Below are 121,896 nucleotides of genomic sequence, written 5' to 3' on the forward strand. Positions count from 1 at the left end.
GCCATTGTCCAGTGGAGTTTCTCAAGGCATCTTGTCACAAAGTTGGATCTCCATGGTGCTCCAAGAACACCTTTGGGCTGTGTCACCACGAAGGGTCATTATCAGTCCAACTTCTCATGTGATTGGCCTTTCCCTTCAGGTAGTTAACAAAGAGCCTAAATGAGTCCCTTTCCATGAAGAGTTCAGCCCATACATGTATATTAAATGTATTATTACTGTGTGTCAGAAACTGAGTGAAGTGATTAATGTAGGTTGTCTCATTTTCTCCTTGAAGCCCCACAGCACGGCTATCAGGTGGGTGTTGTTATTACTTCCACTTAACAGAGGAGACTGAGGCCTGTGGAGGTTGGGTAACTAGAGGTCACTAGATAGTAATTGGCAGAGTGGAGATGGCCGAACTCCCATACTTAAATATGGGGCTTCCCTCAGAGGAAAACTGCCCAGTAATTAAACAGAGTCCACCATAGGAAACGTTAAGACTGATTACCCTTCCCCAGAGTCATTTATTTAGAACATGTGTCCAGGAACTGTCTATGTGGATTATTCTTTGACTTTCTCAAGGGCAGAGACTTTTGCATTATCAGTTGCTGGCACAAAGCAAGGGCTCACAGATATTTCTTTCTTTCTTTTTTTAATTGATGTGTAGTTGGTATACCACAGCTATTTCTTGGGTGAGTGAATGAAATAATGAAGAGATGACTTTACAACAGATTTTGATCTGTTATTTCCTAATTGAAAATTGCCCAAATTCTTTCATCTAATCAATAAATATTTGTTGAGCACCTATGCTAGGCCAAGGACTCATTAGTCACCAGAAAATTTGAGTTACTTTTTCCCTTGCTGAATCTGATATGTCATACAAGAGCTATGTGAGGAGTATGCCCTTCTCAAACTATACGTGGACAAGTGAGATAGACACCCCTTTCTTTCTTTTCTTTTTTTAATTGGAGGATAATTGCTTTACAGCATTCTGTTGGCCTGCTGCCATATATCAACATGAATCAGCCATAGGTATACATATGCACCCTCCCTCCTGAAACCCCCTCTCATCTCCCACTCCATCCTACCCTCTAGGTTGTCACAGAGCACTGGGTTGAGCTCCCTGAGACATCCCTTTCTTGTATGAATTCCTCAATATGATAAGTCACATTGGTTGCTTGAGGAGATGGATTCTGTGCTAGTGGTGAAGAGTTGGAAAGATAATGCCTCAAAAGAAAGAATTGCATGGACCATTAACATTCACAGGCTGGGAAACACAGAAGGTATTTAATAAATGCTTATTAGAGAAATGCATGCAGACATTCATGATTGAGTCCTGTTCTGGGCCTCAAAGCCAGAGAGGGAATGATCACCTTTAAGTAGCTTGTCAAGGTCACTGCCTGCTAGATAACCTTCGCTGGGGCCCATGGTGTGGCCATTTTGTGCTCTTTAGAGGGCACTGATCGAAATGTGAAAAGTTAACATGAGAATCTACCCATGCCAAGAAATCCTACTTGGGCCTTTCCCATGAGGGATGAATGAATTGTTGTCATTCAGTTGCTAAGTCATGTCCGATTCTATGACCCCATGGACTGCAGCATGCCAGGCTTCCCTGTCCTTTACTAAATCCCAGAGTTTGTTCAAACTCCATCCAGTGAGTTAATTATGCCATCCAACATCTCATGCCTGGTCGCCCCCTTCTCCTCCTGCATTCAGTTTTTCTCAGCATCAGGGTCTTTTCCAATGAGTTGGCTCTTCACATCAGGTGGCCAAAGTATTGGAGCTTCAGCTTCAGCATTATTTCTTCCAATGAATATTCAGGGTTGATTTCCTTTAAGATTGGCAGGTTTGATCTTCTTACTGTCCAAGGGACTCTCGAGTCTTCTGCAGCACCACAGTTTGAAAGCATCAATTCTTCAGCACTCAGCCTTTTTTAATGGTCCAACTCTCACATCCAACATGACTACTGGAAAAACCATAGTTTTGACTAGATAGACTTTTGTCGGCAAAATGATGTCTCTGCTTTTTAATGTTGTCTAGATTTGTCATAGTTTTTCTTTCAAGGAGCAAGCATCTTTTAATTGCTGCAGTCACTTTAATCATAGCTGCAGTCACTGTTCTGCAGTAATTTTGGAGCCCAAGAAAATAAAATCTGTCACTGCTTCCACTTTTTCCCATTCTATTTGCCATGAAGTGATGGGACTGGATGCCATGATCTTAGTTTTTTGAATGTTGGGTTTTAAGCCAGCTTCCTCACTCTCCTCCTTAACCTTCATCAAGAATTCCTCTTCCTTTTCTGCCATTAGGGTGGTATCATCTGCACATCTGAGGTTGTTGATACTTCTTGATTCCAGCTTGTGATTCATCCAGGCTGACATTTCACATGATGTAATGTGAAATGTATTAACTGCATATAAGTTAAATAAGTAGGGTGACAATATACAGCCTTGAGATACTCCTTTCCCAATTTTGAACCAGTCTGTTGTTCCATGTCTGGTTCTAACTTTTGCTTCTTAACCTGCATACAGATTTCTCAGGATATAGGGTTCAAGTTCCATGTTTGCTGTTTATTAGCCATATGACCTTGGATTAGTTATCTGACCTTTCTTAGTCTCAATTTGTTCAACCATAAAGTGGGAACAGTATTTTTTTTTAAGATTATTCTTATTTAAGTTCTGCCAGATTGCAAAGAGAAACCCATAGGGGACCTCAGATGAGGTGGAGAAGTGTGTTGTTAGAAAGGACAGGGTGTCTCCAAGGCTGAGCTGGCAGCTACTTCATGGAGGCTAGGGAAGGCCCCATTTTCATTCAGGAGGTGGCTGTAGCTTCAGTGACTTGTCAGCCAAAGGCCCCCACTGCTCCTTCTGGTACTTCTTGTTATCTCCCTATCATACTTGCAGTCCTTACCTGAAGGATCTGACAGAGCTAGTTTGTCATTGTCCAGAATGGAGTACCCCCATAGGGCAGTGTTTTTGCACCAGGCTGCCTCATGTCCAGAGCTCTCTTTGGCTCAGGAAGGGTTTCCTGGTCTTGCCACCTGAAGTCGTCATCCCTGAGGAACAGCAGAGTCATCTGGAGAGAACAGCTGAAGGCCAGTGGGCTTCCAGTGTGTATTAGTTTCCTAGTGCTACTCTAAGAAAGTAACATAAGCTGGGAGCCCTAAACAACAGGAATGTACTGTCTCACGGTTCTGGAAGCTACAAGTCTGAAGTCACAGTATCAGAGGGCCACCCCTCCTTCTGAACCCTGGAGGGGAGAATCCTTCCTTGCTTCTTCCAGCCTCTGGTGTTTGCTGGCAACCTTCTGTACTCTTCACCTTGTAGAAGCATCTATGCAGTCTCTGCCTCCACTGTTACCTGTCTTCTCTGTGTCTCCATCTTCACATGGCCTTGTGCCCTCTCTGTGTGTCCAGTCATGTCAGGTTAAAGGCTCACCCTGCTCTGATAGGGCCCCGTCTTAACTAATACATCTGCAACAGCTTCATTTTCAAGTGAGGTCACATTCTGAGATACGAGGAGTCAGGACTTCACTGTATCTTTTCAGGGGACACATTCACTCATAACAGAATTTCACAGACTGCCCGGAATCTACGCAGCAAGTTTGTGGTGAATGTTACATGAGATGATAACATATAGTTTTCTACCATTATGTCACATAAAATAAAAGTGTTTCCCCAAATTCAGTGATTCTCAAACTCTGTGTCAGCAACAGCCCCTGGGGACAGGTTAGAAAAGTATATTCTCAATGCCCCCTCCAGACATGCTGAATCAGAAACTTGGGTTCACACCCCAGAAATGTGTGTTCTAACAGGTCCTGCAGGTGATTCTAACACAAGCCAAAGTTTGAGAAAAGTTTTTTTTTTTTAACGTTCATTTCTCTGGCATGGGCAGAAGTATAGGCTGATAGAGAGAAGGTTGAGCCCACTCACAGCTTCCCAGGAAAGCTTTCTGAACAGCCCCAGGCCCAGTCCTGCCAGTCCTTAGAGGCCTGTTGCTATCCCTCCCTGGCCATGGGCGAGCTCATCCCACCATGGTCTCACATGTTGACACCCTCACATGTTGGGCCACATCTGATCTGTTACAATTATGCCTTTGTGGGAATGTTCTCCACCTCATAGTCTGGGGGTAGTAGCTCTAAGGTTAGGGGCACCCCCACCCTCCCACCTGGCATAAGCATGCTCCTCTCTCTCACTGCCCTCTGCAGAGAGTTGGCTGGTCTGAATGATCTGAAGGTAATGAGTGGTCTCTTTTGAGACACAGAGAGATGAGATGACCCACTAGGTCACACAAAGGTGTGTGACAGAACCAGACCCAACACTAGCACTGCCAGTACCAACTCAAAAGTTGTTTCCATTAACGTGGCAAATTCCATCCCTGACATTGGGTTTGCTGGTCCTTGACATCACTCCGGCAAATGCTTAAACCATCATACAGGTTCTGAACTAAGCAATCCTGTCACCTTTGGCAGAAGATGACCAAACAGAGGGAGACTGTGTTTTGGCACCAGAGTCCCTGGCAGGAAGGACCCAAGCTGTCTTTGTCACTGTAGACATGTTCAGCTCTGAAGGGAGGCAGGTGAGTCTCTGAAAGATCAACCCAACAGGCCTTTCCCATTGTTTCCCATACCACGCACCTCTGCCACATAGGTGCCACCGTGCCCTCCTGCTCCATTTCAGTTCTCCTGAGCAGAGACTTTGAGGTTCAAATCTCCAGCCTTGGGATTTCTCTGTTTTGGCTGCTGCTGCTGCTAAGTCATTTCATGTCCGACTCTGTGCGACCCCATAGACGGCAGCCCACCAGACTCCTCTGTCCCTGGGATTCTCAAGGCAAGAATACTGGAGTGGGTTACCATTTCCTTCTCCATTGCATGAAAGTGAAAAGTGAAAGTGAAGTCGCTCAGTCATGTCCAACCATCAGCAACCCCATGGACTGCAGCCTTCCAGGCTCCTCCATCCATGGGATTTTCCAGGCAGGAGTACTGGAGTGGGGTGCCACTGCCTTGTCTGCTGTTTTGGCTAATGAGGCACAAAAACAGACGGGACAGCCATGAATCATAAACTTCTCCTCCCTCCCCTTCTCTAGGCTGCATCAAGCTAGAGGTGCAGGCAAGACCAAATGGTGGCAAGTTCAGGCAGAGAGCTGGGTCTGCAGTTGCTGCTGGTCCATTGCTCTGAGGCTGAGTCATCCTGCCGTGTCTGAAACCTTCACCATCCCCAGCTCTCACCGGGACTCTGGTGGTCCCTGGTTCATAGCCTCAGTAATGTTGCTGCTTCCTGTGGTCAGAGGTCTCCTTCACATGGCTTCTGATGCTCTTTTCTCTCCTCTGGTCTTGAGTGAGACTGCCACCTGGAAAGCCAAAGGTCCAGCTTCTGGCTGGACAGGATGTCATCTTGTGGGCAGGTTTGGGCCTTCCTCTTTCCTCTCTCCCTACCCAGGAGAGGGCAGGCTCCCAGCCCAGGCAGAAGCAAAAATCCTCATCCATCCCTGGGCCAAGTCACTATACACCAGCTTCCCTGCTTCCTGGGAGCTCCCTCCTTCCCTTTCCCTCAGAGTTCTGAGTCATCCTTCCTTCCAGGCAAGATATACTGTTAAAAGCACACATTATGCGTGTGTGTGAATGTGCATGAGCATGTTTTATTTCAGGAATGTGAAATAATTTTACCTTTATTCCTTTTCTAACATTCTTCTTTTCCTAGACCTGAATTTGTTTTTTTTTTTTTAATAAATTAAAAAAATTATTTGTTTACTTTTGGTCGCTGCCTGCAGGCTTTGTCTAGTTGTAGGGAGTGGGGACTACTCTTTGTTGTGATGCACAGGCTCCAGGCGTGCAGGCTTCAGTGGTTGCAGCACACGGACTCAGTTACTCTGAGGTATGTGGAATCTTCCTGGATCGGAATCAAATCCACGTCCCTTCATTGGCAGGCGGATTCTTATCTACCACCAGAGAAATCCTAGATGAATTTCTTCCCTGGACGATTCCTTCTCTCTAAAGAACTTCTGTTAACCTTTCTTTAAGGCAGCTCTCCTAGCAACAGATTCAATTTTTGTTTGCCTTAGACAAAGTTTTTACTTCTCCTTCACCTTTGAAGAATAATTTCACAAGATACAGAACTCTAAGTTGGTGTTTTTTCCTCTTAACACTCTGAATATTTCACACCACTCTTGCTTGCATGATTTCTGAGGATATAATTCTTGACTGCTCTATAGGTAAGGTGTTTTTTTCCCTCTGACTTTTTTGGGAGATTTTTTCCTTTATCTTTTCTTTTCTGTAGTTTGAATATGATATGCTTAGGTGTAGTTTTTGTTGACATTTATCTTGCTTGGTATTCTCTGTACTTCCTGTATCTGTGGTTTGGTGTCTTGACATTAATTTGAGGAAATTCTCTGTCATTAGTTCTTCAAATATTTATTTCCTCCTCTTTCTTCTCCTTCCGGTGATACTCTTAAAAATCAAAGATCTTTTCCTTTTAAACTTTTGCACTGATGAGGTTCCTACATGTCCAACCTGGAAAAGATTGTGGGGCTTATAAGTACGGTTTCAGCCTCATCTGCCCATACACATAGTGTAACCACTGGACCTTCGCCTGTATGAATACATTTTGGACAGCAGATGGAATATGGTTAAGCTGCTCTTCTAATCCAACTCCTGATCTCACAGGAAACCAGCCCCCTCCCCACATTTCATCGCCCTCCCTGGCTTTACGTCTTTACACTTCTTCCTCTTAGATTTGTGTCCACTCTGCTGGCCTGTTTCTTCCCCATGTCAGTTCAGAAGCAAACTCAAGCTCTCTTTCTGTGGTTTGCACCAAAAAATCCACTGAAACCACCCTAGCTAATGGTGGAGATGCATAACTGAGATGTTTAGCAGTATACTGAGGCCTGAAGCATGTTAAAAAATAAGATGGACTGATGTGGATAGAAGAATGCACAGATGAGTAGATGTGATAAGATGTTAGTTGGAAAATCTAGGTATATGGCTGGTTGCTTTCAATTTTTTTTTTTTTAGCTTTTCTATATATTTGAAATTTTCCACAATAAAATTTGGGGGGAAAGATTCATTACACCCATGATTTTGTGATTTTTTTGTAACTTGAATGAAGAAGGAAGGGGTTGAAAGAAATGACCTGTGTGTGCGTGCTGAGTTGCTTTGGTGGTATCCAAATTTTTACAACCCTAGGACCATAGCCCACCAGACTCCTCAGTCCATGGGATTCTCCAGGCAAGAATACTGGAGTGGGTTGCCATTCCCTTCTCCAGGGAATCTTCTGGACCCAAGGATCGAACTCAAGTCTCCTACCTCTCCTGCCTTGCAGGTGGATTCTTTACTGATGAGCCACCAACAGGCATTCAGCCTTCTGCAACTTGCTCATTTTGTCCCCTCACTCTCTTCAAAACTAACAGAATTCTGCCCTTCTTCCAAGCAGAGAAGTCCCATCCACCCCTTAAAGCCCTCTGGAACCTCACTCTCAAGCTATGTAGAGTCACTGAAGAAGCAATGCTTTGCCTGAAAGGCATCTACAAACATCTCTGTCTCCTGTGAAGAATTCTCAAGCCCACAAGAGGCCACCTCAGCCCAAAGTTAGAGGCCTCAGGGCCTCTCAGATCAGATCATTTGCTCAGTTGTTTCTGACTCTTTGCGACCCCATGAATCACAGCACGCCAGGCCTCCCTGTCCATCACCAACTCCCGGAGTTCACTCAGACTCACGTCCATCGAGTCAGTGATGCCATCCAGCCATCTCATCCTCTGTCGTGCCCTTCTCCTCCTGTCCCCAATCCCTCCCAGCATCAGAGTATTTTCCAATGAGTCAACTCTTTGCATGAGGTGACGAAAGTACTGGAGTTTCAGCTTTAGCATTCCTTCCAAAGAAATCCCAGGGCTGATCTCCTTCAGAATGGACTGGTTGGCTCTCCTTGCAGTCCAAGGGACTCTCAAGAGTCTTCTCCAACACCACAGTTCAAAAGCATCAATTCTTTGGCACTCAGCCTTCTTCACAGTCCAACTCTCATATCCATACATGACCACAGGAAAAACCATAGCCTTGACTAGATGAACCTTTGTTGGCAAAGTAATGTCTCTGCTTTTGAATATGCTATCTAGGTTGGTCATAACTTTCCTTCCAAGGAGTAAGCATCTTTTGATTCCATGGCTGCAGTCACCATCTGTAGTGATTTTGGAGCCCAGAAAAATAAAGTCTGCCACTTTTTCCACTGTTTCCCCATCTATTTCCCATGAAGTGATGGGACTGGATGCCATGGTCTTCGTTTTCTGAATGTTGAGCTTTAAGCCAACTTTTTCACTTTCCACTTTCACTTTCATCAAGAGGCTTTTGAGTTCCTCTTCACTTTCTGCCATAAGGGTGGTGTCATCTGCATATCTGAGGTTATTGATATTTCTCCCGGCAATCTTGATTCCAGCTTGTGTTTCTTCCAGTCCAGCGTTTCTCGTGATGTACTCTGCATATAAGTTAAATAAGCAGGGTGACATATAGCCTTGATGAATTCCTTTTCCTATTTGGAACCAGTCTGTTGTTCCATGTCCAGTTCTAACTGTTGCTTCCTGACCTGCATACAAATTTCTCAAGAGGCAGATCAGGTGGTCTGGTATTCCCTATTCCCATCTCTTTCAGAATTTTCCACAGTTTATTGTGATCCACACAGTCAGAGGCTTTGGCATAGTCAATAAAGCAGAAATAGATGCTTTTCTGGAACTCTCTTGCTTTTTCCATGATCCAGCGGATGTTGGCAATTTGATCTCTGGTTCCTCTGCCTTTTCTAAAACCAGCTTGAACATCAGGAAGTTCATGGTTCACATATTGCTGAAGCCTGGCTTGGAGAATTTTGAGCGTTACTTTACTAGCGTGTGAGACGAGTGCAATTGTGCGGTAGTTTGAGCATTCTTTGGCATTGCCTTTCTTTGGGATTGGAATGAAAACTGACCTTTTCCAGTCCTGTGGCCACTGCTGAGTTTTCCAAATTTGCTGGCATATTGAGTGCAGCACTTTCACAGCATCATCTTTCAGGATTTAGAATAGCTCAACTGGAATTCCATCACCTCCACTAGCTTTGTTCGTAGTGATGCTTTCTAAGGCCCACCTGACTTCACATTCCAAGATGTCTGGCTCTAGGTCAGTGATCACACCATCATGATTATCTGGGTCGTGAAGATTTTTTTTGTACAGTTCTTCTGTGTATTCTTTCCATCTCTTCTTAATATCTTCTGCTTCTGTTAGGTCCATACTATTTCTGTCCTTTATCGAGCCCATCTTTGCATGAAATGTTCCTTTGGTATCTCTGATTTTCTTGAAGAGATCCCTAGTCTTTCCCATTCTGTTGTTTTCCTCTATATCTTTGCATTGATCGCTGAAGAAGGCTTTTTTATCTCTTCTTGCTATTCTTTGGAACTCTGCATTCAGATGTTTATATCTTTCCTTTTCTCCTTTGCTTGTTGCTTCTCTTCTTTTCACAGCTATTTGTAAGGCCTCCCCAGACAGCCATTTTGATTTTTTGCATTTCTTTTCCATGAGGATGGTCTTGATCCCTGTCTCCTGTACAATGTGATGAACCTCATTCCATAGTTCATCAGGCACTCTATCTATCAGATCTAGGCCCTTAAATCTGTTTCTCACTTCCACTGTATAATCATAAGGGATTTGATTTAGGTTATACCTGAATGGTCTAGTGGTTTTCCCTACTTTCCTCAATTTCAGTCTGAATTTGGCAATAAGGAGTTCATGGTCTGAGCCACAGTCAGCTCCTGGTCTTGTTTTTGCTGACAGGGCCTCTGACTTCTCCTAAATCTTACTCTTCTTCTCTGGATCATAGCAGCCTGGAATTTACAGTTTTGTCACTTTCATGTAACTGTCAGGCTTTGGAGGAAGTCTAAGACACCATAGAGCTGTAACTCCAACAATCTCTTTATTTCAGTGGAATCTATATTACCTTCCTGTGGCTGTTGTAACAAATTACCACAGACTCAGTGGCTTAAAACAACAGAAACTTATTCTCTCACAGGTCTGGAGGCCTAAAGTTCAGGGTCCATTTCACCGAGTCAAAGTCAAGGTGTTGGCCAGGTCACTCTCCCTCTTGGAAGCCCCAGAGGAGAACGTTTGCCTTATTGCTTCCAGCCTCAGGTGATTGCTGGCTTTCCGTGACTTGTGGCTTCATCACTCTCATGTCAGCTTCTTTGGTCACACTGCCTTCTGTCTTCCATCTGTAGTCAAATCTCCCTTTGCTCTCCTCTTGTAAGGATATTTGTGATTGTATTAATGTTTAGGGCTTTCCTCATTAATCCAGGATAATCTGCTCATCTCAAATTCCTTAATCTAATAATATCTACAAATACCCTTTTTTCCATAGAAGGTAGCATTCACAGGTTCCAGGGATTAGAAACAGGATTTCTTTGGCAGAGGTGGGGCGGTCACAAGACTATATACTTTTTTTTTTTTTTTTCATTCTATTTAATTGACTGCTACGGGTCTTAGTTGCAGCATGTAGGATCCAATTCCCTGACCAGGCCCCCTGCTTTGGGAGGGAGGAATCTTAGCCACTGGACCACCAGGAAAGTCCCGTGACTATATACATTTAAACCCACTATCTTCTGACCTATAAGGCCAGTATTATTATCCCAACTTTAAAGATGAGAAAACTGAGATTCAGGAGGTCGTTATCAAAGATCACAGTTAGCAAAGAAGTAGAGCATTGCATTGAACTCAGTTTTGTGACCTTGAATTTAGCAGCCTTACCTGCTACAGGATGAATCTGAGCCAAAAGCCACTAACAAAGAACAATCATTAACAAATACCATAGTCGGAGCTGTGTTTATTTATTTTTTTAATTTTAATTTTATTTTAAACTTTACATAATTGTATTAGTTTTGCCAAATATCAAAATGAATCCATCACAGGTATACATGTGCTCCCCATCCTGAACCCTCCTCCCTCCTCCCTCCCCCCTCCCCATACCATCCCTCTGGGCCGTCCCAGTGCACTAGCCCCAAGCATCCAGTATAGTGCATTGAACCTGGACTGGCATCTCGTTTCATACATGATATTTTACATGTTTCAATGCCATTCTTCCAAATCTTCCCACCCTCTCCCTCTCCCACAGAGTCCATAAGACTGTTCCATACATCAGCGTCTCTTTTGCTGTCTCGTACACAGGGTTATTGTTATCATCTTTCTAAATTCCATATATATGCATTAGTATACTGTATTGGTGTTTTTCCTTCTGGCTTACTTCACTCTGTATAATAGGCTCCAGTTTCATCCACCTCATTAGAACTGATTCAAATGAATTCTTTTTAATGGCTGAGTAATACTCCATTGTGTATATGTCTGTGGAGCTGTGTTTACACTTGTAACCACTGGTTAACCACTGGTCTGTAGTGAAATCTCCTTCAAGCTTAACTTCTCCTCACTAAGAGGTGGAGTCCTGAAACTGCAAAATACTTGCACACAGGTCTTTCCTGGCTGTATTGTGCTTGACTTACTGATCATTCTCTATGTGTATTAAAATATTTGGACATAAGAAAGACAAAACTTAAATTCTTACTTAAATGCATGTTTACCTGTCACTCAAACCCTGGTTTGGGGATGAGGAGGTGGAGTCCTGATCAATTATTCTGCATGTATAACCACAGACAAGCCACTTTTAGCCCCTCCCTCCATCTGTAAGTATGGGTAGATTAGGTGGAGAAGCTTGGAATAGATGGTCTCCAAAGGTCCTTCCAACTCTATCATGCTTTGATCCAATTGTGAAACTACAAACAGGGCCAGGTATGTCAGATAATATCAGTGTTTGTGTATTGGTGTGTGCTCTTCATGTCCTATGACCCGTTGCCCATCACATCATGTTTGTTTAGAGAAGCCCTGGCAGGCAAGCGTTCATCCATGTTTGTCCAGTCTTGAAAAAATGGACCCCAATGCTTGAAAAAAACAGAAAGGCTACACCCAAACTCTAATGCCTGTGATCAAGACAAAACCTTCAGCATGAGAAAAAAGCACAGCAAAACAAAAGTTTCCCAAAGAAATACTTCTGATTTTTAAAAAAAAAATTTTAATTTTATTATTTAGTTTTGGCTGTGTTGGGTCTTCATTACTGCATGGGCTTTGCTCTAGTTGTGGTGAGTGGGGCTGCTCTCTAGTTGGTGGCTTCTCTTGTTGCGGTGCACGGGCTTCATTAATTGTGGCTCCTTGGTACCAGAGACCAGGCTCAGTAGTTGTGTGCACAGGCTTATTTGCTCTGTGGCATATGGGTTCTTCCTGGATCAGGGATCAAACCCACATTGGTTGCACTGGCGGACAGATTCTTTATTACTGAGACACCAGGGAAGCCCTCTGAATTCTATATCATTTGAAAATAGTCCCCAAGCAATTTCTTATCTAAAAAAAAAAAAAAAAACTATAGCAAAATTATGTAAAAACTTTGCATAGAAGGAACCAGTACAATGTTTTATCCAGTGGCATTATATGATGGTGATCATTATACTTGATTGATTGGGTCTCTGGAAAACTCTATCCTATGCAGAACATTGGGTGCTCATTGTAGTTGATTGAGGTGGTGCTGTGTCCAGGATTGGCAAGAACCCCCTGTGGTTGGACTCTTGGGCTGCTTCCAGGCAGGGTGTGAACTGGTGTGATTTCCAGGACAGTAATTTCATAGTATGTCTCAAAATCCCTAAAAATGTGCTTCCCTTTTTGTTGTTCATAAAGAAATGGACAGATATTTGGCCAGGACTGCTCGCCCCCACATCCTCAGTCTTCTGCTGCTACAGGTGCAGAAGGAAGGTGTGCTCTGGGAACACTCCACACAAGCCTTGGCCTTTGTACTGGTTTTTGGTCCCGGATCACTGCACAGACTCTCCAGGCCTACTAAGCTGGGCTGGAGCTTATGGGAGCCACAGTGCTCATTTTGTACGTTTGCTCTAACACTTATCCCTATACTGACCACCTCCACCTTTGTCCCCAAGGCCCAGCTCCTAATTTTGGTCCTAAAGGATTCACCACCTAAGAGCAGGAAGAAACAAGGAAAGACAAGCCCAAAAGAAAGGATATTCCTTCCTAAATTCTTGAGAAAAACTAAAGACAGACCACTCCTAGACCTTTCCAGGGCCTGTGACGGTGACAGGTCCCAGTAATAGGCAGTCCCACATCCATTATGTTATCTCAACTTGAAAAAAGACCCCAAAGGCCTCTCCCTTCACTTTCTTCATGGAGTAGCATCCTTATTTCTGAGAAGCCCATATGTGGGAGTTTTCATGTTCTTACAGAGCCTGTCCTCCTGGCTTGGCTGGTTGGTCAGGGAGTAAGGTACCTGATGGAGAAGTGCTGATATACTTGACTCCCTGGGCCCTGTTTCCTCTAAGGCTCAGCAGTGTCTCTGCCCTTCCCATGGTTGGGTTACATGCCCTTCTTTTGATTACCTGAGATATACTCCAGTGTTCTTCTAATTGACTCCCTTTTTGCTTAAAGTAATCTTAAATGCATTTCTAATACAGCAGCCTGGGACCTAAAGAACAGAGGCCCCTAAAGTAGAGCCTAGACGGAGCAGCCCTACATGGGCACCAGAGGGTTACACCTGTCATCACCCAGAGCCTTACCTCTTAGCACCATGTCCTGATAGGATTTTTCTGGATCTGTGTCAGCCATCCCCCTCCTGCTCTTCCTTTCCAAGGGGCCTTGCAAGGGAAGCTTTGTATTCTCCCTGATAGTAGGAGAGTGTAGAACCTTAGCAAGTCCATGTTCTAGGATTTTAACCTCAGGATATAATTGAAAATACACACACATATTTAACTATGAAAGCTTAGGGTTGCATTGTTCATAACTGTAAAAAAAAAAATTGGAAATAGTCTAAATGTCTAATAATGGTTAAAAGAATTATGGTCCATCCTTGTACTAGGATACTTTACAGGTATTAAAAATGTTATCTTGAAGAACATACTTAATGACATGGAGAAGTGCTAATAATATGTGAAAATCAAGATATAAAATTTAATATACTTTATAATCTCAATCATATCAAATACTACTATGGATTCATAGTCAAAGGCCAAGAAGAACCACACAAATGCCATTAACTACTTTTTTCTAGTAATGTATAAATTCTTTGCTGTCTTTTCATGTGTAGGCTTAAATATTTTTATTTTGTTCATGATATATCTTAGGTGTATCTATGTTGATAATGCATTTCTTTCTTTAAAAAATTATTTATTTTTGGCTGTGCTGGGTCTTCGTTGCCACTCTCAGGCTTTCTCTGGTTGCAATGGTGGCTTCTTGTTGTGGGGCATATGGGCTCTGGGCACACGGGCTTCGGTAGCTGTGCCATATGGACCCCATGCTCCACAGCATGTGGGCGCTTCCTGGAGAAGGGATTAAACCCACGTCCCCTGCATTGGTGGGCAGACTCTTAGCCACTAGACCACCAGGGAAGTCCTGGTAACGCATTTCTGTAGTGTGAGTCAGGGTGTTATGTTTAAACGCTTTTTATAACATTTAGCATAGCTTTGAGTTAATAAAAAAATAACTTTCAGAATGGTTAGGATGATGACAGCTTCAAAGCTGTACTACAAATATAATTTTCTTTAAAAAATATAAAGAACCAAAAAAAGAAACACACAAAAATAACTTTATATCTTCATTATGTTTTCTCTATTTTCTGAATTGTCTATGGTGAACATGTTTTACTTTTTAAATATAGTGTTAGGTTGGTGAAAAAGTAATTGTGGTTTCAAGCTGTGAATTTTAAATCATTATAACTAAGCTCAAACACATCTTTAATCAAAATAGGGCCCACTACAATCAACACATTTTTGCCAACAAGAAATAATCTCGTTTATTCCTATAGCATAAAAATCCATGCTTCAGAATTTAGTGAACTTCTGGAAAGAATTTTCTGCCTCCTGCTAATTTTGGAAACATTTTCCTGCAAAAAGTTGTCAAGATGCTTGAAGAACTGGCAGTCAGTTGGTGAGAAGTCAAGAGACTATGGCAGATGAGGCAAAACTTTGTAGCCCAGTTCATTCAACTTTTCAAGTGTTGGTTGTGTAATGAGTGGTTAGGTGTCATGGTGAAGAATTGGGCCTATTCTATTGGCCAATGCCAGCTGCAGGCGTTGCAGTTTTCAGGATATCTCGTCAATTTGCTAAGCATACTTCTCAGATGTGATGGCTTCGCTGGGATTCAGAAAACTGTAGTGGATCAGACGGGCTGCAGACCACCAAACAGTGACCATGACCTTTTTCTGATGCAAGTTTGGCTTTGGGAAGTGCTTTGGAACTTCTTCTTTGTCCAACCACTGAGCCAGTCATCACTAGTTATCCTATATAATCCACTTTTTGTCACATGTCATAGTCTGATTGAGATATGGTTTGTTGTTGTTGCATTGAATAAGAGAAGATGACACTTCAAAATGACAATTTTTAAAAATTTGAAATCAGCTCATGAGGCACTCACTTACTGAGCTTCCTCACCTTTCTAACTTGCTTCAAATGCCAAACAGTAGAATGATTGATGTTGAGTTCTTTGGCAACTTCTTGAGTGGTTTTAAGAGGATCAGCTTCAATGATCCTCTCAGTTGGTTGTTGTTACCTTCTGATGGCCAGCCACTGTTCATCTTCAAGGCTCTTGTCTCCTTTGCAAAAGTTCTTGAACCACCACTGCACTGTATGTTCATTAGCAGTTCCTGGGCCAAATGCGTTGTTGATCTTGCAAGTTGTCTATGCTGTTTTATGACCCATTTTGAACTCAAATAAGAAAATCACTCTAATTTGCTTTTTGTCTAACATCATTTCTGTAGTCTAAAATAAATATAATAAAATACATAGCAAGTAATAAGGCAAAGCAAAAGACATAAAGTGAAAAACACACATTAAAATGATGTATAAAATAACCATATTTAAGAATGTATTCCAATATCAAACAGCAAAGTTCAACAATGTAAAACCACAATTACTTTTGCACTAACCTAATATTATACTTTAGTATATTATATTTCATTAAATTAGAATATCTTTTCCTATAGAAAAATTTTATTTTTCTCTCTGGTGTTTGCTGTAAGCCTTTAGCAGACAGATATGTAGCCACCAGGAACTAGCCATAGAATTCTCCCCAAAGCACCTGTTCTCAGGTCACTTGTGTCCCTGAAATGCTGCACCTGGCTGGCTCAGGGGGCTGCCACTCCACCCCCAAAGCAGGATTATTTCTTTAGTAGCTGGTGGTTTTTAATACCAAACTAGTAACCAGTCTTTCCCATGATCTTTCTGCAATCCCAAAACTATCGCAGGTAATTTGGTAATTCAACAGATCCTGTTAGCTGCCTTTTTCCAGCTCTTGTTCAGTCAAGGTAGGGAGCCTACAGACTCTTGGGTTCCACAGTTGCTAAGTCACTTCAGTCGTGTCCGACTCTGTGTGACCCCGTAGACGGCAGCCCACCAGGCTCCCCGGTCCCTGGGATTCTCCAAGCAAGAACACTGGAGTGGGTTGCCATTTCCTTCTCCAATGCATGAAAGTGAGAAGTGAAAGTGAAGTCGCTCAGTTGTGTCCGACTCTTAGCGACCCCATGGACTGCAGCCTACCAGGCTCCTCCATCCATGGGATTTTCCAGGCAAGAGTACTGGAGTGGGTGCCATTGCCTTCTCCATGGGTTCCACAGAGGGGGCAGCAATTAAGGAGCCCAAGTCCGAGATTCAGGACAGACTTTTGCTTGTAGTTACAAACGTGCGGTTATAACAAGAAACACAAAGGTCAAGGATCAAAGTTTCCTGGCCTCCCTGTGCTGACTCTGTGGGCTTGGACAAGCCTCTATTCGAAGCTCTTGGCCACCTGTCCACAGGCACAGACGATGATGCAGGGGAAACACAATCTCAGACACCTTTCCTGACCTAGACTGTCTGTTCTATTCATTCCATACAGTGTGACTAATAAGAGTGAACCCTTGTCATGTACCAGACACAGTTCTAAATGTTTTATATATGTTAACTCAGTTCATCTTTAAGGCAACCCTGTATGGTGGATTCTGTCGTCATCATTACAGCACCATCATCATCTATTTTTAGTAGATGGGAAGGCTGAGGCACAGGAAGGCCAAATGCATGAACCTGGGGCTTCTAGGGACAGGGATTCCAACCCCACTGAACTGGTCAGAGAATCTGGGCCATTAACTCTCTTCTCTTTTGCCTCTCTTTGACCTGAGTTCTGTCATCCTCTCTTCTGCCTTCCTTCTAAACCTGGCCAGAGGTGGTCAGTCAAACACCGTGACTCACCAGCAAAACAGCAAAGAGAATGAATCACCCCTTCCCACCCTTTAGCTGCCTCAGGGACCCCTGCCCCACCATTCTCCTTCTTCTTCAATTATGCAAAGAGGGCAGCCGCCAGGACAAGTCAATGGGCCCCCTCTTCTGAAGTGAAAAAGCACTATAATTCTTTACTGGTTTGGGGAAAAAGAAGAAATACAACATCCATCACTTAATGAACACACTCTGCACATACACACATGTTTAAGTTAACTCATTGGTTTTCAACACCCCCTACCTTTTTTTTTTATCATGCTAAGTGGTTTTATTAGAGAAAGCCGAGATTATAGCAGACTCAAGAGTTGGCACTGGGGCCCTTCTTGCCAAAGGTGGGTGCAACATTGGCAAAGCCCTGATTGTACTATGTAACGCCTCTTGGCCCGGCCAGCGTTCTTTTTCTCTTTTGGCCACCTTGGAAGTCTGACCTCTTACTTTACCAGCACAGGCCAGGGAACCATGGACTTTACCTCCAAGCATGTGGCCAGCTACTTCTAGAGTACTCAGAGCTTCTAGACAGGAATCCCTGTCCCTGTCCCTCATTGGCCTAGGGTAGCCTCATCCTCTAGGGATGTGCCTGTCAGGAGCAGGACTTTATCTTCTGGAGCAACACTCTCCAACAAGGCTAAATGAGCCTTGATCTGGGCGAGCGACTCTTGGCCAGTCACCTGGAGAGTGTGTAGCTCCTGGGTGTGGACAAAGAGCTGCATGTTGCTGACTAGATCACAGACACTGCTGCCACTGTCTTGAAGATGGAGTCGAGAAAACATAACCTGTGTTACTAAACTGGGGTAAAATTACTTTACAATCCATATACATATATCCCCTACCTCTTTAGCCACCCTACTCCCCACCATCCCACCCCTCTAGGTCATCACAGACCACCAAGCTGAGCTCCCTGTGTTATATAGCTGCTTCCTGCTAGCTAACTGTTTTACACATGGTGAGTGAAGTGAAGTGAAGGTCACTTAGTCGTATACGACTCTTTGCGACCCCATGGACTATACAGTCCATGGAATTCTCCAGGCCAGAATACTGGAGTGGGTAGCCTTTCCCTTCTCCAGGGGATCTTCCCAACCCAGGGATCAAACCCAGGTCTCCCACATTGCAGGTGGATTCTTTACCAGCTGAGCCACCAGGGAAGCCCAAGAAGGCTGGAGTGGGTAGCCTATCCCTTCTCCAGCGTATCTTCCTGACCCAGGAATTGAACCGGGGTCTCCTGCATTCCAGGCAGATTCTTTACCAACTGAGCTATCAGGGAAGCCCCCAAAATGATGTAGATTTATGTTAATACACAAAAAAAGTGCCTATACTATATTGTTAAGTGAAATAAGTATGTTATAGAATAATCCCATTTTTGTTAAAAAGCAGCATATATATATGTATTTATATATCTAGAAAGATATAACATGCTAAATTTTGATGATGAATAAGTGTGGCTTCTGTGATAAGAATTTTATATTTTAAATTAGTTTTTGAAGCCTCCAAGAATCTCTGCTTGGCTTCCAAAGGCATGCATGCCCTTGACCTTCCCTTGGTCCTTACAGAACCTGTTAAACAGTAAGATTTATCAGAATGCAGTTACACCCAGCCAGGGAGGGAAACCATGCCAGCCTTCCCTCTCCCAACTCAGCCCAACCTCATTTTTATCACCACTGATAGAGCAGGCTTTGCCCATGGTTCTTAAAACTACATTAGGCTTGGTGCAAGGAGTGGTAATGAGAAATTGGCTTTTCAATGGCTTGGTCCTAAAACAGGTAGCGATGATGGAAAGATATTCCTTGGAATTTTCCAGGTCCCAGGTTGTGGCCCAGTGTACTTTTAAGTCATTGGATGACAGCTTTTATAGAAACTCCTGCTATGAAATACTGCCTTTAAACTCTCCCCTCAGCTGCCCAGTCTCAGAAATGGTACATTTCTAACATTGTGTATTTAATGGGACATTTAAACTGACACTAGTCTAAGAAAACAGCATGGTCTTGGTCCTCTCCCCACAGAGAATGGATGTTTCACTCCCATAATTATGGGATACTACTGGTATTTCCATTGCCCCAGGAACTGGGTTTTCAAACTCATAGCAGAAACTGTCTCAAAAGAGTTTTTCTCCGAAGGTGTGCCACCAGAAACAGACATTTCCGTCTCCTCCTCTTGTTTCAGTCTTTCCCTCTGATACTTTTCCTCCCTTAATTCTACCACCTTTAAGAGAGACACTCAGATTCTGGCTTTTCTGTTACATTTCACTGGATTGCCATACACTGTCTTGGTTGGAGTCCCTTGGACAAATCCCTTCCCAGGGCCCAAGACCCGCCCCATGACCCCAACAAGTATGTACCCCTTTATAATGAGAACTTGCTTTGATGGTCAGCTGGTGCCCTGAAAGACCGAAAGCTGTAGGCCTTCAGGGTCAAGCTGGGTAATAACCGTTGGTATAAGACAGGAGTTTTGGTTTAGCCATCAGTGAATGCTGTGTGTGTGTGTGTGTGTGAACGCGCGTGTGTATATATCTACTTCCCAGGTGGCCCTAGTGGTAAAGAACCCACCTGCCAATGAAGGAGACATAAGAGATGTGGGTTCAGTCCTGGGTCAGGAAGATCCTCTGGAGGAGGGCATGGCAACCCACTCCAGAATTCTTGCCTGGAGAATCCCATGGACAGAGGAGCCTGGTGGGCTACAGTCCATAAGGCTGCAAAGAGTTGGACATGACTGAAATAAACTAGCACAGCATATTTATGTATATAAATGGTTCATCATAGGATATTGAATATACTTCTCTGTGCTATACAGTAGGACCTTGTTTATCCATTCTATATACAAAAGCTTACATCTGCTAACCCTGGCTTCCCACTCTATCCCTCCACCCCCTCCCTCTTGACAGTCTCTTCTCTGTGTTTGTGACTGTGTCTGTTTTGCATCATATTTTAGCTTCCACATATAAGTGATACCCTGTGACATTTGTCTTTCTGACTTCACTTAGTATGACAATCTCTAGTTGCATCCATATTGATGCGTATCTCATTATTTCATTCTTTTTTTAAAAAATTTTATTTTATTTAACTTTACAATATTGTATTGGTTTTGCCATATATCAAAATGAATCTGCCACAGGTATACCTGTGTTCCCCATCCTGAACCCTCCTCCCTCCTCCCTCCCCATACCATCCCTCTGGGTCGTCCCAGTGCACCAGCCCCAAGCATCCAGTATCGTGCATTGAACCTGAACTGGCGACTCGTTTCATATATGATATTATACATATTTCAATGCCATTCTCCCAAATCATCCCACCCTCTCCCTCTCCCACAGAGTCCAAAAGACTGTTCTATACATCAGTGTCTCTTTTGCTGTCTCATATACAGGGTTATTGTTACTATCTTTCTAAATTCCATATATATGCATTAGTATAGTGTATTGGTGTTTTTCTTTCTGGCTTACTTCACTCTGTATAATAGGCTCCGGTTTCATCCACCTGATTAGAACTGATTCAAATGTATTCTTTTTAATGACTGAGTAATACTCCATTGTGTATATGTACCAGTCCACTGTGGGAAAAGGAAATGGCAACCCACTCCAGTGTTCTTGCCTGGAGAATCCCAGGGAAAGAGGAGCCTGGTGGACTGCCATCTGCGGGGTCGCACAGAGTCGGACACGACTGAAGTGACCTAGCAGCAGCAGCAGCAGCAGTCCCTTGTATACACACCACATCTTCTTTATCCTTTCCTCTGTTGATGGACATTTAGGTTGCTTCCATGTCTTGGCTATGTGACTAGTGCTGCTGTTAACATAGGGGGTGACTGTCTCCTTTTGAGTTATAGTTTTGTCTGGATATATGCCTAAGAATAGGATTGCTGGATAATGTGATAATTCTATTAACTAATTTTGTTAGTTTTCTGAGGAACCTCCATACTGTTTTCAACAGTGGCTGCGCCACCTTAGAGCCCCACCAACAGTGTAGGAGGGTTCCCTTTTCTCTACATCCTCTCCAGCATTTGTTATTTGTAGTCTTTTTAATGATGGCTATTCTGACTGGTGTGAGCGATACCTCACTGTAGTTTTGATTTGCATTTCTCTGATTAGTGATGTGGAGCATCTTTTCATGTGCCTCTTGGCTATCTGTTTTTGTTTTTTTTTTTAAGGACTTTTTTTTAAAGATGGTTGACTTGTGTTTAGATAGGCAGTCCCTGAACCTCTGGCCACTTTTAATAACAGGAAAAACTACACTCAATTGGCCTCATGAAAAGAGAGGGGCCAGGAGCCATCTCCCCAAGTGGCCTAGGGAAAGGGAATGACTGGTGTCCCACCCCGACACTGCTGTTGCCCCTACTGAGATGCTTGAACTCTCATCTTTTCTTCAGTGTCAACTCTTGTGAGCCCTGTCTGCACTGGGGAGAGAACGTCCCCTTGGCTCTCTCCACTTGCTCAGTACCTCCCTCCACCTTTTATTGCCAGATCTCCAGAGGTCCTACCTTGTGGGTCTGAGTTTCCAGTTAAGTGTCCACTCCTTACAGGCAAATGCACCTGCTTTTAGTGCCATCTCTGAAACAAGACAAATGGGTCCTTTTTTATTGCCATCTCTGGAACTAGACAAATGGTCCTTAATCAAGAATGACACACAAGGCTCCTGCGTCCTCCTTCCTAAGTGCTTCAAAAAGAAGTAAAACCAAGTTATCAAAACTCAGTCATGTACCCTGAGTATAATGTGTTTCCTTAAATCTTCCCTTTTCACTCAAATCCAACACAGCCTCAGGCCAATAATAAAGTCTTGGGCTAATACATTGAGTAAGTAACTGTGTTTTTTTTTCCTCCCTCCCTGGTAGTTCATATTTTTACACACACACACACACACACACACACACACACACACACACTCCCACCTACGCCCCAGGCCATTGTGTCTTCATTGTCTTAGAAAATGCACACATGTCCAGATAGCACAACTTCTTACCAATCCCTTCACTTTCCCATAAATTAGAAAAGATCCCCTGACCTAAAGTGGGGTCAAAATGATGGAAGGGAAGTGATGAAGTTGGTGGGTTTCGGATGGCTCGGGGCTCTGCTTCCCTGGCAAAACCTCTGAGTGAGAAACCACTGCAGAGGTGTCTCTGGCAGGCAAGGACCTTTGATGACTTCCCAAGGGCATGAGAAAGCAGAATGACTCCTTTGCCTTCAACTGGCTGACTGGGAGCAGAAATATCACCCAACTGAAGGTGCCAGAAAGTCAGGAACTCAAATATCTCAGCAAGGGTTGGCAAAGACAAGCCGCGGGGCCCTGACACAGCTCCTGTTTAATGAGCTTTCTTTCCAGTATTCCTGGGAACTGGGCACTTGACACAGAAATTGAGTTGAGATGCAGAAAAATAAGCAATGTCATGTCTTGCTTCCTGGGTCTGGGCTGCTACAGCGTGCACCACACTATGTAGTGTTCTTCCAGGAAAGCAGGTTGTCCCCGTGTCACAGGCAGGGAGCTGAAGAAAGCATGAGGATGGAGAACAAGATGTGGGTTGTCCAAGTTTCTCAAGAGCATGATTTTGGGGTGTCCTCTTCCTGTTGTTCTGGCCAAGCAGGACACGTGCTTTGGAGTCAGCGTCTCAGGGAGCATATTTCTCTCTTGCCCTCAACCTAACACCTTGGCTAGACTTAGAGCCCCACTTTCTCTCCCTCCCTCAGGCAGAGACTGTTTTTCTGTACATAATAATAGTGGGGGTCTGAACACTGGAAGACACCTTGCCTCTGGGGCCTTGCTTGTGGCTGTTTGCTCCTTGGTATTTGTAACCATATTTGCATGCATCCACAATCACATGGGCACACAGATGGCAGTCACCAGTGACATCGTCTTAAATGTCTGAAGCGTCCGTACAAGAGCATTTTGAAAGAAAAGCTGTAGGAGTTGTCCCTGCAACCTTTCATGGCCACTAGAGGGGGGACACGCGACATATCACCAGTTAAAATCAGCAAATGGTCCTCAGCTTCACTCACTCACTCATTTCCTGTTAGTACCCAGGACTGGTCAGACACTGGGGACATGGAAATGAGTAGAATGCTCTTGTGCTCACTGGCAGTAAACTTCATGCCTAAAATACTGATAATCGTATTTATCACATATAAAACTGCTGTCTTAATAAACTTAATGTAAGCTTGTTTTGTGCTAAGAAAGTTATATCAGGTTTCCTTTAATCCTGGTACTGACATCTGTGTACAAAGGAGTTTTGTTTTTCCAAGGTATGTCTAAGGCCAACTGTGACAAATAATATATTTGTTTTTTTCCCCCTGGTTCCTGGCACATAGCTCTTTAAAAATGCTTGGAATCTCCACAGCAATAAGAGTCTTCTGTATACTAATGAGATGACTGGCCCCTAAATAACTTCAGGATGGGGATTGGTCTCCCAATGATTATTAGAACTTTCACCCCACCCCCAACCACCAGCAAGGGGAGAGGGGTTGGAGATTGAGTTAACCACCAGTGGGCAACAATTTTTTTTTTTAATTGGGATGTAATTGCCTTACAATGTTGTTGGTTTCTACTGTACAATGAAGTGAATCAGCTATAAATATACCTATATCCACTCCCACTTAAACCTCCCTCCTCCCTCCATCCCACCCCTGTGGGTCATCATGGAGCACCGAGCTAAGCTCCTTACACTAAACAGCAGGTTCCCACTAGCTATCTGTTTTACACATGGCAGTACACATGTATCAATCCCAATTTTCCAGTTCATCCCACCTTTCCTTTCCCCCACTTGGTGTTCATATGTTTGTTAAAGAAGCTATGTATGTCAAGGAATTTAGCACTTTTCTACCTATGGGAAGATGCAAGAGTCTGGGCTTACTGACATCATTCCTTTGATATGCAATCAGCTATCTGAGACCAGTATCTTGTGTTATATCCTGAGTTTCCTCAGGACTCCCTACAGAGTGTGGCTGCAGTCTGATGGTTACTACATGGCAGGGATTCTTTGCTTCCTGAGTTCCCTCAAGGCTCACCAGCTCACCGTCCATGGTGGCTGCAATCGCTGATGACTGTCACATCCTTTGTTTACTGTTATAACAGGAAATATTCCATTTCTCACTTCACTCTGTATGACAGATTCTAGGTCCATCCACGTCTCTACAGATGACCCAATATTGTTCCTTTTTTACGGCTGAGTGATATTTCACTGTATATATGTACCACATCTTCTTTATCCATTCCTCTGTTGATGGACATTTAGGTTGCTTCCATGTCCTAGCATTTACAGGACACTATGTCCTGTAAATAGTGTTGCAGTGAACATTGAAGTGCATATGTCTTTTTGAATTATGGTTTTCTCAGGGTATATGTCCAGTAGTCGGACTGCAGGGTCATTGTTGTTGTTCAGTCACTCAGCCCTGTCCGATTCTTTGTGACCCCATGGACTGTAGGACGTGGACTTCCCTGTCCTTCACTACCTCCCAGAGTTTGCTCAAACTCAAGCCCACTGAATTGGCGATGCCATCCAACCATCTTGTCCTGTCATCCTCTTCTTTTCCTGCCTTCAGTCTTTCCCAGCCTCAGTGTCTTTTCCAATGAGTTGGCTCTTTGCATCAGGTACCAATATGTTGGAGCTTCAGCATCAGTTCTTCCACTGGATATTCAGGGTTGATTTCTTTTAGGATTGACTGGTTTAATCTCCTTGCTGTTCAAGGGACTCTCAAGAGTCTTCTTTAGCACCACAGTTTGAAGACATCAATTCTTAAGTGCTCAGCCCTCTTTATGGTCCAACTCTCACATCTATATATGACTACTGGAAAAACCATAGCTTTGGCTATAAGGATCTTTGTCAGCAAAGTGATTTCTCTGCTTTTTAATACACTGTCTAGGTTTGTCATAGCTTTTCTTCTAAGGAGCAAGCGTCTTTTAATTCCATGGCTGCAGTCACCATCTGCAGTGATTTGGGAGCCCAAGAAAATCAAGTCTGTCACTGTTTCCATTGTTTCCCCATCTATTTGCCATGAAGTGATAGGACCAAATGCCATGATCTTCGTTTTTTGAATGCTGAGTTTTAAGCCAGCTTTTTCACTCTCCTCTTTCAATTTCATCAAGAGGCTCTTTAGTTCCTCTTTGCTTTCTGCCATTAAATGGTGTCATGTTCACATCTGAGGCTATTGATATTTCTCCTGGCAATCTTGATTCCAACTTGAACTTCATCCAGCCCAGCAAATCACATGATGTACTCTGCATGTTAAATAAGTAGGGTGACAATATACAGTCTTGATGTACTCCTTTCCCAATTTTGAACCAGTTTATTGTTCCATGTCTGGTTCTAAGTATTGCTTCTTTACCTACATACAGGTTTCTCAGGAGGCAGGTAATATGGTCAGGTATTCCCATCTCTTTAAGAATTTTTTCACAGTTTGTTGTGATCACACAGTCAAAGGCATTATCATAGTCAATGAAGCAGAAGTAGATGTTTTTCCAGAACTCTCTTGCTTTTTCTATGATCCAGCAGATGTTGGCAATTTGATCTCTGGTTCCTCTGCCTTTTCTAAATCCAGCTTGTGTATCTGGAAATTCTCGGTTCATGTACTGTTGAAGCCTAGCTTCAAAGATTCTGAGCATTACCTTGGTAGCATGTGAGATGAATGCAATTGTGCAATAGTTTGAACATTCTTTGGCATTGTCCTTCTTTGGGATTGGAATGAAAAATTACCTTTTCCAGTCCTGTGGCCACTGCTGAGTTTTCCAAATTTGTTGGCATATTGAGTGCAGCACTTCAGCAGTGTCATCTTTCAGGATTTGAAATAGCTCTGCTGGAATTCCATCACCTCCACTGGCTTTATTTGTAGTAATGCTTCTTAAGACCCACTTGATTTCACACTCCAGGATGTCTGGTACTAGGTAAATGATCACACCATCATGGTTATCTGGGTCATTAAGACCTTTCTGTACAGTTCTGTGTATTCTTGCTATCTTTTCTTTTTATCTTCTGCTTCTGTTAGGCCCATACCATTTCTGTCCTTTATTGTGCCCATCTTTGCATGAAATGTTCCCTTGGTATCTCTAATTTTCTTGAAGAGATTTCTAGTCTTTCTCATTCTATTGTTTTCCTCTATTTCTTTGCACTATTCACTTAAGAAGGCTTTCTTATTTCCCCTTGCTATTCTTTGGAACTCTGCAGTCAGATGGGTATATCTTTCCTTTTCTCCTTTGCCTTTGGCTTCTCTTCTCTCAGCCTTTTATAAGGCTTCCTCAGACAACCATTTTGCCTTGTTGCACTTCTTTTTCTTGGGAATGGTTTTGGTCACTGCCTCCTGTACAATAAGTAACCTCCATTCTGTTTTCCATACTGGCTGTATTAATTTACATCTCCACCTCATGGGCAATAATTTAATCCAACTTGACTATATAATGAAACCTCCATAAAACTGCTTAATGATGGGGTTTGGGGAGATTCTGGGTTGGTAAACACACTGAAGTGCTGGGAGGGGATGCTCCTAGAGAGAGCAGGAAGCTTCAACCCTTTCCCTATAGCTTGCCTTACGCATCTCTTCCATTTGGCAGCTCTTGAGTTGTATCCTTTATTTTAAAAAATCAGTGAATTTAAATAAAGTGTTTTCCTGACTTGTGTAAGCCACTCTAGTGAGTTGCCAAACCTGAAGTGGGGGTCATGAGAATCTCAATTTAGAGCCAGTCAGTCAGAAGTTCAAGTTGCAATCTGGGATCTGTGACCAGTATCTAAAGTGGGGATGGTGTTGTGGGACTGAGCCCTTAACCTGTGGGGTCTCTCCTAACTCTGGGCAGTTAGTGTCAGAGTTGAATGGAATTGTTGGACACCCAGCTGGTGTCCAGAGAATTGCAGAACCTACCACTGTTGGGAAAAACACCACACATTTGGTTAGAAGTCAAGCTGGTTTTAGAAAAGGCAGAGGAACCAGAGATCAAATTGCCAACATCTGCTGGATTATCGAAAAAGCGAGAGAGTTCCAGAAAAACATCTATTTCTGCTTTATTGACTATGCCGAAGCCTTTGACTTGTGGATCACAATAAATTGTGGAAACTTCTGAAAGAGATGGGAATACCAGACCACCTGACCTGCCTCTTGAGAAATCTGTATGCAGGTCAGGAAGCAACAGTTAGAACTGGACATGGAACAACAGACTGGTTCCAAATAGGAAAAGGAGTACGTCAAGGCTGTATATTGTCACCCTGTTTATTTAACTTATATGCAGAGTACATCATGAGAAACGCTGGACTGGAAGAAACACAAGCTGGAATCAAGATTGCCGGGAGGAAATATCAATAACCTCAGATATGCAGATGACACCACCCTTATGGCAGAAAGTGAAGAGGAACTCAAAAGCCTCTTGATGAAGGTAAAAGTGGAGAGTGAAAAAGTTGGCTTAAAGCTCAACATTCAGAAAACGAAGATCATGGCATCCGGTCCCATCACTTCATGGCAAATAGATGGGGAAACAGTGGAAACTGTCAGACTTTATTTTTGGGGCTCCAAAATCACTGCAGATGGTGACTGCAGCCATGAAATTAAAAGACGCTTACTCCTTGGAAGGAAAGTTATGACCAACCTAGATAGCATATTGAAAAGCAGAGACATTACTTTGCCAACAAAGGTCCGCCTAGTCAAGGCTATGGTTTTTCCAGTGGTCATGTATGGATGTGAGAGTTGGACTGTGAAGAAGGCTGGGTGCTGAAGAATTGATGCTTTTGAAGTGTGGTGTTGGAGAAGACTCTTGAGAGTCCCTTGGACTGCAAGGAGATCCAACCAGTCCATTCTGAAGGAGATCAGCCCTGGGATTTCTTTGGAAGGAATGATGCTAAAGCTGAAACTCCAGTACTTTGGCCACCTCATGTGAAGAGTTGACTCATTGGAAAAGACTCTGATGCTGGGAGGGATTGGGGGCAGGAGGAGAAGGGGACGACAGAGGATGAGATGGCTGGATGGCATCACTGACTCGATGGACGTGAGTCTGAGTGAACTTCGGGAGTTGGTGGTGGACAGGGAGGCCTGGCGTGCTGCGATTCATGGGGTCGCAAAGAGTTGAACACAACTGAGCGACTGAAATGACCTGAACTGATGGGAAGTAAAAACAGCTCATGAAATATTGATATTTCAATGTAGCTGAATCAGAATGTTTGTTTATGATCAACTTGATGGCTATAAATGTAGCTAAGCAGCCTGTGCCTGATAACCAGTAGTCTACTCAATAAATTGTAGTACCTCTCTGTACTGAGCATTAACTTTGTGCTAGGCTAAGGGAATTAACAAAATTCTTCATTAAAGTAAGAAATAAGATAAGGCTTAGAAATAGTTATGTTAGGTTGGGTTAGCAAAAACGAAGCCCATGTGCCTCCATTTACCTTATTCCCTTTCCGACAGCAGACATTACTAATCAATTAACATATCTTCCCCTTGGAGCCTGAACATAGCCTCAGAAGCCTTCTGTCAGAGATTTAGCCCATTTGCCATTCTAATTCCTCAGTTCAGTTCAGTTTGGTTCACTCAGTCATGTCCGACTCTTTGTGACCCCATGAACCGCAGCACACCAGGCCTCCCTGTCCATCACCAACTCCCCGAGTCCACCCAAATCCATGTCCATCGAGTCGGTGATGCCATCCAACTATCTCATCCTCTGTCATCCCCTTCTCTTCCTGCCCTCAGTCTTTCCTAACATCGGGTCTTTTCAAATGAGTCAGCTCTTTGCATCAGGTGGCCAAAGTATTGGAGTTTCGGCTTCAACATCAGTCCTTCCAATGAACACCCAGGACTGATCTCCTTTAGAATGGACTGGTTGGATCTCCTTGCAGTCCAAGGGACTCTCAAGAGTCTTCTCCAACACCACAGTTCAAAAGCATCAATTCTTTGGCACTCAGCCTTCTTCACAGTCCAACTCTCACATCCATACACGACCACTGGAAAAACGATAGCCTTGACTAGACGGACCTTTGTTGGCAAAGTAATGTCTCTACTTTTTAATAAGCTGTCTAGGTTGGTCATAACTTTCCTTCCAAGGAGTAAGCATCTTTTAATTTCATGGCTGCAGTCACCATCTGCAGTGATTTTGGAGCCCAGAAAAATAATGTCAGCCACTGTTTCCCCATCTATTTGCCATGAAGTGATGGGACCAGATGCCATGATCTTCGTTTTCTGAATGTTGAGCTTTAAGCCAACTTTTTCACTCTCCTCTTTCACTTTCATCAAGAGGCTCTTTAGTTCTTCTTCACTTTCTGCCACGAGGGTTGTGCCATCTTCATATCTGAGGTTACTGATATTTCTCCCAGCAATCTTGATTTCAGCCTGTGCTTCCTCCAGCCCAGCGTTTCTCATGATGTACTCTGCATAGAAGTTAAATGAGCAGGGTGACAATCCTTGACGTACTCCTTTTCCTATTTGGAACCAGTCTGTTGTTCCATGTCCAGTTCTAACTGTTGCTTCCTGACCTTCATATAGGTTTCTCAAGAGGCAGGTCAGGTGGTCTGATATTCCCATCTCTTTCAGAAGTTTCCACAGTTTATTGTGATCCACATAGTCAAAGGCTTTGGCATAGTCAATAAAGCAGAAAAAGATTCTCCTTCCCAGGCTAGAAGAAAGAGACTAAGAGTCCAGAGAGTCTTCCTTTTTTTATCTCAGTGTAGGGATGCATGACTTTGAGGTAAATCATTAAATTCCTCTGAGCATCTATTAATATTTACTCATCTGTAAAATGGAGACCATAACTTCCCTTATAGACCACTGAAGGTTTAAATGGTGTGAGGGGTGGGAAAGTGCTTGAAAGGTTAAAAGAGCAAGGTACTCCCAAGAGGGTAGCAAGAGCACCCAGAATTCACTGAAACAAAAATAGCATCTTTGCCAGGTGATAAAGCTCCATTAAGGCCTATTTAGAACAGAAAAAGATACTGTTTCAAAAGGATTTCCTTCTTATTAATATAGAAGGAAAGGAGAAGAGGAAGCAAAATAGAGATGGAATAAGGAAAGAGGACATGAATTGGAGACAGAGGCTTAGCTTCCGGTCTCAGTTCTGCCTCTGACAGAGCACAGAGTTGGAAAATGTTACTCAGCTTCCTTGGGCCCCTCATTCCTCACTCAGTGAATGGAGGAATCAGTGTCTCCCTCTCACGGATACTGGAAACCTGAAATGAGTCCATTCCTGTGTGAGGGCCTGGCCCTGAGCCAGGCACACAGGACCGGCTTGGTGAACCCCACTACCTGATGAGTAGAAAGAACCACAGCTTGGAGCCAGCTCAGTGCCACAAGCATAGAGAATGTTAGGTTTTACTTGTTACCATTCATCCATCAATTCATCTTCTCTCCCTCCCTTCCTTCCTCCCTACTTCTACAAGTGCACCCACTTGAAGCTGAGCAAGGAGAATCCGTGCAACGTTATTGAACAATTCATGGGGGTAAAGAAGACCCTTTTGCATGATGTGATTTGAACATTTCCCCAGCATCCCAATTGCCCTGCAGTTTTACCCCTGTTAAGTTTTTGAGGCTCTCTTTAAGGAACTTTGCTTACAACTCTGACGTTTGAACTCCAGAGGGGGCAGTGGCCCGCCCTGGGCAATTCCAGGCAGCTGCAGGCTCGGAGAATGAGTGTCATCAGTGCTGCCCTGTGGATGCTGTATGTGGCGGGCACAGGGGACAGGTCCCTGCCTTTAGGAAATTATTACAGTGAGCCAGGAGCTCTAGAATAACTTGTCTGGTGCTTCAGCCTCCTGAGTCCGCCTCATGCTTTCAGGGCCAGTGCAGTGTGACCTTGCCTTCCTGTGAGCTCTGACAGCATTTTAACTCTTGCTCTCATCGGTGCTTCTCAGCATTTGGACGCACAACGTAATCACATTTGTGTACAGACATGGCTTCACTTCTCGCCTTTCTTACTTCCTCTGCTCTAGGTTCCTGGCAGTGACTCAGAGTCCGTCAAACCACTCATTCTTGCCTTTAAAAAGCTCTCCCTGACTATTCCACAGTCATTCTTTCTGCCCTAATTAGATCTGGGGCCCCTCATTGTTCCCTTGACAGTAGAGGCTTCTCTGCTCCACTTAGGATTCCAGAGCAGGGTGCTTCACTCACTGTATTTCCCCTTTCCTGCTCTGTAAGTTCTATCAGGGCAGGGATGTTTCTTGGGTCCTGCTATATCCTGCGCACCTAAAACAGGGTCTGGAATGTAGGAGATGTTTAAATAGCTCAATGGGAACTCTTATCTTTTATTTAGTTATTTATAGTATTGTGTTAGTTCCATATGGGAAACTATCTTCTAACCTTTTCAATCTTCTCCTACACAGATTAGAGTGCATAGCCTAGTGCTCTGTGCTCAAAAACTCCATGATGAATGAATGAGTGAGAGAATGAATGAATGAATGGCTTATAAAATAGCCATATCCCTTAGGGTTTCAGCCAAGGCTATAAATAATAAGGGATGATGCACTAATATTCTCTAGGTCCTTCCCAGAACTGCTCACCACTTTTTCCTCATCCTTCTCAGTATCCTTGAAAATTGACCTTTATAAGACTGTATCAAGGGTCCTTGTGCCCTCTGGTTGGGTTCGGTCAATGGGAGGCACCAATGGATTAGAGGGAGGAGAAGAGTGAAGTGTACGTAAAGTTGATTCTCCTTATTTGTAGATTCTACAGCTGCAGATTTGCCTACTTGCTAAAGTTTATTTATAATCCCCAAATCAATGCTTGTGGTGCCTTTGTGGTCATTTGTAGACACGCTCAGAATGGTTTAAAAAAAAAAAAAAAAGGTTTGTTGCCCAATGTGCTCATTCCCAGATGAGGTCAGACAAGGCAACTGCTCTGCCTTTTTGTTTCAGCTCTCATACTGTGAATAAGCATCCATTTCACAGTCTGTTAACACCATGTTTTCGCACGTCTGTGCTTTTTTGCTGGTGATTTCACTGTTTTAAATGGCCCCCAAGCATACTGCTGAAGTGCTGTGTAGTGTTTCTTATGGAAAAAAATATGTATGTGTGTTACATAAGCTGCGTTCAGGTGCTCATGGCTGTGAGTTCAAGGTTAATGAATCAACAATTTATATGCCAGGTAACTCAGTGATAAAGAATTTGCCTGTCAATGTGGGAGACCTGGGTTTGATCCCTGGGTCGGGGAAGATCCCCTGGAGAAGGAAATGGCAACCCACTCCAGTATTCTTGCCTGGAGAATTCCATGGACAGAGGAGCCTGACGGGCTACAGTCATGGGGTTGCAAAAAGTCAGACAGGACCTAGCAACTAAACAACAACAATTCGAAACAAACATTAAACAAGGATATGTATTGATTGGGTGATGAAAATGTTGTGGCAGGACCCTAGCTCTGGATCTCGCCTGGGAACGAAGTTTCAGTGCTCACTAATTCAGTATTAGCAGCTACTTCGTAGAGCATAACTGCCTGGAATAATGAGAATCAACTACTTATTCTCCGGTCAGTTTCCTGCCTGCTGTGTTGACATGAGGTTGATTCCACCCATTGTCAAAAGCCACGGCTCCCATCTGGGCACCTTCTTTGGAGCTACACTGATTGTTTTAGACTTGTGGTAGCAGCTGCCTCTCCTTGCCCCTTGAGGTGCCTGGGGTGGAGACATGTCCCCACTGCAGCTAGCCCTAGAGTGCTTCACTGTCCCTTGCTGAATTCCCTGCATCCTGCCCACACCTTTGTAAACAGTCCCTTATTAAACTCCCTTCATATCCCATCTAAGTGTACCATCCTGACCAATACTCAGTTGATGGAAAATCCCAGCTATTTTCTTTTTAGCACCTAGACATCCACAGGGGCGTGGCCCCCTCTCCTACCCCCAGTCTGGAGTGGATCTTCACCCACAACAGCCCCTGTTTCCCCACGTCACCCTGACTGGAAGGTCCTACCTCTCGGGCAGTGCTACCGAGTGGAGTCCCCTGACCAGCATCCCTTGGGAGCTTGCTAGAAATGCAAATTGCTGGCCCTCCTAGATCTACTGGGGAGAGCCCTGGAATCTGATTTTAATAAGACCTCCAGATGATTCTTATGCACACTCAAGTTTGAGACCCACTTCCTGGAGAACTGGGAGTGAGGAGTGCTGCTTCTAGGACCCCTGCCAGAGCTTCTGACTCCCACCTACCTGGCTTTCCGAGGCTTCCCAACCCTTGTTTCTCAAGGTTGAAGCACAGTTAGGAAGACACACAAGCTGGGATGCAGAATCCTTTGAACCCCATGTGGTGGCTGTTTCTTAGCTGGCAGAGCATGATTCCTTACAGGACAAATACAACAATCCTGGGGGCTCAGCCCTGAAACCTCAGGTATCTCTGAGCCACAGCCACAGAGCAAGAGGGAAGACAAGTGGTGTGGCTCCAGATAAGCTATGCCAAGAATGCCATTTTGGCATATTAATTATTTTGAGCTGAAGCAACTGAGAAACAGCGAATGCAAGAGCTCTCTGCCCTACCCTCTTTACAAAGCAGAGCGTAATTTCCCTCTTGAAGGTTGCAATAATTTTTACCACTTCTTGTATAGGATGGGGAGAATGATACTTATCATTGTAGGTGGAAGGCTGGCACCAAGATGTGTCTGCATAAATAGACCTTACTAAAGTAGCCCTACCTTCTACCTCCTGGTAGTCTCCTCCACGCGTTTCCTAGTCACTTTCCCATAGTTTACTGCCCCTGGAATAGGGGCAAACCCTCTTTCCTTTTTCTAGTTACTTGTCCACTATTATCGTTTTGTTAATATATAAGTCTAGCTACTTTTTTGAGTTTTCACTTGTTTTCTGTGAAGCATTTTCTGTGCATATAAAATTTGTATGCCTTTTCTTCTGGCAGGTTTTTTGTTGTTGTTGTTATTGTTTTGGGGGGTGCTTTTGTTTGGCTTTTATATTTTGGCTGGCATGTGGAATAGTTCCCTGATGAGGGATCAAACCCAGGCCTCTGCAGTTAAAGCACCAAATCCGAACCACTAGGCCACCAGGGAACTCCCTCTCCTGTCAGTTTAATTTGCAGGTCCCAGTGACTAAACATGAGAACAGAGGAAAAAGTTTCCCCTCCTGCCTGCTTCAGTGGCAAGAACTGGCAGGTGGCATGGCCCTTTGGTATTGAAAGAGGAAAAGATTTTCATCCCACTTATAAATCACTTCTCTGTGGTGAATGGAATCTCTTCTGTCACTGTTATTTTCTATAATCTCCCTTATTTCAAAATGCAGATTTGAGGCAGCTTAGTAATATATATATTAATAAGGCTAAAAAATAGACATAATTGGGGTTTGCAAATTGTTCACTTAAAATGTCCTTAAAATGGTTGGCTGCTTTGCTGGAATGCTAGTAACCAAAGGTTCCAGTGTTCGAGCGTATGAAAGCCTCTGCTAGTCACCTGTGCTGAAAATGGCATCTAAAGTGAAGACTTTAGAAAAACGTAGTGACTTTGAGATTATCCTTCAGGTTCTGCACGCTCTCTGTTGTTCTTGGCTATTAAAAAAGAAAGCATATTTGTTACTGAAATGTAGTTAACATCTTACCACTGAATTATGTATGTCACTTAGATAAATATAATTGCTGTAAATGTCTATATGGTCTCGGATTCAGTTTTTATTTAGAAATGGGAGCTTTTTTGTTTATAGGATCAACAACTAAAAAATGTTTCTAAGGCAATGAGTTTCTTTAAACAATAACAAAAATGCCTTGTTGACTCACCATGTAATCAAAATCTCCCTAATTTGTTGTCTGACTACTTCAGGCCACTTGTAAAGAAAAATTCCTTTGCAAATCATTTTAGATGTAGTGTTATAACTTTTTCTCAATTTTTTGTTTTATTTTTTAAATTTATTTTTTAATTGGAGGACAGTTGCTTTACAATGTTGTGTTAGTTTCTGCTGTACAACAACACAAATCAGCCATAATAATACATCTATCATCTCCCTCTTGAGCCGCCCTCCCCTGCCCCCACCTCACTCTTCTGCTGCTAAGTCACTTCACTCGTGTCCGACTCTGTGCGACGCCATACACGGCAGCCCACCAGGCTCTGCCGTCCCTGGGATTCTCCAGGCAAGAACACTGGAGTGGGTTGCCATTTCCTTCTCCAATGCATGAAAGTGAAAAGTGAAAGTGAAGTCGCTCAGTCGTGTCCAACTCCTAGCGATCCCATGGACTGCAGATCACCAGGCTCCTCCATCCATAGGATTTTCCAGGCAAGAGTACTGGAGTGGGTTGCCATTGCCTTCTCCGCCTCACTCTTCCAGATCATAACAAAGCGCATGGCTGGGCTCCCTGTGTTATGTGGCAACTTCTCACCAGCTATCTATTTTACACATGGTAGTGCCTTTATGTGGAGAAGGCAATGGCACCCCACTCCAGTACTCCTGCCTGGAAAATCCCATGGACGGAGGAGCCTGTTAGGCTGCAGTCCATGGGGTTGCTAAGAGTCGGACACGACTGAAGCGACTTAGCAGCAGCAGTGTCTTTACATCTATGTTATTTTTCCTTTTGTCCCACTCTCTCCTTCCCCCACTGTGTCCACAAATCCACTCTCTATATATGTGTCTCCATTCTTTCCCTGCAAATAGGTTCAAAAATACCATTTTTTTAAGATTCTATATATATGCATTAATATACAATATTTTTCTGATTTACTTCACTCTGTATAGCAGGCTCTATATTGATCCACCTCATAGAACTGACTCGAATTTGCTCTTTTTTCTATGGCTGAATAGTATCCCACTGTGTGTATGTACCACATCTTCTTTATCATTTGTCAGTGGATGTCTAGGTTGCTTCCCTGTCATAGCTATCAATTTTTCATTTTAAAATAAATTTTCTATGTGTGTATGAATATGTGGAAAGGAAAGACAGTCATTCTTTTCCTTTTTTATATATACTTTTTATTTTTTAATAATTTTTAAAAGTATTTATTTGGGCATTGGGTCTTAGTTGCAGCAAGCAGGATCTTTGTTGCATCATGCAGGACCTTTCCTTGTGGTGCACGGACTCTAGTTGTGGTACGTGGGCTCCAGAACACTCGGGCTCAGTAGCTGTGGTGCATAGGCTTAGCTGCTCTGCATGTGGGACCTCAGTTCCCAGACCGGGGAGTGAACCCCATGTCCTCTGCATTGCAAGGCAGATTCTTAACCACTGGACCAGCAAGGAAATCCACTTCATGTTCTTTTTAAAATGACTCATAGTCACAATGCCTAGTTTCCCAACTGCCAGGCCTTGATATTGTAATTCCTGCCGCCAATGATGCAACAAGTGCACTGATTTTAAATAGAAGGAAAGTGTGAAAGGGTTTGACCACAAAAGTTTTAAAAATCCTTGTTAAGTGGCTCTGAGCAGATTAACTCTCACTGTTGGAGAGCATCACACTGTGCAAGGGTCTCACAGGAGCCTCTCTCCCCACCCACTTCTTTTCTCAGTATTATTTGCATGCTCTTTTATTTTTATATGACCTAAGACATAGAAAAACTATATTGATAATAGCTCTTTAAATAGTGATTTATTCACTTACAGCCTGTCAGAATAAATTAAGAGAACACTTGTCCAAGGGAAAAAACGGTAAATGCAGAAACAAGGGATGAAAAAAACTAAAGGGAAACAAGAAGTGGCTCAGGGCTAAGAAAATACACAGTGCATGCCATAGGTGCTGTATTATTGCTAAAGGTGAGCCTCAGATTTGGCTCTGAGTTTCAGAGGAGAATAAAGGAAAAACAAACCAATTATAAGATTCACTATGTCCACAAAATGGAAACAAACACTCCAGGAGCTTTGCTTGATACCGGCAAAGAAGGAACACTGGGGGAATCTTTGGGAAACATCATTAGGGAAAGGCCTAAGGGTTTGAGCAGTTCCTTCTCACTGATTTGGGAATGAGGTGGGCCTCCCTGGTGGCTCAAATGGTAAAGAATCCGCCTGCATGTGGGAGATCTGGGTTCCATCCCTGGGTCAGGAAGATCCCCTAGAGAAGGGAATGGCAACCTACTGTAGTATTCTTGCCTGGAGAATCCCATGGACAGAGGAGCGTGGCAGGCTACAGTATAGTGGGAATTCCTAATAATGTCCTTTCACAGCCTTGAGAAATTCCACAGAAATAGCAACTGGCAAAACAGCATATATTAAGAAAATGTACTAATAATTATCTTTCATGTTTTTCTTAAGAATAATCTCCTTGCTACAACCCCCGAGGCCAGACCCAGAAGGGAGTATGACTGGGATCATGAAAGCATGGTCCTTGGAACACCAGGGTCGGCGTCAGGCATGAACGCTGCCTATGCACTTGCTGCTTGTTCCCGCTGCTGCTGCTGCTAAGTCGCTTCAATCGTGTCCGACTCTGTGCGACCCCATAGACGGCAGCTCACCAGGCTCCCCGTCCCTGGGATTCTCCAGGCAAGAACACTGGAGTGGGTTGCCATTTCCTTCTCCAATGCATGAAAGTGAAAAGTGAAAGTGAAATCGCTCAGTCGAGTCCGACTCTTAGCGCCCCCATGGACTGCAGCCCACCAGGTTCCTCCATCCATGGGATTTCCCAAGCAAGAGTACTGGAGTGGGGTGCCATTGCCTTCTCCTGAGACTAGCCCAAAAGGAAATGGCCTGGGATAAAAACAAGATCTGGACTATGTCAGTGTAGTGTCTTGGGAAAGCTAAGATCAAAAAGAGTCTTGTAGTCTGCAATTAGGAATAAAAGCTGGACTCAGAGCAGACTCTGCACCTCAGTCCAATAGAGGCTGCAGGTCCCCTGACCCATTGCAACAAGTTTCGTGTTTTGTCTTCATTCTCATTGTTCACTCCCAGACCATTAGGGCAACACTACAGTCCGTGGGGTTGCAAAGAGTCAGACACAACTAGCAACTAGCACTTCTACACTTATTTCTGATCCAAAGCCCTGGTCTTCTCAGGGGACCCAACCTTGTTCCTCATTCCTTCTCTATTCTCTCTAAACCCCATACTTCCTCTCAGGAGCCTGCAAGCTAGAACACAGCCAGAAGGATAGGGTTGACTTACTTGGGGAGTTACCTTGACTTCGGGGTGTAGTCTTTGTTTTCACTGCTCCCAGAGTTGTGGATTTTGAACTCTGCACATTAGAATCCTTCTGGCAACTTTCCAAAGTTGTGTAATTGCCTGGGCACCACTCAGATGAACTGGATATAGGCCTCTAGGATTGAGCCCAGAATTCATATATATTTTAAATGTTCCAGCTAATTCTTATGTATAGCCAGTTGAGTAAAAACACAGACAACTGGATATACTTGGAAGTCTACAAACCTGAGTGTGTATCAGTCCCCTGAGGAGCTTGTTAAACATTAAAATTGCTCAGTCACAGTATGCCTCCTAATCCTCCCAGCCTCTGACTCTGAAGGCTGAGGAATTCTACATTTTTAACAAGAACCCTAGGTAATTATGAGGCAGTCTGTTCACAGATTCACACCAGTTTAAAGGAGGAACACCCTGGGGTCTAGTCTGCTCTGACAACAGCAGGCTGTGTGACCTTGGGCCTATTAATAAGTACTCTAGTTTTGGTCCTCATTGGTAAAATGGTTATAGAAATAATCTACTATACCTACATCTATTAATACCTAGCTCCATCAATCAGGGACTGGGGCATTTTAATTTTTGTATCCACCCCCCCAAGCCCCCCCTGCCCCCCGCCAAACCTACATCAATTCCTGGCACACAGTAGGCACTCAACTAAATTGAAGATGTGCTCCTATGTAGGAAAGCAGATTTTAGAAGGACTAAGTATGTCTGTGGCCACCAGGTATGCATTTTTATTGGGTGGGTAGGTATGTGCACTGGGAGGCTGATATATATACAGAAGACTAGATTGAAATTATGGAAATCTAGGTCTCTAGGTTCATTCATTTAAGCCTGTGTGTGTGAACTTAGGGATGGGTGGAAAGGTGCCCTTTGGCCTGGTTTCACCTATCTTATGTCAAAATTTAGGTGGATTTAAATGTAATCCTACAGCCGATGCTGACATAGGCACTCCTGCAAGAACTGAACTTGCAAAAGACATGTTACAGTTCAATGATTTTGTAACATCTGTGGCTCTGAAATAAACCTGTTAAAAAGCTGCTGCTGCTACTGCTAAGTCGCTTCAGTCGTGTCCGACTCTGTGCGAGCCCATAGATGGCAGCCCACCAGGCTCCCCCGTCCCTAGGATTCTGCAGGCAAGAACACTGGAGTGGGTTGCCATTTCCTTCTCCGATGCATGAAAGTGAAAAGTGAAAGTGAAGTCCCTCAGTCGTGTCCGACTCTTCGAGACCCCATGGACTGCAGATCACCAGGCCCCTCCGTCCATGGAGTTTTCCAGCAGCATGGGTTTTATTGGACAAGTATAATAGGACAGTTTACTGAAGTATGAAAATTTCTTATTGATTTAAGACAGTGTCTACAAATACCATCCTCTGAACAGTGACCAAACTGTGAATGTTTTTATGTGAAATGCCCAATTAGTGTACAAAAATTACACTATGTGCCAAGTCAGGGGAGTGGGCAGAGCAAGAGACTGGAGCCAGGAGCCAGATCTAGGCTCTAGTCCTGCCTGAGGACTCACTGTGTACCTTGGGCAAGTTGGCTGTCCTCCCTGGGATTAAGTTCCTCTTCTGTAAAATGAAGTTTTGGATGATTATCTTGAGGGTCCCTTCTGTCCCCCACAGGATATGGCTATCTGCTTGCAAGACTGAAGCACTGAAAGTCTTCTCCATTCATTCTTTCTGCTCAGAATCACCCCGTGTGATCAGAGTAAACCAAGTGGGTCCCTCCTTTCCTTTTGGCCATTGACCTGCATTCAAACGGACACCTTTATAAACCAGTCCACACTATTCACTCTTAGAAAGGTGATACTCAAGAAGTCTACCAATAATTTCCAATGTAAATAAACTTGATAGTCTTTATTTCTTTAATACTCCATATTAAACCAGAATTCTAGCTACACACAACCACTTTCAAACAACAGAAGTCTTGTTTGGGGGTGGAGGTGAGGAGAGGCTCTTTCATTCTGTGGTTAATAGTTCAGGCTCTGAGTATTGAAAAATAATTACAGTTCCCTAAATCTGGGTGTAAAACCAGAAATGTCTAACAGCAACGTACATATGACTCATTGATAAAACCAGACTTTTCTTTCCGCTCTTCTTCCTATTGGTATAGGCAGACCTTGATTATTGTGCTCCACTTTATTGCACTTCAGAGAGTGCACTTTTTACAGATTGACGGTTTGTGGCAATCCTGTGTCAAAGCAACTGTTTTGACACGATTTTTTCAAAACATTTGTTCACTTCGTGTCTCTCTGTCACATTTTGGTAATTCTTGCAATATTTCAAACTTTTTCATTCTTATTTGTTATGATCTGTGATCAGTGATGTTACTGTTGGAAAAAGAATACCACTCACTGAAGGCTCAGATTGTTTTTAGCAATAAAGTATTTTTAAACATATATGTAATACATGTACATTTTTATATCTAATGCTGGTATTGTTCAGTCGCTAAGTTGTGTCTGATTCTTTGCGACCCCATCAACTTTAGCATGCCAGGCCTCCCTATCCTTCGTTAACTCCCTGAGTTTGCTCAAACTCATGTCCATTGAGTCAGTGATGCCACCCAACCATCTCATCCTCTCTCACCCCTTTCTCTTCCTGTCCTCAATCTTTCCCAGCAAAAGGATCTTTTCCAATGAGTCGGCTCTTTGCATCAGGTGGCAAAAGCATTAGAGCTTCAGCATCAGTCTTTCCAGTGATTATTCAGGGTTGATTTCATTTAGGATTGACTGGTTTGATCTCCTTGCTGTCCAAGGACTCTCAAGAGTCTTCTCCAACACCACAGTTGGAAAGCATCAATTCTTTGACACTCAGCCTTCTTTATGGTCCAACTCTCACATCCATATATGACTACTGGAAAAACCATAGCTTTGACTACAAGGGCCTTTTGTTGGCAAAGCAATGTCTCTGCTTTTTAATACACTATCTAGGTTTGTCATAGCTTTTCTTCTAAGGAGCAAACATCTTTTAATTTCATGACTACAGTCACTGTCTGCAGTGATTTGGGAGCCCAAGAAAATGAAATCTGACACTGTTTCCACTTTTTCCCCCTCCTGTTTTCATGAAGTGATAGGACTAAATGCCATGATCTTAATTTTTTGAATGTTGAGTTTTAAGCCAGCTTTTCACTCTCCTCTTTCATCAAGAGGCGCTTTAGTTCCTCTTCACTTTCTCCTTTAAAGTGGTATCATGTGCATATCTGAGGTTATTTATATTTCTCCTGGCAATCTTGAGTCCAGATTGTGAGTCATCCAGCCCGTGAGTCATCCAGCCCAGCATTTTGTATGATGCACTCTGCATATAAGTTAAATAGGCAGGGTGACATACTTCTTTCCCGATTTTGAACCAGTCCATTGTTTCATGTCTAGTTCTTACTGTTGCTTCTTGTCCTGCATACAGATTTCTCAGGAGGCAGGTAATATGGTCTGGTATTCCCAGCTCCTTAAGAATATTCTGAAGTTTGTTGTGATCCAGTCAAATGCTTTAGCATAGTCAATAAAGCAGATGTTATTTTTTTTAATTCCCTTGCTTTTTCTATGATCCAGTGTATATGTAATGTTACTGTCATCCATTAAGTGCACAGTAATGAAAATATAAATCTAACTTATTTATGCATTGGTAAATGAAAAATTCATGTGACTCACTTTATTGCAATATAAATTTTATTGTGGTTTGGAACCAAATCTGCAATATTTCCAAGAAACACCTGTATGTGTGTTAGATTCCTATTGCTGCTATAAGAAATTACTGCAAATGCAGTGGCTTGCTACTGCTAAGTCACTTCAGTCGTGTCCGACTCTGTGCGACCCCATAGACGGCAGCCCACCAGGCTCCCCTGTCCCTGGGATTCTCCAGGCAAGAACACTGGAGTGGGTTGCCATTTCCTTCTCCAATGCATGAAAGTGAAGTTGCTCAGTCGTGTCCGACTCTTCGAGACCCCATGGACTGCAGCCTTCCAGGCTCCTCCATCCATGGGATTTTCCAGGCAAGAGTACTGAAGTGGGGTGCCATTGCCTTCTCCGATGCAGTGGCTTAAAAGAACCAAATATATTACCTTACAGTTCTGGAGGTCACCTGTAGCTGATTCATGTTCATGTATGGCAAAAACCACCACAATATTGTAAAGTAATTAGCCTCCAATTAAATTAAATAATTTCTTTTTTAAAAAAGAAAAAATAAAGACCAAAATGGCTCAGCTGGGCTGTTCTCCTTCTGGAGGCCAGAGGGGAGAATCCATATCCTATCTTTTCTAGCTCCAAGAGGCTGTCTGCATTCCTTGGCTTGTAGCTCTGTGTCACTCCAACCTGTCCTTCTGTCATCACTTCTTTAATTCTCCCACCTCTCACTTTCCCTTATAAGAATCCTCATGTTTACATTAGCCCCATCCAAATAATCCTGGATAATCTCCCATCTTAAAATCCTTATTTTAAGCAATCTGCAAACTCCTTTTTGCCAAGTAAGGTAATATATTCGCAGGTTCTGACATTAGGGTGTGGACATTGTTGGGGGCTATTATTTTGCGTAACATGCACATTTACTTTCAAATCCCACCTTGGCCACTATGTGACCTTTGGTAAATTATATCCTTTCTCTGGGCTTCAGTTTCCTCATCAATTAAAGTGGGTTAATAATCAATCACTGTATGGTTTTTTGTCTTGTTTTAATTGGTTGGTTTTTGAGGATTAAATAAAATGTTTAAGCCCATGGCATACTGTCTACCTGCTATGTGTTATACTTAAGAGGAGAAAATTTGGGGCTTTAGTTTAAAAACCAATCTGGAGCCTGTCTGCAGTCATCTACACCTTAGCATCATGTGTAATCAGTGATGATATGCAGGATGATGACTCAGGTGCTGCAAAATCCTAATCTTCCAAAGCTTTAATTGTTTGAGATAGTCTCCTTATTAAGGTGGTAAATTGGAGAGTAGCGTCTCAGAAAAAATTTTAATTATAAGAACTGGGGAAGGGACCTCCCTTTAATGGTGAGTTAAACAGAAAATTCTATTTGCCAGAGTCTCTTCCCTTCTCCCCTTGGTATTTGTGGTCCTTGAGGCCTGCCTGGGTGGGTGCCTGTGCATTGGTGCTGAGGTTATGTAGCAGGAAAGGTACTGAATCTGGTGGGAGGGGCCCTGTCACACTGGAAGGAAAATGAGCCCTGTTTTCAGGAGAAGCATCTGTAACACACGTTTGTGGGCTACTCATTTAGAGTTTCCTAATGAAAGGGCATCTAGTTCCACATCAAACAGGAAAATCAACTATTCTGCCCAAGAGTGTAGGTGAAATGTGAGACAGCCCCAAATAGAAAAGAGAAGTCTCCATCAACACAAACACTTCCTTCATCTTTTCAGAGAGGACTAATCATCCAATAAAACAGATGAAGTGATTAATATTGAACCAGAAGGATAGCAAAGGCCTGGACATGGACCAGTGAACATCACAAAGGCTTAGAAGGATGATGAAACAGATACAAGTTCCTCTTTTCCAGTCTCATGGGAATAAGTGTCCAGTGCTCTGAGAAAGGTAGTTAGAGTTAGTGTTAATCATATGTGGGTGAAAATTTGCAGTGGTATCAGCATAATTATAGGTTACATTTGCAAAGTACTTTGGTATCTATAAAGAGTTTCCTTATGTTTATTTCATGTAATCCTTAGGGTAACCCTGGAAATTGGCCAAAGCAGATTTTACTATCTCTGCTTTTACAGATGCAGAAACAGAGGCACCAAGAGATGAAATGATTTCCTTAAGATCAGATAGCAGAGTAGTGGCAGAGCCAGAATGTCAACCTATATTGATCTCCACTGACTGTCTTGTTCTGCTCTTGGCTGCCTCACTGGAAGGCTGTCCGTCTGTTCACTTCATAGTGGAGTGGTAGCAGACTTCTTTTCGTTCTCTCTTGCCTCTGGCCCTCACTGCACCTCACCTTTATGCTAGTCCCTAGTTCCCAAAATACTCTTATCATTTTGCTTCTAAAAGGGTAGCAAAGTAGCAACACTGGCATTGTCAGGAAGCCTGTTAGAAACGCAGAATCTCCCCCACCCTAGACCTCCAGACTCCGATCGTAGGTGTTTCCTATAATCAAGTTCAAGAAGCCCTACCCTACCACATCTGTGTACCTGGTAATCCAAAATGATTCCTTCTCTTCCCTTTTTTTTCCTGTCCCTAACACCACGAGGATTGTAACAATGGAATTTCACTGATTTCCTCTTTCCTTCTGGAACTTCCGCCTGTACCAGTTGATGGCTTTATGGTCTCAAAAGAACTTCATAGGCTCGTTCATTCCCCACATTTTGTTCTGTTAAGCCCTTCCACCTTGGAGTCCTGGCTCACTCTAGCAAGAAGTTCATTCAAGGAAGTTTTATCACAGAATGCTCAAAGGGCTCTCAGTAAGATGTACTCCCTAAGAGGTGAGAGTGGACTCCATTATTTGCTTGAAGAGAGATCAAGATAAGGCCTGGGCCCCACAAACCTCTCTTGGGTAATCAAAGAGAACTAATTCTAGTTTTTTCTTTCCTCTTCCTTAGCAGAAACAACAAAGATTCTTGGCAGTAAAGGAAAGGGTGAGGTATTGGTGGCAGGAGGTGGGGAGGGTATGTGTGATTAACCTGCAAGCCAGGAAGAGATAATCAGTCAATTAGGGGTTGGTTTTGCCAGACAGAACAGAGAGAAGATAAATAACTTGAACAAATTAGTCTCTTTCACACTTTCTCCTCCCCACTCCTCCAAAGTTTAAGAAACTTCTTTTTTTTTAATTTAAGAGCACAAACAATTGTCAGATCCTCTCAGGGTCACAGGTCAGGGGCATTACAGGTTTAAAAATAAACAATTTTTTTTTTAAGCCAATACAGAAAGGGCACTGAAGTTCATCTGATGAAACAGAAACAAGCGAAATACCAAGATATAGGTTTTAGGCTCAGCAAGTAGAGTTATAAAAGATTCAAAGGGGCCAGATGCTGTTCCTAGGGAGGGTCCTGGCCAGTGGAAGGGGGCGTTTCCCTCTGTTCATGTCAGCAGGAAACCCAGCTAAGCCACCAGTGTGCCCAGGGCACTACTTGCACTCTGGAGAAAACCAGCCATAATTTATGGATAGACCAGTTGGAAAAATGTGATATTTGTTGAATTTTATCTCTATAGTCAGGATGGTGTCTCTGGAAGGAAGAACTGGGGTTGACATAATCAGAAAGCATGAGTGTCAACTGGAAGTCTATTTATGGTTTCCTGAAAGGCCGATAAAGCTGAAAAACCCACCCAGTATACACACAATCAGAAGGACGGATGCAGGTAGCTCGCCTAGGTTTCTGCAAGAGGAGCAAGGGCCGTTCAGTCTGACCCAAGTGGCTTTTTGTTAGGTCTCAGCAAGACGGACTGCAGAGGTTTCTCTTTAGTTCTTACAAAAGTTGAATTTAATCTCTCCTGTTGGGTCCACTTATGTCTGAACCTGGACAAAAAGAGCTTGAAGGTGCAGGAAGGAAGGTGCTGGGATGTAGGATGGCAGTGTTTTCTAGAACAGGGATCTAATTTTAAGAAGAAAGTGTTTTTCTATACATCAGAACCAATTTGTAGGTTTGACTGAGTCTCAACTCCTGGAAATTCCCTCCTACTTTACAGAGGATTCCACTTCAAATTAAGAGTCAGGGACTTTCCTGGCCGTCCAGTGATTAAGACTCTGCCTTCCAACCTAGGGAGTGCGGGTTCAATCCCTGGCCAAGGAACTAAGATCCCACAGCCATGTGGCATGGCCAAAAGATTAAAAAAAAAAAAAAAAAAAAGTGTTGCTACTGATATTGACCACTCTGTGGAGGAATGCTCTGTTTCCCACAGCTGTGGGCTTTATCCTAGGCCACTCACTCTCTGCTCTTCCCTCCCTTCCTTCCCATGGGACACTCAGAGAGTAAATACAGTGGCATAGCCCCAGCTTGATCCAAATCTAAGAGGGTGGAACAGGGCTGTAACTGCAGATCAGTTTCATGCTCCCGTGTGTTCAAAGCACACACTGCTTGGGTGTGGTGAGGAGTAGAATGAGGAAGCACTAGACAGGACTCACCTGTCACCTGCAAAGAAAAGAAAGAGGTCCGGCTACACTGGCTACATCTGATCTACTCTAGCGCTGAAAACTTTACCCTCAATTGAGAGCTAAGAATTCAGTGTATAATCTGATTCTCACTCAGGGAAATACTTATCTTTGGCAAGTGTGTCCTTGAAGGCTTAAAGATAAGGGTTTGAAGGTTCTAAACTGGCAGCTGGCAGGCAGGATCGTTTACAGACCTGTTTTGTTTTGGTGTGCACAATGATCTTCTCTTTTTAAAATTAGTTCTTGACATTAGCAGAGCAGAAGCTTTCACATAAATATCTGAATTTCTGCCATTTCTTGAAAGATTAGAAGACCTGGTTATGCTGGGCTTCCCAATTCCACAGAGCAGTAGTCACAGATTTAGGTGGGGCTTGGGGGTCACAGTTCACCCCAGTTCTTACCACTCCCTGCAACCATAATCTGAACTGTTTTAGCCTTACCTTATCTGCCCATATCAGAAAATAGTTTATAAATGTTCTGTTGCCCCAAATTAGTCAAAACCACCCTGTGAGCACAACAGCACAAGACCTTGTGGGTTTTTATCTCTGAATCTCTCAACTTGGCCTCCTGATCTTACAGGAGTCCCTTAAAAATTAGCTTTACCTCTGACCAGGGTATTTGGGTAACTCTTTATGTTAAGTGAAATTAGAACCATGGAGGAATCTTGGAGGAAATGGTTTTAAAAATGAGGCTATGAATTAAGGTCCTTTCTTTGCTTTCTTTGAAGAATGACCATCTCTGCCACAGATCTGTCTGATTATCTTAGAAATAAATTAATAATCCTTGAGTGAGAAATCCTAGTTTGGGTTGCTTGAAAATAAGAGGTTATCTTATTTTATTATTATCATCACAATTTATAACAATAGCATTGGTGTAGAAAATCATTGTACTGTAACTTTGAACTTGGACAGGCATCTGTTTCTGGAGCTAAGAATTCTTTTTAAATTCCTCTTACTATCTGGTCAGCTGTGTATAATTTATAGTGAATATAACTTTATTATTACTGAAGTAAAATTCATATTGTATAAAATTAACCATTTTTAAAGTGTACAATTTAATGGCATGTAGTACATTCACATGGAGAAGGCAATGGCACCCCACTCCAGTACTCTTGCCTGGAAAATCCCATGGATGGAGGAGCCTGGTAGGCTGCAGTCCATGGGGTTGCAAAGAGTTGGACACAGCTGAGCGACTTCAATTTCACTTTTCACTTTCATGCATCAGAGAAGGAAATGGCACCCCACTCCAGTGTTCTTGCCTGGAGAATCCCAGGGACGGGGGAGCCTGGTGAGCTGCCGTCTATGGTGTCGCACAGAGTCGGACACGACTGAAGTGACTTAGCAGCAGCAGCAGCAACAGTACATTCACAATATTGTACAAGCTGCCACCTCTGTCTGGTTCCAACACATTTTCATCACCCGCAAAGGAAACTTTGTACCCATAAAGCAGTTGATTCAATCCCCCTCTCCCTATCCCTGGAAAGGATCAATCTGCATTCTCTCTGTGTTAGTTTACCTATTCTAGATATTGTATGTGAACAGAATCAGACAATAGGCAACCTTCTGTGTCTGGCTGCTTTCGTGTAGCATAATGCTTTCTTGGTCCATCCGCATTGTAGCATGTATCAGCACTTCATTTCTTTTTATGACTGAATAATATTAATAATAATAATTTAATGACTGAATACTCTTTATTATTAAAAAAAGAGTACTTATTCTTGGTATTTCTGGTTTTTTTGCTCATTGAGTGCTTCGTACCATAGAAGACCAAGACTTGAGATAAGAAAGGGAAATAGTTTTTCCACAAAACCTCTCACCAAGAAGGTGGGGATAAAGAAAAATGTACAATACTTGCAAGGATATGAAAGCCTTGTATTTCAAGGTTAGGCAAGTTTCCCTCAGGCTAAGATTGCAAATTGCCTTTCACAACTTTGTTGTCATTGTTCAGTGGCTTAAGTTGTGTCTGACTCTGCAACCCCATTGGTTCAGACACCAGTTAGCCCCTTTTAAGGACCTCATCTCTGAGGTTTATGCCAAACTTCCCTGTCCTTCACTATCTCCCGGAGTTTGCTCAAACTGAGTCTGTTCACTGAGTTTGTCCACTGAGTTGATGATGCCATCCAGCCATCTCATCCTGTATCGTCCCTTTTTCCTCCTGCCCTCAATGTTTTCCAGCATCAGGGTCTTTTCCAATGAGTTGGCTCTTCGCATACGGTGGCCAAATTACTGGAGCTTCAACTTCAGTAGCAGTCCTTCCAATGAATAGTCAGGGTTGATTTCCTTTAGGACTCACTGGTTTGATCTCCTTGCTATCCAAGTGACTCTCAAGAGTCTTCTCCAAAACCACAGTTTGAAAGCATCAGTTTTTACTTGGGTGCTCAGCTCAGTCTTCTTTATGGACCAACTCTCATATCCATACATGACTACTGGAAATAACATAGCTTGGACTATAGAGACCTTTGTCGGCAAAGTGACGTCTCTGCTTTTTAATACACTAAGTTTGCCATAACTTTTCTTCCAAAGAGCAAGCATCTTTTAATTTCATGGCTGCAGTCACTGTCCGCAGTGATCTTAACAACTTTAAGTTTCTGTAAAGGGTCTGTCGAGTTCTCTCATTTCCTTTCACTCACATATAGCCACCAGCAAAAGAGTGACCTGTAGGTTTTGGAAACCAGGTCAGAGACCCAGAGATGTTATCTCTTCATCTTGTGAATGTCCTACAGAATAGGTTCAAACCACAGAAAAGGAGCAACAGCTTTCACACCTTGAGCTCTTGCCAGGTCTCCCATTCAAGGCCCTCAAAATAGCCCTATTAACCTTACTTCTCATTTGGAGAAACTGAGGCATGCAAGGGTAAATAATCCACTGGAGGTCACACAGCAGGCTGTAGTAAAGAGCACAGATGGAAGCAGTTTGAGTGCAGAACCCATGCTCTTAGCCAGAACACCTTCTGGGTCTGACATTCCTAACTGCTAACAAGATGTGCCAAGGTGCTACACAGTCCTTCTGGCCACTGGGGGTGCAGGAGGGCATGGCAGGTTGGGAGACGGTGGCAGCAGCGATGCTGATCCAATCTTCCTTTAGGTGAGAGGAGGGGCATCTGGCCCAGGCTCTGCTCAGTCAGCCTGTGTGCCATCTTGGGCTTGTGGACCAGAGATGGAAGGCCCTTGACTGCACCGTGGTTTACCATTTCAGTGTATGCAGGAATCACAATTCCAGGGCCCTACCTGCAGGGAGTCAGATGCAATAGGTGGGTAGGACACAGGAAGATGTTTTTAGCAGGTGCCCAAGTAATTCTCATACCACATGGTCCTCAGACTACACTGTGGGAGAGATTTGTTATTCTCATCCCAGGTCCGTTGTTATCCCTTTTCTCCTTCAGGCGTCTCGGAGAAGCACAGTTGCAGAGGTCCCAGTGGAGGTCATATGAAATGGTCCTGGGTCAGAGCCTGCAAGAGAGGTTCTGGGGGCTGCAGGTGGTCTCTGGGGATGCATTCTTAGATGTGCTGAACACTGGCAACATACATGAACATTAATTTTGTTACACGTCTAAAACAGCTGAACTTTGGCCCAGAGTCAGCTTCTTCCACCCCCTAAACTGCTGAGTCACCCACCTCTGTTCTGGCTCTCCTGCCCCTACAGCCCAGGGAGGAAGGCAAACAAAGCCCTGGGCATGTGGCCCTCAAATAAATTCCTAGAGACTTCCAGCTCTCTGGGTTCTCTTCCTCTAATACAAGGAATGCACTATGGATGAGGGAAGAGAAAATGCAAAATCCAAAGCCATTTAAAAGTCTAAGCATGAATTCTTCTCTATTCATGAAAATTCTCCCCTAATTTTTTTTTAATTGGTTCAGCTATTCATTAATTGTTGAATCTTTACCCTAAAACCTTTTAGTCTACAAATGTACTTGTGCTTAGGCCGGAGATGAGGTTTTGACATTGCATTCCCCCGTTGGATCACATCCATGCTGGAATCAATTTAAAAACTGCCTTCCTAAGGATTAAAATGCAGCAGATTTTAAAGTGTCTTCCTAGGCACAGGGTTGAGGAGCCTGAGGCTCTGAAAGGGAACACTGAGATCATGGTAGGAAAGGTGGAAGAGAGAGAAATGAATGAAGAAGAAAAAAATCACCCACAGAAAACCACTGTCATTGTATCCATGTATTTCCTTCCATGTTTTTAATATTCTTAAGTATATCCTTTATTCAATTTTGGCTATTTTTTTCCTTTCTGTTAGTATTTACAACATGAGCATTTCTCCCACATTATCGGATAGACTTTGGCAATGTTGTATTTAATACTACATGATGTCCCACACTCTGGATGTACTATAATTTATTTGACTGGATTTTTATATGCTGAAGTCATTTCCACATATTTGACTTTAATAGATGAGCAATCCTTTTGCATTTAAGAAAATTATTTATTATTTGTTTTTGGCTGTGCTGGGTCTTCATTGCTGCGCAGGCTTTTCTCATGTGGTTCATTGCGGTGGCTTCTTTTGCTGTGGAACACAGGATCTAGGACGTGCAGCTTCGTTAGTTGTGGCACCTGGGCTTAGAATTTGTGACGCCAGGCTCTAGAGCACAGGCTCAATATTTGTGGTGCACAGGCTTAGTAGCTCTGTGGCATGTGGGACGTTCCCGGATCAGGGATCAAACCTTTGTTTCCTGCATTGGCAGGTGGATTCTTTACCAGTGAGTCACCAGGGAACCTGCATATTTCTTTTCCTTTTTTTTTTTTAAGTTTATCACATCAACACATTCCTTCATATGAAAATACTACATCAAAAATTGTGAATTCTTTTAAAGCTCCTGGTACATCTTACCAAATTGCTTTCCAAAAAGGCATTTTGATAGTTATTCCACCTACATCATGTAAGTGCTTATCAATCAAATTTTTGTCAGCATGCATATTGTAATTAAAAATAGAATGCAAGAAGCTTTTTCCATGTGATAAGTTTAAAATGGTCTACATTTTCACATGTGTTCCTTTGATACAAAGGGTGACTGGTTTACATATTTTTCTAATGAGGCATTGATATTTTTCTTGCTGACTTTATATATATTAAGTTAAATATAGCTATTAATTTATAATAAATTATATATATAACAAAATTAGATATGTACATTGAATCTCTCAAGACAGAGGGGATGAGAGACAGTGTATAAGATATTAGTCTCTTGTTTTAAAAACTTGTTTAAAATAATGTTTCAGGTTTGTCATTAGACTTTTCATTGTTTTGGTCATTGTTTTTGATACGCAGAAATTTTGAATTTTATTTGCTCAACATGTGACTTTTTTTCACTTTATGATTTCCTCTAAATCTTTTTTGATTAGAGCCCTTGGCCATTTTAAATCTTAATTATAATTTTTAAATTATGATTACCTTATTTTCTATCAGTTAAAAAGTTGTTCATATTCTGATTTCTACTTGATTTTGGGGGAGTGTAATGTGGCACAAGTTTCCAGTTTTATATTTTCCTCCAAAAGAGCCAGTTTTCTTACCCTGTTGGTTTCCAGAAGGTCTTTTTTAAAAAATTATTTTTTATTGAAGCATAGTTGAATTACAATGTTGTTGATTTCTGCTGTACAGCCAAGTGACTCAGTTATACATAATACACATTTTTTCATATTATCTTCCATTATGGCTTATCACAGAATATCGAATATACTAATAGTTCCCTGTGCTATACAGTAGGACCTTCTTGTTTATCCATTCTCTATACATACCAGTTTGCATGTGCTAATCCCCAGCTCCCACTCTTACACTCTCCTATTTCCCTCCCCATTGGCAATCACCAGTCTATTCTCTATATCCCTTATTCTGTTTCTGTCTCATGCTGCTGCTGCTAAGTTGCTTCAGTCATGTCCAACTCTGTGCGACCCCAGAGATGGCAGCCCACCAGGCTCCCCTGTCCCTGGGATTCTCCAGGCAAGAACACTGGAGTGGGTTGCCATTTCCTTCTCCAATGCATGAAAGTGAAAAGTGAAAGGGAAGTTGCTCAGTCGTGTGTGACTGTTAGTGACCCCATGGACTGCAGCCTAACGGGCTCCTCTGTCCATGGGATTTTCCAGGCAAGAGTTTTACTGGAGTGGGGTGCCATTGCCTTCTCCTTCTGTCTCATAGATAGGTTCATTTGTATCACATTTTAGATTCCATATATAAGTGAAGTCTTTTTCTTTCTGAATTATTCACTTAGTATGACAATCTCTAGTTGCATTCATGTTGTTGTAAATGGCATTATTTTGTTCTTTTTTATGACTGAGTAGTATTCCATTGTATGCATATACCACAGCTTCTTCATCCATTCCTCTTGTTGATGAATGTTCAGGTTGTTTCCATGGCTTGGCTATTGTGAATTGTGCTGTTATGAACATAGCAGTGCATATCTCTTTTTGAGTCATAGTTTTGGGGGCTTCCCTGGTGGATCAGAGGTTAAAGCATCCGCCTGCAATGCAGGAGACCTGGGTTCGATCCCTGGGTCAGGAAGATTCCCTGGAGAAGGAAATGGCAACCCACTCCAGTATTCTTGCCTGGAGAATCCCATGGATGGAGGAGCATGGTGGACTATAATCCATGGGGTCGCAAAGAGTTGGACATGACTGAGCGACTTCACTTTCACTTTCACTTTCTTTGTCTAGATATATGCCCAGGAGTGGGATTGCTGGATCATATGATAATTCTATTTTTAGTTTTCTGGGGAGCCTCCATACTGTTTTCCACAATGGCTACACCAACTTAGATTCCCATCAGTAGTGTAGGAGGGTTCCCTTTTCTCCTTGCCAGCATTTATTATTTGTAGACTTTTTAAGATGGCCATTCTGATTGGTGTGAGGTGATACCTTATTGTAGTTTTGATTTGCATTTCTCTCATAATTAGTGATGTGGAGCATATTTTCATATGTCTATTGGCCATCTGTATTTCTTCTTTGGAGAAATGTCTCCTTAGGTCTTCTGCCCATTCAAAAGGCCTTTTTAGTCAGATATAAGTTCTTTCAAAATTAGAGCATCTCCTTTCTAATTGGCCATGGAAAAGGGTAATTGGACATGGTGGCTTCAGCTATAATGCAACTGGACTGGTTTTCTACCTCCTGTGTGGCCACCAGTGACAGGACACTAAGGAACAGGAGGGACCAGCCTGGAGTTTGAAGGGGAGGTAAGAGTGGTGTACTATCACCCTCGTCCTAGGCTCCAGGGACAGCTCAGCTCATGGGGGTAGAAAAACTCTAAACAAAAGGGGGATTTGCAGATCTGGCTTCTGTGCCCTTGAGAAAGCTCTTTTCTACCACCACTGTTAGCTCCCAGGCTGCCTGGCTTAATGCAGGTTCTTCTTGTAGCTGATACATTGTCACCAGCTCTCAAATATTCCCTTGCAGTGTGGCATAATTGGGAAGACCAATTGTCCATTAGCACCCTGAGGCCCTCACTTAAGCCTGATGGGGCCTGAACCCACCCTCTGACCCCCAAATAAACAAACCAGAAAACAAACTAATGGTATCTCCTGAACCTGGGCATAAGCCCTATTCCTGCACATTTAAACATAGTTGACCCATCCTCACACCACCTCAAGTGAGTACATCTAATCCTGTTGCTGTAGCAATAGGACCTGTCTACAGTATTTATCAAAGATCTCTTTTGCCTTTGGAGTCACTGTTCTTGATTTCTCAGTCTTTGATCCTCTGTTAGCCTCTGACATCTGCTCTGTCTTTTGCAAATGGTTTGGATTCTCTTTCCACCTCTTGGCTTGGCACCTCCCTTGATGTTAAAGTCAGTCCTAGAGAACTTCCACCATATCCCCCCACTAGCCCCTCTTCCAAGGAAGAAGGCGCACAGGTCGTGAGATGACCTCTGTGGAAGACAGAGACTGGCAATTCACCTGAAACCTGACAACTGGCATGCCATGCCCTTCCACTCACCTTGGCCAGGTTAATAGGAAATAATGGAGAGATGGCAAACAGGGACTTGGGACTCTCAGTGCCCATCAAGTTGGTTTAACTTACTTGGTCATAAAGGGACACATTAAAAAAAATAACATGTCTGTCAGGCCAGATGAATTGAGTCAGCCTCACTGATCAGTTCTGTTTGACTGACAACCAGGCTTTTTTTCTACTATGGCACATTGCCTCCCATGGAATATTGTCAGAAATGCTTTGCAAACATTATGTGTTCAGAAAAAGAGGGCTCAAATGACTTAAGTTGTAACCTAGCTCCTGAGAGGTAGAACTTATCCCTAGGTTTTCTGACATCCACCCAGCTCAGCAAGTCACAGTGTAAAGTTTAAAAGACCATGAGATGTTTGAGCCCTACCCCTAGGAACTAGAGACCTTCACATCTTGTCATTCTGTGTTGGTAGAGGCACTTCTGAGGTTTTACCTTCTAAAGATAAGGGAAGTGCTGACTCTTTAGAAGGAGACAAGACAGCAAGAGAGCTGGTTCTTACAAAGGACAATATATATTCATTTCCTCATTCAGTAATATATATTGAGCAATGACCATGGGCTGGGCACAGGACTAAGCACTGGGTACACAGTAACAAAGAAATAAGATAGCCATTGTCTTTGGTCTCATGGGTCTTAAAGACTAAAAAGGATTTTATTGATCTAAAATTATGCTTCTGCCATAAAACTGTTATGATTTCATTTATTCACACAACCAAGAAATATTTATTGACAACATAGTACATATCATGTTTTGTGTTAAGAGAAGGAAATAAAATGGTGAGCAAAGCCAGATATGATTCCTGCCTTAATGGAGCTTACAGTCTAATGAGGAAGATACTAAATAATTACATGCATACAGTTGCTCAGTTGTGTCCAACTCTTTGCGACCCCATGAACCGCAGCACACCAGGCCTCCCTGTCCATCACCAACTCCCGGAGTTTACCCAAATTCATGTTCATTGAGTCAGTGATGCCATCCAACCATCTCATCCTCTTTATCCCCTTCTCCTCCTGCCCTCAACCTTTCCCAGCATCAGGGTCTTTTCAAATGAGTCAGCTCTTCGCATCAGGTGGCCAAAGCATTGGAGTTTCAGCTTCAACATCAGTCCATCCAATAAACACCCAGGACTGATTTCCTTTAGGATGGACTGGTTGGATCTGCTTGCAGTCCAAGGGACTCTCAAGAGTCTTCTCCAACACCACAGTTCAAAAGCATCAATTCTTCAGTGTTCAGCTTTCTTTGTAGTCCAACTCTCACATCCATTAATGACCACTGGAAAAAATGTAGCCTTGACTAGACGGACCTTTGTTGACAAAGTAATGTCTCTGCTTTTTAATAATGCTTTCTAGGTTGGTCACAACTTTGCTTCCAAGGAGTAAGCGTCTTTTAATTTCATGGCTGCGGTCACCATCTGCAGTGATTTTGGAGCCCAGAAAAATAAAGTCAGCCACTGTTTTCCACTGTTTTCCCATCTATTTGCCATGAAGTGATGGGACCGGATGCCATGATCTTCATTTTCTGAATGTTGAGCTTTAAGCCAACTTTTTCACTCTCCACTTTCATCTCCATCAAGAGGATATTTAGTTCTTCTTCACTTTTTGCCATAAGGGTGGTGTCATCTGCATATCTGAGGTTATTGATATTTCCCCTGGCAATCTTGATTTCAGCTCGTGCTTCCTCCAGCCCAGGGTTTCTTATGATGTACTCTGGATAGAAATTAAATAAGCAGGGTGATAATATACAACCTTGATGTATTTCTTTTCCTATTTGGAACCAGCCTGTTGTTCCATGTCCAGTTCTAACTGTTGCTTCCTGACCTGCATATAGGTTTCTCAAGAGGCAGGTCAGGTGGTCTGATATTCTCATTTCTTTCAGAATTTTCCACAGTTTATTGTGATCCACACAGTCAAAGGCTTTGGCATAGTCAATAAAGCAGAAGTAGATGTTTTTCTGGAACTCTCTTGCTTTTTCCATGATCCAGCGGATGTTGGCAATTTGATCTCTGGTTCCTCTGCCTTTTCTAAAACCAGCTTGAACATCTGAAAGTTCATGTATTGCTAAAACCTGGCTTGGAGAATTTTGAGCATTACTTTACTAGCGTGTGAGATGAGTGCAATTGTGCGGTAGTTTGAGCATTCTTTGGCATTGCCTTTCTTTGGGATTGGAATGAAAACTGACCTTTTCCAGTCCTGTGGCCACTGCTGAGTTTTCCAAATTTGTTGGCATGTTGAGTGCAGCACTTTCACAGCATCATCATTTAGGATTTGAGAGAGCTCAACTGGAATTCCATCACCTCCACTACCTTTGTTTGTAGTGATGCTTCCTAAGGCCCACTTGACTTCACATTCCAGGATGTCTGGCTCTAGGTCAGTGATCACACCACTGTGATTATCTGGGTCATGAAGATCTTTTTTGTACAGTTCTTCTGTGTATTCTTGCCATCTCTTCTCAATATCTTCTGCTTCTGTTAGGTCCATACCATTTCTGTCCTTTATTGAGCCCATCTTTGCATGAAATGTTCCCTTGGTATCTCTAATTTCCTTGAAGAGATCTCTAGTCTTTCCCATTCTATTGTTTTCCTCTATTTCTTTGCATTGATTGCTGAGGAAGGCTTTCTTATCTCTCCTTGCTATTCTTTGGAACTCTGTTTTCAGATGCTTATATCTTTCCTTTTCTCTTTTTGCTTTTTGTTTCTCTTCTTTTCACAGCTATTTGTAAGGCCTCCTAAGAGATCCATTTTGCCTTTTTACATTTCTTTTCCATGGGAATGGTCTTCATCCCTGTCTCCTGTACAATGTCACAACCTCCATGGGTAGTTATCATGCACTCTATCAGATCTAGTCCCTTAAATCTGTTTCTCACTTCCACTGTATAATCATAAGGGATTTGATTTAGGTCATACATGAATGGTCTAGTGGTTTTCCTCATTTTCTTAAATTTAAGTCTGAATTTGGCAATAAGGAGCTCATGATCTGAGCCGTGAGATCTTACAATTAGGGGAAACTGGATTCATTAGATTAGGAGGTTCTTGCTTGAGGAAGTTCCACTTAAGCTAAGACTTGAAGGATAAACAGGAGTTAAAACTAGGCAATGAGGGGAGGGAAGAACATTCTAGACAACTCAGCATGTGAGAAGATCCTCTTGTGGAAGGAAAGATGGTGAGCAGGAAGGACTTTGAAAGGCCAGTGTGGCTGGAGAATTGGGAATAAGGAGTGCCCTGGTCTCAAGTGGGCCTAAGTGGTAGGCAGGAGCAGACCAGTCGGGTAGTGCACCTTCCCAGTCAGTCTCTAGGTTAACAGGGTACCACAGCAACTCCATGTTGGAGATGCGGAGCTTTGAAGCAGACAGGCTCCTTGCAGCAGCATGCAGGAAGAAGACTAGATGCTCACTAGGATATACTCTAAAACCAAGGCTCATCCCCCCACAGGGCAACATGGAGGGAGGAATACCTTTTCTAAACCTTCCTTTCCAGAGTGCTATAAGCAATAGGCTGTTTTGGGAGCCGACTAAATTAGATCTAAGTCCTTCATCTGTTACCTGTAAGTTCCTCAGCTATTAAGTGGGAATAAAAATACCTTCTTTTCAGGATTCTTGTGAGAACCAAATGAGATAGTGTATTAAAGCACTTAACACGGTGCTTGGCTCATGGCAGGTATTCGAGAAATAATAGCTATTATTTTTCTTAGTCTGTTAAATGGAGTCAGTGTCTACCTCACATGGTTATGATGATCTGTGATTAGATCACAGTACGTGGAAGCACGAGGCTAGGGCTCCTCTGTGCAGTCCTATTTCTAGTCTGAAGGGCTAGGAGCCTACTATTTTTCAGAGCCTGTTCTAATGCTCCCTGCACAAGCTGGGCCATTGCCTTCATGATGCATAAATGATGACCCTCGTGCGGTCTTTTAAAAGCAGTCTCTCTTCTCACGTTTCCAAGTTTATGGAGATCAGTGGAGAAATAACTCCAGAAAGAATGAAGGAACAGAGCCAAAGCAAAAAGAATACCCAGCTGTGGATGTGACTGGTGATAGAAGCAAGGTCCGATGCTGTAAAGAGCAATATTGCATAGGAACCTGGAATGTCAGGTCCATGAATCAAGGCAAATTGGAAGTGGTCAAACAAGAGATGGCAAGAGTGAAAGTCGACATTCTAGGAATCAGCGAACTGAAATGGACTGGAATGGCTGAATTTAACTCAGATGACCATTATATCTATTACTGCAGGCAGGAATCCCTCAGAAGAAATGGAGTGGCCATCATGGTCAACAAAGAGTCCGAAATGCAATACTTGGATGCAATCTCAAAAATGACAGAATGATCTCTGTTCGTTTCCAAGGCAAACCATTCAATATCACAGTAATCCAAGTCTATGCCCCAACCAGTAACACTGAAGAAGCTGAAGTTGAACGGTTCTATGAAGACCTACAAGATCTTTTAGAACTAACACCCAAAAAAGATGTCCTTTTCATTATAGAGGACTGGAATGCAAAAGTAGGAAGTCAAGAAACACCTGGAGTAGCAGGCAAATTTGGCCTTGGAATACGGAATGAAGCAGGGCAAAGACTAATAGAGTTTTGCCAAGAAAATGCACTGGTCATAACAAACACCCTCTTCGAACAACACAAGAGAAGACTCTACACATGGATATCACCAGATGGTCAACACCGAAATCAGATTGATTATATTCTTTGCAGCCAAAGATGGAGAAGCTCTATACAGTCAGCAAAAACAAGACCAGGAGCTGACTGTGGCTCAGACCATGAACTCCTTATTGCCAAATTCAGACTTAAATTGAAGAAAGTAGGGAAAACCACTAGACCATTCAGGTATGACCTAAATCAAATCCCTTATGATTATACAGTGGAAGTGAGAAATAGATTTAAGGGCCTAGATCTGATAGATAGAGTACCTGATGAACTATGGACTGAGGTTCGTGACATTGTACAGGAGACAGGGATCAAGACCATCCCCCTGGAAAAGAAATGCAAAAAGCAAAATGGCTGTCTGGGGAGGCCTTACAAATAGCTGTGAAAAGAAGAGAAGCCAAAAGCAAAGGAGAAAAGGAAAGATATAAACATCTGAATGCAGAGTTCCAAAGAATAGCAAGGAAAGATAAGAAAGCCTTCTTCAGTGATCAATGCAAAGATATAGAGGAAAACAACAGAATGGAAAAGACTAGGGATCTCTTCAAGAAAATCAGAGATATCAAAGGAACATTTCATGCAAAGATGGGCTCGATAAAGGACAGAAATGGTATGGACCTAACAGAAGCAGAAGATATTAGGAAGAGATGGCAAGAATACACAGAAGAACTGTACAAAAAAGATCTTCACGACCCAGATAATCACGATGGTGTGATCACTGACCTAGAGCCAGACATCCTGGAATGTGAAGTCAAGTGGGCCTTAGAAAGCATCACTATGAACAAAACTAGTGGAGGTGATGGAATTCTAGTTGAGCTATTCCAAATCCTGAAAGAGGATGCTGTGAAAGTGCTGCACTCAATATGCCAGCACATTTGGAAAACTCAGCAGTGGCCACAGGACTGGAAAAGGTCAGTTTTCATTCCAATCCCAAAGAAAGGCAATGCCAAAGAATGCTCAAACTACTGCACAATTGCACTCATCTCACACGCTAGTAAAGTAATGCTCAAAATTCTCCAAGCCAGGTTTCAGCAATACGTGAACCGTGAACTTCCTGATGTTCAAGCTGGTTTTAGAAAAGGCAGAGGAACCAGAGATCAAATTGCCAACATCTGCTGGATCATGGAAAAAGCAAGAGAGTTCCAGAAACACATCTATTTCTGCTTTATTGACTATGCCAAAGCCTTTGACTGTGTGGATCACAATACACTGTGGAAAATTCTGAAAGAGATGGGAATACCAGACCACCTGATCTGCCTCTTGAGAAATTTGTATGCAGGTCAGGAAGCAACAGTTAGAACTGGACATGGAACAACAGGCTGGTTCCAAATAGGAAAAGGAGTTCGTCAAGGCTGTATATTGTCACCCTGCTTATTTAACTTCTATGCAGAGTACATCATGAGAAACGCTGGACTGGAGGAAGCACAAGCTGGAGTCAAGATTGCCGGGAGAAATATCAATAACCTCAGATATGCAGATGACAGCACTCTTATGGCAGAAAGTAAAGAGGAACTAAAAAGCCTCTTGATGGAGGTGAAAGTGGAGAGTGAAAAAGTTGGCTTAAAGCTCAACATTCAGAAAACAAAGATCATGGCATCCGGGCCCATCACTTCATGGGAAATAGATGGGGAAACAGTGGAAACAGTGTCAGACTTTATTTTTCTGGGCTCCAAAATCACTACAGATGGTGACTGCAGCCGTGAAATTAAAAGACGCTTACTCCTTGGAAGGAAAGCTATGACTAACCTAGATAGCATATTGAAAAGCAGAGACATTACTTTGTCAACAAAGGTTCGTCTAGTCAAGGCTGTGGTTTTTCCTGTGGTCATGTATGGAGGTTTGAGTTGGACTGTGAAGAAGGCTGGGTGCTGTAGAATTGATGCTTTTGAAGTGTGGTGTTGGAGAAGACTCTTGAGAGTCCCTTGGACTGCAAGGAGAGCCAACCAGTCCATTCTGAAGGAGATCAGCCTGGGATTTCTTTGGAAGGAATGCTAAAGCTGAAACTCCAGTACTTTGGCCACCTCATGCGAAGAGTTGACTCATTGGAAAAGACTCTGCTGCTGGGAGGGATTGGGGGCAAGAGGAGAAGGGGACGATAGAGGATGAGATGGCTGGATGGCATCACTGACTCGATGGACGCGAGTCTGAGTGAACTCCGGGAGTTGGTGATGGACAGGGAGGCCTGGGGTGCTGCGATTCATGGGGTCGCAAAGAGTCGGACACGACTGAGCGACTGATCTGATCTGATGTTCCATTTATTAATCTGTGTCCCAATGCCAGGCAGGGAACTCCTGCATAAGAAGGCACACCCATCACACCCAGTTGGCTCTGGGCGCTGCCGCTGAGCCTCAGGCAATCTGCCCAAAGAACCTGAGGCGCGGCGCCGCGGGACCGGCCAATCAGAAGAAGTTTGGCCCTCTGCAGTTTCCGTCCGCTCACTAGGAGGCGCTGCGGCCGCCGCGGAGGCTCCCAGAGCTGTAGCGGGCCGGGGCGGTTGGACTGGCTGCTGATTCTCATGGCCATGGAGTGGGCTTCGGAGTCTGGCGCCGTGAGGCGGCACCGCATCGGAGGGGAGCGCCGGGACGGCCCGGCGGCCGCACAGCAACCGGAGAGGGAGGCCCTGGCGCCGGAGCCCCTGGCGGACGCGTGCGGCGGCGGCGCAAGGACGCGGAAGCGGAGCGGGGAGGGGAGCGGTGGCGGCGCGAGACGGGGCACGGGGACCGGACTGTCTGAGGCGCGCGCCGCGCTGGGGCTAGCGCTCTACCTGCTCGCGCTGCGGGCGCTTGTGCAGCTCTCGCTGCGGCAACTCGTGCTCCGAGGGGCAGCTGTTGGCCACCAGGGAGAGTTCGACGCGCACCAAGCCAGGTACTGCCCCTCCCACCAGGCCGGTGCTTTCCTATTCGGCCCGGGGCACCTCATCTGGGTGTACCCGCCCCGCGGGACCGCCCGGGCTCGCCGGCCCTGTCCGGCTGCACGTGGGGTGGAGTGAGGGTGGCCTCGCGTGTCCCCCCTTCTAGAGGTACAATTTAAGGGACGCGGGGCTCGCATTGTCCCCTGTTTAAGCTCGTGTTGCTGGTGGTCAGGGCAATACGTCGGCTTTTCCAGCCACTTTCTGGTTGTTAGTCGTCCCCTATCTCTCAGAGCAACTTACACTTTTACTCGCCCTCCTGCTATACAAACGAAAAGCTGTGAAATTTGTGAACCCAGTTAGGTTTTCGGGGAGGGTTCGGAAGGGAATAATGCAGTGATCTAAGTTTTTGAGGGTACAGGTCTCAAATCTGAGCACTCTGGAGGCTTTCTCTGGAACACGGCACATTCACAATTTTACAGGTTTAGAAGTTCTGAGATTCCTGGAGCTTGTTCTTGGCGTGTCAGGTTTTTTTTTGTTTTAACTAAAACTTTGCTCATTGGTTTAAGTGTGCCAGAAAACGTGAGTTAAGTCAGAGGTTTTGTAAAAACCTAAGTGTAAAAACCAAAGCTCATAAAATCATATGCTTGCAGAGTTTTCAACAACTACTGTGTTTCAAAAAAAACTTTTAAGTACAAAGCACTGGAATCTTATTTTTTTAAAAAGGCTTCCTGAAACACACCTCCGCCCCCCTTTTTACTGATTTGGAATGCAGTGAAAAGACAAAAAAAATTTTTGTTTGTTTTAGGGGTAGAGTTGGTTTAGCCTGAATTGAAGTTACTAGGCCCTATGTGCACACTGGGAGGGCTGAGTCCATTCTTCAAAATAAAAAGTTCTTCTTTGCTTATTTAACCTCTTGACTAAATTGTCTTTGCTCATTGGTTTCTGCTGCTTAGAATCAGTAACCCAGAGTCAATAACCCTCCAGAGTATGACAAAATAAAGTTGTATGCTGTCCTATCTAGCCATCAGCAGTTACGCATTTTGAGTAAACTCCCTGGTCCTTGTATCGTTTCTTTGTGGGTGCTGGGAGAAGTTGGGAGTGGTGTGGGTGGAGAAAACTGAAGGGATGAATTCATGAAAGGCAGAAAAAATGATGGAACTCAGCAAGTGATTTTCACATGTTACCTGAAATATTAAAGGCAGCCTTTTTGTGTGAGAAGAACTTGTTTTATGTCAAAGAACTTGTCTTTTGGGGAGGGAGAGTGTGGAGGGAAAGTTGCTCAAAGTGTTAGTTTTCAGCCAGCATGCCTTGTCATCATGCTTCTTTTCGTTGCTTCCAGGGATTATCTTGAACATATAACATCCATTGGCCCCAGGACTACAGGAAGTCCAGAAAATGAAATTCTGACAGTACATTACCTTTTGGAACAGATTAAACTGATTGAAGCTCAAAGCAACAGCCTTCACAAGATTTCAGTAGATGTACAACGGCCCACAGGCTCCTTTAGCATTGACTTCTTGGGAGGGTTTACAAGCTACTATGACAACATTACCAATGTTGTGGTAAAGCTGGAACCCAGAGATGGAGCCCAGCATGCTGTCCTGGCTAACTGTCATTTTGACTCAGTGGCGAACTCACCAGGTATGTGCCTGTTTTTTGGTCATTTTGAGGTCCTCATAGCCTCCAAAGTTTGTTAACTCCAAACTGCTTGAGTAATTGTGGGACACCATTTTTTGAGACAAACCCTTTTTTCATTGTGGTGGAAGACAGGATAATTAGAATACTATAATTTTGTTTATGATTCTACCTTTTAGTATTCTCTCAAGTGCTTTATTTACTTAATTTTCAAACAGTGCCAGCCGCCCATCTACAGGGCATCGAGTGTTTCTACCAGACTGAAATAGCCTTATCATTGTTACCAGTGTGTGTTCTTGAGTCCTGGAGTTAGGTTCTGCCCCTTCAAGTGTTTACTCAGCTAGGTGTTGTGCTAGGCTCTGGGAATGTGGGATAAAGGAACAGTCTTGGCTTGTATGGGACGTGTAATTGGAGACTCATTCTCCTAGCAGTTTCTTTCAACCTGTTAAGTGAGAATTTTGATCCATCGGGGATGCCATACTCTTAGAGCATGTTAATTATTAATCCATAAATCTTGCCCTGAAAATAGTTTACCAAAATAGAGTACTTGATGTTTAGGACACGGCCTGAAACAATAAATATTTGTTGAATGAATATCTCCTAAATTCAACTTCAGTTTTTTAAAGCAAGATTCCTCAGAGAAAGGTTTTCAGTAGCTGGGGAATGTACATAGGGAAGAATAGAAAATAGCATTTTACAGTGAGATGGCATCTGGTTCAGTCCCCTCATTTGACATAGGAATACACTTAGCTGACTACCACTGATCTGAGACAGGGCCTGGACCTGGGTTTCCTGGCTAGTCGGTTCTTTTAGCTGTATTTGAAAGAAAGGAGAGTATTGGGTTGTAGTTAATGTTCCATTTGGCAAACTACTTAACCTCTTCTTTCCTCAGTTTCTGATCAGAAAAATAGAGAGATAATAGTACTTTCTTAATGGCATTGCTTAGAGGATTAAGTGAGGATTAAATATGAGTGAAATAGTAGACTAGCAACTGGCATGAAAAATCCTTTTTTTTGTTATTAGTATTTATTTAATATTAAGTTCTTCCAGAATGTTTAAACTTAAACCAGGCCCAGTGTAGACATGCAGAGTTATACAAAGTCTAAAATAAAATTTATCTGCTTGATAAAATTTTTTATACTAGGATATCTTTAGTGGGAAATCTTGCCAATTGCATTTAGAATGTAACATGCTTTTTCAAAAATCAGCATGCACTCATGTTTTTTTTACAAAGTCAAAAATACCTTTTTGTGTTGGGGAAATTAGTTGTCTTTTATGTCCAGTTCAAACCAGTAATAAGCATCACCTTTTGCCTACTGTTTTGATGCTTAAAATCTAGGAAGGAACAAATTAACACCATGGTTATTTAAGAGCATTATGTAAGAAAGATGTGTCTACAAGTGTCAGAAACAGTGCTAAATGTTAGAAATCATATATGGAGTCTGGGCATAAGGATGGGATTATTTGGTTACTGGAACCCATTTTTAACTAAAATTTTATAAGGATACCCATGCCAACAATCTCAGGGAAATTTCTGTCATTAATAAATTGTTAAAGATGGTTTTAAAGACATTTATAAAATAGACTATCACCTAAATTTTTTTAGTGGATGAACAAATTGAAGCATGAGTATTTTTTAAGAGTGCTTCTCAGCAAGAGATCTGAAACTTAGGAACTGATATCAGTTAGGAGTAGTGTTACCCACAGAAAGGCCTTAAATACCTTCTTGGGTTTGCATGGTTCCAGGCTATTATTCTGGAGGTGGCTTCAGTTTCAATGATAATTCTAAATGGAAAGGGATGTTGGTTAAGGATACAGCCCTTTTGACACTGTCCTCTAACTTTCCTTCTCTTTCTTAAAGATGTCTGACCCTTCTCTAGGTTTGTTCTCAGACACCAGAGCTATTAAAATAGATGATAAAAGTACAGTTTAACTTTTAATCCACCCTACAGAGATATATATCTTTCAACTTCCATTTGTCTTCTTTTGAATAAAGAAAAATTTTACTGCTTTTTATTTTAAAGTAACTCACAGTCTCAAAGTTAAAGACCATTTATTTCATTTGGTTCTTGAAAGATGGCACTTTTTATTGATAGCTACATGTATTTCCTGCTCGATAGTATTGAGGTAATTATTACTTTGTTTCACTTTGATTAAATTATAGTCCAGTAATCACTACTAAGACAAGTATAGCTAACAGGTAGTTTCTTCTCAAGCAGGAATGAGGTCTTGAATTTAATAGCACCAGAACAAACACTTTAGCTGGCTGCAGAGCAGTCCATAAATGTGTAGAGAAAAGAAGGGAAAACCGACACTGAACGCCTACCACGCATACTAGACACTCTGCGTTACTTTGTCATCCTCACAGCACATCTGTGAGTAGGTGTCGTCAATTTGCCCTTCAGTCCAGGAAGGAGAAAAGGGGCAGAGCTAGAATTGACATCCAAGTCTTTCTTACTCCAAAACCTACACTAATCTCTGTAGCACCCTGCCTCCCAGCATGTAAACCCAGAAATGCTGTTGCCTGGGTTATTACTGTGCCTATTTACTTTGATTATTCTTTAAACTTTTCATTATGGAAAATTTCAAGTGTATACACAATGAATAGTTTAATGAACCTGAGTGTACCTATCACCCAGCTTCAACAGTTCAATCTTGTTTTTTCTGTACTCCCCCACCCCCTCCCCTTGACTATTTTGAAGCAGATCTCAGGTATATCAGTTCCTCTGTAGATATTTTGGGCTGTATCATTGAAAGATAAGAACTCTTTTTTTGACATGCTTATAATACCATGAATTACCTCACGGAAAAACTCAGTAGTAATTCCTTAATACCAGCAAATTGGAATAGGAAATGGCAACCGACTCCCATATTCTTGCCTGGAAAATCCCATGGATAGAGGAGCCTGGCAGGCTTACAGTCCATGGGGTCACACAGAGTCAGACATGACTGAGCATGCTAACGACATCAGCTAATATCCAGTTAGTTCCTTTAATTACCTCTTACGGTACTTTTAAAAGTGTCTAAGTACAAAAGTCACCTTTATAGTCATGTTTAATACCTAAAGTTTCTGAATCAAGAGGTTAAGTGATTTGATAAGGTCCTCTGTTTTATCAATTCTTAGACCTGGGATATTATTAATACTTTGGTCATTACCCCCTTTCCTGTTTCTTATTAGGTGTCTTCTTTATATTTTTCCATCACACGATCCCCTTGGAGAAACTTTTAATATAATGCTACACTATCCAAACTGACCCCTCTAAATGTGGAATGATCTGCAGCTTTTATGATTTTTGGCAGAAAAACTAGCAGGAAAGGAGTGGGTGGCAGTTGGAGATGACATAGGAAACCAGAAGTGAAGATACTACAGAGGATATGAATAAGGATAAATTAAATTGCTTTTGGTGATGAGAATGCCAGTGTTCAGTATTGCTTTAGGTCCCCTCTAGTTGATTAGTTAACAGATACTAACTGAGCAACCGCTGTGGGACCAGGCACAGTTGGAGTTACTGAGAGTAAGTCAGCGAGCAAACCAAAGATCCCTGTCCTCCTGGAGGTCACTGCTGGCAGGTGCAGTTATTACCTGATGATGCCAGAGCGGTGCTACTGCAGATGTTCTGATGCTGCCTTGGTAGGAAAACTCCTTTTCTTGCCATGATGGTTTGTGCTATAAAGGTTTTAAAATCTGAGAAGCAGATCTGTTTTTCTGATTTAAAGGTGCCAGCGATGACGCAGTTAGCTGTTCAGTGATGCTGGAAGTCCTTCGTGTCTTGTCGACATCTTCAGAAGCCTTACATCATGCGGTCATATTTCTCTTTAATGGTGCTGAGGAGAACGTCTTGCAAGTGAGCTTTTACTATTTTAAAGACTAGGCTTGAGTAATAGTGACAATGAGAATAATAATAATGCTAACCCATTGGTTTTGATGGAGTAGTATAAAATGACATGTGAAAGAAATACTGTACTAGGCAGTACTTTAAAAAAAATCGATAGCCACTTATGTATTCATGCTTAATTTTGAAAACTCAGGACAGATCATCTTGTCAGTGTTTAATTCATTAAAGGGCTCTCTGATGGCGTAATTGTTTGCCTCAGGTTTTCTAGAGTTTCAGAGATGCTTTGAGGCAGGCATATGTCATGAGTGCCCAACCATAGGAATAGTGCCTTCTTTTGTTTTGTGCTTTCTTTTGCACAGGCTCACACTTAACTAAAGATGCTATTTGGCTTCACTCGTGGGAATGAGGCCGCCTTCTGTGACGAGTGACTTTCCACTGAGCAAACTGCACACGGCCGTTAGTCAGAGGGATAGAAACAGAGGAAGTCTTTCGATCCTGCCTTTGAAAAAAATGATTGTGCCTTTTTTTTCCTTTTTCTTTGCCTCATCAGCGTAGACGTTCCATCTTTTAAAAAAGCAACATAAAGACTTCAGTGATATTAGATTGTTTACCCAGTATTTGTTTTCTTCTCATTCAGGCCAGTCATGGTTTTATTACCCAGCACCCCTGGGCCAGCCTAGTCCGTGCATTTATTAACTTGGAGGCAGCAGGTGTAGGAGGGAAAGAACTTGTATTCCAAACAGGTACGTGAGGCTATGCATTGTATATTGTAATGCAATTTGTGTTTTTATAGAAGTGGAGAATTTCTGAATGTAAATAATCTAATGAAATGAACCTTCTTTTTAAAGCATGAGATAGTTTTAGCTTGTCTTTTTAAAGTTTTTAACAAAATAATATTTAACGTTGTAAAAATCCGGTAAATCATACTAGAGTTCAGAGCTCAGATTTGTTTAGTTAGGAGATACTGAAATCTGCTGTTGGTAGTTTCATGCTATTATTTTTCTGCTCTTTTAGAAGTGTGTGTAATGCATTTTAGTGAGAGATGTTGCATTTGTTAGAAACTTAATAATGAACACTGTCTTTAGGCATGAGGTGGGCTAAGGGAAGTGAGTAAGGTGATATGGGAACTTTCTAAATATTTTTAGCACTTTTCACAGACATGGTATTGTTTAAGTTATAAAAATATGCTAAGTGTGTCTTCATAACCTAAACAATACACATTTTAATATTCTCCATCCAACTTTAGATTTTTTCCACTCAAATGTATATTTTAACTTCAGTTAAACCTTTGAGAATCTCAAAGTTACGTGGTCAGAAGCAAGGTTCTCCCTTCTTTTCAACTCATAGCTTTCTGCTTACTCTTCATCTGAATAGTGAGAAGAAGCTGCTATGTAATGTCTGTGGGGGTAAGTGGATGACTCACTATTATTCATTTCCCTCTAATTCTTGGATATTGGTCAGGATAGGAGAAACACTTGATATAATAACTACCAGATCAAAAAGCAGCAGGAGAACATTCTGTAAGCAGAGAGGACACTGTGTCTTTCTTTTCTCTGAAAATATCTGGACCACACATGGGCAGGAGTGTGTCTTTTTATAGTTTCTCTCCTGGAAGTATACTATAAGTACCTTCACATCCATGCTTTATTTGTTTATTTTTGGCTGTGGTGGGCCTTCATGGATGCATGCAGGCGAGCAGGGGCCACTCTTCACTGCTGTGCGCGGGCTTCTCATTGTTTTGGCTTCTCATTGCAGAGCACGGGCCCTAGGCGAACGGGCTCCGTAGTTGTAGCTCGTGGGCTTAGTTGCTCCACGGCATGTGAAGTCTTCCAACACCAAGGATCAAACCTGTGTCCCTTGTATTGGCAGGTGGATTCTTATCTACTATTCCAACAGGGAAGTGCCACACGCATTCTTTTTAATTTTTTATCACAGGACCCTGCCCCTGAACTTCTGTAACCCAGAGAAGAACCAGTTTTAAGGTTTAGTCTGTGCCTTTCCTGAATTTTTTCTGTGCATATGTATTAATTCATGCATACATATTCTGTGTGTATATATTAATATATCTTTCATACATATAATCCAGAGAAGTTAAAACACATTTACCTAACTCCTGGGTATATATCCAAAAAAAAAAAAAAACCCCAAACCCCGTTAATTCAAGCATACATGCAGTGTGATGTTTCTAGCAGCATTATTTACAATTGCCAAGATATGGAGGCAACTTGTGTCATCAACAGATGAATAGATAAGTGTGTGTGTGTGTGTGTGTGTGTGTGTGTGTGTGTGTGTGTGTATGTACAGTGAAATACTATTCGGCCATACAAAAGAATGAAATTTTGCCATTTTCAGCAATGTGGATGGACTTGGAGGATATTGTGCAAAGTGAAATAAGACAAAGACAGATACTGTGTGATATCACTTATATGTGAAATCTAAAAAATACAACAAACTAGTGAATATAACAAAGCAGGAGCAGACTCACAGAGCAAAACTAGCAGTTACCAGTGGTGGGGGGCACTCTACAGAGGTGAGGGAGGAAGAGGTACAAACTGTTGAGGGTAGGACAGGCTCAGGGATGCATTGAACAACATGGGGAATATTGCCCATACTTTGCAGTAACTTAGATGCAGTACCCTTTAAAAATTGCGTTCAAAAATTTTAAAAAAAGAGACACATTAACCTAGGGTTAGTGAGAGCAAGACACAAGTCATTTCATTTATTTCTTTACATTTATTGAGTACTCACTTTACTGGTTTAATTTATAGTCCATGCTCTTTCTACTAAATGCAGACAGTTAAGCTCAAGAATCCTACAGTTTACATTTTAGATATATTGGCATTATTATGTTAATAACAGTCACCACTGGATGGTGGGCATTGCTGATGGAGCTGTGGTGTGAGTGACTAGAGGGGAGGATGGGGCAGACTGTGAAAAGCCAATTTGAATTCTCCAGTGCTTCATAAACTTAAAACCAGAGTTGCCATTGCAGCTTTACTTATACTCTTTATAGTTTTCTGTACTGTTTACATTTTTGCATTTCATATGGGCTTCCCTGATAGCCCAGCTGGTAAACAATCCGCTTGCTATGCAGGAAACCCTAGTTCGATTCCTGGGTCAGGAAGTTCTCCTGGAGAAGGGATAGGCTACCCACTCCAGTATTCTTGACTGGGAAATCCCATGGAGGGAGAGGCCTGGTAGGCTACAGTCCATGGGGTCACAAAGAGTCGGACACGACTGAGTGACTTCACTCACTCACTCACCCATTCCAGTATTCTTGGGCTTCCCTGGTGATTCAGATCGTAAAGAATTCACCTGCAATGTGAGAGACCTGGGTTCGTTCCCTGGGTTGGGAAGATCCCCTGGAGAAGGGCATGGCAACCCACTCCAGTATTCTTGCCTGGAGAATCCCCATGGACAGAGAAGCCTAGTGGGATATAGCCCATGGGATCGGGAAGAGTTGGATACAACTGAGTGACTAAGCACAGCACATGATTAGTAATAAAACAAAAAACAGACTTGTTACTAGTTAGCAATATATATATGGCTTAGTGAGTAAAGAATCTACCTATAGTGCAGGAGACAGAGGAGTCGTGGGTTCAATCCCTGGGTCAGGAAGATTCCCTCGAGTAGGAAATGGTACCCAGTCCAGTATTCTTGCCTGAAAATCCAGTGGACAGAGGAGCAATATATATACAGCTTAAGTGTTTTACTTACTCTAGAATAAAATTGCCATATTTCAAAATTAATTTTCTTTGTGAAGGGGCATTCTACAAAAGATTTGTAAAGAATGTTTTTCCCTTTTCTTTGAGTCTTTGTATGCTGTTTTCCCTCTAGATTTTGGTAGTTTATCCTTGTGGCTAAATGCTCTACCCCAAAGCTTTCTGGGCATTTTCGGATGGTCTAATACCTTTCTCAGTATATCTCTCACTTCCCAATGTTCTTGCTACAAAACACTAGCTTTCTCATGGGCATTGCTTTCAGAAAGCTAGTTAGTGTTGCTTCCGTGTCTGAAGAGGCAGGAGGAGGCCTCCTGGGTCTGGAGTCCTGGGGATCACTGCCAGACCAGTCCGTCCTCAGCTTCTGCGGCAGGCGCTTTTATCCTGAACAGTAGTGTTTGTCCTGCCTGGGAATGTTTCAGTTAAAACAGTTTGTACTCTGTAGTGTCCTGTTGTCGCTTCAGAGAGACATTCATTTGGGGAGGTTTTAGTGACTAGAATAATCACTACTACTTAATTTTTTTAAAAAGGGCCAGAATGCATGAAAGAATGGCATAATTTATCAGACTGATGATATATATCATGAGTCAAGGCTTAATTTAATAGATTTGAAGGTGTTACAAAATTCATTGTTTAAAATTTTAAAGTGATTAAACCAGTAATATATGTTCTTTGTAAAGAAATTATATGCTACCAACCTTGAGTAGAAGGAAGCCCATAAACAACGGGGTCAATGAAATCTTTTTTTTTCCCTCTTATGAAAAATATCCATGACCCTGTAATGTTACAACCCAGAGCAAACTATTGCTATAGTTTAGTCCCTATCCTTCTGGGATTTTTTTTTTAATTCATCTCTATATAAATATATAAAATATATACTATATGTAATCTTGAATTTGACTTGAACAAGTCTTTATTGAATTTGTTACAATATGGCTTCTGTTTTATGTTTGATTTTTTTTGTCTGTGAGGTATGTGGGATCTTAGCACCCTGACCAGGGATCAAACCCAGACCCTCTGCATTGGAAGGTGAAGTCTTCACCACTGGACCATCAGGGAAGTCCCCAGTAGTTTTTAGGTATATTCACAGAGTTGTACAGTCATCACTACAATCAATTTCAGAATCTTTTCATCTCCCACTCTTTGGGGTGATAACCCCAAAGAGAAACCCCATACTCATGAGTGGTCTGGCTTCTTTCACTTCTTACAGTATTCGTTGATGCTCATGCATGTTGTAGTGTGTATCAGTACTTCATCCTCTTTTAAAAATTATTATTACTGTTATTTTTTGGCCACACCACATGGCTTGCAGGGATCTTAGTTCACCAACCAGGGATTGAACCTGCACATTTGGCAATGAAGACGTGGAGTCCTGACCTCTGGACCACAAGGGCATTCTTCATTCTTTTTTATGGCTAGATTATATTCCATGTAGGAATATCCTGCATTTCATTGATCCAGTCATCAGTTGATGGACATTTGGGTTGTTTCCACTTTTATGCCATTATGAATAATGCTGCTGTGACCATTTGTGTGTAGTTCTCTGTGTGGTCATGTATTTTTATTTCTTTTGAGTGGATTCCTAAGAATGGAATTACAGGGTTATATGACAAGTTTATGTTCTAACTTTTTGAGAAACTGTTAAACTAAGTTTTATTTTAGAAGAAATGTAAATTCAAATAACAGTAAGAACTTTTTAATAATTAGTTTTGCAAAAGGTAAGTAGAATGATAATGCCCAATTCTGATGAATAGAGAGTAACAGGCATTTTTATACACTATTGCTAGAAGTATAGATTGGTGCAGTTTTGGGGCAGTTTGGCCATATATATCACTTTAAAAAATGTACAGATCCTTCTAGCAGGTCGCCTTGTAGGAATTTATTCTGTGGAAATAGTTGTACACAGATGCATAGATCTAAGTCCTGCATAGTCTTTTTGATTTTTTTTCTTTTTTTATAAGAATGAAAAATTGAAAACACCTTTCAGGTCCATGCATAAGAGACTGTTTATATTAATGGTGAGTTTATTGACATTGAGATCTGCCTTCCCTTATTATCACACATGTGGATAACTTTTGCTTTAAGAAAGATGGGGCTCATTCTTTAAGAAGAAATTAATGCACAAGAAACTGGGAGCATCGTGGGATTTAGATGATGGTAGGAGAAAGACTATAAGGTGAAAATATTTCTCTATGAGATAATTAAGATAAGAGCTTTCTGGGGGAGGCAGGGTAGGTGGTGATAAAGAGCACAGGCTCTATAGTCTGCTGATCCAAGTTCAAATCTCAGTGCTGTACCACTGTAACCTTGGACAAGTCACTCAACCACTCCATACTTCAGTTCCTTATCTGTAAAATTGGGCTAGTATTGGTGTGTACTTTTAGGATGAATAACTACTTGCTAAAAACCTCAAGTCTGTAATTTCTTGTGGAAGAGCTCCCTTTGCCTTTTTTATATCACAGAGACTATCTTAGCATGGAGCTCATCTGTCTTCCCCATCCCAGTCTCTCCAGTTTTCCCTTTTACACCATCACTGGACCTGTCTGTGGCCTGTAGGCCTCCATGGACAATCAGTGAGAGCCTAGGGTAGAGCTGGAGCACTGCTGTACAGCCATGGCATCTGTAAAGGGTCAAAGGCCAGGTAGCAGCTACTCAAAACCTTTTCCTATTGATGGATCTTATGGTTTTCTCAAGTATTTTTTATTGTACAGTGCATAAATTGAACTTTTATCTTTAGGTGTCTATTTCATCATTGATTGGTTGATTGGCTGTATTGGGTCTTAGTTGTGGCAGACAGGATCTTCTGTTACTGTGTGCGGGCTTAGATGCTCCGTGGCATGTGGGATCTTAGTTCCCTGACCAGGGATTGAACCTAAGTCCCCGGAATTGGAAGGTGGATTCTTAACCACTGGACCATTAGGAAAGCCCCTATGTCATGTTTTTTTATAAGCTAAGAAAAGTGCACAGCTCTGAATGCTCAGCTTAATGAATTTTTATAGACTGAGTAAGTAATGTAACTAGAACCCAGATCAAGATTGAGAGTATTTTGGTTGCTTCCAGAAGCCTCTGCTGTGGTCCCTTCTCAGTCATTCCTTCCCCAGGATCACCGTATTTTAACTTGTTTCTTGGTAGATTTAATCTTGCTTGTGTTTGAACTTTAAATTGACTCATACATAGTATTTCTTTTGTGTGTGGCTTTTTTTTCTCAGTATTATGTTTGTAAGATTCATCTGTGTTACGTTTAGTTCATTCTTTTTCATTGCCAGATAATACTCCATTCACAAGGATATCCATTGTAGTAGTGATGTTAGATTGTTTCTAGGCTTTGGCTCTTATGAGTGGTCTTATGAACATTCTTAATGAGTGTCTTTCATATACATGTTTGTGTATGCACATTTCTTAGTGAAACTAGAGTCATAAAGTGTGTGTAGTCTCAGCTTTGGTAGATAGTTTTGGTAAATAAATGCCATGCTGAGATGCAAAAATCCTAAAAAAAAAAAAATTAGTAAACTGAATCCAGCCATGTATCAATATGTGTATTTATATGTATATGTGTACATACAAAAAAGGTAATGTTTCCAACCAGGTTGAGCTTATTTCAGGAATATAAGATTTTTTCAACTTTCAGGTATACAATATAGTGACCCAGTATTTGCATGTGTTGCAAAATGATCATCAATAAGTCTAGTTAACATCCATTACCATACAGATGCAGATGTTTTTTCCTTACGTTGAGAAGGTTTAAGATGTTTTCTTATCAACTTTGTTAAAATTAAAAAAAATTAACTGGAAGATAATTGCTTGACAGTGTTGTGTTAATTTCTGCTATACAACAACATGAATCAACTGTAAGTGTACATGTACCCCCTCCACGTTGAGCCTGCTTCCCGTATTCCGTCCCACCCCTCTCGGTCGTTGTGGGCCGCTGAGCTGAACTCCCGTGTTACACGGCAGCCTCCCGCTAGCTGTTTCACGTATGGCAGTGTATATGTGTTAGTGCTGCTCTCCCTTTATCCTACTCTTTCCTTCCCCTGCTGTGTCCACAAGTCTCTTAGCAGCTTTCAAGTATGCAATACAGTATTATTAAATTTAGTCCCCGTGCTGTACACACATTATGTCCCCGTAACTTACTTATTTTATGACTGGAAGTTTGTGCCTTTTGGCCACCTTCACCTGTTTCCCCCACCCCCCTCCCCCCATATTTGACAACCACAGTCTGTCCTCTGTTATCTATGAAGTCCTTTTCTCAGGGGAGGGGTCAGGATTCCATGTGAGATCAAATGGTGTTTATCTTTCTCTTTCTGACTTAACTTCATTTAGGATGGGCTGAATGATATTCCAGTGTGTGTGTGGAAGAAAAAAATTTGCAACTGTATGATAATGGGTGTGTGTGTGTGTATACACATACACACACATTTTCCTTATCCATGCATCTGTTGATGGATGCAGGTTGTTTCCATGTCTTGGCTATTGTAAATAATGCTCCAGTGCATATGGGGGTGCAGATATCTTTTTGAGTTTGTTTTTGTTTTTTTTTTTGGATAAACGCCCAGAAGTAGAATCATATAGTTTTTAATTTTTTGAGAAACTTCTATACTGTTTTCCCTAGTGGAAGCACCAATTTACTTTCCCACCAACAATGCACAGGATTCCCATTTCTCCACATCCTTACAAACACTTATTTCTTATCTTTGTGATAACAGCTGTGCTGACAGGTATGAAGTGATATGTCACTGTGATTTTGATCTGTGTATACCTGATGATTAGAGATGTTGAGCACCATTGAAGTACATCTTAGGCATCTGTTTACCATCGTTAGACAAGTGTCTATTCAAGTCCTGTGCCCATTTTTTAATCAGATTGTTTGGGATTTTTTATTTTGCTCTTAATTTGTATGAATTCTTTATATTTTAGATATTAACCCTTTATCATATATATGGTTTACAAACATTTTCTCTCATTCAGTACACTGCCTTTTCATTTTGTTGATGATTTTCTTTGCTGCGCTGAGGCTTTTTAGTTTGATGTAGCCCTGCTTGTTTATTTTTTGCTTTTGTGAAATCCAAAACATCATCACCAAGACCAATGTCAAGGAGCTCACTACCTATGTTTTCTCCTTAGAATTGTATGATTTCAGTTTTATGTATTCAATCTTTAATCCATTTTGAGTTAACTTTGTGTATAGTATAATACAGTTGTTCATTTCCATTATTCTGTGTGTGGCAGTCCAGTTTTCCCAATACCATTTGTTTCAAACACTGTTCCTTACCCACTGTATATTCTTGGCTCCTTGTTGTAAATTAATTGACCATATATGTATGGAGTTACTTCTGAATTCTCTGTTCTGTTTCACTGATCTGTGTTTCTGTTTTTATGCCAATATCATACTGTTTTCATGACAAGAGCTTTGTCATACAGTTTGCAATCAAGAAGTGTGATGTCTCCAGCTTTATTCTTCTTGCTTAAAGTTGCTTTGGCTATTTGGGGTTTTTTATGGTTCCATACAAATTTTAGGATTGTTCTATTTCTGTGAGAAATGCCATTGGCATTTTGATAGGGATTGCATTGAATCTATGGAGAAGGCAATGGCACCCCACTCCAGTACTCTTGCCTGGAAAATCCCATGGATGGAGGAGCCTGGAAGGCTGCAGTCCATGGAGTCGCTGAGGGTCGGACACGACTGAGCAACTTCACTTTCACTTTCCACTTTCAAGCATTGGAGAAGGAAATGGCAACCCACTCCAGTGTTCTTGCCTGGAGAATCCCAGGGATGGGGGATTCCCTGCCTGGTGGGCTGCCGTCTATGGGGTCGCACAGAGTCGGACATGACTAAAGTGATTTAGCAGCAGCAGCAGCAGCATTGAATCTATAGATTACCTAGTCTAGCATGGATATTTACCAATATTAATATTTCTAATCTGTGTTGTTCAGTTGCAAAGTTGTGTCTGACTCTTTGGGACCCCATGGACTGCAGCACACCAGTCTTCCCTGTCCCTCCTTATCTCCCAGAATTTGCCTAAGTTCATGTCCAGTGAATCAGTGATGGCATCCAACCCATCTCATCTTCTGTTGCCATCTTCTCTTTCTGCTTTCAGTCTTTCCCAGTATCAGGGACTTTTCCAGTGAGTTGGCTGTTTGCATCAGGTGGCCAAAGTATTGGAGCTTCAGCTTTAGCATCAGTCCTTCCAAAGAGTATTCAGGGTTGATTTCCTTTAAGAGTGACTGGTTTGATCTCCTTGCTTTCCAAGGAACTCTCAAGAGTCTTCTCCAGTACCACAGTTCGAAAGCATCTATTTTTCTGTGCTCTGCCTTCTTTATTGTTCGGTTCTCACAGTTGTACTTGACTACTGGAAAGACTGTAGCCTTGCCTATAAGGACCCTGGTTGGTGAAGTGATGTCTTTGCTTTTTAACATATTGTATACGTTTGTCATAGCTTTCCGGCCAAGAAGCAATTTTCTTATAATTTCATTGCTGCAGTCACCATCTGCAGTGATTTTAGATTCCAAGGAGAGGAAATATGTCGCTGCTTCCACCTTTTCCCCTTTATTTGCCATGAAGTGATGGGACCAGATGCCATGATCTTAGTTTTTTTTAATAGAGTTTTAAGTCAGCTTTTTCACTCTCCTCGTTCACCCTCGTTAAGAGACTCTTTTGTTCCTCTTTGCTTTGTGCCATTAAAGTGGTATCATCTACATATCTGAGGTTGTTGATATTTCTCCTGCCAGTCTTGATTCCAGCTTGTAACTCATCCAGCCTGGCATTTTGCATGATGTGCTCTGCATATAACTTAAATAGGGTGACAGTAAACAGCCTTGACATACTCTTTCTCAACCCTGAACCAGTCCATTGTTCGGTATAAGGTTCTAACTTTGATTCTTTTTTTTTTTTGGGCCTCGATCAGAAGGACTTGGGCCCCTAACTTTGATTCTTGACCTGCATACAGGTTTCTCAGGAAACAGGTAAGATGGTCTGGTATTCCTATCTCTTTAAGAATTTTCCAGTTTGTTATGATCCACATGGTCAAAGGTTTTAGTGTAGTCAATAAAGCAGAAGTAGATGGTTTTATTGGAGAAGGCAATGGCACCCCACTCTAGTACTTTAGCCTAGAAAATCCCATGGATGGAGGAGCCTGGTAGGCTGCAGTCCATGGGGTCGCTAGAGTCGGACATGACTGAGCGACATCACTTTCACTTTTCACTTTCATGCATTGGAGAAGGAAATGGCAACCCACTCCAGTGTTCTTGCCTAGAGAATCCCAGGGACGGGGAAGCCTGGTGGGCTGCCGTATATGGGGTCGCACAGAGTCGGACACGACTGAAGCGACTTAGCAGCAGCAGCAGCAGCAGCAGCAGCAGCAGATGGTTTTAAGGAATTCCCTTGCTTTCTCTATGATCCATCAAATATTGGCAATTTGATCTCTGGTTCCTCTGCCTTTTCTAAACCCAGCTTGAACATCTGGAAGTTCTTGGTTCATGTAATGCTGAAGCCTAGCTTGGAGGATTTTGAGCATAACCTTACTAGCATGGGAGATGAGTGCAGTTGTCCAGTGGTTTGAACATTCTTTAGTGTTGCTTTTCTTGGGAATTGGGATGAGGATCGACCTTTTCTACTCCTGTGGCCACTGCTGCGTTTTCCAGATTTGTTGACATATTGAGTGCAGCACTTTAATAGCATCATCTTTTAGGATTTTAAATATCTCTGCTGGAATTTCGTCTCCTCCAACCTTTATTGACACCAGTGCCTCCTATGTCCCACTTGACTTCACACTCCAGAATGTCTGGCTCTGAATGACAGACTACACCAATGAGGTTATCTGGGTCATTAAGATCTTTTTTGTACAGTTCTGTGTATTCTTTCTGGATATTTTCAATCTCTTCTGCTTCTATTAGGTCTTTACAGTTTCTATCCTTTATTGTGTCCATCTTTGGAAGAAATGTTACTTTGATATTTCCAATTTTCTTGATGAGGTCTCTAGTCTTGCCCTTACTGTTGTTTTCCTCTATTTCTTTGTATTCATTGAAGAAGGCCTTCTTGTCTCTCTTTGCTGTTCTCTGGAACTCTGCATTTAGTTAATTTATGAGCACACAATTTATTCCATTTATTTGTGTTATTTTCAGTTTCTCTCATCAGTGTCTTAAAGTTTTCAGTGTATGTGTCATTCACCTCCTTGGTTAATTTGTTCCTTGGTATTTTATTCTTTTTAATACAATTGGAAATGAGATTGTTCTCTAAATTTCTTTTTCTGATAGCTCACTGGTGTATAGAAATACATCTGGTTTTGTGGAATGATTATATATCCTGAATTTTTACTAATGGTATATGAAGATGGCTTAATATTTAAAAGTCACTCTGTGTAGTTCATCACATTACCACCTCAGTTGAAAATCTCAGTGTAATCATCTCAGTATATAAAGAACAGGGTTTATGTTCCTTCAATAACAGTACATTTATCATATTCAGAAAGTATGATATTAATATAAAACTGTCAGTGAATAAACTGCATATTCAGATTTCTCTTGTTTTGATAACATTTTAGCTGTTTTTAATCTGAGTTCCAATTCAGGATCAAACAGCAGAGATATTTTGATGTATAATAATCATTACATAACATACAAGTAAAAAATATGTGTGAACATAATTATTATAAAGTCAATACACATCTAACTTCAATATGTGAAAGAGGATAGACTCTGGCCACATGCTCCCAGAAGTTTTCCACCTGCCTTTTCTCAAATACTAGGTTGGTGCAGAAGTACCTGTGGTTTCGGACCCTGAATTTTAAATCAGTATAATTAGGCTAAAACACATCTTTATTAATAAAACAGGAAGCATCACAGTCAATACATTTTTGCCAACAGGAAATAAAAATAGGACCCATCACAGTACGTTTTTGCCAGTAGGAAATAAGTTTATTCCTATAGCATAAAAATCTGCTCTTTCGAATTCAACAAACTCTTGGAAAGCATTTTCTGTGTCCTCCTGGTTGTGGAAGCATTTTCCCTGCAAAAAGTTGTCGAGATGCTTGAAGAAGTGGTAGTCAGTTGGTAAGAGGTCAGGTGAATATGGCAAATGAGACAAAAGTTCGTAACCCAATTTGTTCAACTTTTGAAGTGTTGGTTGTGCAATGAGTGGACAGGTGATGTGGTGGAGAAGAATTGGGCCTGTTCTGTTGAACAGTGCCAGCTGCAGACATTGCAGTTTTTGGTGTGTCTCATCAATTTGCTGAGCATACTTCTCCGAGGTAATGGTTTTGCTAGGATTCAGAAAACTGTAGTAGATCAGAGAGGCAGCAGACCACCAAACAGTGACCATGACCTATTTTTGATGCAACTTTGGCTTTGGGATGTGCTTCAGAGCTTCATTTTGGTCCAGTCACTGAGCTGGTTGTCTCTGGTAGTATAAAATCCACTTTTTGTTGCATGTCACAATCTGATTGAGAAATTGTTCATTGTTGTATACAATAAGAGAAGACAACATTTCAAAATGATGTTTTTGATTTGTAGTCAACTCAGTTCAGTTCAGAGAAGGCAGTGGCACCCCACTCCAGTACTCTTGCCTGGAAAATCCATGGATGGAGGAGCCTGGTAGGCTGCAGTCCATGGGGTCGCTAGGAGTTGGACACCACTGAGCGACTTCATTTTGACTTTTCACTTTCATGCATTGGAGAAGGAAATGGCAACCCACTCCAGGATTCTTGCCTGGAGAATCCCAGGGACGGGGGAGCCTGGTGGGCTGCCGTCTATGGGGTCGCACAGAGTCAGACATGACTGAAGTGACTTAGGAGCAGCAGTAGCAGCAGTTCAGTTCAGTCTCTCAGTCATGTCCGACTCTTTGTGACCCCATGGACTGTAGCATGCCAGGCCTCCCTGTCCAGAACCAACTTCCAGAGTTTACTCAGACTCATGTCCAATGAGTCCGTGATGCCATCCAACCATCTCATCCTCTTTCATCCCCTTCTTTTCCTGCCTTCAATCTTTCCCAACATCAGGGTCTTTTCCAATGAGTCGGGTATTCGCATTAGGTAGCCAAAGTATTGGAGTGTCAGCTTACCATCAGTCCTTCCAATGAATATTCAGGATTGATTTCCTTTAGGATGGACTGGTTGGATCTCCTTGGAGTCCAAGGGACTCTTCAAGAGTCTTCTCCAACACCACAGTTCAAAAGCATCAATTCTTCGGTGCTCAGCTTTCTTTATAGTCCAACTCTCACATCCATACATGACTACTGGAAAAACCATAGCTTTGACTAGATGGACCTTTGTTGGTAAAGTAATGTCTCTGCTTTTTAATATGTCGTCTAGGTTGGTCATAACTTTTCTTCCAAGGAGCAAGCGTCTTTTAATTTCATGGCTGCAGTCACCATCTGCAGTGATTTTGGAGCCCCCCAAAGTAAACTCTCTCACTGTTTCCATCGTTTTCCCATCTATTTGCCATGAAGTGATGGGACCAGATGCCATGATCTTAGTTTTCTGAATGTTGAGCTTTAAGCCAACACTTTAAGCTTTTTCACTCTCCTCTTTCACTTTCATCAAGAGGCTTTTTATTTCTTCTTCACTTTCTGCCATAAGGGTGGTGTCATCTGCATATCCGAGGTTATTGATATTTCTCCTGGCAATCCTGATTCTAGATTGTGCTTCATCCAGCCCAGCGTTTCTCATGATGTACTCTGGATAGAAATTAAATAAGCAGGGTGACAATATACAACCTTGACATACTCCTTTCCCTGTTTGGAACCAGTCTGTTGTTCCATGTCCAGTTCTAACTGTTGCTTCCTGATCTGCATACAGATTTATCAGAAGGCAGGTCAGGTGGTCTTGTATTCCCATCTCTTTAAGAATTTTCCACAGTTTGTGGTGATCCACGCGGTCAAAGGCTTTGGCATAGTCAATAAAGCAGAAATAGATGCGGTCAACTCACAAGGCACCCAATTACTGACATTTTTCACCTTTCCAATTTGCTTCAAATGCCAAATGACTGTAGAATGGTTGACATTGAGTTCTCGGGCAACTTCTTGTGTAGTTATAAGAGGATCAGTTTCAATGATCTTCTCAGATGGTTGTTGTCAACTTCTGATGGCCAGCCACTGTGCTTCTTACTTTTAAGGCTCTTGTCTCCTTTGCAAAACTTCTTGACTACCACTGTACTGTACGCTCATTGGCAGTTCCTGAGCCAGATGCGTTGTTGATGTTGTGAGTTGTCTCTGCTGCTTTATGACCCATTTGAAGTCAAATAAGAAAACTGCTCAAATTTGCTTTTTTGTCTAACATCATTTCCATAGTCTAAAATACATAGAAAATAAACAGCAAATAATAATTTATTAGCAGTTGACTGGCTACAGTCCAGTCCAGCTCAGTCGTGTCCGACTCTTTGCGACCTCATGGACTGCAGCATGCCAGGCTTCCCTGTCTGTTACCAACTCCCAGAACTTGCTCAAACTCATGTCCATCGAGTCAGTGATGCCATCTAATCATCTCATCCTCTGTCTTCCTCTTCTCCTCCTGCCTTCAATCTTTCCCAACATTAGAGTCTTTTTCAGTGAGTCAGCTTTTTGCATCAGGTGGCCAAAGTATTGGAACTTCAGCTTCAGCATCAATCCTTCTAGTGAATATTCTGGGTTGATTTCCTTTAGGATTGATTGGTTTGATCTCCATGCTGTCCAAGGGACTCTGAAGAGTCTTCTCTAGCTCCACAATTGAATGTATCAATTCTTCCGTGCTCAGCCTTCTTTATGGTCCAACTTTCACATCATATATGACTACTGGGGAAAGCATAGCTTTGACTTTATGGACCTTTGTTGGCAAAGTGATGTCCCTTTTTAATACACTGTCTGGGTTTGCCATGGCTCTTCTTCCAAGGAGCAAGCGTCTTTTTAATTTCCTGGCTGCAGTCACTGTCCACACTGATTTTGGGTCCCAAGAAAATAAAATCTGCCACTGTTTTCACTTTGTCCCCCATCTATTTGCCATGAAGTGATAGGACCAGATGCCATGATCTTTGTTGTTTGAATGTTTAGTTTGAAGCCAGCTTTTTCACTCTCCTTTTTCATCCTCATTAAGAGGCTCTTTAGTTTCTCTTTGTTTTCTGCCATTAGAGTGGTATCTTCTGCATATCTGAGGTTGTTAATATTTCTCCCAGAAGTTTTGATTCCAGCTTGTGATTCATCCAGCCCACCATTTCTCATATTCTCTGCATATAAGTTAAATAAACAGGGCGACAATATATAGCTTTGACATACTCTGTTCTCAAGTTTGAACCAGTCCATTGTTCCATGTCCAGTTCTGACTGTTGCTTCTTGTCCTTCATACAGGTTTCACAGGTGACAGGTAACGTGTTCTGGTATTCCCATCTCTTGAATTTTTCCAGTTTATTGTGATCCACACAGTCAAAGGCTTTGGCGTAGTGAATGAAGTAGAAGTAGATATCTTTTAGTATTCCCTTGCTTTTTCTATGATCCGCTGGATGTTGCAATTTGATCTCTGGCTCCTCAACCTTTTCTAAATCCAGCTTGTATATCTAGAAGTTCTCAGTTCATGTACTGTTGAAACCCAGCTTGAAGGATTTTGAGCATTACTTTGCTAGCATATGAAATGAGTGCAATTGTGTGGTAGTTTGAACATTCTTTGGCATTGCTCTTCTTGGAATTGGAATGAACACTGACCTTTGCCAGTCCTGTGGCCACTGCTGAGTTTTCCAAATTTGCTAACTTGGTGAGTGCAGCACGTTAACAGCATCATCTTTTAGGATTTTAATTAGCTCAGTTGGAATTCACCACCTCCAGTAGCTTTATTTGTAGTAATGCTTTCTAAGGCCCACTTGACTTCATACTCCAGGATGTTTGGCTCTATGTGAGTAACCACACCACTGTGTTTATCTGTGTCATTAAGACTTTTTTTCGTGTAGTTCTTCTGTTTATTCTTGCCACATCTCTGCTTCTGTTAGGTCCTTGCCATTTCTGTCCTTTATCATGCCCATCTTTGCATGAAATGTTCCCTTGGCACCTCCAGTTTTCTTTACGGGATCTGTAGTCTTCCCCGTTCTGTTGTTTTCCTCTATTTCTTTGCACTGTTCACTTAAGAAGGTTTTTTCATTTCTCCTTGCTATTCTCTGGAATTCTGCATTCAGTTGGGTATATCTTTCCTTTTCTTCTTTGCCTTTCACTTCTCTTCTTCTCTCAGCTCCTTGTAAGACTTCTCCCTTGTGTGTGTGTGTTTATTTCAGTGTTTTTCATGTGTTTTATTTTATGGATTTTATATTATGTTGTAACCATTTTAATGCATGACTTGATCCAGTTCAGGCCAATGGCAGCCCCTTCAGCTGGTGCCTGTCCTTTTGACACGTCTCTGACGTGTTTGAGCACTTCCTTTCTGGCACAAGATGTTCCCACTTTTGAGTATTTTCCTAGCCTCAGATTTGGAATTGGGCATATCTCTAGGGAGAACTGGTTCTTTTGGTGGATAATGGTATTCAAAAGCAAAGAGCCTGATGCTGAGTATGTTTTTCTTTATGTTTATCTTGTTTCGGCTTTCTAGGGCCTTTTGAATTCATAGCTTGGTGGTGTTTCCTGTAAGTTTTCAGAAGTTATTGGCCTTAACTTCTTTTAAACATTGCTTCTGTTCCCATCCTCCCCTTCCTCTGGGATTCCAGTTACTCATGTTAGACCTTTATACCCTATCCCATATGTCTTATAAGCATTTTTGAGTTTTCTATCCCTGTTTCCTTTTGTGCTTTAATTCTCTGGATCTATCATTTTTCTTCTGCTGTTTTTACCTTTGTTTCTTTTTTTTTTTTCCTGTTATCTCCAACTTTTATTTATTTATTTTTAATATAAATTTATTTATTTTACTTGGAGGCCAATTACTTTACAATATTGTATTGGTTTTGCCATACATCAACATGAATCCACCACAGGTGTACATGTGTTCCCCATCCTGAACCCCCCTCCCTCCCTCCTCCCCATACCATCCCTCTGGGTCATCCCAGTGCACCAGCCCTGAGCATCTTGTATCCTGCATCGAACCTGGACTGGCGATTCATTTCACATATGATATTATACATGTTTCAATGCCATTCTCCCAAATCATCCCACCCTCTCCCTCTCCCACAGAGTCCAAAAGACTGTCCTATACATCTGTGTCTCTTTGCTGTCTCACATACAGGGTTATCGTTACCATCTTTCTAAATTCCATATATATGCGTTAGTATACTGTATTGGTGTTTTTCTTTCTGGCTTACTTCACTCTGTATAATAGGCTCCAGTTTCATCCACCTCATTAGAACTGATTCAAATGTATTCTTTTTAATGACTGAGTAATACTCCATTGTGTATATATACCACAGCTTTCTTATCCATTCATCTGCTGATGGACATCTAGGTTGCTTCCATGTCCTGGCTTTTATAAACAGTGCTGCGATGAACATTGGGGTACACGTGTCTCTTTCAATTCTGGTTTCCTCAGTGTGTATGCCCAGTAGTGGGATTGCTGGGTCATAAGGCAGTTCTATTTCCAGTTTTTTAAGGAATCTCCACACTGTTCTCCATAGTGGCTGTACTAGTTTGCATACCCACCAACAGTGTAAGAGAGTTCCCTTTTCTCCACATCCTCTCCAGCATTTATTGCTTGTAGACTTTTGGATCACAGCCATTCTGACTGGCGTGAAATGGTACCTCATTGTGGTTTTGATTTGCATTTCTCTGATAATGAGTGATGTTGAGCATCTTTTCATGTGTTTGTTAGCCAGCTGTATGTCTTCTTTGGAGAAATGTCTGTTTAGTTCTTTGGCCCATTTTTTGATTGGGTCATTGGAACAAAATAGAAAGCCTAGAGATAAATCCACGCACCTGTGGACACCTTATCTTTGACAAAGGAGGCAAGAATATACAATGGAGAAAAGACAATCTCTTTAACAAGTGGTGCTGGGAAATCTGGTCAACCACTTGTAAAAGAATGAAACTAGAACACTTTCTAACTCCATACACAAAAATAAACTCAAAATGGATTAAAAATCTAAACATAAGACCAGAAACTATAAAACTCCTAGAGGAGAACATAGGCAAAACACTCTCCGACATACATCACAGCAGGATCCTCTATGACCCACCTCCCAGAATATTGGAAATAAAAGCAAAAATAAACAAATGGGACCTAATTAAACTTAAAAGCTTCTGCACAACAAAGGAAACTATAAGCAAGGTGAAAAGACAGCCTTCAGAATGGGAGAAAATAATAGCAAATGAAGCAACTGCCAAAGAACTAATCTCAAAAATATACAAGCAACTCCTGCAGCTCAATTCCAGAAAAATAAACAGCCCAATCAAAAAATGTTTTTAAAAATACTTAGGAATATATCTACCTAAAGAAACTAAAGACCTATATATAGAAAACTATAAAACACTGGTGAAAGAAATCAAAGAGGACACTAATAGATGGAGAAATATACCATGTTCATGGATTGGAAGAATCAATATAGTGAAAATGAGTATACTACCCAAAGCAATTTATAGATTCAACGCAATCCCTATCAAGCTACCAACAGTATTCTTCACAGAGCTAGAACAAATAATTTCACAATTTGTATGGAAATACAAAAAACCTCGAATAGCCAAAGCGATCTTGAGAAAGAAGAATGGAACTGGAGGAATCAACCTACCTGACTTCGGGCTCTACTACAAAGCCACAGTTATCAAGACAGTATGGTACTGGCACAAAGACAGAAATATTGATCAATGGAATAAAATAGAAAGCCCAGAGATAAATCCACGCACATATGGACACCTTATCTTCGACAAAGGAGGCAAGAATATACAATGGATTAAAGACAACCTCTTTAACAAGTGGTGCTGGGAAATCTGGTCAACCACTTGTAAAAGAATGAAACTGGACCACTTTCTAACACCATACACAAAAATAAACTCAAAATGGATTAAAGATCTAAACATAAGACCAGAAACTATAAAACTCCTAGAGGAGAACATAGGCAAAACACTCTCCGACATACATCACAGCAGGATCCTCTATGACCCACCTCCCAGAATATTGGAAATAAAAGCAAAAATAAACAAATGGGACCTAATTAACCTTAAAAGCTTCTGCACATCAAAGGAAACTATTAGCAAGGTGAAAAGACAGCCTTCAGAATGGTAGAAAATAATAGCAAATTAAGAAACCGAAAAACAACTAATCTCAAAAATATACAAGCAACTCCTACAGCTCAACTCCAGAAAAATAAACGACCCAATCAAAAAATGGGCCAAAGAACTAAATAGACATTTCTCCAAAGAAGACATACAGATGGCTAACAAACACATGAAAAGATGCTCAACATCACTCATTATCAGAGAAATGCAAATCAAAACCACTATGAGGTACCATTTCACACCAGTCAGAATGGCTGCGATCCAAAAGTCTACAAATAATAAATGCTGGAGAGGGTGTGGAGAAAAGGGAACCCTCTTACACTGTTGGTGGGAATGCAAACTAGTACAGCCACTATGGAGAACAGTGTGGAGATTCCTTAAAAAACTGGAAATAGAACTGCCTTATGATCCAGCAATCCCACTGCTGGGCATACACACTGAGGAAACCAGAAGGGAAAGAGACACGTGTACCCCAATGTTCATTGCAGCACTGTTTATAATAGCCAAGACATGGAAGCAACCTAGATGTCCATCAGCAGATGAATGGATAAGAAAGCTGTGGTACATATACACAATGGAGTATTACTCAGTCATTAAAAAGAATACATTTGAATCAGTTCTAATGAGGTGGATGAAACTGGAGCCTATTATACAGAGTGAAGTAAGCCAGAAGGAAAAACATAAATACAGTATACTAACGCATATATATGGAATTTAGAAAGATGGTAACAATAACCTGGTGTACGAGACAGCTAAAGAGACACTGATGTATAGAACAGTCTTATGGACTCTGTGGGAGAGGGAGAGGGTGGGAAGATTTGGGAGAATGGCAATGAAACATGTAAAATATCATGTAGGAAACGAGTTGCCAGTCCAGGTTCGATGCATGATGCTGGATGCTTGGGGCTGGTGCACTGGGACGGCCCAGAGGGATGGTATGGGGAGGGAGGAGGGAGGAGGGTTCGGGATGGGGAACACATGTATACCTGTGGCGGATTCATTTTGATATTTGGCAAAACTAATACAATTATGTAAAGTTTAAAAATAAAATAAAATTGGAAGAAAAAAAAAATGTTTTTACCTTTGTATTAAGCTGTGTATGTATTAAAATTCTTAACAGCAGTTATTATTTTCAGTTCTAGGGTTTCTATTTGACACATTCTCTGTTAATGGTTTGTGCTTGTTTAGTGATACCCTTGCTATTATCTGTGTTTTTGAATAATTAATATTTATTTTAAAATTCATGCCTGGTAACTCCAGTATCTGGGTCACCTAGGTATCTGATTCTGTAGTGTTTCTTCACCCCTTCTATCCTCCACCATTTATGTTTTTTTTTTTTCCTGTAGGAAAGCAAATGATTATCTGGTTATAAAGTTATGAAAATGTTAATATTCTTGGATTCTCTGAAATGGAGTTACTTGATCTGTCAACATCAGATAACTTTTTGCTAAATTTAGTTATAATATACAACCCCTGAATCTCAGTGGATTACAACAGCAAAGCTTTATTTGTTGCTCATGTTACATTCTGGTCCCATGGTTATTGTGTTCCATGTGTCTTATTCATCCTGGGATCCAGGCTGAAGAAGCCCCCATCAGGGACATAGCAATCTCAGGGCCAAAGTTAATGGGAGAGGTGGACCATGTGATGGCTCTTCAGGGTCTGTGTCTCTCCCATTCACAGTCAGTTGGCTGAAGCAATTCATGTATGTGCTGCTTCCACAGGAGGCATTGTAAGTTATGTGAGAGGGAACAGTGAATAATTGGGGACAGTAATGTTATTTATCTTGTTATCTGAAAGAAAAAACTCCTTTATTTGAAAACTGTATATGATGGAGATGTTAATGTGGAATTGTTAATAATGATACAAGTTATGTGTAATAATAAGGAACTTTATGATATGTTCAGTAATTACACAGTTATTAAAATGATCATTTAAAAATTATTTGGCTGCTTTGGGTCTCCGTTGTGGCAGGCAGCATCTTTTCACTGCAACGTGCAGGCTCTCTAGTTGTCGTGTGCAAGCTCAGTTGCCCTGCAGCATGTGGGAGCTCAGTTCCTTGACCAGGAATTGAACCTGCATCTCCTGCATTGAAAGGTGGATTCTTAACCACTGGACCATGATCACTGTAATATCTAAAATAATCATTGTAATAACTAGCAACATAGGAATGTGTTTAGTACAACGTTAAGTGAAAGAGAAATGTAAAGATTATACATACCCTATCAGTACATCTGTGTACACACATACATTTATAAGTCATATATAAGTCGAAGACTTAAAAATGATAATAGTTATCTTTGGATGATGGGCTTGTGAGTAGTTTTTCATTTTTAAACTTAAACTTTTTATAGAGCTGTTATATTATTATTAAAAGCAATTTTGTTGCCACAAGGTTATTTTTCATTTAAAAGAATCATATGCATTTATCAAAGAAATGTTGGAAAATATAGAAAAGAGGATTAAAAAAACAAAACTCTTGACCTATCTCCCCAAATCACCATAGTAACTACTTTATGTATGTTAAAAAGTTCCAGATTAACCTCATATTGTTGTCATATTTTATTTTAGGTCCTGAAAATCCTTGGTTGGTCCAAGCTTATGTCTCAGCAGCTAAACACCCATTTGCTTCGGTGGTGGCTCAGGAGGTTTTCCAGAGTGGAATCATTCCTTCAGATACTGACTTCCGGATCTACAGGGATTTTGGGAACATTCCAGGTATTGTCAATTGTTATGGATTTTTCTGTGACAATGATTAATTAAAAACAAGTCTTACTTTTTGGAAGTTTGTGGGTAAGCAGCATTTTCTGAGAGCAGATTTTTATGTGAGAACTGTATATACTGACTCAGTCAAAGAGAGTTCCTGATAGTCTCCTTTTCTTTTAAACTCCAATTTACTTTAAATGCTTCCTTTTTCTAGAACATGTCATCTTGGCCCACAGTGTGACAGAAGAACAGGGGAGAACTGTTAGCACTTCATTTGCAAAAGATGGTGATAGATCCTTCAGGGGTCTTTTTCATCGTTACCTTGCTTTGCCAACTGCCCTGGGGACTTGTACAGCTTATTTAAAGATAAAATTTGGCTCTGGCCAAATTCTACATCTGGCAAGATGTAGATGGTAAAGTTTTGATGACCTCCCATGCCAGTATTCCTACTCCTTGCTGTGTGACTTGTAATGCCCCAGTCATTACATATTGAATTATGTACCATAGCTATAGGTTCTGTGAGAATTTCATCATTCCTTCATGAATGTGACAAAGCAGTCATGCTACTGCTTTGCTGTCTTTTAGGAATTTAATACATTAAATACATTAAACAAAGAGGCCTTAAATTGAGGTTGATCTTTAAAGTAAAATGACTTTTATTTTGTTTTTTTTTCTGTATGTCTTAGGAATAGACTTAGCTTTTATTGAGAATGGATACATTTATCACACCAAGTATGACACAGCGGACAGAATTCTAACAGATTCCATTCAGAGAGCAGGTTGGTACTCTGATTTAGACTTTTGATATTAAGATGGAATATTATGGATGACCTGTGAGCCTATAGATACTCTGTGTCCTGTGCATTAAGGAGGCAGTGTATGGTGTGAATGAAGTGGGGCTTTGGAGTTAGATGAGGCTTTGAATTTTAGCCTTGAACTCTAGTTTAGCAGTTAGGAACCTAAGACTATTCATTATGAGGAATTTGAAAGGGAGTTGACTTAGGGTTATGGAAACATTGCTGAGTATTCAGAGTGTAGCCAAAATGGAAGCTGTACATTGGAGGTGGCACAAACACATATTTGGGCAACTTGCCCAGGTATGGAAAAGTTACATTGATCCAAGGTTGGGTGGTGAGGACAGGTGAGCCAGTTATATAGGACAGGTGTCAGGACGGGAGTTAAAATGCTTTCCAGTGACATCAGTAGTAGTCAGGGGAGGTGAGTCTGAGGCTGAGCCATCCAAAGAGTTGGGATTTGGCACAGTGGGAAAGAGCCTGTTTGAGTAAGAGCTCTGCGTGAGTAGGGCTTGTTTGTGCTGAGGACTGTTAGACTACAGTGTGAATGGAGGTTGCATTTTTCAGACATAGAGGGAAATGAGGCAGAGGTGTATGGAGGTAGAGAAAGCTGTAGATGGCTTTAAAAGTCAGCAAGCGGATGCTATAGGAATAAGAGATCATTAAAGGCCTGCATATGTGAATGAATGATGGTTTAAAATGCTGTCAGTCTGGTGATGCAGTATGGAGTGTATGGGAGACAAGGGGAGAGAGCCAAGAGTCAGGGCTGTTCCAACAGTAATTTTAGTGTGGAATACAAAGACCTAGACTGTAGTGCTGGCAAAAGATAGACATGAAAGCAAGGGTGGAAAACTAGGTACATTTTGAATGAAAACTCAGCAAGACTTGATAGGTTACATAGTAGGGATGAATCAGATGGATGGCAGCAAAGAAGACCTCAGAGGGTAAAGCCTGGCTGGCTGGGGAGAGATGACACCACTGACCATAATTGGACATGGGAAGGTGGCTCTCGCCCAGAGCAGTAGTGAGAAGGGGGAGGAGGCTGTGAACTCTGTCAGATACGAGACAGAGGGTGTCTGTGAACTGACCAGATGAAAATGTAGATATGCCATTAGAGACTGTGGCAGAGCTGGGTATCTGGGTTTGGAAATTAAAGGCACAGTCAAAACCACAGAAGTCTGGAGAATGGAAATGGTGTTTGGAAGGGTGAAACAAACCTGAGCTTAGGGGAAGATGCATTTGAAGGCGGCAGGAGAGCTGATGAAAGAAATCCCACAGTGAGACAGTGTGGTGTCTTCAGTGAAAAGAAGAGGAAGTCCAGGACGGAATGAGCATCAGGAAGATATGCCAGCCATTCAGAGCTTCTTACAATTCTTCATTATCAGTCATTGATTGATGTAACAGATACTTATGACGGCCTCTGAGGTGCCAGCTTCTGCCTGACGATGACTCAGCCCGCTCTCCAGTTTCATTGCAAAATACTCTCGCTCCTCATTCTGGACATTTTTCCTCTCCTCAGGGCCTTTATCTACACGGGTCTCTAAACAAAATCTCTCCCCTGTCGTAGCTCCTATCCATCCTTTAGCTAGTTGATTTCTCCAACTCCACTAGTCTCCCTGATATGTTCTTAGGGCACTTTCTCCATACTATTTCTTTTTTTAATTGAGATATTATTGACGTTCCTTATTATTATTTTTTTAAATATTTATTGAGCTGTATCAGGTCTTAGTTGCGGCACACAGGGATCTTTCACTGGGGCATGCAGGCTTCTCCAGTTGTGGGCACAGGCTCCAGAGCATGGGCTCAGTAGAGTAGGCATGAGGACTGAGTTGCCCCATGGCATGTGTGACCTTAGTTCCCTGAACAGGGGTTGAACCTGCATGTCCTGCGTTGCAGGGTAGATTCTTAACCGCTGGACCAGCAGAGAAGTCCTTATTAATTCTTAATACATGTGTAATAACTTGTTTGGTGTCAGAGAGCTTCTTGAGGTTCTTGGTTCCCCACTGAATTTCTATGTCAGAGCAGTGTCCGCTACATTAAGTATATATTAAATGAATAGAGACTGAGAAATAGCTGTTGGGTTTGTCACCAGCGAGGGTACAGTTGATCAGGGAGTAGCTATAATAACTAGAAGAGAAAGGATGAAGACCAGGTCACGGAGCTTCAAAGCAGAGAAGAAACAGTGTAGAGGGCATGGACCTTATAAGAGAGATTTAGCAAGAAAAACTGGGGCGAACAGTAGGATGGTAGAAAGCTGTTTCTGTTCATAGTCTTTCTAGGTACTCCTTGACTCCAGCAGTGGATGGTTTATTCAACATTGTTACCTTTCATTTCTTTTTACTAATAGGTGACAACATTTTAGCAGTTCTTAAATATCTAGCTACATCTGATATGTTGGCTTCTTCTTCTAAGTATCAACATGGAAACATGGTCTTCTTTGATGTGCTTGGCCTGTTTGTCATTGCCTACCCGTCTCGTGTTGGCTCAATAATTAACTATATGGTGGTAATGGCTGTTGTTTTATACCTGGGAAGGAAATTACTGCATCCCAAATATAAGAGTAAGTATTTTCCTCTAAAACTACAATACTGGATGGATATAGAGTTTACCTAAAGTTGTTTGGCACTTTTCTTGTATCTTTCCAAGAAGTTACAAATCTTAAGAAAAATAACATTTGATTTACACTATTGTAAGAAATACAATAAAGGACAGAAATGGTATGGACCTAACAAGAGGTAGCAAGAATACACAGAAGAATTATACAAAAAAGATCTTAATGACCTAGATAACCATGATGGTGTGATCACTCACCTAGAGCCAGATATCCTGGAACTGAAGTCAAGTCGGCTTTAGGAAGCATCACTATGAACAAAGCTAGTGTAAGTGATGGAATTCCAGTTGAGCTATTTCAAATCCTAAAAGATGATGCTTCGAAAGTGCTGCACTCAGTATGCCAGGAAATTTGGAAAACTCAGCAATGGCCACAGGACTGGAAAAGGTCAGTTTTCATTCCAATCCCAAAGAAAGGCAATGCCAAAGAACGCTCAAACTGCCGCACAATTGCACTCATCTCGCACGCTAGCAAAGTAATGCTCAGAATTCTCCAAGTGAGGCTTCAACAGTATATGAACCAAGAACTTCCAGATGTTCAGGCTGGATTTAGAAAAGGTAGAGGAACCAGAGATCAAATTGCCAATAAGTATCCGTTGGATAGAAAAAGCAAGAGAGTTCCAGAAAAACATCTGCTTCTGCTTTATTGACTTTGTGTGGATCACAACAAATTGTGGAAAAACTCAAGAGATGGGAATACCTCTGCCAACCATACCTGCCTCCTAAGAAATCTGTATGCACATCAAGAAGCAACAGTTAGAACTGGACATGGACCAACAGACTGGTTCCAGATTGGGAAAGGAGTATATCAAGGCTGTATATTGTCACCCTGCTTATTTAACTTATATGAAGAGTATATCATGTGAAATGCTGGGCTGGATGAAGCACAAGCTGGAATCAAGATTGCCGGGAGAAATATCAATAACCTCATATATGCAGAGGACACCACCCTTATGGCAGAAAGCGAAGAGGAACTAAAGAGCCTCTTAATGAAAGTGAAAGAGGAGAGTGAAAAAGCTGGCTTAAAACTCAACATTCAAAAAAGATCATGGCATCTGGTCCCATCACTTCATGGCAAATAAATGGGGAAATGATGGATCAGTGACAGACTTTATTTTCTTGGGCTCCAAAATCACTCAGATGATGACTGCAGCCATGAAATTAAAAGACGCTTTTTCTTTGGAAGAAAAGCTATGACAAAGCTAGACATCATATTAAAAAGAAGAGACATTCCCTTGCTGACAAAGGCCCATCTATTCAAAGCTGTGATTTTTCCAGTAGTCACGTATGAATGTGAGAGTTGGACCATAAAGAAAGCTGAGCAGTGAAGAACTGATGCTTTTGCACTGTGGTATTGGAGAAGATTCTTCTGTTGAGTCCCTTGGACTGTAAGGAGATCAAACTAGTCAATCCTAAAGGAAATGAGTCCTGAATATTCATTGGAAGGACTGACGCTGAAGCTGGAACTTCAATACTTTGACCACCTGATGTGAAGAACTGACTCAGTGGAAAAGGCCTTGATGCTGGGAAAGATTGAAGGCAGGAGAAGGGAACGACATCCAACAGACAGTTGGATGGCATCCCTGACTCAATGGACATGAGTTTGAGCAAGCTCTGGGAGTTGGTGATGGACAGGGAAGTCTGGCATGCTGCAGTTTGCAAAGAGTTGGATACAACTGAGCAACTGAATTGAAGAAATTTCTAAATGAGTATCAGGGTGATATGCTCATTATACTTTTAGTCTTGGTGAAGCATGCAATTTTTATGTACTTATGCACTTCATGGAAGTACTTCAAAAGCTTGTAGAAAATGGTTTGTAAAGATTGACTTTTAGTGAAGAGTCCCTTAAAAAGCGTTGTCCACATTGCAGACCAGTAGCACCCTGTTCTGGAGTATGAATGAACTGTTTCTGGTTAAATTGGTCTGCTTCTGCTTGAACTGTTTTATAGTCTTAAGTTAGTGTGTGCTGTTAGCAGGTCAGATATTTAGCAGCGATTTAAATATTCCTTAATCACTGGTTATTTTCTCATGCTGCTTCTCTTCCTGTGTTAAGTTTCTTTTGGTAAGACTTTATATGTAACTCTGCCTTCCATTTTTGCTGTTATTTCAATACACAAAGCATTCCAGAGGTGATAAAAATCAAGACGACTCCCTTTCCTAGTCAGGAATATAGCTGAACTTTTCCTGAAGACTTACCTCTTTGGGTCCTTTGTACCCACAGACTCTCAGCAAATGTTCATACTTGAATTTTATTCACTGATACTTTCCTTGTTTGTTGTAATGTTTAACAAACCTTACCCCTAGGAAATGCTAATATTTTCAATTATAGTGGTAAATTTTGTTTTAATGTTTGCTCCTTTAATTCTACTAACTGATGGTGAAATTGATTTGATAAAGACAGTGATCACTACTCTTGTTTTCTCCCCGTCAGCTGCTACCTACACAAAGGACTTCTTCTGTGGACTTGGCATCACTCTGATAAGCTGGTTTACCAGCTTGGTTACAGTTCTCATTATAGCAGTGTTCATCTCACTTATTGGACAGTCCCTCTCATGGTATAACCACTTCTATGTCTCCGTTTGTCTGTATGGAACTGCAGCTGTAGCCAAAATAATATTCATACATACCCTTGCAAAAAGATTTTATTATGTGGTAAGTGTTGGGCTTTTTTTATTAATTTCTTTCTGCCACCTTCAAGGATTGAAGTCAAACTCAGGTGGGGTTCCTTATGTTTGGCCTTTTGTGACACCAAAAATTGTTTGGCATGGTTATGGAAAATCGACTCCCAGAACCATGTTGACTTTCTGGAAAACTTCTTATTCTGAGGGTTGCAGACTTATTCAGTGAGTTTACACGGCTGGCAAACAGTGTTTGGGGTGTTGGTGACAGCAAGGCGTGTTAGCATAGCCTTCTGCCTCTGCTGACAGTGGCAGTTTTTATGACCATGCTCTTTAATCTGCCAGCCTTCCCTGGAACCACCGGTTATTTTTATTTGAATAGCCCTGTTCTCTGGTGGACTGTCAGCTCCTTGAGGGCAGGGATGATTCTGTTCACTGTCCCCTGTGCTTAGGCAGTCTCTGGCACAGAACTGACACACTGTTTTCTGCCTGGATGAGCACTGTATCTAAAGCTGCACTGAACTTGTTCAGTCTCCTTTACTGTTTTTTTTTAAAGCTGTGTGTTGTTGATACAGATTCTGTCAGCATGCTAGGTGGTCTGGGGGTTAGTGACACATTGCTGAGGAGAGAAAAGGAGGGGAGATAGAGTTCCAAAATAATACATGCTGTCTTAGAGAAATAGCTGTAGTCATGGTTTCAACTGTATACATTTGTTTGGTAAAAACAAAGTTAATATTAGGTTTATGAGAGAGCAGGACTAAAAATTGAATAATTAGTGAGAGAGCAAGCCACACACATTCTGATTTTCTAAGATAATAAAAGGGAAAATCTTTCTTTCTTCCCTCATTTTCAGTATGGCATGTGCACACCTGTTTATTTCAGTTTGTCCTGCTGGGGATTAGACTGGGGACACGGAAGACTGTAAACAGCATACTTTCACTAGCATGTCTTCAGTACCTGAAGCTTGGTCTCAGTTCAGTTCATGTTGGGATATGGTGTAAGGAGCCCTTCTGTGTGGCAGGCCCTACTCAAGAAAGATTCATTGAGGTTAGCCATCTGTTTATGGTTGAGCCAATACTTATATCTTCATGACTTCAGTTTCCAAAAGAACTACATGATGCGGCTCAATTTCAAGTGTTTATTCTTGCTGCAGTGGGATGTAACCAGAGTGTGGCTGACACTCTGGTTGATATGGCATTGGGGTACAGTAGAGGGTAAGACAGGAATGCTTAGTAAAATTCTAATTTCAGTTGTCCAATTTTGAAACTTTGGGCTGAAGGCACAGTAGAAAGAGTAATATTTTCATTTTTGTCTCATATTGTCTTTGAGTACCCAGTGGGTTCCCATCCTCAGGCCTAGTCTTTTCTTTGAGAAGGTCACAGTCTCACTGGGGGATGCAATGATGGGGAAACCACAGTGACTCCAATGCACTGGGATAAAGTGAAATAGTGATAGCTTCGCAGTGCTGTAGGATTGTAGGGCCAGGAGAGATTAACTTTGTTTGTGGAAGTCAGGAAGACTTCATGAAGGTGGTGACATTTGAACTGCGTTTTTTGTGGCCTGAGTAGAAATGTACCAGGGAACTGGTTGATGGGCAAAGGTCAGAATGTACAATTGGGTCACAGGCAATAAGAAGTTCAGTGTGGTGAAGATAAGGTTGATAGTTAGAGCATAACCCTAAAAATCACTGGGGCCACAGTTTAAACTTTCTAGGCAGGATATTAAATGAGAAGATTTGTGATTCAGCAGGAACACTTTGGTAACAGTATACATTACCAATGGACTGGAAGGGGGAAAGGGTGATAGAGGTGGGGAGAGGGGAGCTAGATTTGAGGGATGTTTGAACTTGGTATAAAGTGGGAACAGTGTAAAACATCTTATTATAGTCTTCATTGTTGATATCTTTGTTTTTAAATATCTGAGTGGAATCTGGCTTCAAATTGAATCCTGAGAACTATTTTATTCTTTTCAGAGACCATGACTCTTGATTAATAGTGTTGAACATCTAACATTTTACCAACAATAGCCTATCTTTCATTGTCCAAGGAAGTTTGTCAAGTGACCTTTAGTTTGTTTTGAAACATGTGTGACTGAAACTCTTTTGCATTTTTGAAGTAGGGGCCCTTTTAACAAACATGCCCTGGACTGTACAGAAATGAGAAGGCAGAGGAGAGAGAAAAGCTTAAACATACCTATTTCTGTTTTGATGTTTCTGCACTGAAATTATAACTTTCATGTTTACAGTAATAGAATCACTGGTACAGAAGTTAAAATGTATAAAGTTCAAAAGGCAACTTTCTTCTGTAGAACTCAAGGTGCTGTACAGGAATCCTCAGACTTTCAGACTTCAAAGCTCAAAAGTGTTGATCAAACCCCCCATGGCCCTGTGCTCTAAAGGTCCTGCAGTTCTTGAGGCATGCTGTTGGAGGCACTGCAACAGCTTATACTGTTCTTCATATGGGTTGTTTCTCTGGTTTGCTTGACATTCTTTGAAAATTTCATGAATAAGAGCTTATAGTAGTGAATGTTTTAAGGGAAGTCCTTTCTTCTACTTTAGAACATTTCCAAAGGTCTCTCAGCCCAGTGGAGGGAAAGCTTATATATAAGTAACAATGTTTTTACCCTAACTTGTTAAATTCTCCTTTCCTGTGCAGCAATTTGAACTTATTGCTTCCTGAGAGGAGGTAGCTTTGTCAGTGTTTACTTCATAGTTTAAAGGATAGACCCTGCTCAAGACAAAATGTAGCTTTTCTGAGCAGTGGAAATTATACTGCAGTAGAAGATCTTGATGAGTTGTCTGTATTTTTTTTCTTTCAGAATGCCAGTGGCCAGTATCTGGGAGAAGTATTTTTTGATGTCTCGTTGTTTGTACACTGTGGGTTCCTTACAGCTCTCACTTACCGAGGGCTCTGCTCTGCATTTATTAGTGCTGTCTGGGTGGCATTCCCGTTGCTCACAAAGCTTTGCGTGCAAAAGGACTTGAAGCAGCATGGTAGGGTCTTTTTGGTTGCAATACAAACGGGAAATGCCTTAAAATACATTAAGGCTTCCAGAAACTTGTCTCCTTATTTGATTTTATTGGGTAGGCTTTCAAAATTGTTGCTGTTTTAAGATCACACAGATGTTTATCTTATACCCATCATTCTTACATAAATGAACACATGGTAATATATTACATTTTTTGTTTTCTTATTTGTATTTTACCCTCTCAAAGTGTTTTATCTCTGTTTATAACATGTACCAAAAGGCCAAGTCACTGCTAACCTAATTTTTGTTAGGTGTAAAGATACACTGTTGCTATAAAAAGCTATTATCTCACTGGAGAATTTCAGAGATGTATGTTTTCTTTCTCTTTTTCTCTAGGTGCTGGAGGAAAATATATTGCCTTTTACCTTTTGGGGATGTTTATTCCGTATCTGTATGCACTGTACCTCATCTGGGCCGTATTTGAGATGTTTACCCCTATCCTTGGCAGGAGTGGTTCAGAAATTCCACCTGACGTTGTGCTGGCCTCTATTTTGGCTGGTTGTACCATAATTCTCTCATCCTATTTTGTAAGGAAAAAGTTTTTTTTTTTTTTAATTTCCTTCTTCATTTTATATATAAATATGTGATGAGTTTAACCATGCTAGATCTTACAAAATAGTATTGAAGAGCTTCCCTGGTTTCTCAGACTGTAAAGAATCCGCCTGAAATGCAAGAGATCTGAGTTCAACCCCTGAGCCGGGAAGATCCCCTGGAGAAGGAAATGGCAACCCACTCCAGTATTCTTGCCTGGAAGATTCCATGGACAGAAGAGCCTGGCGGTCTACAGTCCATGGGGTCGCAGACTTGGACACGACTGAGTGGCCAACACTTTTTCTACTCTTAAGCCAAAGAAATGGTGCATATTGTAGGTTTGGTGTGGTCAGAAAACGTAGAAGCGGGGGTTTGTTAGTTTTGCTTTCTCATGCTCCCAAATCCTCTGATGATACTTTTCAGATAGCTTTCAAACCACCTGAATGTAAATGTGTGGAATGAATACCAAGTGAGAACTGGTAGAGATTGCTTGGTGGTGAATTTTTAGACTGTGTTTTGAACTTACTGACTAGAGGCAAGTGTTAATAAATACGTGGTAGTTTCACCGTTGCTGGTAGAGCCAGTGAAGGGAGACTCATTCTGATGGGGACTTTTCCACTGTCATTCACCCGCCTCATTGCTGGCACCGCCAAGGTCACTAGTTGAGTCTGTGTCTTTGAGTGACACACTTAAAGCACCCGAGCATGCTCATTTACCAAGTAATAAGAACGTGTCACAGCTCTTGTCATTTTGCTGTCTGTGTTCTGCCCGCAGAGAGAGAGTCCTGCCTTGCCATGCCTGCTTCTCTTCCCTGGGACTCTACAGGGGAGAGGGGGAAGAAATGGTGCAGAGTGGATAACATCCACCCTGCTGGAGCAAGCTCCAGGCAGAGCTCTGCCCTTCGCGTGGTGTCAGCACTCCCCAGTTCAGTGGTTCTTTTCATTGCAGTTCCTAAGAGTAAGACATAGTCATTGAATACCTGGAGTTATACTCTGAGACTTGAGGCTAGGGGACAAAACAGAAAAAATAGTTATGACTCTTACAATTCTTTCCTCCATGGAAATGACAATGAGCTTTTGACACGGATACAGTAAAAGGCATCTCATGTGAAGACTCAGATCTAGGAACCAGAGATAAGAATACCACATGCATGGTCAGCACTATCCATGGAAGTCCCTTCAATAGACAGGTTGTCCTTGTTTAGTCACTAAGTCATGTCTGACTCTCTTGTGACCCCATGGCCTGTAGCTGGCCAGGTACCTCTACCCATGGGATTTTCCAGGGAAGAATACTGGAGTGGGTTGCCATTTCCTTCTCTCAAATCACCAATAAATAGTGTATGTGACTGTGTCTATAGCCCTGTAGAGTAATTCTTATACACAGAACTGTTTTTTTTTTTTTACCATTAATACTATGGTTAAGTCTTTACTGGTATTTGCAGGGATGGATGGAAAATTCTAAAGTGCTCTTTGTTCAAGGTTTACTTCTCTTGGTTTTAATGTTAAGCCTTTAAATCCTCTGTGTTTCTTGATAGGTTGGCTGTTGTGAGAATTAAAGGAGTTTGTAGTGTCATCATATGTAGATTAGGTTTAATCTAGAGTAAGAGAAGTTATGAACTGGATCCTCTACCCCCCAAATGTATTTAAATCATCTTCCGTGAGTGAAGGCTCTTGATGGCTCATAAAAGATGATCAAAGTGTGGGGCATTTCAGATCAGTTCCATATGAACTGGGGACAAAATGAACCCTGAAAACTGGGAGTGACCCCAAAGCATGGAAATCTTTGAAACCATGAACAACTAGATTAAAGTTATTATCTTCTAAATTATATTTTATTAGGAAAGCTTTTGGAGGTGCCTCTTGGAATATTTTAAGCTCTAATTTGATTGTCATTATAATGTGAGATAACTGCTGCTCTTTGATGCTGTGGGTTACCATTCTCTTCACTCTTATTTGTGTGTACCTGTGGTATAGATAGTGGCTTTTTAATAGAGTGAGCCTTTTCCCCTTGGGTAGTGAAGAACTGAACCATAATGCATACTTCTGAAAGCTTTTCTCTAAGTCTATGGGGATTTATTAACTATATTTGCTAGAAAGCAATTAAATTGCCGTCAAATGACTGGTTAACAGACTTCTGGGAGTTATCCCATGCTGGGGCCGTCATGGTTATATTGATTACATGAGACTCCTGGTAGGAGGGGGATCAGGAGGAAACTGTCAGAGAGAAACAGAAAAAGCCAGTACACACTGGACATTCCATAGTCCCTTCTCATGCTTCTCTTCATTTTCATTCACACCCATTTCGGAACCATATCAGATATAATATTTAAGACAAAAGATAGTGACAGTTAAGACAGTGGGATCCAGACACATTGTTACTTAGGCCATTCTCTTCTTCCTTCTCTCCCTCTGTGATCACCTTTTCATTTATCACCATTAACCAAACCTCTTCCAGAAGGTGGACAGAAGAGGCAGAAGATGAGCCTCATAACCTGGAGAAGAGAGAATGTGGATGTGGGAACTATAGCCGAACCGGAAGCTGTAGGACAGCTCTAGGTGGAGAATGACAGGAACCACAGGGAGGTTTTATCTGGACCCACATGACTTTGTACCGAAACCTAACCAGCCTTCCACTGGAGGTGAAACTCATTTTGTGGCAGGGTATTCGGTACTGTGCTAAGGAGCCACATTTTAAATATTGTGATTCCTAGGAGGAAGAGGGACAGAGAGGGTAACAAACTGTGTTCTGCTAACTCACTACCCTAAATCCTTGGGTACTTTTTCTCCTTTCTGGCTCCAGTGTGAAAACATAAGGCCAGTACTCCTTTGCTGGAGATTACTCTGGATGGCGCATGTTACACTGTAGATATAAAATCTCTCTATTAGTTTCATATAGTTGAGTACTTGGTATGAATAATTTTTCATTTTCATCTCAAAAAAATATTTTCACCTTTATGTTCTTCACTTTTCTTTTTATTGACCCTGGGAGGGTAGCCAATGAGGGGAGCTGGGATTAGGCCATTGTTTTTTGGAGTGGCTCCTTCAGAACCCCTAAGGGATCTGTGAACATATTCTATGAGTTGTGTGTCCCCCAAAACTTTAATTCAGTGATTTATTGCAATTAAGAAACTAATATATTTAGGACTTTCAGGATGCCCATCTTGAGACTGAGCTACTTGTTTTTCCTGCCCAAGTTCAGATTTGTTGTTTTGTGTTGGCTTTGGTTAACTCGGCAATGAAAAGAGCAGAATGACTTTTATTTTCCTAGTTTGTTTCAGTTTTCAGAGTTTTGTTTTTTTTCCAATTGAACTAAAAGTTGATTTATGGTATTGTTTAAGTTTCAAGTGCAGAACTACTTTTATAGCAGTCCTCCCTTACATGCAGCTTCACGGGCAGTCTTGAAGGCGCATCTGAATGCTCATTTGGGTGAATCCGGCAGCAGCAGCAGCACCTGGGCATGTTATGAAAGCATTACAAGTAGAACTTTAGTTTTGTTTTGAAATAGGCCTGCTTACTTGCATAAAGGGTTACTTCTTTAATAAAAACATGTCATGATGTCTAGTACAGTTAAATAGTTGTCTGCTGTACAGTTTTGGCTACAGAGTATTGATAGAATCAGAAATAAAGTAAGGCCATGGTTTGACTGACAGATGTACATGCTCTCATCTCTTGACTGAGCAGAGACCCTGTCTCAGTTTCCCTGATCTCCCTTACTGTCTGGCTGCCTTTCAAGAAGCCATCATCATGCAGATAGGGGCATCTCTCATTTATTTAAACTCTTGACTTGTGATGGAAATCCCTTATAATTAGTGCCTTTTGTACTGGAAGCTGGAGTTATGTTAGCACATGCTGATACATGTCCTTCATTATCTGCCACAAGGCCTGTTAGAAAGTCACTAAAACCACTTGCCTGCCAATGGTAATTTTTCTGTTTTTGTGTTTTTAGATTAACTTCATCTACCTTGCCAAAAGCACAAAAAGAACAATGCTAAGTTTAACTTTGGTATGTACAGTTACATTCCTCCTTGTTTGCAGTGGAACTTTTTTCCCGTACAGCTCCAACTCTGCCAGTCCAAAGCCAAAGAGAGTGTTTCTTCAGGTAAGAGTGATTTTGTGTGAGCTATTTGAGATTCTAGACAGGAAAAGCTTATGGTGTTTTGAGCTTCACTAGTCAACAGTAAAGCTCAAAACACACAACTGACTTTTCTACTGTTGACCTGTTAATTGTACCTTGACTATTTTGTGTAAGGCAGTGAGGAAAAGATTGACCATCAAGAGGCATTCTGATCAGCTAGAAACCCTTCTCCCAAGGGACTGAATGGAAACCTCTGTTTGTTTTTACTACTGTTCAAATTACAAAAATGTACTTAGAAAAACGAGAGCATGTGTGTGTCATGGAGTAATGAACTGTTAGAAGTATAGATTGTAAAGCTGTCTGCAGACTGAGTAAAAACTTGAACTCCTATCAACTGGCAAAAGGAAACAGATTCTTTAAAATGCTAGTAAGATTGATCTTAGGTAATATTCAAGGTAATATGGGATAGTGAAAGTATAACAACTTAGATATTAATAGAATGAGATTGACAACTTTCTTAGATTCAGGTTTTTCTGCAAACTTTTTAGAGCTTTTAAAAAAGAGGAAAAAGAACTTAAGTCATCTTACTTTCATTCTTTGTTAGAGGGCATGGAGTGGCCAAACAGAAAAGCCAAGAGTCATAACCTAGATTACTATTCAAAGACTTGAGTAAGTTAATAATAATACGTTTGAACTTAAATATCAGAGAGATTTTGAGGAAGAGTCAACTATTCCTTGTTTACAGACCTGTAGGACACAGTGATCCATTTTATGTGACTGATGTTACATCATTAGTCATTAGGAGAAGCTAGACTTTTATTATTTTTAAAAAACTCCTGTCTTGATTTGTTTTGGGGTTCTCTTCTTCCCCAGTTTCAGAACTTGGCAGATTTTTCCTATAAAGGGCCAGGTAATAAATATTTTAGGCTCTGCCAGCCACGCGGTCTCTGTTTTTACAGAGTGAAAGCTGCCGTGGACAATACCAGCAGATGCATGTGGCCGTGTTCCAGTAAAGCTTTCTTTATAAAAATAGTAGCAGGCCATTTGGCCTGTGGGCTTTGGTTTACCCCTGCCCTTTGTACTGTTTCTTTTCGAATTTGATATTCTTCAGGCTGGTTTCTGCTGTCAGTAGAGCCATTCAGGATGGAGCAAGGTGCCTTTTCATTCTGTTAGGCACAAGCCTGTCATCTAGTGGTGAGCTGTGGTTTCTGTTTTTCTTTGCACATGAGTTAGCTTCATGTAACAGACTGAAAGGGAAAGGGGGGTGTGTGTGTGTGTGTATTTCTTTTAGAATGTATTTAAGACCTTTAGGAGTTTTAGTGTTCATGTGTTTTAAATCTGAAATAGTTGGTTTTCAAAAAAATTTGTATGAAATACAAATATAGCAGTATATTTGTAAGAAATAGTAAAACAATCATCTTGAATTAAAGGGTCATTAATTGCACCTGAGAAAACCCTCGTGTTCCCTTCTTAACCCCAGCTCCTCTCCCTCTTACCACCCTCCAAAGTACTATCTTAAAGGTTGCAGTTAACCATCACTGTACCACATATGTATGAATCTCTAAACAACAACATATAAGTTTTGCCTGTTTTTGAGCTTCTTATAGATAAAGCCAAACCATAAATGCTCTTTGGTGACTTTGCTTCTTATTGCCCAACAGCCTATCAGTGTTCCAGGTTGAATTGTGTCACTGTAGTTCATTATTTTTCATTGCTGGACTTCTGTTCTAGGATGACACCCTAATTTATTTGTCCATTCTACTGTTAATGGACATTTGGGTTGTGTCCAGTTTTTGCTAATACAGACAGTGCAGAACCAACACTCTTGTACCCTGTTTAAGCTTCTCTAAGGCCCACACTCAGGAGTGGAGTTGCGGGCGTGAAGGGTATGTGCACGCTAACTTTACGGGGCAATGCTAAGCAGTCTCCTGAAGTGTTGGTGCCACTGGTGCGTGAGGGTTCCTGTTGCTCGGTAGCCTCTGCATTTTTTGGTATTGTCACCTAGTCATTTTTGTTCATGTGGGGCAGGGATGTGGGTGAAGGAGTTCAAACAGTAGTTTCCTCATTAGGCTTGTTCTTCTCAGCATACAACTAGAACATTTCACGATCTGGATGGAAACGTAGCTAAACGGGACTCTGGAGTATGGATCAATGGATTTGATTATACCGGCATGTCTCACATAACACCTCACATTCCCGAGATCAACGATACCGTCCGAGCTGACTGTGAGGAGAACGCCCCGCTCTGCGGTTTCCCTTGGTACCTCCCTGTGCACTTCCTCATCAGGTTGGCTCACTACTTCTCTGCTTTAAGTTAGGGGTTAGTGTGTTCTCAGTTCCTGTCACTATGTCGGTACTCTGTTATTTAAACTGGTTAACATAGAAGTTGAGTGTTGTTTATATTATTTTCTTTTATATCTCTACAAAAGCTCTAATATCACTACAGATAAAGCACTCAGGAGTTTTTTGGTTTTTTTTTTTTCCTTCAAAATTTGCTTTTTCAAATTTAGTACGTCTTTCCTCTAGAAACCTGAACAAAGGGTAGCCCTCTTAACTGGTCTAACAGGTAGCAAGCAGCTAAGCATCAGTTTCTAATTGTTTTATTTCTGGGAAGTTTAATGGTTTGGCACTGAAGGAATGGAGGAGAAGAAATAGTATGGGTAATGGAACTCAGATCACCTGGGATCCTTGTTCTTAACTTCAGGAAGGTTTTACTACATAATAACCTGGGCTTCAGAGAAACTGACATTGTTTATCATCATTTCCATCAGAGTTTATGTGTTTGTTATATTCTGAGTGTGTCCATGAGTTATAGCTAGAAGTTAGTCAATAAACCAGCTTAAATATTGAAGTTACCTTTCCAAATAGGAAAAACTGGTATCTTCCTGCCCCAGAAGTTTCTCCAAGAGAACCTGCTCATTTCAGACTTGTATCTAAAGAACAGACACCCTGGGATTCCATAAAGCTGACCTTTGAAGCAACAGGTAAGTCAGATAGTTTTTTTTCTTCTATCACTTCTTAAAAATTTCAATACGCACGTATATTTTTTCCTCAAATTTATAATAGTGACCAGCAACTTACGACGAACTTAAGCGTTTTTAAAAGCAATTGAAGCTGGTTATGATTTTTAAAATAAAATATAATACTTTATTTTTTAGAGCAGTTTAGAAAGTTTACAGAAAAATTTGAGCAGAAAGTACAAAGATTTCCCATGTTTGCCCCCCACCCTCCAGCTTACCTTATTATTCTCCTTTTGCATTAAGTATGGAACATATCTTATCATTGATGAGCCAACCTTGATACATTATTAATAACAAAAGTCCTTATTCTTTGTGTTGCTCAGTTCTGTGGGTTGTGACAAATGCGAATTGTCATGTATTCATTATTAAATATGATATAGCAGATTCACTGCCCTCAAGTCCCCTTGGTGATCCTCTCTGCTCACTCCCTCTGGCAACCACTGACCTTTTACCATATCCATTGTTTTGCCTTTTCCAGATTATCATATAGCTTGGAATTTTACTTGGTACCTTTTCTAGATTGGCTTCTTTTATTTAGTAATTTGCATTTAAGGTGCTTTTATGTCTTTTAATGGCTTGATAGCTTATTTCTTTTTATTGCTGTGAATGTACCACAGTTTATCTGCTGATCTGTTGAAGAATATCTTGGTTGTTTACAGTTTTTGGCAATTCTGAATAAAGCTGCTATAAACACTTATGTGCAGATTTTTGTATAGAATAAGTTTTCAACTCATTTGGATAAAATATCTAGGAGTGCAATTGCTGGACTGTACAATAAGCCTATATTTACCTTTGTAAGAAGCTGCCGAAGCGTTTTCAAAGTATGAATTCCTACCAGCAAGCAATGTGAGTTCCTGTTGCTCTGCATTCTCACCAGCATTGGTGCTGTTAGTGTTTTGGATTTTAGCCATTCTTATAGATGTGTAGTGGAGAAGGCAATGGCACCCCACTCCAGTACTCTTGCCTGGAAAATCCCATGGACAGAGGAGCCTGGTAGGGTGCAGTCCATGGGGTCGCTAAGAGTTGGACACGACTGAGCGACTTCACTTTCACTTTCCACTTTCATGCACTGGAGAAGGAAATGGCAACCCACTCCAGTGTTCTTGCCTGGAGAATCCCAGGGACGGGGGAGCCTGGTGGGCTGCCGTCTATGGCATCACACAGAGTCGGACACGACTGAAGCGACGCAGCAGCAGCAGCAGCATAGATGTGTAGATTGGAGAAGGAAATGGCAACCCACTCCAGTGTTCTTGCCTGGAAAATCCCAGGGACAGAGGAGCCTGGTGGGCTGCCATCTATCAGGTCGCACAGAGTTGGACACGACTGACGCGACTTAGCAGCAGCAGCATAGATGTGTAGTGGTATCTTGTTACTACCACCACATTAGGGAATGTAATGACATACGTTGTTAGCATCTTTTCATGCTTATTTGCCATGTGTATAACTTCTTTGCTGAGGTGTCTATTCTGATCTTTTGTCCATTTATTAATTTATTGTTGAGATTTAAGAGTTCTTTATATATGGGTATAAGTCCTTTATCATGTATTTTGCAAATATTTTCTCCCACTTTGTATTTTCATATCTCAACAGGGTTTTTCATAGAGCATAAGTGTTTTAAATTATTGAAGTCCAACTTTTTTTTTTACTGGAATGCACTTTTGGTGTTGTACCTAAAAATCATTGCCAAACCCAAGGCCTCTAAATTTTCTCTGATGTTACCTTCCAGAAGTTTTAAAATTCTGCTTTTTACACTTATGTCTGTGATACGTTTGGAACTAATTTTTGTGAAAGGTATATGGTCTGTGTCTAGATTGATTTTTTTGCATTTGTTCCAGTACCTTTTGTTGAAAACTATCCTGTCTCCACTGAGTTGCCTTTGTCAAAGATCAGTTGACTATATTTGTGTGGGACTATTTTGGGCTCTATTTTGTTCTACTCATCTGTTTCTCTCTTCTCTTTCCATTAACTACACTGTCTTGATTTCTGTAGCTTTATAGTATTTCTTGAAGTTGGGTAATGTCAGTGTCTCGACTTTACTTTTCTTCAGTATACTGCTTATTGCCTGTCTTTTGTCTTTCCATATATCAATTTGGCAATACCCACAAAATAGCTTTTTGTGATTTTGATTGGAATGGCATTGAACCTATGGATCAAGTTCGGGAAAATGACATCGTTATTGACTCTTCCGATCCATGACATGGAACCTCTCCATTTATTTGTATCTTATTTTTGTAGTTTCACACTTTTGCTCATATAGATTTTGTACATATCTTGTGAGATTTATACCTCAGTATGTAATTTTTGAGGTGCTAATGTAAATAGTATTGCTATTTACATTATATATAGGTATATAGGAAAGCAACTGACTTCTGTATATTAACCTTGTATCCTGTAACCTATAATTGTTAGTTCCAGGATTTCTTTGGTTGATTCTTTTGGATTTTCTACATAGATGATAATGTCATTTACAAAGGCAGTTTTCTTTCTTTCTTCCCAGTCTTTATACTTTTTATTTCCTTATCTCATGGCATCAGCTAGGACTTCCTAGTTTGATTTTGAAACTGAGTGGTAAGAGGTCATCCTTGCCTTGTTCCTGACCTTAATGAGAAAGCTTTCTTACCAGCTGAGTATGATATTAACTAAGTAGGATATTTTCTGTGGATGTTCTTTATCAGGTTGAGGAAGTTCCTATCTGTTTTTAGTTTGCTGCTAGTTTCTATTGTAAATGAATGTTGGATTTTATCAAATATTTTTCTGTCTTTTGATACGACCTTGTGGTTTTTCTTTTAGCCTGTTTATGTGATGGATTACATCACTTGATTTTTAAATGTTGAACCAATCTTGTATACCTGGAATAAATTCCACTTGGTTGTAGTGTATAATTCTTATACATTGTTGGATTTGATTTTCTAATATTATGTTGAGGATTTTTACATCTGTTTATGAAGTAATACTGATCTTTAAGATTTCCTGTAATGTCTTTGTGTGGTTTTGGTATGAGGGTGATGCTGGCCTCAAAATTAGAAATTATTCCTTCTGCTCCTATCTTCTGGAAGAAATGGTAGAGAATTTGTATAATTTCTTCCTTAAATATTTGGTAGATTTCACTAGTGAACTCATCTGGGCCTGGTTCTTTCTGTTTTGGAAGGTTGTTAATCATTCAGTTTCGTTTAAGCAAAGACTTTCCGATCCTCTGTTTTTTCTTGTGTGTGTATTGGCAGATTGTGTCTTTGAAGGAATTGGTCTATTTCATTTGGGTTATCAAATTTATTCTTTCATTTTTCTTTTACTGTTCATGGGCTCATCCTGTAGTGTTGTCACCTATTTGATTTCTGAGATTAGTAATCTAGTAATTAGTAATCTATGTCTTCTCTTTTTTTCTTAGCCTAGCTAGAGCCTTATTGGTTTTACTGATCTTTTCAAAGAACCGGTCTTGACTTCCTATTACAATTTTATTTTTTATTTATTTTATTTATTTCTGCTGTTTTTAATTACTTATTTTTTCTACAGTTTAGAAAAAAGAGTAAATTAAATCCAGTTTATTAAAATGGAAGCTTTAAGAGTATTGATTTTAGGTCATCTTTTCTAATGTATGCTTTCAATACTGTATTTTTCCCACTAAGCACTATTCATAAATTAAAATTCTGGTTCACTTTACTTTGTTAACATTTGTTTTTCAGTATTGATTTCTAGCATAATTTCACTGGGGTCTAAGAGCATACTTTATACTTCTATTCTAAATGTATTGCAGTGTGTTTTATGGTGCAGGAGATGGTCTCTCGGTCAATGTTTCATGTGAGCTTGAAGGTGTATTCTGGTGTTGGAAGTACTATGAATGTTTTTGATGGTAGTGTTTTTCAGCTAGCTCCCAGAGTCTGCTTAAATTCATGTTCATTGAATTGGTGATGCTCTCTAACCATCTCATCCTTTGCCCCCTTCTCTTTTGCCTTCAGTCTTTCCCCGCATCAGGGTTTCTTCCTATGAGTCGGCTCTTCACAACAGGCGGCCAAAGTATTGGAGCTTCAGCATCAGTCCTTCCAATGAATAGTCAGGGTTGATTTCCTTTAGGATTGACTGGTTTGATTTCCTTACTGTCCAATGGACTCTCAAGAGTCTTCTCCAGCACAATTCAAAAGAAGCAATTCTTTAGCACTCAGCCTTCTTTATGGTCCAATTTTCACATCCATACATGCTACTAGAAAAACCTTAGCTTTGACTATACGAACTTTTGTCAGCAAAGTGATGTCTTTGTTTTTCAATACACTGCCTAGGTTTGTCTTAGCTTTCCTTCCAATGAGCAAGCATCATTTAGTTTCATGGCTGCAGTCACCGTCCACAGTGATTTTGGAGCCCAAGAAAAGAAAATCTGTCACTGCTTCAATCTTTTCCCCTTTTCTTTGCCATGAAGTGATAGAACTAGATGTCATGATCTTAGTTTTTTGAATGTTGAGTTTCAAGCCAGCTTTTTCACTCATCTTTTACCTTCCTCAAGAGGCTCTTTTGTTCCTCTTTACTTTCTGCCATTAAACTATTAACTATGTACCTTAGGTTGTTAATGTAACTCCCAGCAACCTTGACTCTACCTTGTGATTCACCTACCCTGGAATTTCACATGATATACTCTGCATCTAAGTTAAATAACCAGGATGACAATATACAGCCATGTTGTACTCCTTTCACAATTTTGAACCAGTCAGTTGTTCCATGTCCGGTTCTAACTGTTGGTTCTAAGGTGGTCTGGTACTCCCATCTCTTTAAGAATATTCCAGTTTGTTTCCACAGTTTGTTGTGATCCACACAGTCAAAGGCCTTAGTGTAGTCAATGAAGCAGAAACTTTTCTGGAAATCCCTTGCTTTCTCCACGATCCAATGAATGTTGGCAATTTGATCTCTGGTTCCTCTGCCTTTTCTAAACCCAGCTTGTACATCTGGAAGTTCCCAGTTCACGTACTGCTGAAGCTTAGCTCGAAGGATTCTGAGCAAACCTAGCTACCATGAGAAATGTACACAACTGTGTGATAGTTTAAGCATTCTTTGGCATTTTTTTCTTTAGGATTGGAATGAAAACTGACCTTTTCCAGTCCTGTGGCTGCTGCTGAAAGTGAAAGTGTCACTCAGTTATGTCCAACTCTTTGCAACCCCACGGACTGTAGTCTGCCAGGCTCCTCTGTCCATGGAATTCTCCAGGCAAGAATACTGGAGTGGGTAGCCATTCCCTTCTCCAGGGCATCTTCCTGACCCGGGAATTGAACCCAGGTTTCCTTCATTGCAGGCAGATTCTTTACCAGCCGAGCCACCAGGGAGTTTTCCAAATTTGCTGACATATTGAGTGCAGCATTTTAACAGCATCATTTTTTAGGGTTTTAAATAGCCCAGCTGCAATTCTATCATTTGCAGTAACTTTGTAGTAATGCTTCCTAAGGCCCACTGACTTTATACTCTAGGATGTCTGGCTCTGTCTGGCTCTAGGTGAGTGACCACACCATCGTGGTTATCTGGGTCATTAAGACCTTTTTTGTACAGTTCATCTTGCCCTGTCTTCTTAATCTCTTCTGCATCTGTTAGGTCCTTACCATTTCTGTCCTTTATTGTGCCCATCTTTGTCTGAAGTGTTCCCATGATATCTCTAATTTTCTTGAAGAGAGCTCTGATCTTTCCCATTCTATTGTTTTCCTCTATTTCTTTGCATTGTTCATTTTAGAAGGCCTTCTTATCTCTCCTTGCTGTTCTCTGGAACTCTACATTCAGTTGGATGAATCTTTCCCTTTCTGCCTTGCCTTTCATGTCTCTTCTTTCCTCAGCTATTTGTAAAGCATTCTCAGACAACCACTTTGCCTTCTTGCATTTTTCTTGGGGATGGTTTTGGTCACTGCCCCCTGTACAGTGTTACTAATTTCCACTCATAGTTCTTCAGGCACACTCTCTACCAGATCTAACCCCACTGATCTATTCGTCACTTCCACTGTATCATCATAAGTGACTTGATTTAGGTCATACCTGAATGACCTAGTGGTTTTCCCTACTTTCTTTAACCCTAAATTTTGCATTAATGATATATTAGCATTTTAATTATACTTGTTAAACATTATTTTCAGTGGTTTCAAGCTTTCAATAAGTTAACTTTCAAGTAACACTATACTGCTTCATGGGTGGTACAGACATTTTATAACATAGTATCTCCAGTTTTTCCCTCCCTGGAATTCTGTCAAGTTGACCTCTGAAGCAGTGAATAAGTCAGCTACTTTTCTCTCTCTTTCATTTCTTAAGCTTTTTAATGTTACATGTGTGTTTTTTTTCCCCTCCTCAGACTTATTTTTGATCAGCAACTTGAGTGCTTACAGTGTTTCTAAAAGTAATTGAAGCTAATAATTTTTAAGGAGCCTTAGTAAAAAACTTTCATTGTCAGAATTTGTTGTCGGGTAGATCGTAAGGGCATTTGACCTGGCATTAGTAGATAGTTTGACTTTGTTTACCTTTCTTGGTATATTTATCATGTTTAGAACCAGTAGTCAGGTCCTGGAGTTTTTCAAATGGTGGTCTGAAGTCTTCTAATATTATTTTGCAAAAGTATATTTGATCATGTCACTTCCCTACTTAAAAGAGCTATTCTATGATTTCTTGCCGAATGCACCCCAATTTTTTGGGAGAGAGCATGTTTGGTCTTTGGTAATCTGGCATATGTACCTGTTTCAGCTTTTTCAGCACTTCCCTTATGCACTCCTTAGCTGCATCCAAGTGCTCATTTCCATCATCACATACTGCCTCTTGGTGAGAGTGATGTTTTCCTGCTTCTCTCTCTCTCTCTGGCACTGTTCCTTCTCTTGGTAAAATGTCAGTATTATTGAGACCTCTCTTTCATTGTCTCTAACAGACTGAGCAACTGCTATCTATTCTGTGCCTTTTGTACGTATCTCGATTGTAGCACTGACCTCCTTGTGTCATGGTTATTTAGTTCATGTCTGATTTTCCACTAGCATTCAAGGGAGGCAGATATGGATGTGTTTTTATTTTTCTTTCTAGTCTCTGTGCCCAGTAAATATTACTACCGCCTAATGGGCACTCAATTGTGTTGAGTTACATATGGCAATTTTTTTTTTAAGATGGTATCCAGATACAAGGAGGGGAAAAAAAAAACATGTTAGCTATTTCTAGTGAAGGTATTTTTTGGATAGGATTGACGTTTAATTTAAATCAGTAAATTCTGAGTAAAGCAGGTTATTCTCCATAACCATGGTGGGCTTTGTTCAATCAGCCGACAGCCTTTAAAAAAAAAAAAAAAAAGACTTGCCTCCTTCAAGGAGGGGGAGTTTTGCCAGCAAGTCCTGGGGATTCTAATTCTTCTCTGAGTCTCCAGCCTGCCTGCGCCTCCTGCAGAGTTTGGATTTGCCAGCCTGTACAATCACATGAGCCAGTTCTGTAAAATAATTCACTTTTTCTGCATATCCTGTTTGTCTAGAAAACCCTAACACAGGAAGTTCACTTTTAACAGTTTCTGCTACTGTTCACTCTGTACGTTAACTATGAAGTTTAAAAAAGACTGACAGAAAGTTGTCTAGGACTTTGAGTGAAAAGTATCTTCAAACATAACTTTCCCTCTTATTTTTATTCATTCATATATAAATATAAAATATAATATATAATGAATATTTCTGTATATAAGGCCTAATTTACATACATTGACATGTCCAGATCTTACACAGTTCCATTAGTTTTGATAAAATCATACATAACCTATCAAAACACAAATATTTCCATCACCCCATAAAGTTCCCTTACACTCTAGTCCTCTGAGCCTGAGTAGCACCTTTCTGTTTTCTGCATTAAGAGATTTGATTAGCCTGTTCTTGAATTTCATATGTACACATGGAATCATCCAGTATGTAATATTCAGTGTCTGGTCAGTTAAGCATAATGTATTTCAGATTGAGCTGTGGTGTTGTTAAGTTATCAATATTTTGTTCCTTTTCACTGCCGACTAGTAGTCAGTGTATCAGTCAGTAGTCAGACTGTCTCGTGGCTTATCACTCTCCTACTGATGGATACCTGGGCTCTTTCCAGTTTGGGGCTAAGGTGGATAAAGCTGTTATAACATTCTTAGGAAAAGCTTTTTGGGAATATGTTTTCCACCTCTTATAGTGGAATTGTTTAGTTCATAGGATAGACTTATGTTTAACTTTCTAAAAATTTTGTTTCCATTTTTCTCTCCTACCAGTATCCAAGAATTCCAGTTGCTTTACAATCTTCCTGAATTTGCTGGTTTTTCTTTTGTTTTTTCATTTTATCATTCCTTATAGGTGTTGAGTGGTAGTATCTCTTGCATTCCTCTTGTAATTAAGATGTGGAACACTTTTCGATGTGGAACACATTGGCCATTCATATGCTTTGTTTCCTCATGTCTTTTTCCCTTTTAAAAACTGGGCTTATTGTCTTAGAGCAGTTTATATATTCTAGACAAACTCTTTTATTAGATACAGTGTTACCATATTTTCTTGCCCATCCATTTTCTTAATGATGTCTTCTGATGAGACTTCTGGATTAATGCTTTATGTGTCTTCCAAAAAACCTTGTCTACCCAGACATTATGAAGATAGACTTTGTTTTCTTCTAGAAACTTTATAGCTTTAAATTTTTATGTTTAGGCTTAGGATCCACCTTGAATTAATTTTTGTGTATGGCTTGAGGTAGAGGTCAAGGTCCTTTTCCCTTATAGATATTCAGTTCCAGCACCATCTGTTGAAGACTCTGCTTACTAAGTCAGTCACTTTGGTGCTCTTGTCAAATTTTTGACTCTATATCCCTCAGCTTTGCCCACTTCCTTCTGAACTTTCTCTTCTGCACATAGTCTGTTTGGGTTTTGTATTTTTTGGTGACCAGTGGCCATCATATCAATTGTGAAAAGTAACTGCGTTTATTGTGTGAAGGCATAGTTCATTCCGTTTTAACACAGAAGGGACTTGACAATCTAGTGGATAAGGGAAGCTGGAGGACACAAGATGGCAGTAGTGAAATAGTAGGATTTGCTTGTTAAGCAGTGGAGAGCAGCACCTGTAAGAGGTAAGGGCCCTAGCTGACACCTCTTATAGTGAATACTTCCCTTTTCTGGGCTTTAACATTTTAATTAGGAATAAATTCATTTTGTACCAACTGGTTTTCTTGTTCATGCCAATAAATTGGTTTTTATTTAAATGCTAGCCTATAAAAAGGAAGCACAGAAAAATTTAAATCTCTCTCCTTCCTGCACAGTTTGGAGAATTCCAATAAAAATCAGGTCCCTGACAGGCAGATTGCACATCTATTGACCTGTTTTTTGTGATTACAGAGGTTAAGAAATCATTAAAAAGAAAATTGGTGGTATGTGCGTGGGTCTGTTTGTGCACCAGTTACCACATTTTTTTAATTATAGAAGCTTAATCATTTAATCACTAGGAGAGTGAAGATCCTTTTCACTGTTTTCCTTGCCATTCTTTACATGCTTATTAATTTTAGTATTTAGAACTTTAGTATTCTCTAATATAAAATTATTGTAGTTAGGGTCATTATAAATTTATAAATTACTGACACTGTAATGTTGAATCACCCTATCCATCTTGCTATCTTACTGAATCTTTAATATTTTTTAGTTTATCATTGATACTAATGTTCTCCAGGTATACCAAGAACCGCTAAAATGTAAAGGGCTAGATAGTAAATATTGTAGACTTTGCTGTATGTCTCTTGTTATAGATTCTTTCCTTTTTTGCTAGCCACTCTTTAAAAGCGAAAAAACCATTCTTAGCCCAAGAGCCATACTAACACAGACCTCAGGTATAGTTTGTCAACTACTGTATATCATATGTAAATACAGTTTTCTTTACCAACTCTTATGCCTCTGGTCTGTCTAAACAGTATATCCTGTACTTCTAATATAGAACAGTTGTGTAAATAAGCACCCTTGCCTTATTCTTGACATTAGAACCAAGTCACAAGTCACAAGTCACAAGTGTTTGTTGTGTTTGACTTGGTTCTTGACACAAGAATCAAGTCACCCCAGTCACAAGTCTCTAGTGTTTTCCTGTTATGTAAGATATTGACTTTAGGACTAAAAGAGTGTATATTTTTTATCATGTTAAATAAGCATTCAGAACTTACCATTCCTTCAATGTTTTTATAAGGAATAGGTTTTAATTTTGTGAAAATCTTTTTTAGCATCTATAAAAATAATCATCGGATTTTTCTCCTGTGGTGTATTAGGTTATCGTGTATTTTCTTAATGTGATGCATGATGCCGGTCTGCGGTATTTTTGGTACTGTTTTTAACAATTTAGGTATACATTATAAATGTAAACACACCGTGACTGTTACAGATCATAGAAACAGTTGGTAAGTTTTCCTTACTTTTCATGTCTTGCAGCAGTTTATGGGGCATTAGAACTGTTCTGTTGAAAAGTTGGCTGGAATTCCTCTGAGACCCCTTGGGCCAGGTGCTTTTTTTTCTGAGGGTGGTTTCTTTTTCTAGAGAGATTGGCCTGTTTTAGCTTTATTATCTCTGTGTTCAATTTTGATAACCTGTATTTTCCTAGCAACATACCTATTTCATTCAGGTTTTCAAACTTATGGAGATAATAGTGGTTATGCAGTGATTTTTAAAATTTCTTCTGTTTTTCTTATTTATCTTTTTTTGTTGTTGTGTCATTTTTAATTCTATTATTGGTAGTTTTTAAAAAATTTATTGATTTTAATTGGAGGCTAATTACAGTATTGTAGTGGTTTTGTCATACATTGACATGAATCAGCCGTTTGAATCGGTTCTTATTTATCTTTGTGTGTACTAGTGTTTGCTCTGCTCTTTTCCAGTCAGGTTACTGAGTGATTGTCTTGTTAAGTTTAAAAAAACAAAACAGATTTTTGATTATTAGGTCGGTTTGTTCTATTGTCTATTTCATTGATTTCATCTGTAATATTTCCTTATCTTTTAAAGACTCTGTCCACTTGCCTGAAATAACCTTTGTTCTTTATTTTTACCCTTTCTGAATATCTTGGGATACACTATGTGGTTAGGTCTAGTTTTTTAAGCTACATTTTTCTTTTAGTAGCTGGGTTGTGTCTATTCACATTTATTTTTATGAGCAATACTTGCAGTCGCAACTGTCTCATAGTATTTATAATTACTTGAGTTTTACTTGCTGTATTTGTGTTCCTTTTTCTATGATGTATAAGCTGATAAGAATACCACAAAAACTGGCATACAAATAGCAAAAAGTTAAATAGGCGATGAAAACAAAAATATAAATCTTAAGTGCCAGAAACTTTTGAAAAGAGCAAAGCCAACACAACAGTTTTATCTGCTTTCCCCTTTCCCTCTGCGTGTTACAGGCAGCATTTGCACATTAGTCTTCTACCTTTACAGTAATATTTGTCCTGATACAATATATGTGGATACACTAAAATCCTCAGTGCTCTTTTGCTGTAGTTTTTGCAGTTATTCTGTAGATTTCTGAAGAAGGGCTTCTGAGTGGTAGGTAGGTTCTTGTATGTTTAAATGCCTGGGCCAAGATGTAAACACAAGTTTTCTTATTATGAACTCGGTGCTTTTTCTGCACCTCACTGCTTACCTTTGTTGATTCATGATGAACATCCAGACTGAAAGCCCTCCACTAGGTTTGCACTGAGTGTCTTTATTGTGGTGAAGCATGAACTTCGTAGTCTGGTTTGGGTTGTTTTTCTTGTTGCTTTTTTAGAAGGTTGTTTTAACTGTTCTTCCTTTTATCCTACAGGACCAAGCCATATGTCATTCTATGTTCGAACCCACAAAGGGGCTACGCTTTCTCAGTGGTCTCTCGGCAATGGCACCCCAGTCACAAGTAAAGGAGGGGACTACTTTGTCTTTTATTCCCATGGACTCCAGGCCTCCACATGGCACTTCTGGATAGAAGTACAGGTGGGAAGGTCCTAGCATCGCTGGTATCCCTGATCAGGTTCCCAGGTGGTATTTGGCAAGACCCTTGAAATCAGTCAGTATTCTGCCTCCTTAGAGCTAGAGAACTAATTAACTTTCTCCTGCAGGTCTTGGAAGAACAGCCTGAAGGAATGGTCACTGTGGCCATTGCTGCCCACTATTTTTCTGGGGAAGACAAGAGATCCTCCCAGCTGGATGCTCTGAGAGAAAAGTTCCCAGATTGGACATTTCCCTCTGCCTGGGTGTGCACCTACAATCTCTTTGTATTTTAATCTTGTGGATGAGCTCTAAGTACATGTCCAGTGGGATACTCCATGTGGCACAGTTTCTCCTTATGTTGCATGGACGGTTGTATGTAAGTCAGTGAATTTTAACGAGCATATGTTCAAAGAGCTTTGTGGGCTAACACTCTTCAGGGCTGAGCATGATCTATAATGGTTATACTGTGGAGTAGAGTGCATGGCCCTTTTGACACTTGAAAATACCAGTTTTCTGGCACTTAAGCACACGTGGGTACTACACACACATGTCATTTTATATGACCTTAAGAACAAAAGCCAGCAAACCACTTTTAATAGTTGAACGCTTAGGATCATGAACGATGCAGAAGGTACTGTAAATCCCTTGTTAATGAGACAAATGACATTTCCAGTTAAAGCCCAAGACCGTTGTTTTTTGTGTTAGTAGATGGTAGGTAAAGTATCACAGGAGTTAATGATTGGTCACAAGAAATTGAGATGAAGACTGGCTTCTGAGGCCCCAGCCTGTGCTGGGAGCGGTGCTTCTCTGGGCAGTCTTTAGAGTGTGCTTGGAGGCTCTAAGGCCTTAGTACTCTGATGTGGAAACCTGTATTGAAGTGGCGGCTCCTGTCCTTCAGACATGTTCCATCGTTGGGATGCTTTTCTGAGGTGGTTTTCAATACCTGTTTCCTTCTGGAATTTCCAGGCTCTTTTGGTTTAGAATACTGTTTGTGGAAGTACAGGACATGAACTTCCCTTCTCAGAGTCCTGAGTTGCCATGGTGGCTGTTCTCGGGGTGGGAGGAGAGTGGGAGTAGCTGGGCATTTTATATTGATTCTTAAAGAAATGAACAGAATATTGTTATCCAAGGTTAATCCTTCAGGGCGTAATATTATTGATGCACTGGGTCCTTGTTTTCTAGCCAGTTGAACAGGTTAGTTTCTCAGTAACTTACTGTGGCTGGCAGAGCTGGCTTTCCTGAGACTCGAGGCTGTGGCTTGCTCTGGAGTGTCCTTCTAGCTGTTGGTGTTTAGGTCCTGCACAACATTAGCTCTAGGACTTAGAGGTGCTTTTCATGTTGAGGAAGATGGCTGTTGGCTCCAGCAGTGGAAGAGTTTGGTGAGAGCAATGCTCAATTCTGCTAGCTTTCTTTTTTCCCCATTAAAAATGTAAAAAGTTAGACCGTTTTTGTCTTTACCAAGTCTAGGCTAAAAAAACCCCCTTTTTTTTAAGCCATAGTGAAACAAACAAAACAGTGGCACTCGAATCTGCCTGAACAGAGAGCATAGTAGTGTGTGTCTTTGAAATTACTTCTTAAAGCTGCTTGTCCGATATATACAGTGTGCATTCTGAATCATGCTCCTCCTAGTTCCTTAAAAACCGAGCCTACACAGACAGCAGGGTTACAGCCAGAGCTGAACGGTAGGTACCATGCTGTCATATGCACGGACACTGGAACCAGTGCTTCTCCTGGACTTCGTAAGAGCCACAGAGTTGACCCTTGAACAACACAGGGATTACGAGTGCTGACCTCTGCACCGTTGAAAATGTGCATCGTCACACCCCTGTATACAAGGTTTTGCATCTATCTGTGGATTCAACTATGGATCATGTAGTACTGTGATATCTGTTTAATGAAAAATCCCTGTATAATTGGACCTGTAACAGTTCAAACCATGTTGTCAAGGGTCAGCTGTATCACTAGTCTTAGATGATTCAAGTGACACACAAAGTTTGCACTGTTGATAGCTTTTATAGACTCACAATTGTGGAGAAAAATAGTATCTAAATGAATTTCAAAATACAGGCATATTTTCTGTTTCTGTGGTTAATCTGAAATAGATTACTGGAAATTATTTATAGGGAAAAGAAAAGCAAACTTCCAAATGTGGAGGAAGGGCATTACCTGAGTTCCCTGTGATTCCCATCTGCCTACCCCCTCCTTGGGAAGCATGTTATTAACTCCTTTTTGATAATAATCATGGTTTTCTTTTTGCCTTTTTTTCCCTGGGTGGACCATTTGCTCTTGTTTTGGTTTTCTTTGGCATTATAAAGCTCTAATGATGTAGAAGGTCAGTAGCAAGATGCACATTAGACTCAGGGCATGCTTAGTATTCTGGGGCACTGCTTTAATGCCAAAAATGGTTAAATAATTGCACACAATACTCATGGCTCTTAATATGCACACTGTCAGATCAGCAGTCTGAAGAACTTGTTAGTTTTTGCACAGTACTGCACATTTGGGCGAAGTGTGAAGGATTGTGATTTTGAAGAAATTCTTAAAAATTTACCTAAGCATGACGGTTGCATGCAGTATTTGTTTCATACTTTAGCAGATGTACATAGGCCTGATCAGATTTCTAAACCGTCACCACCACTTACTTAAGAAGCCAGCCTGCGGACTCAGGAAGCTGTAGGAAGAATGAATATGTCTGTCTGTTCTTTTCACTGGTTTGCTAGGGATGAATTGTTGCCTTACAGTAATAAAAATACTAGTCAGTATCATTAACAGAGAAACAGACCATCATTGTTTATATTTTCCTGTAACCTCATCTGAAGAGTTATTTTAAATCCATAAAGCCTTTTAGAGCTTAAAAAAAAAAACAAACTCCGCTATTAGAAAGACCTAGTTGGCTCTTGTGGGTATAATTGCTATTTTAAAGGGTCATGTGAGCAAAGAACTCAGCATGGCTTCAACTGGAATCTGTTTTACTGTGGAATGAAATTGTGCATTTGAATTTCACAGAAATTAAATGTTGAGCCTACAGCCTATTTGCCAACAGTAATGATAAAACTGCTAAAGAAAATCACTGAAGAGCTAATAAAGGATGTTCTTTCATTGGGGGATGGGGTGGGGGGAGAAAATACTATCTTTCAGCCAGAGAGTGACCTGCTGCTCACAAGGAAGGCACACCACCAGGCCCCAAAATAGAGAGCCCACTTGTGAGCTCCATGCAAGTTACCTCCCTTTCCAAGTGAGTTCCCTCAGAACAGTTCAGTACAAGGTGAAGCAGCCAAATAACTTATGTTCTTAATAATACCTTGTCTTTTAGGGCCAATAAAGCCAAAATGCATCTATGCCTCCTTATGTCTGTTTTTATTCGAAAAAACATCTTGGGCATTTTTGAAGTACATCAGTACTTTTCGATACTACCACTTCCTTACTTGATTAGTGAAAATACAAGTGTATTGATAATGTCTTTTCTTCAAGTTTGGCCTATATCATGACCAAAATGAGATTTAGCCCAGGAATGGAATGTGGGGTTTAACACCTAAAAGTCAACATAATAGACCGTATTATTAG

At 41.2% G+C, this 121,896-nt stretch overlaps 1 protein-coding gene and 1 pseudogene across 3 annotated transcripts; one reads left to right on the forward strand and one right to left on the reverse strand.

Moving 5' to 3' along the window:
* Nucleotides 1-17,243: 17,243 nt before the first annotated feature.
* Nucleotides 17,244-18,084, reverse strand: LOC133253410 (ubiquitin-like FUBI-ribosomal protein eS30 fusion protein; annotated as a pseudogene).
* Nucleotides 18,085-61,293: 43,209 nt separating this feature from the next.
* ERMP1 (endoplasmic reticulum metallopeptidase 1) lies at nucleotides 61,294-121,670 on the forward strand. 3 transcript variants are annotated; one of them, XM_061425355.1, is made up of 15 exons: nucleotides 61,295-61,727; nucleotides 63,053-63,354; nucleotides 67,066-67,193; nucleotides 67,822-67,927; nucleotides 89,610-89,756; nucleotides 90,431-90,523; nucleotides 92,886-93,098; nucleotides 95,580-95,800; nucleotides 98,584-98,758; nucleotides 99,130-99,320; nucleotides 103,270-103,422; nucleotides 105,483-105,685; nucleotides 106,267-106,382; nucleotides 118,172-118,335; nucleotides 118,461-121,670. In XM_061425355.1, the coding sequence occupies exons 1-15, from the start codon at nucleotides 61,378-61,380 to the stop codon at nucleotides 118,623-118,625; spliced, it is 2,727 nt and encodes a 908-aa protein (XP_061281339.1). In that variant the 5' UTR covers nucleotides 61,295-61,377; the 3' UTR covers nucleotides 118,626-121,670. The 3 variants fall into 3 exon arrangements, with proteins under 3 accessions (XP_061281340.1, XP_061281339.1, XP_061281341.1); XM_061425356.1 differs by lacking the exon at nucleotides 92,886-93,098 and having other exon boundaries at nucleotides 61,294-61,727; XM_061425357.1 differs by lacking the exons at nucleotides 98,584-98,758; nucleotides 99,130-99,320.
* Nucleotides 121,671-121,896: the final 226 nt, after the last annotated feature.

Source organism: Bos javanicus, chromosome 8 (genome assembly GCF_032452875.1).
Source record: "Bos javanicus breed banteng chromosome 8, ARS-OSU_banteng_1.0, whole genome shotgun sequence".
NCBI lineage: Eukaryota > Metazoa > Chordata > Mammalia > Artiodactyla > Bovidae > Bos > Bos javanicus.

Excerpts from the sequence above, each read along its gene's own strand:
- ERMP1 (XM_061425355.1), top strand. The coding sequence starts at position 61,378 with ATGGCCATGGAGTGGGCTTCGGAGTCTGGCGCCGTGAGGCGGCACCGC. Across the intron at positions 106,383-118,171 it reads GCTGACCTTTGAAGCAACAG|GACCAAGCCATATGTCATTC; the intron begins GTAAGTCAGATA and ends TTTATCCTACAG. Across the intron at positions 118,336-118,460 it reads ACTTCTGGATAGAAGTACAG|GTCTTGGAAGAACAGCCTGA; the intron begins GTGGGAAGGTCC and ends TTTCTCCTGCAG.